General features: G+C 40.6%; 8 protein-coding genes and 1 long non-coding RNA gene across 15 annotated transcripts; 3 read left to right on the top strand and 6 right to left on the bottom strand.

The window, feature by feature from the left end:
* Positions 1 to 5,468: 5,468 nt before the first annotated feature.
* timeless (timeless circadian clock) lies at positions 5,469 to 16,512 on the bottom strand. Its single transcript, XM_061785714.1, has 30 exons — positions 16,331 to 16,512; positions 15,706 to 15,805; positions 15,456 to 15,609; positions 15,149 to 15,263; positions 14,787 to 14,849; positions 14,609 to 14,710; positions 13,995 to 14,150; positions 13,772 to 13,905; positions 13,537 to 13,624; positions 13,219 to 13,395; positions 11,716 to 11,933; positions 11,513 to 11,616; positions 10,940 to 11,109; positions 10,741 to 10,866; positions 10,203 to 10,354; positions 10,022 to 10,119; positions 9,812 to 9,941; positions 9,366 to 9,567; positions 8,981 to 9,120; positions 8,767 to 8,846; positions 8,531 to 8,654; positions 8,356 to 8,438; positions 8,124 to 8,278; positions 7,841 to 8,051; positions 7,142 to 7,210; positions 6,940 to 7,058; positions 6,554 to 6,788; positions 6,305 to 6,344; positions 6,142 to 6,197; positions 5,469 to 6,024 (listed from the first exon to the last, which is right to left on the bottom strand). Exons 2-30 carry the CDS (start codon positions 15,785 to 15,787, stop codon positions 5,894 to 5,896), a joined length of 3,714 nt encoding a protein of 1,237 aa, XP_061641698.1. The 5' UTR covers positions 15,788 to 15,805; positions 16,331 to 16,512; the 3' UTR covers positions 5,469 to 5,893.
* A 1,316-nt stretch (positions 16,513 to 17,828) lies between these two features.
* prph (peripherin) lies at positions 17,829 to 25,002 on the bottom strand. 2 transcript variants are annotated; one of them, XM_061785716.1, is made up of 9 exons: positions 24,382 to 25,002; positions 22,866 to 22,926; positions 21,869 to 21,964; positions 21,210 to 21,374; positions 21,003 to 21,128; positions 20,693 to 20,913; positions 20,567 to 20,610; positions 18,582 to 18,655; positions 17,829 to 18,467 (listed from the first exon to the last, which is right to left on the bottom strand). In XM_061785716.1, the coding sequence occupies exons 1-9, from the start codon at positions 24,927 to 24,929 to the stop codon at positions 18,396 to 18,398; spliced, it is 1,407 nt and encodes a 468-aa protein (XP_061641700.1). In that variant the 5' UTR covers positions 24,930 to 25,002; the 3' UTR covers positions 17,829 to 18,395. The 2 variants fall into 2 exon arrangements, with proteins under 2 accessions (XP_061641700.1, XP_061641699.1); XM_061785715.1 differs by having other exon boundaries at positions 20,558 to 20,610; positions 24,382 to 25,000.
* Positions 25,003 to 28,787: 3,785 nt separating this feature from the next.
* On the bottom strand, positions 28,788 to 36,703 carry pmela (premelanosome protein a). Its single transcript, XM_061786101.1, has 12 exons — positions 36,539 to 36,703; positions 35,427 to 35,522; positions 35,186 to 35,332; positions 34,750 to 34,884; positions 33,428 to 33,589; positions 33,052 to 33,336; positions 31,747 to 32,448; positions 31,130 to 31,264; positions 30,933 to 31,035; positions 30,329 to 30,534; positions 30,158 to 30,248; positions 28,788 to 29,250 (listed from the first exon to the last, which is right to left on the bottom strand). The coding sequence occupies exons 1-12, from the start codon at positions 36,597 to 36,599 to the stop codon at positions 29,106 to 29,108; spliced, it is 2,268 nt and encodes a 755-aa protein (XP_061642085.1). The 5' UTR covers positions 36,600 to 36,703; the 3' UTR covers positions 28,788 to 29,105.
* Positions 36,704 to 41,217: 4,514 nt separating this feature from the next.
* Positions 41,218 to 49,327, top strand: cdk2 (cyclin dependent kinase 2). The gene is made up of 7 exons (XM_061785890.1): positions 41,218 to 41,670; positions 42,895 to 42,972; positions 43,041 to 43,161; positions 43,250 to 43,420; positions 45,313 to 45,414; positions 47,121 to 47,324; positions 48,613 to 49,327. The coding sequence occupies exons 1-7, from the start codon at positions 41,555 to 41,557 to the stop codon at positions 48,715 to 48,717; spliced, it is 897 nt and encodes a 298-aa protein (XP_061641874.1). The 5' UTR covers positions 41,218 to 41,554; the 3' UTR covers positions 48,718 to 49,327.
* A 476-nt stretch (positions 49,328 to 49,803) lies between these two features.
* olfml3b (olfactomedin-like 3b) lies at positions 49,804 to 55,604 on the bottom strand. The gene is made up of 3 exons (XM_061784809.1): positions 55,364 to 55,604; positions 54,512 to 54,797; positions 49,804 to 51,384 (listed from the first exon to the last, which is right to left on the bottom strand). The coding sequence occupies exons 1-3, from the start codon at positions 55,568 to 55,570 to the stop codon at positions 50,600 to 50,602; spliced, it is 1,278 nt and encodes a 425-aa protein (XP_061640793.1). The 5' UTR covers positions 55,571 to 55,604; the 3' UTR covers positions 49,804 to 50,599.
* avil (advillin) lies at positions 55,522 to 67,977 on the top strand. 4 transcript variants are annotated; one of them, XM_061784806.1, is made up of 21 exons: positions 55,582 to 55,653; positions 57,317 to 57,477; positions 57,593 to 57,699; positions 57,795 to 57,869; positions 57,998 to 58,194; positions 58,268 to 58,376; positions 58,472 to 58,582; positions 59,771 to 59,976; positions 60,072 to 60,150; positions 62,540 to 62,638; positions 62,726 to 62,879; positions 62,984 to 63,084; positions 63,591 to 63,728; positions 63,798 to 63,956; positions 64,688 to 64,867; positions 64,950 to 65,107; positions 65,775 to 65,919; positions 66,004 to 66,192; positions 67,009 to 67,074; positions 67,191 to 67,301; positions 67,433 to 67,977. In XM_061784806.1, the coding sequence occupies exons 3-21, from the start codon at positions 57,640 to 57,642 to the stop codon at positions 67,544 to 67,546; spliced, it is 2,451 nt and encodes an 816-aa protein (XP_061640790.1). In that variant the 5' UTR covers positions 55,582 to 55,653; positions 57,317 to 57,477; positions 57,593 to 57,639; the 3' UTR covers positions 67,547 to 67,977. The 4 variants fall into 4 exon arrangements, with proteins under 4 accessions (XP_061640792.1, XP_061640790.1, XP_061640789.1 ...); XM_061784805.1 differs by lacking the exon at positions 55,582 to 55,653 and adding an exon at positions 56,094 to 56,191; XM_061784808.1 differs by lacking the exon at positions 57,317 to 57,477 and having other exon boundaries at positions 55,522 to 55,653.
* Positions 67,974 to 73,327, bottom strand: si:ch1073-456m8.1 (leucine-rich repeat flightless-interacting protein 2). Of its 2 annotated transcripts, none has more exons than XM_061784812.1 (6): positions 73,087 to 73,327; positions 72,696 to 72,779; positions 70,318 to 70,356; positions 69,964 to 70,125; positions 69,802 to 69,885; positions 67,974 to 69,583 (listed from the first exon to the last, which is right to left on the bottom strand). In XM_061784812.1, exons 1-6 carry the CDS (start codon positions 73,177 to 73,179, stop codon positions 69,125 to 69,127), a joined length of 921 nt encoding a protein of 306 aa, XP_061640796.1. In that variant the 5' UTR covers positions 73,180 to 73,327; the 3' UTR covers positions 67,974 to 69,124. The 2 variants fall into 2 exon arrangements, with proteins under 2 accessions (XP_061640796.1, XP_061640798.1); XM_061784814.1 differs by having other exon boundaries at positions 72,705 to 72,779; positions 73,087 to 73,325.
* A 2,512-nt stretch (positions 73,328 to 75,839) lies between these two features.
* Positions 75,840 to 83,170, bottom strand: LOC133483489 (uncharacterized). Its single transcript, XR_009790130.1, has 3 exons — positions 82,985 to 83,170; positions 76,095 to 76,233; positions 75,840 to 75,947 (listed from the first exon to the last, which is right to left on the bottom strand). It is a non-coding gene; the product is annotated as an uncharacterized LOC133483489 (long non-coding RNA).
* On the top strand, positions 75,901 to 113,507 carry gdf11 (growth differentiation factor 11). Of its 2 annotated transcripts, none has more exons than XM_061784811.1 (3): positions 75,901 to 76,487; positions 101,005 to 101,378; positions 110,462 to 113,507. In XM_061784811.1, exons 1-3 carry the CDS (start codon positions 76,073 to 76,075, stop codon positions 110,837 to 110,839), a joined length of 1,167 nt encoding a protein of 388 aa, XP_061640795.1. In that variant the 5' UTR covers positions 75,901 to 76,072; the 3' UTR covers positions 110,840 to 113,507. The 2 variants fall into 2 exon arrangements, with proteins under 2 accessions (XP_061640795.1, XP_061640794.1); XM_061784810.1 differs by having other exon boundaries at positions 110,459 to 113,507.
* The last annotated feature ends 6,361 nt before the right edge of the window (positions 113,508 to 119,868 follow it).

The following is a 119,868-nucleotide window of genomic DNA, read 5'->3' as shown; positions in this document are numbered from 1 at the left end:
ATGGATGATTAATTTATCAACATTTTAGACAGCAGAAAAAGTGTATGTTTTACACCACAATTTTTTTGATTAAAAACATTTACAATCAACCTCAGTCACTGAAATGTCAGCTCAGGTATCTTAAGTTTATGACGCCTTTTTATATCTCTTGATTGAATCGATTGATACAACTCAATACATACCCCCTGATCACTGTATGACTTCTGCTCCTTACGTTATAATATGTATGATCATTTTTACGCTGTTTTACACTTTTGACCCTCCATGACCCTTCAAAGACAAACAAGGAAGAACAGCATGTTTCTTCAGGAACCTGTGCAAATGTGCTGAGAACACAAACAGTTTTTGGGCTTGTTTAAGCTCCCTCTTGAACAATGTTACCATGGTCCCATAAATAATAGACATATTTAGGGCATGGGCTATACAATTTCAGTTTCAATTCTCACATTTTCCTTGACTTAAAACACAATGGTAAATCTAAAATCTATTTTAGTAGACGGGTCAAATTTGAACCAGAAGAGTCTCAGTGTACACGAACTTTGTAGCACTTTTGCAAAAGAATTACATTTTTAAACATTCAATTTCTGTTTATTTTGTGTCACTTTAGGAAAATTCATCAAACTTAAGCCTGAAAGAATGACATTTAGGGTATATCGATCAAACTTTTCCATCCTGAAACCGAATTGTCAGGGGGGGGCACAGGGTTAAAAGTGTGTGTGTCGGGTAGTCAGGTAGTATTGGGTCAGTATTTTATGCTACCAAAACAATGTGTTCATATTGTGAACCAACAAAAAAAAAAAAGATAAATTCGGTAATGATAACAACTGAAAAACATACACCTTACCTTTATGTGTTTTTCCAATTAGATGAGGAATTTCTGAACGGCAGAAACTGGTGGTTGTTAGACTGGCACAAAACACATTCACCACGAATCATTCTTTGAGTCAATAACAGAAGTCCATGGATGAGGAATATATTGCATCTCCAAATCTGTTGCATCAGCTTTGTAAATGCTCCCTGGTTCACATTCCTCCATGTTGTTGCTGTCCATGTTTTTTTTTTTCTGCCTTATAGGGCCCCAAGAAATCAATCAATCGATCAAAAGCTCAACCGCAGTGGACTTTACTTTACTCTCCATTTATGTCAATTTTACATTGTGTCATCAAGTAAAGTACAGATACCTGAAAAATATGTATTCAGTAAGTGAGTAGTATGCTACTTGGCAGTGAGATATCATAAGTGACCCTCTGACCTTCAGGAAAATGTAACGCAGCATAAAAAAAAAAGCAGCTTTGGGATCTTACATGTGTGATAATTTTGACTTTTACTTTTGTTTATAAAGTGAATCATTTAGAGATCGATACATGGAAAAATGTGGTTAATATTGTTCGCAATGGCTTTAAAACATTCACATTCATACCTACAGCATTTACCATTAACATTACAGACATTAATACCTGTTCCCATTGTACAATTAATGTTTTATATAAAGTCAAAGCTCCCAAGTTGTACAGTAAGGGAACGTCGTCACAACATATAACCGTTAAAGGTGGACTATATGCAGATGTGCTCCATCCTGTTTGACTTGAGGGAGCAGATCGTAAAGATTACAGGTTGTGTGATGTGCTATTCCTAGGAGGTGTCCAGGGTTGTCCCTGGCAACCACTGCCTATGTCTTTCCAAGAAAGAGCATTCCTCAACCAATATTAGTTTTCAAATTTAATCCATCCATTTTCTGAGCCGCTTCTCCTCACTAGGGTCGCGGGCGTGCTGGAGCCTATCCCAGCTGTCATCGGGCAGGAGGCGGGGTACACCCTGAACTGGTTGCCAGCCAATCGCAGGGCACATAGAAACAAACAACCATTCACGCTCACAGTCATGCCTACGGGCAATTTAGAGTCTCCAATTCATGCATGTTTTTGGGATGTGGGAGGAAACCGGAGTGCCCGGAGAAAACCCACGCAGGCACGGGGAGAACATGCAAACTCCACACAGGCGGGGCCGGGGATTGAACCCGGGTCCTCAGAACTGTGAGGCTGACGCTCTAACCAGTCGGCCACCGTGCCGCGTTTTCAAATTTAATAGAATGTAATTGTGAGTAAGCAATTCATGCAGTTACTTGTGCACATCTGCTTTCACAACACAATGTTTCTAAAAACAATTGGGGGGAAAAGGCAAACCCTTTACTGATAAGAGCAAAACATCTGTTTCTTACAATGTAATGAATAGAAACTCATCATCTTAGTCACCCGATGTTTTGCAATGTGTAGTTCATCTCTCTATTAAATTATTACATTGGTAACAGATAAGACCCACCTGTACTTAAAGTCGGACTTTTACGGTCAGGCTCAAAGCACGACTGTAAAAACACATTATGCTTTTTTTTTTCCTTGACTGTCTGACATGAAATGAGACTAACCTTTTCCTTTTTCACATCAAGGATCACCAAAATTATTTCTATTTCCAAAATGCCAGAATAGTGACAGTTGTTTTTTTTTTTTTTTTTTTTGACAAATATATGTAATAGGGCGGCACGGTGATTGACTGCTTAGAGCGTCTGCCTCACAGTTCTGAGGACCGGGGTTCAAATCCCGGCCCCGCCTGTGTGGAGTTTGCATGTTCTCCCCGTGCCTGCGTGGGTTTTCTCCGGGCACTCCGGTTTCCTCCCACATCCCAAAAACGTGTGGTAGGTTAATTGAAGACTCTAAATTGCCCGTAGGTGTGAATGTGAGTGCGAATGGTTGTTTGTTTATGTGTTGTACAGTTGGTTGGCAACCAGATCAGGGTGTAGATAGCTGGGACAATATAGTCATGCTCAAAATATTGGCAGCCCAGGGGTGTCAATATTTTTTTTAGCACGACTGTATATGGCAATATGTGAATGAGTCTGAGGTCCCAAACAAACTTACAAATACTGTGCACATTGAAATACTTTCATCTTTCAAAGGAAAGCCTCATCTTTGTTTTGAGAGAAACAAATCTGGCATCTCCTCTCCAAGATTTATTGACCGTGTGTGTGTGTGTGCCTGTGTGTCTGCACCTCAGCTGTATGCAATAAAGTCGCCAGAGTTACTCTTATGTTCTGGTCACGAATAATGAGTCATCCTGACTGGATAACATACAACGTTATTTCATCGGTACAGATGTGTTTCTTTGATCCTGTCAACTAAATGACATCATAACATGTAGCGTCTGCACCTCTAAGCATACACAAACTCAACTAACCGTTGTAGAGACACCTCAAGGCTTTCTGTGAACTATCAGGTTGGATTGAAGCTTTTGCGACGTGGGGGCAGAGCAGATGCTGTGACAGGAAGTTGCTAACATAGTCCAGATGTGAGGACAAGAGACCACCTCCCACGCAGCTGCAACATGAAGATGACTAAAGGCAGCAACTGCTGTCACACACACAAGATTCTTGTTTTAAAGAAAGCTTATACGGAATATGATAATGTAAGTGTAAATCAAATTCTAAGTGCTACCCTATTATTTGTGTCCATTTTGGTTTATTGTATCCCCTAATGCAGGGATGGGGAACCTAAGGCCCGTGAGCCTTACACAGCCAATGAGAGCATTTGCTCCAGCCTGCCTTGCAATTCTAGAAACAAATAAAATCTTAGTAATTTATCAAAATGACTAAGACCTACAAAAACCACAATCACTGCTAAATATTATTTCAAATTTGGTAAAACCTTCGGAAGAGAATTAATAAAAACAGAAATGGCTGCTGAAAGGAAAAAGGTTCCCCACCCATGCCCTAATCAATTGAAATGCACCTTATTCTAGTAGGTTCTATGAGCCTGATTGTTGTGGCCTTGCTGCTCTCTAGTACTACCTACAGGTATCATGATATAAGTGGACCAGGCAATTATTTGTCACAGATTTCCCAAAATGTTATCGATTACAGCCTTAAGGGCAACCTAAATGATGAAGGCATCACACATCGGCGCTATCAGGACCAGGTCACATAGGACCGCGCACTTCCTAACCAAATATGACCAAAAAATTGCATTATAAATAAGGACAAAATATGCGCATGTTTTTTTTTCTCTTTTTTTTTTTTACTCAACCCAATGTACATTACAGTATCTTAATATATTCCATTAATGCATGTATATAAGATCCACTCTGAGACAAAGGGTTTAAAGCTATAATAATAACAAATAACCACATAGGCTACGCTGATTATTTTTTTTTTTTTTACAGTGCAAAGGACTCTCACATAAAAATTACCATACAAAGATGGCACAAAACTGCTGAACACCTAACCAACATTAAGTGCAAGAACTAATTTTGTACACCCCCCACCCCAAAAAATAAACTCACTCAAAATCCCCAACTTAATAGACCTACTCACACACCTGTATGATACAGTGCAGTTCACTCTGCTTTGTTGAAGGAGTCCTGGTGCATGTCCCCTCTCCTACCGCTTGTCCAAGCCACCATACGCGTTTGCAACACCATTAAAGGCGCTAAATACGCCCTTTTTTGGGTGGAGGACATTTTAGGAACTGCTCATGCACTTTAAACTAACTGTCAACGGTTCTTGTGAAGAAGAAGAAAACAACAAAACAAACAAACAAACAAACCAACAAAAAAGTCGCAATTTATGTACCCGGTGGACGCGTTACTAAGCGATGTCTGCCATCTAGTGGTGAACGGTCCCATTAAAAATCAGGTATGGCAGAGGAGAGTTTTGTTAATTACATAATTTTCAAAAATTAATCGCGGGGCCCCCCAGTAGCTCATCCTTGCCTTATAGAATTTAACAGTCAAAACCATCACTATGGTGCTTCTATGAAGAAATTTTTTGTGATTTAATTACACCAAAAGCGTGTACAGCCAGGTATCATGAGAAATGCAAGTCATTTATCACCTTTTCCTCTCTATAAAAAAATTAAATCCAATACCAGCGCTATATGAAAGCCTTTACAATTACAGTATAATAATGTTCACTTTTGAAGTATTACAGTTTATGGTGTTTAGTTTGCAGGTGTGTAACTGCAGCGGATCCTACTGAGATTACGTTATTTACCTAGATGAGTGTAAACAAAAAAATAGATACAGCTTTGATTACATTGCACTACACTTCACCAAATAAACTGTTAAATAACTTGGAAAACTGAATTTATATTCAGAATGACTTAATACAGTATTTCATTTCATTTCCGACTCTTGTATTGGATAGCATTATATGTGATGTTGGTTCATAATGTAGTTTTGGGTTGGTGCATTTCGAAACGTATTAAAAACTTTACAGGGCCACTTACAGATCTAACAGATATATATATTAAAAAAAAAATAAAAATAAAAAAATGCACGTGTGACATCTACTCTTCAATTATGGTATTGCTGTGCAATGACTTGACCAATACATAAGATCATTTCATTTCATTTTCTTCTGAACCTTTTGAATTTGAAACCACAAATAATCAGACCTGATTTGTGCTAAGGCATTTGTTACAGCATTTGTTGTAAGAGCAGGTTTCAAGTTTAATTGCAAGACATACAAGATGTGCATATGTATATTGGAAGTCCAAAGAGAAGGCAATAAACAAAATATGTTTCATAGTATGACTACAAAATAGGGGTGGCCATTTGGCAACGGGGAAAGTTAACAATCATTTAATTATCTTCTCATGTTGATCAGAATAATGGTATCCAAGGATGTCTGTGGATATAGCCTGGATGTGCATTTGCTAGTCGGAATAGAACTGAAGTGCATTACCTTTTGCCTCAGTTGCCTCAAAACACTCCCTTAATCAACAATCAAGTACACAATGACAGTATTCTTAATGTAGGGTACATTAAACCTAACTATGCCTTATAACAAGGAACTGTTTCTTTGGGTAGTTTATTTTCACTGTATTGACCGCATTGCAAGGATTCTCAACTAATCCTCATCCTCTTCTTCATCAATTAATACCATCTTCCGTCGTCGCTTCACTGGTGCGGAAATATTTTCCTCTTCTGAATCTGCTTCACCATTTGTACCCATTTCCAGTGCAACGGTGAAACCATCATCTGTAAAGATCATCATATTTTGATACAGTTATTGTAATTTTAGGATTTAAAATGCATTGTAATCAGATGTATTGGTTTCACATCGAACAAAACCGTCAATTAAAAAGAATAAAGTACCTTCCTCCTCTTCATCATTCAATACTCTGCTTCTTTTAGTTGTCTTCTCTTGGGGCCTAATACACACAAATAAGCTGAGGACTGACACTTAGAAGCGAAACGTGTGCTTTTGAGCAGTAATTTGGTTTATCAAATTGACCAATGCATGTTTTCGTGACCTCACCTCTCAAATGAACTGTCTGCACCCTCCAAATCCTGATAGGCTGAAACAAATTAGGGTAGAGAACAAAGTGGCATGATTCTCCATCCTTTTTAACGGCTTCAGAAAACTACATCAAATTCAACAACACCGACTCCCACAGATACAGTTCAGTATTTATGACTATTTGACAAAACAAAAGGCACATACTGTATATGAAAGACAACTGCACAAGAGACCTTTAATTAAAGACAATGTTGTGTCCACACATACCTTCATCTTTGTTGGAGTGCTGTTTCCTCTTGCGTGCAACCAATAGGGCCCTCAAAGCGTGTGCTCGTTGTGAATCAGAGGCCCTGCTCTTCCCCTCCTGATGATCTTCAGGTGGGCCACCTTCTTCCACAAGGACTTCCTCCCTTTCAGATTCATCCAGATTTTGACTGAGAGACGCAGCTGCACGTCGGAGCTGAGATGGGATGATCTTTTCTGGGATTCTCCAAAACGTCTCCTAATGAGTACACATTGTAGAAAAAGTAATGTAAGGCCATTGTGCTTTACTGAGCCGGTAGGGTTTTTACTGTTTAAAAACAAAATTGAAACAGCATACTGACCACCATAAGCAGCAGATGGAATTGCTGCAACTTGTAACAAAACCTTACCTGTTCATTTGCAGGCGCCCGCATCCCCAGTTTGCGCAGCAACTTATGGAAGCTCTTGTCCTCCATGGCGTCTTCACATGCCTCAGTGAGAGGGACAAGAGGAGCAGCCTGGGAAAAACCTGGTCAAAGACGCACATCACATCATGTTTGAACTGGGCTTTCTTGGACACATTTTCAACACAGCTTTGCAGACCCTTCATACCATCATCTTCCCGGCCCTTAGCTGCTCGGTCTAGACAGCGTTGTAACCACCCAAGGGCTTCGGACATGCCTGGAAAACAAAAAAACTCAAGCTAATCCTTGCAGTACTGAATTTATTACACTCAACAATATTCAGATCTAAGAAAATGCCTATTCTGTCTGCATCATACTGGGAGGTGTTTCTAAGGCCCACTCCACACCGAGTGACACGGCCAAACGTGAATCAACTCTTGCAAAGAAAAATACAGTCAGCGACTCCCTGCCACACATTAGGGTCGCAGTTTTCTCAACGGGAAACAACATTTTGAGGCGCCACACACACTATATTACTTTTTTATCGAAGCACAAAAAACAAGGCGCAATTGTCATGAAAGAAGCCGTTTGCCCTGGCCGCTGCCTGTAGCTATAATGATACAAAGAGAGGAAACAAGAAATAAAAAGAGAGAGAGTGGATATTTAAGAGGCTGTTGGCTCCATTCATTGACTGTACTCATGCATTTCTGTGAGAGACTCACCATGTTTCACTCTCTCACCACAAGTACATATTGTACATTATTGTAAAACACAATGTGCTGCATGAGAATTTCTATCTTTGTAAAAAGCAGACTTTCTCATACAGCTGTTGTATTAGAATGTGCAGGTAAGTAAATGTCATAAAACTCTCTACAGAACTCAATACTGAGGAAAAAAAAAGTTTCACCTTTCTTATGCAGCATTGTGACCATGGTGCCAACATCAGTTCTCCTCTCCCCTTCAGACACAAAGCTTTGGCTCGTCCTGCTGCCAGCATTCTGTCTTTCTTTCATGTCCTCCTCATCTTCTTCCTCACTCTCTTCAGACTCATCTTCCTCTCTGTTCAGAGACTCATCTGGGAAATCTTGCGCGAGTCCAGTTAGGAATTCCTCTTCAGACTGAAAGAAGAATACATTTTCTCAATAGTCCTTGCTTTGTTCAGTCATCTAAGAACAGTTTTTAGGACTTACCATTTGTGTGCCCGAGCTCTTTGGACAAGAACTTCGACTCCTCTTCTTGTAAAGCTCTCGCCTCTCTGACACCAGGCCCATACTGAGCAGCTTGTCCACCACACGTGCACGGGAGCGCTTAGCTGTGAGCTTCTTAAGGATGTTGCCAAGCACATCTGTGGGTGGGGGTCAAACAAACTGAGGTCTGCTCACAAAATGAGCCACGTCAGTCAATAAAGCACACAGTGATTACCATCAGAGTCTTTGTATTCTTCATAGAGCATCTGAAGTTCTTCTTCCTGGTCCTCAGTCCAAAGAACGATCCCGGTACCTTTCCTTTGTTGAAGAAAATCCTTTTTAGTGGGCTAGTTATCGATTCCAAATTATTACTTTAGAATACAATGAGTCAGCCTATCCAAAGTACATACTTGGGTTTCTTCAGCTCTTTAGTGCTGTCCACAAGACCCATGCGCACCAGCTGGGTAACGACCTGCCTCCGTGTGCGTGTATTGTTGCTTAGCAATGGCAACAGAGTCTCCACAATGTCTGGCACTGGCAAGAACCACCAATAAGCAACACAGTCAGACTTAATTTCCCAGTTACTGCAACATGTAAATTACAAACAAGAGTGCTAAGAATAAAATAAATAAATAAAACAGCAGACCTTCAGAGTGGTGGTGCTCTTCATAAAGGGTGCGCAATTCCTGCTCCTCCTCTTCACTCCAAGCTGGCATTTTTTCTGCTCTGATAAATGTCAGAGAATGAGCACAGCAGAAATGGTTCGAACAATTTATTTGTGTGAGTATGCCTCACATTTTGACAGTAATGCATCATTTCCAGCTATACATTCATACAGTATATAAACAAAGAGCACCAACTTGTCTTTGCAATAGCCTTCAGTCATCTCACGCACAGCGCCAACATTTTTCCAGAACAACAGTTCAACATAGGCCTTGTTGTTGGTGGCTGCCAGCGAAAAGAAACGGTTTAGCACATACTTGGCAAAGGTGACCAGCTCCTGTAAGGACAGAAAGGTGGTTAGCTCATGTGCCTCATCACTGTCATTTGTTGGTTTGTTAGCTGCAGAGCTAATAAAGTCAATAAAACGATCTATACAAAACCAAACTTGATGGTGCAGAAAGAGGAATTGTATTAAGTATCATTTAATATTGACCCACAGAAGATGGTGGACATTATCACCATGTACAACACAGACAGGGACCTACGCTCTACTGTGACTTGTTACTTGTCTCATTAGCCAACCTTGTAAGCAGAGGCAGCTGCATCCCTCAGGATCTTGTTGAAGAGATGGAAGACGGACAGCTGGTACAGCAACGCGTCCATTTTGAGGTCAAATGCTACACGGTGAAGCATTCGAGCGATGCAGTGGTTAGTGTGAGGCGTGTTTTTTGAGTAAGATTTGAGTAAGAGCAGGTATGGATGCACAATGCCGGGGTTGGCAAACCTGTGCAGGGTGAAAAAAACAGATGTCAGAGTGGAATGTCCTTTTAAAGGCAAAAGATCAGTGGTTATTTTGGCAGGAAAAGGTGAACAATCCAAATGCAACACTGTACCAGCATATTTTACATAATGTGCACATGGGATTGGAAACATACCAGTTCCTGTACTGGCCCTAATGGGAAAGTGCAACCATTGAAAGACTCAAAAAGAAATGTTCTTATAATCATTGCATAAATGTATTCCCTTACTTCTTGATGAAGTCCAAAAATCTGAACTCAGTTTCAGAAACCTGGACGGCCTCCAACTCTTCTTCCTCTTCGAGATCTGCACCATCCTCATCATCCTCTTCCATTTGAGTCTCAGGAGGAGGCGCTGACCCTGAAATCAAGCGTAAAAATTTAATCCTGCATACAGACAGCGTGATACTCTGATATCGTGTGAATATGCTGCGTACATACTTGGCAGCTCTGCATGTAAGATCTGCTTGAGCAATTCAAGTTCTTCTTCAGGTTCCACATCAGTCGAGCCAAACACATCTCCCTCGGGCCACACTTCCCTGAATGCAATAGTTTCTCTTAGTGTAAATGAAGTTTTTGATTGGTGCTTGAGGCTAACTGTGTGTGGAGATTTACTACGGACCTGGCAGCCCTCAGGAGTGCTAAAGCCTCTGGTCCTAACTGAGCCTGCAGCGCATCCTGCATCCTCACCATGGCCTCAGTCCGCTGCTCCTCGAGAGGAGTTTCAGATGTGCAATCGAAAGGCACAATGTGCGCAGTTAAAGACTCTGACAGCTGCAGATGAAGACAGAAAATTAATGATGATGATTAGTAATGGGAACTAAGACATTTCTTACTGTTGACTGCGAGGCAGGCACTATGGTCATTTATTGAGGAAAGATAACATATAAAATATTTTACAACTCTGTCACTATTTTTCTTTTTAATTTATATTGGTTTGCTTCTTTTTTATGAACTGTGGAGAGCCTACAGCTCACTCGTAACTCAAGTCAGTGCAAAAATGACAGTTTGTATCTCGAAAAAAAGTCGGGACACTCGTAAATCAACGTACCACTGTATTTTTGTGCATTTTCTATCTTTGGTGGTATCCCAACACTTTTAAAAATGATAAAACAAGCCTTATAATTGTTTATTTTACAATTACAAATAATTAAACTGACCTGAAACTTTATACCCTTCAGTTGTTCCTCCACAATCTTCCAGGTGTCTGCCAGAGCTTCCGGGGTCCTTTCTACAACTGGCTGGTTTTTCTCTCCTCTAGACTTTTTCCGCTTCACTTTCTTTTTCTGTAGAATTACCATATCTGGAGTTGAACTTTTTGTTAAAGGAGACACAGAGAAATTCATATACAAATTGTACCTGCACCACCAAGTTCCTGCGACCTTTGCAGAAGCGCTCTAACATACGCAGGAAGAGATGGGTTGACTCCACCAGGTCTTTAAGATAGGACTGAGGCTGTTTGGTCCCATCGTACTTTCTCAGCAAAGTCAGGAATATCTCCCTATATTCCATTAGGTAGAATATGTTACCTACAAGGTCCGGGAGAAAACAATTACAATCAATGATTTCTATATCAATAATACAAATGGTTTTACTGATACCTTTGGCTTTATGCATAGTGTGTACTGTAGTGTTAGATGTCACAACATTATGTAAACCTGCACACCAAGTTCAGACAGAGTAATAGCCAATACAAATGCCCAATCAAAAAAAATTCTGCCTTCACAATAATAATTCTCTACTAATTTAATAATAATATTTATTGTTGTGGTTGCTTTGGTGTAGAATTGCTTGGCATCAACCTGTGAGGTGTTTCTTATACCGTATTTAGGTTACCCTGAACTATATATTAAATTATGTTGACTATTCTTATCTTTCTTGGCACAAAATGTTTGATACAACTTCTGTAGTGGATGTCATTAGTAACAATACTTTTGATAACATTGGCGCTGTGGCGGATGCTTTCATCTTGTGATCGGTCCATCTCGTTTACAGTCATCAGCAGCTCCTGATATGCCTTCAGTGCCAGGTGCATCCTAGCAACAACAAGGTCAGTAAAATAAGAACAGATATTTTCAGCAATAATAATACCGTAATAATTTAATAATTACCCTGATTCCAAATAATCCTCTTACCTGCGGGACCAGGACGTGGCCTCTTTGCGGTCGGTCAAAATCATCTCGTAGTAGTTGGTGATGTTTCGCTCCATAAAATGGAAAGTGCGGGTGGACATGGTCTCAGAAACTAAATCGGCACGGAAATTGTTGCAGCGGTTGAAGGCCATGAAGAAGCTGAGCGCCCACAGGTAGTAGGTCTCATCATGCTCCTGAGACTCCTCTCGAATCAGGCTTTCCTGGAGAGGAGGAGGCAAGAGAACAGAATATCAAGCCTCTCACAGTTGGCATAGCTAATACCATACTGCAACTATGTACACTGCAAAACTAATTTATTTTGTTTTGATAGTTATTCTTTATTCCATTTTTAGACATTCTGTGAAAACAATCATTGTGCCCGGTGTTGCTTTACACTGGCCTCTTCATGAGGTGTATGGTGCAGTGACGTCATCGTTTACGCGAGGCATAAATATGGCGGCTCTGACAGAGCTCATATGTGACGGAAATCTTGTTTTTAACTACTTATAAGATGTGTTTCTATTCAAGCTTTTTAAAAAAATATACATATAAAAACACACCCAACTACTGTGCTGAATAGACTACGGACCGCCATCTTGATAAATGACGTGACGTTCACAAGGAAGTGCGCATGTCACACGGCTGTTCCGATTAAATGTAGTGGACATCATGTATACACATACGATGAAAATAGATCACGTCACATGTAAACACTTGACAAGAGATCTTCAATCGAAATGACAAAAAAGTCTCCATGTTAAACCAGCTACTGTGTGATTGGTCTGCCGAAGAAGAGCCCTTCACCTGTCAATCAAACATATGTTGACATTAACTGTTGTCAACTACTGGCTGAATAATGTGTGCCACTGAGGTTATGCTTAATAAACAGTTAACGTTCCCGTGTTTGTGTTAATTGGGGACTAACACACAACAACAAAACGCTGATGTTTTAAACGACTTCGCCGTGGTGGAGCGAGGTGTTAAGCTCCTTAACTCGCTAGCTCGTGAGCTTGCGGGCTACCGAACACAACAGTTTACTTTCCCTTAAGCGTCTCTGTTGTGTATGCGCTGCACACAGAGCAAGGCTGTGGAGTGTTGGACGGAGCCAACCTCGCCAAGAGTGTACCGGTCCGCTGGCGTTTCATGAGCCCACTAGCGGCTAAAGACACAGTCGTCCAACTCTGTCGGCTCACTGTGTGAGCCGCACGCCGCCCCACCACAACAATGACAATTTATCGAGTCCGGAAAAACTATTGTGTCCAATTTATTTTTATTAAATGAGAAGTCGATATAGTAATTATCGTGACAGATCTAGCTGTGTCAAATATTTTATCTTTCATTACGATACAGCAACAAAATAGGGCAAAGAATGGCAGTGTGTGTATTTTCAATAAAACATTTAGAACTGCCACTTATTTTGAATAAAACACTTTGGGTAACCCCAATAAAGGTTAATCGTCAGGTGTGATAGAAAAAAAACAATATTTGCAATTTGTAGCTACTGACCTTGACAATGTACATGAGGCGATTGTAGCAGTTCTCTAAGAAGTCCACACAAAACTCTCGCAGGAAGAGTCGCACGTTTAAAGCCGAGCGCCGTTTGTCCATACAGTCCTGGGCCTGTCGATTGCGCCTGGGAACGCGTCTCACAGCTTTACCCATGTCGTGAGTGTAGTTTTTGAACTATGAATTAAAGAATCAGAGTAATCTTTATTTTAATTATGTCAAATACACACAACAAATTTGTCAAGGCAGGCATGGAACAGGTTAGTGTTCGAATGAGTTTTGCAAACATTGCTTCAAAAATTGCTTTACAGTACTTACATTGTGAACATTTCTGTGATAAATCACCTCATTGTCTCCAATTGCCTTAAGGCCTTTCACAACAAAAGACCCTCCAAACCGTGAATGTCTGACAAAAAAACAAAGAACATAAACAAGCAATTTCAGTCAGGATTTTTTTCTAGCAGTTGATCAACTGAAACTCATGAAGACCTGACTACAGAATTAAATACTGTACAGTACTGTAATTGTATTGAGTTCCTCTGATATCATGTACCTGGTTCCTCTTTGCAGTGTGCGAGAACGTTTCTCTGCCTGCTCCCTCTGCCTCAGCCCCTCCAGCTCCGAAGTGTCTCTCTGCTTCTCTTCTGCTGAGCGAGCGTGTCCCGCACTCACCAAAGTGTCCGGTGTCTGCGACACGCCAGAAAATTGCTCAAACACCGAACAGCTATCTATCTAGATGTACATTGATGAGTCAGAAAAAGGTTATTTTGATTAACCTGGTCTCTGAACATGAGGGAGATGATTTCCAACACGTGCATACTCCACTGCTGCTCACTCTGGGCTGATGCCAAAAACTTGACCAGGTCATCGAAACCGCTCATGTGAATGCCCCAGAGTAGCCTATCGTGGACACTGGCATCATCATCCACTTTCTACATCACGAGGATGTAAAGGAGACAACACATTCAGAGAGTGGAGACCTGTGGCAATGCTTTTTCTTGATGAGAACAACTTCAAATTTATACAGTAGATGAAGAAAACATTTACTGCGAATTGATTCATTATTTTCCAAATATTTTTAAAAGATGTAGATCATGTTTTAAAATGTAAAGTCTGCTTCCAGTATAATGCTCTAGTGCTCTTAGTGGATGTAAATTCCACAACCAACTGAATCGAAGCACCAAATCAACTAACTGAATTAACAATACCTTTGCTCCATTTTGCCTCAATACACAACTAATTAACCGTTTCAATAAGTGTCATACAATCAATTGATAGAATTCTTAATCAGTTCATCAATTATTATGTCCATCAACAATACAAACTTCTAAATTCAGGTATTTTACAAGTCCCCTACTTCTAATCAAACGACATTGATATTTATACTAACCTTCTCCTCCAAAGGGTCTGCAGGTACATGAAGCACATTCCTGACCAGCAGCAGAATTCTCTCAATCAGAAGGTTGTCTTCTTCCTGCCTCTGCTCCCATTCCTGCAAGGGAAGCACACAATAAAATATTTGTATGAATACAAGTTGGCATGTGACGTAAGACATGTTGTTCACTTACCATTTGTAACAGGTTGTACAGTGTCTCACTTAAAACTCCAAACACCTTCTCAGTAGCAAATGCCTACAATTAAAATAGAAAAAAAGAAAATCATCTTTTAATTGTGACTTTAATTGATCTTATTTTTAAACAGTTTGGGGGTTTCCTGCCAGGTGGCACAATGTATTTTAGGTTATTGTAAGTTTCAAGAGTAAAGGCGGGCTGTGGCACAATCACACTCTTTGTCTATCATTTACAAGGTATAATCCAAAAAGTTTAGTCCAGTGTAGATGAATTACAATCAGCCTTTAAGCATACAGACACACATGGGATAACATAACCTCTGTGAGTGAACTAGTTATTCAATTATATACAGGCAGTACCTCTTTGTAGGCTTGTAAATGAGAAGTCACTTGCAAAAAGTGATGTCTAAACACAGGGTCATCAGGAACCTTCCCAAAGCAGAGCATAGCAGGTTGTGTTAGATTCACCATGAGCCTGTGAAAAGAACAAAGATGCACAGTGTCATATGAGCAACAAGGGTTATAATACAGACTTGACACTCTATCGCTTAATCAAAACATTTATTGCATTTATAACTTCATGACTCAACCACATGAATAACAGTGACTAAATGTGCAAGAACATACAGTATTTTAGAGGAGGCAAGTTTCACCCTGGGATGTTTACCGTATGCAGGCATCAAACAAGGCCTTGTCATGCCCATGCTGAGTGATAATAGGCAGAAGGTCATGTTCTATGATGTGGCCTTCGCCCAGCTGCTGGCGGACATCACGGGTGTCATCTTCATAGCGTAAGAACCTGATCAAGTCTTTCACACTCTCTGAGACATAGAATTTTTTTTATTCATCCTCACACAGTATACATTGTTACACATGGTGATGAAGCACATTGAGTACCTATTACAAAATAAACTCACCTAAACAATCAGCTTCTTTGTGATAAGTGTCTCCCTCCAGGTAACCAAGAGCGCTGCATGTTGCCAGAAGTTCACAATTCATCCTGAATAAGTTTAAACACTTTCGACAAGAACAAAAGCGAAGAACCGCATGAAAAAAAGAGAATAATTGTCGAATACAGTAGCTGTATTTGTTGAAAATGCAATCTTAAATATGGACTGAGCACTATTTGATTCTTGCTTATTGATACTTGTATGATTACCGCCTGAAGTGAATGTACACCTAATGACAGTTAATCTAGACCTCAAGTTGGCAAAATATTAGGTACACATGCACGGTCTAATAAGAACTGACATACAATTGCATCAAGTATTCTGCCTTTATTAAAATAGAAGGGCTTGGTTTTGACAGACACTATCCAACACTTTTGTTTATTATTGTTGTAGTAGTACTGTAGTTTGCCGGGGTATAAAACGCCACAGGATCATACTGTGAGGAGCAGCAGTGCTAATACAGTTTTTCATTTGGAATACATTTTGTATTTAAGAGCTTTTAAAATATTCAGCTGGTGAACCTAATGTTGTGCCCGGTGACTTGAGTGTAAAGTATATGTGCAGTATGGCACTAAACATGTTTTCTACTCACGAAGTACCAGCAGAGGTTCAATTTGTTGCCTGGCGGCGGCGACTGTCCAACTTCACGAAGTAAAAATGATTTTCAAGAAAAGTGTGTTGTTGCGTCAAACAAGTCAAACGCAGGAAGAACACTCGCCAACAGCTCCACAAGTCTGGCGCCAAGAAGCCAAATAAACCGGATGCAGAATGTCGTCATTGTATGTCGTTCTTCTTGGGATTTTAAATGAGAGGAAATGAGCATTATCGCCATCTAGTGCTGGGGAACCATAACCACAGCTGTAGACAAAATACAATACAGTGATGTAAATTGACTGAAGTGCAAGAACATTTTTAAAGCATACATTTTACATTATATTGTATCATTTTATATACTAGGGTATGGAATTACATTACAATTATTAAAACTGTTTCACGTTTGTGTAAATTAATTTCAAAAACCTTTGCAGTTGTTTACAAAGAAAAGTATCCTCTAGCTGAATTTACAATCAATACTGGATTCAAATAACTAATTAGTATTAATTACCGTTACCACCGCTCCCACCGAATTGTAAGGTTCATTCAAGGTTCAAAATTTTCCATTGGTATGAATGTGAGTGTGAATGGTTGTCAGGGTAGTATTCAATCATTTGGAGGCCCAAGGCAAACCCAGTCAGGGGGGACTTCCACATCCGTGTACTGCAAAGATTTTGGATATTGATGTTTATCATCAACTAAATGGTTGAGTCTCTTATTTCCTGAGTTAAATAATGTCCTTAAAATCCTTCTTGATGATTACTATTTACCATAACAAGTGCATCACCTCAACACTTTTGTTGTAATTGACAAGAACAGTAATCCACATTTAATATAGTTTACCACTTCAACCGCTTTTACACTTACATAATCGCTCGTGTCTCACTTTGTCTCTCCGCATCTTCGGCTGACACTGACAGCGGCATTACCGCATCTGGCAAAAGCGTCTGGCTCTTGCTGTTGTCGGTTATATACATTCTGTGTCACCATGAAAGTTTGAAAACTTTGGTAGTTTTCATAAAAAATCTGTTTATTTTCTTTTCACCTTCTCTTCTCTGTTCCACTGGAATGACACTGCTTCATTTTCCTCACAACACTCCAACAAGTTTGTTTCGTGAGTGCTCTATCAAGTCCAGAAAAAGATGGAATAGTCCATTGCATGAGAAGGAAGGGGCGAGCACTCAAAACGATCATGATAGATTGGTATAAATCGAAGAAAACTTTAATCAGTTGTTATGAGTTGTTTGGGGCAATTGCCTGTGTTTGTCTAATGGCGAGTCCTACCCTGGTTGTTCATCTATATGTGGCCTGCAATTGGCTGGTGACCTGTTCAGGTTGTAGCCCTCCTCTCCCCCAAAGTCAGCTGGGACAGACTGGTTCCATCTCATCCGTGTTTCGAATGAGGATAAGCGCTATAAAAAATGGATTTATGGATAAATTATACCGTTAAACCAAGCCTTGCAGTGACTTCATACAAAGCAGACGAGACAGAGACATTAGACTTGCTTAAGTTTATTTGCAATTATGTGATCATTCACTGTGTCAGATCAGCTCATTACTTTAACTGGTCATTTTTCATAATTTTTTCATGTTTCACGTGTTTTTTTTAATTTGCTTTTGATATAATTGGTACAGGCAGACAGCAAAGCTCCTGTAATGTGATTTTTGTTTACTGAGGAATATATGTAAAGCTGCATTGCAAAAATGATGCTATTATTATTATTATTACTTTTCAACTGCTGTTCAACACATAGTGAGCTATGAACGTGGCCATCAAAGGACTCCATGGGATTGCACTGCAAATAAAGGCCTCGTCTGGTATGTTGATCGGGTTACGGTTCTGCTTTGTCACACAGATGACACAGCTGTGTTTCGGAACAGCTGGGTGGCATCAATAGCACCAAAGTGACACACCAGTCTAAATGTATTCATTTAACTTTGCACCTGCATTTTGTTACTCTTTGCTAGACATTGAAACACAAATGAGTTTTACTCTTTTTTTTTCATATGCTTTTTAGTTCTTGTCATGACACAGGCCTTCACATTATCAAATCCTGTTCTTTTCAGTTGTCCTTGTCGTCTTTGTCAGTGTGGCCCGAATCTCTCTCCTGCTCCCTCTTGGATTCCTTCACCACCTGATGGGAAAATAACATTAATACCGTTGTGTATGTGACAGGTTAGCCTACTGAAAATATGAGAAAGTGCATCATTTGAATTACAATGCTGTATTATTTCATAAGAATCCATACCTCTCCATCTCTAGTCTCAACTGTCTTTATCACCACAGTCCTCTTGGTGCCACTGGTTGGTATAGGTTCATAATCTGAAATAGGTAGAGATCATTGTAATATACATTTTATAGCAATTAATATAACATATTCACTGGCAACCAGGCCAATTTGTGCTCTTTTCTCGCCCAAAGTGAGCTGGGATAGGCTCCCACACACCCGTGGCCTTAATGAGGACAAACTCTGAAAAAATAGATGCATTCATCACATTTTATATTATTTACTTTCCAATTAACTTGTATTTTTTTAACTAGAAGATTTTGGGTTTGGACCAAGAGTTGCAAAGGGCGTCTTTGCATTGATTGTCTCACTTCCCATTGAAGAGTTCCTGTCAATCATGTCAGCCATAGGACTACTGTCATTTTCATTCTATGTAAATAGACAGAGTGATGTGCAATGCCACAAACCTAATGAGGACTGTTGAACAGTATTTTCTAAAATGCACAGAAAGGCATTTGCCCTCTTTATTGTAGTTCCATGTATATCACTTCATAGTATGCCGCATAATAAATTATTTCAAATTGTATTGGGTGAATCACATTGTATTTCGCCCTGTTGCATCGAATCGCACGTGTGTGCCTTTAGGCGTTCCTTAACTGTATTTCCATATATTATAGTTGGCAGTCCAGCAATATGTGCATCAGCCTCACTGATGGAGATGCATATCCATATACTGTAATTGAGAAGAGCAATTCTTATGAACGGCAACGAGTTGAACAACTTTGGAATTTTTTTAGTCGACTGCAATATGATGAAAGTCCAGTAGTAGTTGAATCAATCCCTAACTTTTTTTTTGTGCCGCTTACCAGTTTCACATCAAGACATTTTGACAGACTGGCATCCATACATCCATCCATCCTCTGTACCGCTTATCCTCACTAGGGTCGAGGGCATGCTGGAGCCTATCCCAGCTATTTTAGGGCGAGAGGCAGGGTACACCCTGAACTATTCGCACTCACATTCACACCTAATGGGCAATTTAGAGTCTTCAATTAACCTACCATGCATGTTTTTGGAATGTGGGAGGAAACCTAAGCAGGCACGGGGAGAACATGCAAACTCCACACAGGCGAGGTCGGATTTGAACCTGGGTCCTCTGAACTGTGAGGCAGATGTGCTAAACAGACTTTCACTGTGCCGCCCCAAATGAAAACAAATAATTACAAATACAACTCATCATTACGCTGAATTAAGTTGTCGTAATTGGGGGCCCTGCACATGTTTTTCTCTTTAACTAGCTGGCTGGTCTCCTCTTGTGTTCCATAGCAAAGCCAAATTGTAGCCAAGCTCCCCAAAAAATAAGGATGTTTCTATTTCACTTGCGCTTTTATTGTCTTTGAGGGAAGACTTTCATATTTCTGTGCTACCGGTCTCCTTTTAAGTACACTATTTCCACATGCTTGTAGCACAGTATGAGCGGATGCCATTCTGCGATAAGTGGTACGACACAACACGTATTGTGATGTTGGTGCGTGTTGTGATATAAGGTCTCGTTATCACTCAGTTGTTGCCTGCACATTATTGGACATATCATTTTGGCAACAAAGATGGATATGAATATTTTAATACTAGCAGCGATCCGAATAGCCGAAGCTACTGTAGCTATTTTCATTCACAAACTGCTTATTTTTGTTCTTTGGGACCGTGCAGCTATATGAAGACTGTCGCCTTGTTGACTGAACATTTCACTCCTCCACAGAGTGTTATAGTACGGCGACAACATCAGACGGGCAAGTCATAAGTTCTCTGTAAATTGGCTGGTTGGAATGCGGGATGTAAAAATTATTAAAAAGCGATTAGCAGTTGGTAGACCTCAAGTCAACTAGTCAACAAATGGGTTCACCCCCTGTGACCTACATTTACACTACTAGTACACAGCAACTGCTAGAAACTGAGAACTTAATTGTTTGCTGTTTGAATGGAAAACCACAACTCACCACGCTCACCAATGTGATTTGTCATGCCAATATTGAGGATAGGCATGGTGATCCTGAAGAAAAAATATGACACCAGTTTTATGGCATTCATTTCTTGTTAAATATAATTGAAACAAGGACAATACCGTCCCTCACCTGCTCTCCTCCCCCTCCAGTAGTTTACGATAAGTGGCAATTTCAATGTCTAGAGCCATCTTGACATTGAGGAGGTCCTGGTATTCCCGGAGGTGACGAGCCATCTCGTCTTTTAGGCTGCGAATCTCATCCTCCAATCTGCCCATGTTGTCCTGGTAGTTAGCGATCTCATTGCCGAACTGGTCCTCCATGTCACGCATCTGCCTCAGGAGCGCTTCATTCTGGAATTGTGCAGTGAATAACATTAAGGTTATAAATGATGCATGTAATTTGATGTAATGTAAAAGAGAAGACAAAATACTGTCCTGACCGTGTTTTTCAATGCATCAATCTCACAGTTCAGTGACTGGATCTGCCTCCTGGACTCAGTGGCCTCCTGCTTGGCCTGCTTTAAAGCATCACCATTGCGCTTGGCAGACTCAGTTAAATCTGCAAACTACATGCATAAAGATAATGATATTAAGATTAAAGTGCATCTGTGAGTGTGTGTTTTGTTTTTGTGTGTGTTGTTGTCAACCTTGGACTTATACCAGTCCTCAGATTCCTGCATGTTCTTCACTGCAATGGTCTCATACTGGGCCCTGATGTCCCTCAGAGCACCAGTGAGGTCTGGTCGGGTGCTGTGGTCCACCTCCATCCTCAGCTGCTGGGTCTGCACAGTCACCTGAACGTCCTGGATTTCCTGATAATAACAAGCAGGAAAAAACAGTTCTTGCTGTGCCACATACAGTAACGATTTGCACAGTTATGAACCATCACTTGTAATGCTTATTGTAATAGCCAATCACTCATTGTCAAACTGAAACCAAACAACTCTTATTGTCAAATATATTGGACTAGTATTAATATCAAATTGTATTAAACAATTAAGAAATAATGGTAAATCAGTTTTTACTTGTATAGCACTTTGACGGTGTCTCCTCATTCAACTACTGAGATTTGCAGCATCAGGAAAAACTAAAGGTTCATTATCTTGCTCAAGGACACTATGACATAGTCACAAGGGCGCAGGATCAAACCCACAACCTCTGGGTTGGGAGACAACCACTCTACCACCTGAGCCATGATACTTTCTGATAACTTCAATTTATATAGCCTCTTTCAGGGGACCCAGTGATTAAATGCTTGTTGTTTTCAAAATAATAAACGGTTCCCCCCAAAAAGAATGTCACCTACTTCATCATGCATCTTCTTGAGGAATTCAATTTCATCCATCAGGGACTCAATCTTCCTCTCAAGCTCCAAACGGGATAATGTGGCATCATCCACATCCTTATGGTTTCCAAAATACAAAGAAATAGATTTTGGCACTGTGGTTAGGCAAATTGTATGTATTACCGACACTGTATTACCTGTTCTGTATTGTTACCTCTGAAATTCAGTATGTTTGAATTAAAATTGTCTTTCCATGTTTCCATACTGAACAATGCGAGTGTTTTAAGAAGATGCAAGAGGAATCTATTCATACAATTTTCTACAAACAAAAATCCAGTGGGGAACCAAGACAATGGTTAGAAAAAATGTGTTCATTTATATCTTACACTATATAATTTATTCTTCTCACAACAGTGTGATGCTAAACATTCAGACAGATGTACAAGGTGTGTCAGAGAAATTCCAGAACTGGTGACGCAAAAGATATATTTCAAACCGAAACTACAAACTACGAGTTTCCCCCTTCAGTGTGGGCGAGACGATCAACTAGCACCTATAGAAAGAGATCTTGCGGCGTTTGCTTCGCCGCGAGTAGCGGGACAACCCGTGGCTGGTTCGTGATTACAACACACCCGTTCACATTGCAATGAGCATCTGAGAGTTCCTGGCCAAGAAGAACATTGCCATTATGGAGCAACCTCCCTACTCACTTGACCAGACTCTGTTTTTTTTTTTTTTTTTCCTGTTTCCAACCTGAAGGTAGTCATCAAATGCATTCGTTTTGAAGATGTGGACGACATCAAAATAGTCGTGAGCTGCAGAGGATCTCATAAGAATCCTTCCAGGAGTGTATGAAGGCGTGGCAGGGAAGACAGGGGAACTGCGTTAAACACTAGCTGGATTACTTCAAAGGGAAGAACTGGTAGTTTGAATTTTAAATATAGTATCTTTTGTGACACCAGTCCTGGAACCTTTCTGACACACCTTGTATGTTTCGACTTGTGAACTGTGTATTTACCTTGCGGAAGGCTGCAAGGTTATTCTCAGCATCTGCCCTCTTCTGGGCTTCTTCATCCAGCCTAGAAGACACACATGCACACACGCACGCACGCACACACATTGCTTATACACACTACTAATCTTTTTACACAAAGGGTATTCGTTGGGGGAAAAGCACTCTGGATCAATTTGTTGATTCGCTGTCCTGTAAAAGGCTTTTTGAAGTGAGCCTCATGGGAACACCAGCTGCTCCATTTCCACTAATGCAGTTCAATAAGGTCACCTTTTGTCTTTATAAGGATAACCATGCTCCCTATCTTTTATATCCACAATGTATAAAATGTATAAAATGCCCTGTGAGCAAATTGGAATGAAAATGATATATCTTGTTTCTGACAGAATGGCTTCTAATATAAAGTTGCAGTCAATATTTATAATCATAAATATTAGTACTGTGGATCACAATACTATAGAGGACATAAAGGTTCTCTGCGCCAACCTGATTTTCTGTCCATTTGGTTGATAAGTGCCGTTCCACTGTCCGGGCAAAATCATGCAGCGGCTGGACATTAACTAGATTAGCGGGAAAGCATCACATGGCTCCCTCGTCTTTAATTCATGGTGGGTTACACTGGGCCTTTTCTCCTAATGGGGTCTCTGGCACCATTTAATCAGCGCAAAGGGACAGTGAAAACTCACCTAATGGAGTCACTGAGTCACATTGATTTTTTTTCCCCCTGCTGCATCCATTTCCTCCTGCTCCTCTGCTGACCCCACCCTTTCTCTGACCATTCTCTTCTCATCTTTGCATGTCTGATGCATGTCATTGAAAAATGATGATTTTTCTGAGCACAGTGAACACAGTCAGCACACAATTGTAGTGAAACACCAGAACATTGGGAAGATTGAGGGAGTTAGCTGCCTTGCTTAAGGGCCCCAAAACTGGTAAAGCAGCTGAGGAAGTCAAACCTGGGACTTTGTGTTTAAATTAACATGTCTCAAATGAGGAAACACATCAACCCTAAACACACTTTGTTGTCTTTGTAATACAATAAGCTGATGCACAGTCGTGAGCTGTAGCATGTCGCAGCACGGTCCAGTCTGTTGATGGGCCACGCCCTACAGCACTATCTATCTATCTATCTATCTATCTATCTATCTATCTATCTATCTATCTATCTATCTATCTATCTATCTATCTATCTATCTATCTATCTATCTATCTATCTGTCTGTCTGTCTGTCTGTCTGTCTGTCTGTCTATCTATCTATCTATCTATCTATCTATCTATCTATCTATCTATCTATCTATCTGTCTATCTATCTATCTATCTATCTATCTATCTATCTATCTATCTATCTATCTATCTATCTATCTATCTATCTATCTATCTATCTATCTATCTATCTATCTATCTATATTTGTATTAACCTGTGTATCAATCAATGCATTTATCTTCTGTATCTGTATGTATTGGTTTATGTATCTGTATGTACTATACCTACCTTTCTGTGTGTATCTAAGTTGGTACCAACCTCTGCTTTAGTAGGCTCAGGTCCTCAGCCAGGTTGTCCCTCTCCAATTGGTATTGGTCCCTCTCCTTGCCGATGGCATCCATCTGGCGTCGCAGCTCCCTCAGCTCGTCCTGGAAGATCTCGGTGGCGCGGTTGGGCTGACCGTGCTGCTGCTGGCCTTTGTACTGGGTCAGCTCCTGCTGCAGTGCGCCATTCTGTTGCTCCAGGTAACGCACCTTCTCGATGAAGCTGGCGAAGCGGTCGTTTAGCTCTTGCAGCTCGGCCTTCTCGTTGCTGCGGGTGGTGAGGAACTCCTGGTTGATGGCCTCCGCCATGGTAAAATCCACCTTGTCATAGGTGAGGCGTTGGGGTTGAACGCTGGGGCGGGAACGTTGTTGGTGGTAGGTGGTGGAGCGGGAGGACACCATGGGAGACGCAGAGCGCATGTAGCGACCCCCGGAGACAGGTGGACGAGAGGACACGCTGGAATAAGAAGACATGGAGACAGGGTGTGGGCTCCCGAAGGTGCGCCTGTAGGAAGTGGAGGAATGCATAGAAGAATGGCTCATGGTTGGTATCTTGGTCTGGTCTCTTAGGAGAGAGGAGTGGTGCGGCTTGGAGAGTGTCCTCAAACCAGTGCTGGAGCTTTATATATTGCACATTTTCTTGTAATTCCTCACCCCCGCCCTTCCTTCCTCCATCACTCTTCGGCATGTCGACTCAGGCCACTCCCTTCCTTACAGAGAGGAAGCCTGCCTCTCCTTCCAGCACCACTCTCTGTCTGGACAGCTCCACCCTTTTATGTAACGAAGGGACATCACATTGCTGCTTCAATAAGTGAAGATGTGTCCTCACGACCACCCCGTCCCATCTTATGAGTTATGTCCTCTTTGGCGGGTGGTGCACGGTTCATTTTAATTCTTTCATCCACATTCTACACATGATTTCCGCCTGTCTCCCACCTGTAGTATCCTTTCCATTTTTAACTGTGTTCTCATGCTGATCTTTTAATGGGATAGTTTGAATGCAGTCCTGTTTCTTTCATTTTTTTACATCCACTTATCTCCCTCCCTCTCATTCTCTTTCCGCTGCCTCTCCTTTTACAGTAATTCAATACTTAATTGACATCCTGGGCGTCTGTGGCACCACCATGACTCTGCAGTTATTCAATAGCCTTTATGCTTTACATCCAGTAATCCATACTAGTCAAATACATCAGAGGGAATGAAAAATATAAACTCACTTGGGAAGATAACATAAATGCTAGGAGTTTAGTGCATTTTGTTTGCAATGGATAAAGTTTAATATGCAACACATTTTGTAATTCTTATCTCAAATTACTGTAAAAAGGTTTTCATCCCAGATTTACTGAACACAGTACATTGCTGTTAAAACTTTAAATGAGTGTTGTAATCCATCTTTTGAATGTTCAAATCTGTGAGAATATACAAGTGTGTGTATTCCAGATATTATTGATCCTTTGACTTTCTGGTTGGGTTAATGGGTTGGGCTGAGTTGTGGCTTTACCGTCCTCGGAAGTGATGGATACACTTGCCGAATGTGTGTGTGTGTGTATGTGTGTGTGCCTGCGTGCACGCGTGCATGTGCACATGTGTGCTCTATGGTCATTTTAATTGCGCTCTGCAGACAGACAATCATTCCAGCATAAAGCTGATGTCATTCTGAGCATGCTCAGTGAATGGGTGTGGCACGGCATGACCAGTTCTGCTTTATACTCTCTTTTGTATATCAAAAGTCCTACACCACCAAATGTACATGTAATATATACTACAATATTTTCTTTTCAAAAACCTTCACAGAAAGTGCATTCATCACTTCTTCTGATGAAATGTCAGTAATGGGTGTCTTCTGGAGCATCTACACAAAAATAATTTTATTCCATTTCTCTTTTTTATCCAAATGCGAACGACCATTTGATTGACAATTTTTTTTTTATTTCCCTCCATCTTGTCCTGCATGTCTGCTACCACCGATGTCTGGCCTTGTGTGTCATAAATGGTCTGTGTTCATCCTTGTCTTCTGTAATCTAATCAACCTGCATTGTGGTATTGCCTTCCTTTCCCCCTATGTTCTACTCTCTCTGCTCACAGCACATTTACTTTCTCTTCTTCACATTTTTTGGGGGATTAAAACATTTAGCTCCATCAAGCACATATGGCCTTCTTTGAAGCATGTGGGGTATCACACTTTATCAGGGAGAGAGCCAACACTCATTAAACACCCACACATTTAATGTTTTTTTTTTTTTTTGCGGGACTCAGCTGTACCAGTAACGCAACCCCTTGCCAGATGTTACCATTAGGGATTGATCCTTCTGCTTCTCAGAGAAACACCAGAGGAACCACAAATCCAATCATGGACAAGATCGAGCTACAGTGTCTGTTTCCATTTCCACTCGCAGGATGTGTGTCAGGTTTCATATCTTAATGGGTATCTAGATATCAGCAGCTTGGGGATATCAAGAGGATCTCGGCTTCGAAGGCAAAAGACCTCATAAAGAAACATGTATGTATGTCATGGTAAATGCACAGAGCTCCAAATTAGATCATTGCTTTGACATAAGACATCATTTGTGAATCTGGTCTTGGCAGACATGGCAGACAAATCATGATACTGTACCTCTCTGACATTGATTGAATCTTTGTGGCATGAATGAGGATGCGTGTGACCGGTCTGCAAGTTCAACCAAGCTAGCGTTGTTGTCTGGCCTGTGAAAAATGATGTCCAAAGCAACGTGGTCGCATGGCCAGGCGCATCAGTTGTTAAAAATGGAAACCAGTTACCAAGAGCCCAATCATCAGCCTGGGATGAGCAACGGTTATTTAGCAATCAGAGTACTGAAATGCTGCAGCTCTGGAAGATATGGAGTACATTTTGGGGAAAAAAAGAAAAAAGAAAAAGGAAGACACGATAGCCAGGAAGGTAATTTTGTAGCTTCCACAAGGTGCCTCCTGATGACAGATCCGTCACAATAATTTTCAAATCAATAAAATCAGACATGAGCACAGAACACAACATCCGTTATGAGCAAGCTGACTCATGCAGTATGCTCACAATGTTACAAAGGGCATCATTTATTATCAGTATTTGTTCCAGTCCTTTAGCCACCTTAATTAAATGTGTTTCCTACATCGACGTCAGCCTTCCTTGCAGCACCGGAGAGTGTCATGTGACAAGCATGTTACTAGCATGCAGACCTTTGTGCATGCTGCCTGACACATGAAGCTATCCCAAGACTTTGTGGATCTGGATGCTCAAGATATGACTGTGCAGATTTTATGTAGGCAGTGGTCCCCAACCACCGGGCCGTGGACCAATACTGGTCCGTGGGACATTTGGTACCCGGCCGCACTATTTTATTTATGATCAGAGTATGAAATAAGTTTTATTATGAAAATCAGATGCATCCCCCTGTGCCTCCGTACACGCCAAACTGCTCGTCCCGGTAACATGATAGGGTAGTAAAATGGTAAGCCCACAAGTTAGCAAAAATGAGTAAAAAATAAACTTCTTTGGGGAGCGTCTTTGAAAAATGGAAAAGGCCATAGGATGATAGAGAAGAGGAGCCTAAAATTTCCAAGAAAAAGTAAGCTGCATTTAAGAGACAATATCAGCAGTCCTACTTATAATACGGTTTACCACGGATTATACGATTCTCATACACCAGTCCCGCTTTGCATAACAAGTGGCAACAGCCTCGCAAATGAAGCATTCATTCACTCGTTTTCCGTACCTTTTAACCGCACTAGGGTCACAGGTGTGCTGGAGCCTATCCCAGAGGCGGGGTACACCCTGAACTGGTCGCCAGCCAATCGCAGGGCATATATAAACAAACAACCATTCGCACTCACATTCACATCTATGGGCAATTTAGAGTTTTCACTTAACCTACCATGCATGTGTTCGGGATGTGGGTGGAAACCGGAGTAGCCGGAAAAACCCACGCAGGCACAGGGAGAACATGCAAACTCCACACAGGCGAGGCTGGATTTGAACACAGGTCCTCAGAACTGTGAGGCAGATGTGCTAACCAGTCTCTCACTGTGCCGCTGAAAATGAAGCGATAAGGTCTTAAAAACGGCCAAAAAGCAGTGAATACCGTGCTATTTCCAATATCCTCTCTGATTATGCACTAGGCCTGACATAAGTACCACACTTTAGGTGTCATTGTCTCCTACCCAAAGATGGGACAAGCTGTTTGACTGGAAAGTGCAGGGATCCCACTAATTACAGCTACATTCAGAGTGACGGCGAGTTATATTTTAAATAATGTTTTTTCCATGTGTTTCCATGCCTTTACATCAAAAATAGAGTTTTACGTGAAAGCAGTCTGTGGGACAACAAAAGCTTACGGTATTGTTGCAGAAATGAGGTAAGTAAGTATCATTATAAAAGAGGGAAACAGGTTAAAGGGATAAAATAGCATTTTATTCACATTAGAACACTGGTGCTCTGTGATATGGGAGAAGTTATTAGATTTGGAAGCAAATTAGCAAACCTTGATTTTCCTATTTAGGTTATATATAAAATAAGGTCAACAATTATGGCCAGTTTATACAAATATATAAGGCAAAATAAATATCCCAGACACTAAAATTGTTTAGGTTTTTTTCATCTTCGTGACGAGCTTTGCTCTCTTGTTTATTTCAAGACGATCACAGAGTATGTAGATGAATGTTGTACAGTTTTTTAATCGGATATTTAGTACACTGTGGTGTTCATATTCACACAATCCTCCCCTGAAGCAGTGGACGGCTCTCTCCAGGCGACTGTCGCATCAGCATCTTCCACAACAACAATGGCACTGACGTAACTGCGGAGCTGCCGCCATCACTGTCTTCTCTCAGTGGCTGGTACAGCTTGACGCGCCTGTTTGAAGCCATATAAAGATGAGAGGTAATGAGATTTCACTGTATAGATGAGAACACTACCTTAAATCCCTGTATAGATGCTATTCAAGTCAGAGGATTTCATGAAATTCAAATATCAATAACAGCCGTTACAAGCAGCTTTATAACCTCCGAGCAGCATATGTTAATGTTACCCTTTGTGTGTACCCTTATTTGTGTGCCAATGTCTTTTTGCTGGATATTATTGATTTTTTTTTCTATAATGGATAGCTATTCCACCAAGGTTGTTCCAATAAAACTCTCTTGTGTAATTTTTGTTGAGGGTTACGAGGAAGGCTGACACCCTGGACAGATTGCCCATCAATTTTGGGGCAAATGCAAATGGGCAATTGAGTGGGAATCAAGACAGTCACCTATGTGAATCACTGCACTTCCAATGGTATTATTTATGACATTATGAAATAAATTGCTGCTTAACTTCTTCATGATTGATGGGAGGCACTCAGCCGCTAGGCATAATTGTGCATGAGGAATTTAGATGCATCAAAGTTCACAAAGTGAAGCACAACCACAACCCATGGCCACATTCATAACATGAAAAAAATGATCAAAGTCGTTAATTTGATTTAGATAAATTTGGTTGTACCTGAACTAATAGAAATGTAGAAACCAATTACCTATGGTTCGAAGCTATAATGTCAAACAGTAATGTCAATTGCATGGAAAAGTGCATCCACCATGTTTGCTTACATCTCTGTCAAATCATATTACTGTAAAATGTATTTCGCTTATGAAGACTTTTGTTTCATTTGCTCAAGAATAAATTTGGTCAATTTCCAAAAATGTGCGTTCCCAATTGCTTTACAGGTGACAAAAGTCTTCAACCTTTTTTTTTTTTTTAAATGACCCAAAACCTGGTGGCTCACCTGTACATCAAACCAATACAGCAAACCACACAGGCAAGAACCAACACACCAATGATTATGGCAGCAGTTCCAGCTGGGGAACCACCAGAGGCTGTGATGGGAAGCAAATTACAAAAAATGATTTAACAATCAAATCAGTGAGTGACTTTAATGAATGTTACATACACCCACCTACTGCCACGATGACCTGAGCACTTGCCATGGCAAGACTGACATCATTAGTCAAGGAGACATTGAGACAGAAAACACCAGACTCATTGAAGAACTGGCGAAGGACCATTTGGCAGTCAGGAGAGGGCGTGGCCACGCTGCAGACAGTTTCCATTGGGGTGATACACTCAGCATCCGAAACGACTGTGCAAACCTCACTTGGTAAACTAGGAGAAAGATCACTAGGTTTTAAAAAAAAGAAACAATCTGATGAACCAAACATTCACAAAGGCTGTTTTGTTTCTGTCGAAGAGATATTAATTAAAAAAGGGGTATGCTTTTGTCTTTATTATGCACATTAGAGATGCACAGATTCCCTGGTCGAGAACTAGAGTTATTGTATGCCCACCCAAACCCGTTTGAATGCCCCCCAGGATTTTGCCTAATGTTGTTGCACGTAAGAGTAAAACTCTACACTTTATTGAACAATTCAACTAATACAACTTACTTCCATTTTGGCACTCATCAGGTTAAAAATGTATATGCTTACAGGCTAACAAACAGAGACACCATGTGACATCAGTGATTCAGCCGTACAGTGTTTTAATGCATTGTGATCCCTCACCTTCCTTGACAGCTAACGGTGACATCCACGGCATTCTGAACCAGCTCAGTTGCCAGCGACACAACATTGGAAATCTGTACAATCTCAACACTCTCAATACCCTCTGCATGATTAAAAACAAAAAGAACATCATGAGCCCACACTATTTCTATTGAGTTATACACAAGTGTAGAATCCTTACAAGTTTGGCGACTTACGGACAACATCGACAGAGGTGACGAGGGAGCCGTAACGGTAGACCATGCATTCTGCTGAAACTTCTGGTGCTTGTCTTTTGACCACAACAAGGGCAACTTGTGCTGGATCTGCTTCCACTTCAGCTTGGACTTCCCCTTCGGTTAGAAGTTGTAGAGTGGAGATTTTGCATTGAGACTTTCACACATTGTTTGTTGTCTGTGAAGCTTAGTACATTTGCTCTGGAAAAAAATTGAATTCGAAAAGCATACAGTTGTGATATGCATTATGGGATGGCAATGTTTTCCTTTCTGGTATGTTGTTTATAGCTAACACTGCACAGGGCAGTGATTCAATTGTACAATGAATGTATATTAATGAATGTATCCCATAATTCTTATAATTCTTTTTTAAATAAGTAAGTAATTTCCTCTATTTAGGGGTTTGTCATTCAAAATAAAGAGTGGGTGGGTGTGGCTTTGGAGCAAAATTTTACATTTGTAGACTGATGAATCATTTTGTTATTTGTACTATGCATAAAAAAAAGCACGAGACCGCAAAAGCGAATACTGTGATTGTCCCACTATTTTCTAAATACGAATAATGTCACTTATGTGGCATAAGTGCATTATTGACACACCTGCTGGAGCTGCAGTAGCGACAGCAACATCGCTGTCACACTCAGTCATTTGTGCCTCAGCACAAGCTGCCTCTGCTTCTTCTACAGTGGCGCTCTCAGTGGCTGCGGGGACTACAACATTAACAGCGGGGGCTGCTGTTTCAGTCTGGACCACCTCTGTTGCATACTCAGCAGCAGCAGCAACCGCAGCTTCTTCTTCCACCGCTACGGTGACTTCAGGGACAACGGCCTCTGGGAGGACTGTAGCTGCTACACCTACTGCGACTGGGGCCTCGGAAGCAGCTACGTCAACCACGGGAACATTCTCTGCAGCTTCCTCATTTACTTCGTTCACAGCAGGGGTTTCAACCTCTGCTGCGTCTTCAGCTGCGGGTTCAAGAGGTGCAGTGGTGGCCACCTGGCCGGCAGCAGCATCTTCAGCAGCGACTTCAACCTCTGCGGCAGGAGCAGCAGCGGGGGCTAGAACTTGTTCTGCTGGAGCAACGGGTGTCTCAATCGCTGCAGGGGCTGCTGAAACAGCCTGTACTTCATCCGCTCCTGCATCAATTGCTGCCTCTGCGTCGACTGCGTTGGCGGTGGTTTCGGCCGGCTGCACAGAGCCCTCCACTGGAGTGGCATCAGGGACAGGCTCGTCAGCTGCTGCTGCTGGGTCAGTGTCAGGGGTCACAACTACAACCGGTACAGCAGAGGCAACCGGAACTCCTAATGGAAAAGTGAAGAGTTAGCTTCAAACTTCACTTCAATTCAGCCATGACATCCATCCATCCATTATCCGAGCTGGTTATCCTCACAAGGGTCGGGGGAGTGCTGGAGCCTATCCCAGCTATCTTCGGGCGAGAGACGAACTAACTAACTAACTAACTAACCAAACTAAAACACAACGATAAACATATTATTAAATGAATACCTATCTGACAGTATCAATCAAAAGTGATCAATCACGCTTACTTTGACAGTATAATCTTTTGATAAAGCTGTTGTGTTGAATCTCATTAGATTGTTCAGGTGTACCTAATGTTGTGGCCAGTAGGTGCATGTCCCTGATAATTTCTTTGTATTCTCAATAAGAAATATAGCTATTCTAAAGTATATAACATGAACACTTACTATATGACAATTTTAGTGGTTCATTTATTTCATTTATCGGCCAGAAATGAATTTTAAAGTGACTGCAGTGTATCAAGTGGAATGATGACTGTACCATAAAACCCATCATGCTGCTCATGTACTGTATGTAATAGCCTTTGACACACCTCCAGGCGCTGTTTATGTGAGTGCTAACATTTCCACATTTAAAAATCTTACCAGCTGATGGGTTTACACAACCATTGGGGATGCTCGCCATCAGGACCACTTGAGGTTTGAAGCTCCCGACTGCAAGGTATGTGTGTGTGACCGTCCGCTCCCTGGAGATCAGAGTTCCAGTGCTGTCTCCAAAGTCCCAGCTGAAGCTGATATCAGCACTACTCAAGTATTGGCTGGGATCATGAAGGTTGACGCTGAAAGCAACGGCGCGGTTCTGGATGAAGTTTGAGTCGTCTTGGTTTAGGTCATTGACTTGAGCCAGGGATACAGTAAAGGGAACTTGGTCTGATGATGAAGAGAAACAATACAGATGTTGTAATGAGACGTAAGATAACATAACAAAGGTTCCATAACAAAGGTTAACCCTAACCCTCACCCGTGATTGTGAAGACCGTGGAGGCATAGCCGAGGGGGATAAACTTGTTTTTTCCACGGCAGTGATAGATGACAACCTCCATGCTGTAGGAGCCCAGGGAGACACCGTCTGTTGAGATGGCGAGCGAGGAGGAGGGCCCGTCTGCCACCTGCCAGTACTTACCTGTAACATGTGATCATAAATATGAGCAAATATTGCACAAACTCGTCTTAATGGCACAGTGTGGAGAAAACCAGGATTGTCATTTTCTATATTCAGTAACTTAACCATATAATGCCTATGTTCATGCACATAATGGTGAAAATTGGAAAAAAAAGTGATATAATCACTGTTTGACTGTTTGTGCTTTAATTATTTGGGGGGTGGGGGTACTATTTTTCTGCTCCTGGATAGCAGAATTTACTTCAAGATCAATAAAGTGTACATTCAGCCTTCCAAGCCTAACTTAATTGTTTTAGAAAATGCAATTACATCAGGAAATATTGTTGTAAGATGATACAGATATTGCCACAACAGCTCCATTTCAATATTCATAGTGATAAGCGCCAGGCTGGCCTGGCTGGAAAACATCATTTAACTACTTGATTATCTCTTGCGTGGTTATTTGGTTGATCAGAGTTTCTGTATAAGTGCATGTAAAACCAGCAAAAACCAAGCCAGAATATAAAATTACCACAAGTTTGGAATGTGTCACATGTGTAACTTGCATGTACTTTAAAAAAAATAAATAATAATCTGTAGTTTTTACAGGAAAAAAAAAAAAAAAAAAAAAAAAAAAAATCTGGCAGCTGGTTTGACAGAATTTTCCCATAAAAAATATAATAAAAATATTTGGCGGCATGGTGGACTGGTTAGAGCGTCTACCTCACAGGTTCTGAGGACTGGGGTTCAATCCCCGGCCCTGCCTGTGTGGAGTTTGCATGTTCTTTTATGAACTATATATATATATATATATATATATATATATATATATAGCTTTTGTAATTTACTAAATGTTTTTTTTTTTATTTGTATTTCTTTCTGTCATTACTTTACAGCCTTTTGTTGTACATTTCATGGTAATGTTTTACTCATATCGTGGACTTGGATATATGATTTGAAGTGTTATTTTTTTTTAATTGTTTAATTGGTATCTTTTTGCTAGAAATATTACAAACTACGTATTGCTGAAAAATATTCAGAAATTAAAGTCAATGTCACACTAAGGTGCCATTTAAATTAGTTGATATTTCACTATCTGACAGATTGGACATGTTAAGCTTGACAACATTCAAGTACACATGTGACAAAAAAGTTTTGCTGTGTAAATGCAATAGTCTTACCCCATGTCTTCCAAACATACACATAGTGGGGCTTCCTGTCCCGGGTCCAGGTGAAAGGCGTGCCATCAGGGAACACCCAATTCAACTCATTGCTTTGGTCTGGATACACAGCCTGGCCCGCCTGATACTGTTGCCCTGCAGATAAGTTTCCCTAGGTTACCACATTTACAGTAGCTGTAAAGGTGGGGCAGAATAATCTAAACACATCTAATTATGATGTTGTAAACCACTGCAAACTGCAATAATAAACAATGGTAAATGAAAACATCTTTGACAGTGTAACTGAAATTTGAACAATATTACCTTGTTTTATCTTGTTTATCTTTTGTTTATCTCATTAGATTGTATAGGTCATATGATCGTTTTAGATGCTTAGACGTTTGTTTTCATGTCATGATACAGCACTACTTCTGGATCTCACTTTCCACGGACTTACCATCAACTGTGCAGTTACGTGCCCAAACCACCTGCCCATCAGCAAGCGCAGTTTGGTTTGGAGGGAAATTAAGATTAATACTAAAGGTTGATTTTGCTCCAAGCAGTGTGGGCGCATCGTTCTTGAGATTAAACGTAACTGGACCACCTGAAGAAGATGAAGAAGCGGAAGATAACTTTCCATTGTTTATGTTGTCAGAGAGAATGAATTGTAGATCTAAACAGCAAACGATCATCCTTACCAGACCAACAGTTTCTGAATCTTGGGTCTCCCTCCTTCCACACGGGGTACATGCGGGAGTTCCATGAGCGGTAACGTGTGAAATGACTTCGAGCCTCTGAATGAAAGGTCATTGACGTGTGATAAAGCAATCAATTAAAACACTAAAAAACATACTTGAATTCTATTTGTAGATATTGTCATAATTACAAGCATTAACTATGACGCTGTGTAACTTTACCATCACCTCATACTTGACTACATAAAAGTACAAAAGTTAGTATGTATTTTCAAAGCAGATATTTGTATGATGTAATAAACTTAATCAATTATTTGAACCCATACACCTGCTTATAGAAGCCATAGAGAATAAGAAGTGGTCAATGATTTTCGAGTTGAGGAGTTTGAGGCGGTGCAAATCACACGACCTGCAAACCCCCTCAAGCCTTTTCATGTGACCATCAGCTGAGCAGCAACATCCGTAATCTTCACTTCAGGAATGAGGCCTCCCACACCCTTGCGTCTATGTGTGCATGTATCTATGCATTATGTGATTTACAGTTTGACAAGTTGTGGTTGATGGATCTCCAGATAATCAATGTATATTTACACAGTGATGGAACCATGACCATGAATATGTTTGATTTAGAAAATAACCGGAGGGGTCCATATACTGTAGAACGTTTGCTGCATTTTAAGTACACTTGGTTAAAAATGAACACTAGGATTAAATATCGATACTATCTCTGATTAAAACCACTAATTATTTATTTAATTAAGTATTAAAAATATGGTTACACTGTGTGCCCAAATTCTGCACTTCATGAATTATTTGCTGTATGATATACAGGTAGTTGTTTATACTGTATGTCTTTCTTGGTTGTGCCAGTGTGACAAAAGGTGTGAAACCATTAATTTGCCCCCTCAATTTGTTGTCCAAACAAACATAATAAAGTCAAACAGACTGTGACATGCTGAAATTAATGAGACGCATCATGTGTGGAATCATATTAGTCGTGGTAATTAACAACACTTATGTTTGTTTTTACAGAAGAACCATATCACAATGGGTTTATAAAAGGATCATTTATAAAAGCAGACATTTGATCAACATTTATCAATTATCTGACTTACTTTGTGCAGTGGTAGATATCAAGGCCAAAGCCATCATCATCATCAGCAGCAGAGTCTTCATCCTGTCTTAGGTTGTGTGTCTCTTCCCACACAGAACCCCAAACCTCACCAATGGCTCCTGAACCCGAACGTAACGCCCACAGAGCCTTTGGAAAAGTCCTCACTCTCTTTAAGAATCTCCTGAACCAGAATTAACATAAACATTCTTCTACCCTCTGACATCACTGCTGGTCTGTAAGCTGGCACCACCCACCTTTTGCACAACTTTTCTTTTGCACAGCCACAGACATTAATTAAGCAATTTTTATATTAACTTTTGCTTGATTGAACTGTGCCTAACACATTAAATAATTTAGATTGTTCCTTTTTTTATAATGGTGATTCTCAACCGGTAGGTCGAGACACAAAAGTTGGTGGCGGAATAATTATAGGTGGGTTGCAGACAGCTGGTAAACAATTTCAGCTGGTCCTCAGTTTACCACTTCAGTTTGCGACTTGTGACTTAACAACAATAGGGAAACGCGAGTCCCAGCGTGACAACGGTTGAGAACCACAGCTTTTGATGCTTCAATGATGCCAATGAGGTTTTGTTCCTGGAAAGATAAACAGATAATTTTGTGCACGTCACACATTAACATCTCATGCCAGTGTGTGAGGCGTATGACTTTTCAGCTACGTGCGTTTGCTTGTCACAGGATGAAAGGGAAAATGGCAAATCAAAAGCATCCTTTTATTTCAACATTCTTCGCAACCCTGGCTTTTCACCTCAGGCTACTCTTACCAGCCGTCATGAGAATCACAGGCGAACTCGTGTTCCATGTAGATACATGGTTTTACAAAAATGTGCCTTTTACTGTTTGGAATTACAGCCATTTTAAGTCTAATATATCATATTGGGGGTGTGGGGGACATTTTAAAAAAGGCTCACATTTTCTGGAATTGCATTCTTTGGCCAGATCAAACCAAGGTCAACTTGTAGCAGAAGAAAAGAAGAGTATGGATGACCCAAGGCATACAACACCAGGCAGTGTTTTCACCTGTGGCTGCTAACTGCTCCTAAATGGGAAAAAAATATATAAATAATAAAAAAATAAATTGAGAGGTGTATAGGACTATACTCTGCTCATATTCAGTTGAATGCACAAACCCTACCGTATAGTACGGTACGGGATGGTGACTCACAGTGCAGCTGGATAATGACAGTCAACATAGTATGAAATAATAACATTTTGAAGGTAAAGAAATAGAATGTCTTTCAATAGCCAACATTTGTGTCTTGAGCTCAAGCCAAATGAGCATGATTTGCACTTACTGAAGACAAAAGTGTAGGCAGCAACATCCACAAACAAGCAGCATGTGCAGTGAAGACCTGGCAAAGCATCTCCAGTGATGAAATTTAGAAATTGGTGATGTCCGTGGGCTCCAGACTTGAGGCAGTCATTAACTGCAAATGATTTTCAGCCGAATATTACAAATATTAATATACTGTATGTCACTTAACAGTACAGTCTCTTTGTCCAAATACCTTTGAGCACTTGAGTACTGGCATATGCCCTTTTTTTGTTTTGTTTGAATAATGCTTGAATTACAGTTGAAAAGCAACACTTCACATTCTAATTGTTTTATTTCACATCCATTGTGGTGTTGTACGTATATCAACAAAATCCTAAAAAAAACATTACATTAAATCCAAATATTCTGGCTCTAACTGTAGTTAAATGTGCCCCACAGCTTATAAAGAGGCTATTAAAGTGAATTGATTTAAATAAATAGATGCAAATACCATCAACAAAAACAAAAAAATATATATAATTAATATACACTAGAATTAATAACTGATGTTTCAAACAGTGATATGGTCAGTTTTCAGTTTTAAAAGAGACTTAGGTAGGAAATATTGTGATTATTTTTTTCCAAAAGAAAGCAACAAGTGTGTCTTATACTTCATTATATTGAAAATAAAGGTAAGCTATTTTAAATTTAAATTAATACAGTGGACAGTTTATAGGAGCCTGCAGGAGCATCCTGACATAGTACAAAGTACACTCCTCTAAATTGAAAAACTGTTTAAATTACATATCACAGCAGTGACCTTCACTAAGTGAGAGTACAATCATTATATTGTCTATTAGTACATGATGGTGATTTGTGGTTTCCCACAGCGACCCTCACGCTCAAGAGTTTCATGCCAGCCAGACTGTGAGGCTGCAAAACATGTGACCTCTCATGTGCTAACCAAGGAGTTCAGGATAAATCCTTCCCACAGAGCACCTGACTGCACATACCCACATTAACTGCTCTGGACCTTCCAGGAAAATATCTACATTAAAAGTATTGCATTGTAGTCCAATACACTAGTTCTATAAAAAAGCGTACTGCAGGTCTTTTCAAATCACAGAGCAAGATTTCACAAAATCTGTGTAGTATTTCAAATAGGTTTCTATTGTATTATAAGTATTTAATATCCATATTTTTTAAATATAATTTAGTGTTCCTCTTCATTAGTGTAGTTGGTAAGTACAGGAAGACAGTGTTTGAATCACAAACCTCCGAACTGTGAGGCAAAAATGCAAACAACTCATCCACTGTGATGCCCTTAGTTTGTTTTTCACAATAAATTGCAAAAAAAAAAGCTACAAGGGGAAAAAAGTACAAATGCATTCATCTCTATTGAAATCAATTATACTTTTTGAGTATCCAATGGAAGAGATACAATAATAATAATTTTAAAAAAGAACACTACAAAAAATACAGTACACACTAACATCAATGCATGTTTTGATGTATAGTTGGGTCTGGAAATCATCTGTACTGCACATTTACAGTAAATCTATCTATCAAATGAGGAAACACATCAACCCCAAACACACTTTGTTGTCTTTGCAATACAGTAAGCTGAATGTCGCAGCATGGTCCAGTCTGTTCATGGGCCACGCCCTACAGCACTATCTATCTATCTATCTATCTATCCTATAGTCTTTATATATATATATATATATATATATATATATATATATATATATATATATATATATATATATATATATATCAGTGACGGTTCATGATTGGTGAGGCACTGACTTGAGGTGAAGCTCTATGAAGCTCAACTCAACACTGCCACATGCTGGCTGTGGCATCGTACATACCAGACTCCACTGTGCAGTTTTAGTGGCTTTTCTGGTCGATAAGAAAACTAAATGTCACACACTTTCATTAAATATATTAGACAGTCTGTTAAATGTCAGTAAGTGCAGTACATGTGTGATAAAACGTATATTATTGCCGATGTAATGAGGAAACACCAATGCCTGTTGTGTGAAGCCGCGGACCAATCACAGCCTGCCTGAATAGATGTGTGCATGGTCTCTTGAAGCATCATGGGAGCGATGATTCAACATGACTCGTAGCTGCGCTTCCTATGCATTTGAACAGGAAAATGAAAATTCTGCTATTTTAATGATGAAATCATTGAAATTATTGGATTGAAAAAGAAAATCAATGTAAAGCATGGACCATAGAACTGAAATGGAACGATTGAATGACATCATAAAGGTTTTTTTTTTTTTTTTTACTATTCACATGCAGTGGAAAGGAAAGACCACCGGGGGCAGTGAGGCTCTGCCTCACTTGCCTACCCTGACCACACGTCACTGATATATATATATATATATACATATATATATATATATATATATATATATATATATATATATATATATATATATATATATATATATATATATATATATTCCGGGTGATTGAAAAGTAACTCCCTATTTTTAAGTACTTGTAATTTATTTCTGAACTATAATTCTTACCAGAAATGAACATGAGAAGCAAGTGTATTGCACGGAGTTTTATTTCTGATTCGATAAGGGCGCCAGCATTAGCCACCAGTTTCTCAAGCCGCCTGGGAACCGCATTAACTGATTTCACAAGGAACTCTTGTGTGATGAAGACATAACTTCCCGTGTTCGCCCTTCAAGTTCTTCCAGTTGTTGGTTTGGTAGAATAGACTTGCTCCTTTAATCATGGAACAGACACACGAAAAATGTAGAAAAGTGAACAACATATGAATAAATTATAAGTATTTTAAAATAGGGAGTTACTTTTCAATCAAGTACCACCTAAAAAATAGTTAGCTCCTCAAGTTCACCCATAATGACCAACACTAAAGTACAGTACTGTTGTAAGCCTTAATTTTCATTAAAAAAATATTAGATTTTATTTCTAAAACGCTGTATTTATTATTGTCATCAACTGAATCATAATGCAGTCTTTGTACACAAAGACTGTGCTTAAATTTCGGAAAATAACAATCTGTCCATAAATAATGATTCAATTAAAATATATGGCACACAAATTTAAATAACAGTGTATATAAATAAACACACAGCTCTTAAAAGTTAAATACAACTAAATGAGAGAAAACGATCTAATTTAAACTAGAGCAGACGGCACAGATGACCTAAAACGTCATAATGTCACGTGACCTCAAGACGCTTAACATTGTTGTCAAGAGACACTAACGTGCCATTATGTTATTCTTTTACCGCGACTAAGGTCAGTGATATGAATTCAAAAGAAAACGTGTTGACAACAACACAAGGTACATGTACATTCTAATCTGTTCCTCGAAGAACGTCGCAGAAGACGTTAAATGTGCTTACAAGTTACAGAAACACCGCCCACCCGCGACAATCGGGATGTGAGAGACACGAAAACGCGCGCTCCCGGTGCAACGCGGGAAACGCCGCTGTTGTTGGTTCTGTTGTTTTCCACTGGCCGCCAACAAGGGGCTCGACTCTTGGCTTCGTTGACACTATCTTCCTCCGATATACTCGTTACCCGGCGAGCTCGCTTGTTCCTTTATACCCTGGGTGGCGGTTTGAACCGCTCTGTGTAACTCTTTCCTCTGGCGGCTGTGCGTATGTGCGCGGAACACGCGGGCGAGTTTGAACTAGTAGCTAACTTGAGCAGTGACGTCCCCGCCGAACAGCGGCCGAGCCTTCGGAGATGGAATCCTTCCAGAAGGTCGAGAAGATAGGAGAGGGCACTTACGGGGTGGTGTACAAAGCCAAGAACAAGAACACGGGAGAAACGGTCGCGCTCAAGAAGATCAGACTGGACACGTAAGTCAGCTGGGAGGCTCCTGTGGGTCGCCGAACCCAGCTTTGTGTTCATGGGATGGGGTGAAAGTCTCCATGGGTGCTGCTCATTTGGTCACCAGGTTCAAATTAGTTGCATTTGTTAGCTTGCTGCTTATGTTGTAGTGTTATCCTGTAACACCAAACGCATAATGTATACATTATATATAGCTCTGGAAATCAATCAGTCAATAAGAGACCACTGCAAATTTTTAAAAAATTAAAGAAAAAAAAAAGAAGTTTGAGGACTTCAAATTCGAGGATGGACTGTAGGGGCCATTGCTGATTTGTGTGTGTGTGTGTGTGTGAGAGACAATCATAGAGTAGTTTCTCCCAACCTTTATTAATCCAAGGCACCTATTTTACAAAAATCCCACGGCGCACCACCTAACAAAAATGTCACAAAAAGTACAAGTACTGAAATAATGCTATGCTCGTCTCAGTTCACGCACAAATTGATTTAATGTGAAATCAGCAATGATTGAACAGGTAATTTTTGGACAAATTAACTGAAATTGGATACTTCTGCAGCACCGCTGATAGTCTCTCTCATGACACATTAGTGTGCCATGTCGCCCTGGTTGGGAATCATTGATAGACCTTTCAAGAAAAAGAGAGAAACATTTTCTTTTCTTTGCATTGTACTGGAGATTTGTCAGCATAAACAAATTTAGCAGTTTTTAAACTTAATTTATTTATTTTTAAATTGCCAGAGCTGTGCAGTAAAACCCCACTATATCGCAGTTCCAGTATTTCATCTTTTTTGTCTTCTTCTTATTTATTTATTTGTTTATTTATATTCTAATTTGTATATACTGTTTGTACAATATTTTGTTTTCCATTGCTCCTTGCTCTCTCTCAATATATTATGGTTAAATGTGTTTGTATTGTTTTTAAAAGAATGTAAACAAACATTTTAAGTATAGTAAATGTTATAAAAACATGGTGTATTTAAATAGGGGTGTTTCCATTTTGTCGATTTTTCACTTATCACGGGGGGAGGTCTGGAACATGTTTGCCTACCTTTTATTGGGCCACGGCACAAATTATACATTCAAAAAAATCTAATGTACCATCTAGTGGAGGAGCGTTAAATTGTTATGCCAGTCACTATATGTCACTGGGATAGATATACATTTTTTTCAACATTTTCATTTAGGTTTAGCTAATGTAATTGAAATATATTCACTATTTCTTTTATACAATCAGGGAAACTGAAGGCGTTCCAAGCACTGCCATCCGGGAGATTTCCCTCCTCAAAGAGCTCAGTCACCCAAATATTGTCAAGTAAGCACCAACATCCAATGTTGTTTTTCTTATGTCCCTAGTTTTATCATCTTGTAATGTTTTTGAAGGTTGCATGATGTCATACACACGGAGAACAAGCTGTACCTTGTCTTTGAGTTCCTTAACCAGGATCTAAAGAAGTTCATGGATTCTTCCATAGTCAATGGTATCCCACTCGCTCTGATTAAGGTAAACATCGTGTCCATCTGACCTCATTTATTTACTGTCCTGGATATGAATAAACATAGATTCACTGACATTTCCTTTCTGTCTGTAGAGTTATCTCTTCCAGCTGCTGCAAGGCTTGGCGTTCTGCCACTCCCACAGGGTTCTTCATCGCGACCTGAAGCCACAGAACCTTCTCATCAATGCTCAGGGTGAGATCAAGCTGGCTGACTTCGGCCTGGCGAGAGCGTTTGGCGTGCCTGTGCGCACATACACACACGAGGTAAATGGGGAAGTGTGCTTCTGTATTAGCGCTAGGGCTGAACGATTTGGGAACATTTTTATTTTTTTTGTAAATATTATAATTGCAATTGAGCATGCGGGGGGAAGTTTGTTGTGTACAGCATTATTCACTAAAAACAAGAAATAAATCTTTCTATATTATGACCAACACGACATTGGGTACAGTCAACATATAAGTTTTAACACAACATATAAACAACTCTTTCCTTTAGGTCAGGTCTAAATGTTATGATGATGATCGGAGTAGAATATTGACTGATTGATTTAACTCCAGGCTAGGGCTGCACAATTAATCGAATTTTAATCGTCACCACGATTAAATGAGCCTGATCGTCTGAGATTTTTTTACATTTAAATTCCCTGCCTTTGACGGCTGTTGAATTCATATATCCATGTTAACATGGACGACTGGCAGTGAATGAGGGCACTGTCGCATATGAAAATTGCTTCAGCCAGCCACCAGGGGGCGAACATATAGTTAAGGCTTCATTAAGGGCCTGCATTGCACTCCGTGGCCAACTTCAATATAAAAGCTTAAACAGGCGTCGATGTTAAATGTAGGAGTATATGAAGCTTTTATTTTGAAGTTGGCCCTCTCAGCACCTTGGTGGAGAGGCGGCATGTCACGGTGAGACACTATTAACAGTCGTTGTAGTGGCTGCCTTCAAATTTTCGGCTGACCTGACCGCAGTACAAAAACGGCAGGAGTAAATAGAGAGGGAAATCACAACTGTTGAGTTGTTTGCTGTTTGTGACCGTGCACGACTGACCAACGGTCAAGCAGAACAACGGAGACGTACCCTTCCTTGACAATTCACTATATTGACGATGGGGATTTTCAAATGAAAAGTCAGTACTTGGAGACTGTTATTGCGTTTTGTGCATTAACTGTATTTGCTTCCATTAAGTTGCAATTCGTGATTGCACTTTGTAATAGCATATTTATTCAGTTAGCCCTTGGTAAAGTAGAATTTTTTTTTTAGGGAACATTTATATTTTATTATTATCTATCATTTATTCTTATTTAAAGATTCCTTTTGCACTGAAAACTGTTACAGACTGTATTGTTTGTTGAAAGGTACTGCAATAAAAATATAGTTTTTTTCCCCTAACATGAAGAATAATCATGACCAGTAATCGGATTACAAAATTGTAAAAATAAAAAATAAAAGATTTTTTGGGCGGGGGCCATAATCGTGCAGCCCTACTCCAGGCGTTGTAAACATGTTGTAATGTGACACTTCTGCCAATAGCAGTAGCACTGCTGTCAGTGTCAAGAGGATGCAGTATAGAGATGAAGTGGAGTGACACGAATGATGTTTTTCGTCATTAAGATGTGTGAATTAAAGTAGTTCGCATGGTTAGCTATATTAAATGTTGAGTGTTCTTATCAATTACAGTAAAAGTATTGAGATAATTGACTTGTTAGATAATAACGCATCAAAAAGGAGTTTAAAGACTTTATCTAGCTCAGGAAATGGGATCATTTTCTCAAATTCACACTTTTTAGTTGATAATAAACAATATTCAAAATTTGTGGTAGCAAATATTCACTGGACAGGGAGCATATAAAAATGGTTATGTACAGTAACTAGTAATTCAAACTGTCAGATAATTGTAACATCAGCGGCGAGTGGCATGGAGGAAAAACTCAACTTAACTAGGGAGTTCTAAGCAAACCAGACTATTACAAACCGTATGGTAGACGTTTTTACAGCACACACCTCTACCCGCCACGTCGCTTTGATAATTGCATTCCGATACATGTCAGTTTGAATTCGATTAATTTTTCAGCCCTAATAAGTGCAGGTGAACGGCTTTTTTTTTTTTCTTAATGCTGTGTTTGTAATAACAAAGTTGTATGTGTATCAGGTGGTAACACTGTGGTACAGAGCACCCGAGATCCTGCTGGGCTGCAAGTTTTACTCAACGGCTGTTGACATCTGGAGTCTAGGATGCATCTTTGCTGAAATGGTAATGTCTCCATTAGCGGTGCCCATAATTAAGTGATCGTTAACATTTATGTCGATACTGACTATGGAGGTAGGCAAAATGAAGTGGATTACTCAGTGCAAACATCAGAAGCCCTCTTGATTCAGTTTAGTTTGAAGAACAACAACATGAATGATCAACTTAAGCAGGGTACATTCACAAACACACACACACACGCAAACACATTTTTAACATCTTGACTTATTGTTATTATTTTTTTAATCTGAGAGGTCCACACATGGCATGGAAAATATAGGTAAGTGTGTGCTTACTACTCTTATACTGCGTGGCCTACTAAAGATTGACCAACATACCACACCACGGACGAAACAATATTTTCACCAACAGTCACAACCTGTGAGGGGCAGCACAGAGCCACAGGAAATCCAGAATCCTGGAAAATACAAGAAAGAACAAAGTAGTGGTGAAAATAGAAGTTATACTAACTGGTATCTTATCTGGTAAGTACTGGAAGTAGTTTCCTGTTTGGCTGTTGTTCCGTTGATTCTGTGTTGACATAAGGATTTGCAATTGTAAATACCAAACTGGGCGGCACGGTGGACGACTGGTTAGAGCGTCAGCCTCACAGTTCTGAGGACCCGGGTTCAATCCCCGGCCCCACCTGTGTGGAGTTTGCATGTTCTCCCCGTGCCTGCGTGGGTTTTCTCCGGGCACTCCGGTTTCCTCCCACATCCCAAAAACATGCATTAATTGGAGACTCTAAATTGCCCATAGGTGTGACTGAGAGTGCGAATGGTTGTTTGTTTGTATGTGCCCTGCGATTGGCTGGCAACCAGTTCAGGGTGTACCCCGCCTCCTGCCCGATGACAGCACGCCCGCGACCCTAGTGAGGAGAAGCGGCTCAGAAAATGGATGGATGGATGGATGGAATACCAAACTGGTTTAACATTTCCGATTGTCGGCCCATGACCATTTCATGAGCAGATTGGATACTAAAATTTGGCCCGGCTGTCTGTATGTGTGTACCCGTTTAAGAGCTACATCCATGCAGATATATGGTCAGCATGATACAATTTATTATCGCAAAGCCAAGGAAGCAAGAGTTCCAAACATTAAGAGATACTCTCCCATCCCAGTAAAAAAACAAAAAAAAAGCTTTTCTATATATATATATATATATATATATATATATATATATATATATACACACACACACAATTTTATTATTGATCATTAATTTTCCCAGTAGTCGGTCAAGGCAATGTAGTCAAATTTCCATTCCAAGTTTCATCTCTTCATCTTATATGTTGAATAACATCTTCCATTGTTTGTGAGTCAGCAATTTCTTTCTTGGGAGCCCTTTTGTAGCCTTGGCAATTTTGGCAAATCTTCTTTTTCCATTTTGTTAGTGTTCTTAGTGCTGTAATTTCTGGCTTTAAAAATAATACTAATCTTCTCGATCCAGTTGAGGGTTTTCCAAGTTGACCTTTACTCTCTTTTTCCTTGACTGTCATTAAACTAAACCCGCATAAATGTCTGTTCTCTCAATCCCCGTGGCCTTGATCAGTGCCACTCTCTGCGGCATGGCAGAGCACTTAAGTGGATGATTTCCACCCCTCTAGACTAGTTGGAGTGAGATACTGAACCCCCAGAGTGGCTTCTGATGCCTTGCCATTAAATTGAATCTCCCTACTTTGTGGCACTCGGGGAATTCTCTTCTTTTTTAGATCACCAGGAGGGCCCTGTTTCCCGGCGACTCCGAAATAGACCAGCTATTCCGCATCTTCCGCACCCTCGGCACCCCGGACGAGGCCACGTGGCCCGGAGTCACTTCCATGCCGGACTACAAACCTTCGTTCCCTAAGTGGGCTCGCCAGGATTTATCCAAAGTGCTCCCTCTTCTGGATGAGGATGGAAGAGATTTGCTACGAGTGAGAACGTTTCCCTTCCATTTGTTCGCGTCTCACTAGGAAGATTTATTTATTTTAAAGTAAGGACTTAGTTAATTTATCTTTTCTTAAGGGTAGTAATAAGAGTAGCATGACTCAGCCATTTTTTTCACATAACTTGATAATGTTCTCGCTATTGTCTGTCATTGATTGTTTTGTTTTATTCGACTGTGAATCAAAGCAATCTTACATAGAGTATTTGAGTGGTCGTAATAGATCATTGAGACCAGTGATTCCCAACCACTAGCGCAGAAATCATCAGGTGGGCCACATGTCATGATCCAGTTTCACATAATTGTTCCAAAAATTATTTTGCGACAAATAATGTATCTTGGGCGGCACTACGGTAGTCAACTGGTTAGCACATCCGCCTCACAGTTCTGAGGACCGGGGTTCAAATCCCGGCCCCGCCTGTGTGGAGTTTGCATGTTCTCCCCGTGCCTGCGTGGGGTTTCTCCGGGCACTCCGGTTTCCTCCCACATCCCAAAAACATGCATGGTAAGTTGATTGAAGACTCTAAATTACCCTTAGGTGTGAATGTGTGCGCGAATGGTTGTTTGTTTATATGTGCCCCCGAAGATTGCTGGGATAGGCTCTAGCACGCCGGCAACCCTAGTGAGGATAAGCGGAACGGAAGATGAATGCATGAATAATGTATCTTGGCTCATCTATGCCAGCAGAACAATTAAATACTCTTCTACTTTGGCAGAAAGCACAAATACTCTGTGTATCCCCCTGTTGCCATTCTTACAACAGAATAATTAAGCTTTGCGTGCAGCTTAACAGGGCCAGATTTCACACCGTCAATCATGATTACAGTATACAGTGGATATAAAGTCTACACACCCCTGTTCAAATGTCAGGTTTTTGTTGCGAAAAATAAAAATGACATTTCAAAAGATGTAAGGGTGTGCACACTTGTGCAACCACATTATCTCAGTTGTCTATTTTTTACTTCCCCTCTCAATGTTTTTTTCCCCCTTTCCCCCACCCCCCTCCCCCACTGATATAGTTGCACAGGTTTAGCTCATATAAATGGTGGGAAAAGCTTTGAAATTATTTATCTTAGTCTCATTGTTGGTTATCACAAAACCTGGCATTTGAACAGGGGTGTGTCGACTTTTATATCCACTGACTATATACTTTTTGTGAGATGTTAGTTTTTTGGGGGTGGCGTGCCGTGGGTTTTCTCTACTGGCTCAGCTAAAGGTTAGAAAACACTGGTTTAAACTAAAACAGAGACTACATGTGCTTTGCACTTGTCTTTCAGGAAATGCTGCACTACGATCCAAACAAAAGGTTGTCAGCCAAGAATGCGCTTGTCCATCGCTTCTTTCGTGACGTCACCATGCCGCTTCCTCATCTGAGACTCTGAATTGTGCAAAACCTCTATAAAAAATTTTAAAAAAGTAGGTTCTTGTCATGGCAATAAGTGACCTCACTTCATGGCAGGTTCAGAAGGAGGAAAAAAAAAAACAATAGGAAGATCATTTGATACCTTTAGAAAAATAACTGTTAGAGACGTCCTTGTCTGTTCTTTAGACCTAACATTGTTCTGTTAAATATTCATGTGTACCTGCCATTGTTCCGCTAAATATTGTCGTCCTCTGTGTGTTGGCCTTTCTAGACATTGTAGTTTTGTACCCAAACACCCGTTTTGTTTTTTATATTCATGTTTTGGCCTTAGGGTGTCCAAATTTTAGAATTTAGAAATTGATCGCACAAGTTTTCGGGATAGTGCAAATACCAATTTTCATTGGTCATTCCAGTTTCCTGCCCTAAGAACTCACCAAAAGTGTAAATCTCTTTTATTTCTCATATTTGTACATACGCCGGTGATGTTGAAATGTTTCCTTTATTTTCAGATTTTACTGTCTTGTCTGCTGTCACATCTTTCGTACACTATATTTTACCCGCCCTTTATGAACCCTGTTTTATAGCTACCGCTTGTTGACTGTTGAGAAAAAATAAACATTTATAAACCATTTGGCTTCAGTCAGTTTTTTGGTCACTGTCTGCATTTTGGGGAACAATTTATTTTCATTTTTGTCTTGTTGAATGAAAACCATAGATGCAACTCAAACAAGTGAAACCTTCCAAGATGACAAAATGTAATATGATTCTAAACCTTTTCAACTGACCCTGGAACTCTACGAGAATTACTCAAACGTGATCAGTTGCAGTATTTTAAAGGGGCTGCTTCTCATGATACATAGAAAAAACAATTTGTGATGATAGATGTGCGCTGTCTTCCACAGTAGTATAGCATGAAGCTCTAAGTGGAGTGGGGGGGTCGTTTGCTTCAATGGTTTCCCTTGTTCAGTTTAAGGGGGGGTCAGCAGTGTTAAAACTGCTAGCAACTGAATGTAGCCTTATACCCCTTTAAGTTGTGCATTGTATCCATGTGTTGAACTAATCGAGTCTTAGATATTGATTAATAGCAACATGGTCTGAGAAGATGGTATGTATCATTGATTTTATTTTGTGAAAAACAACTAAACCTGATCAGACTTGGTTCACAGAAATTCACAGTGCAAAGAGGGAAACAACAGTGCTAGCCAGCTAGCAAATACCATTCAAAAGAAAATCATAATCTAATGTTGCTTTGGCGTGAACTGATGTTTGCTATGGTTCCAACCACTGCTGTCACATGTAATTACATGCAACACACGGACTAAATCAGGGGGGATTACACCAATGTTTGTATTTCATTATAACTACATTAAGTAAACTATAGCTCAATCAGGCTGAGTTGGATTTGTCTTTGTGAGCTATAATAACAACCAGGCAAATACTTAATCAGAACAAAGCATTGCTCATGTAAGAGCTTAGTGGAAACCAGCAGGAAATTTGGATATGCCTGCACATATTTAGATTCTCCCTCTGCTGCAGCAAAAACACATTTTACTTGACTGATAACTCTTTTCCATTTAGTGAGTTGAAATGCAATGCAGTTTTTTTTAAAAAGGCAATCAAAATCAAGACAAACGTTGACAGATATGTCAAAGAACACTACAAACTAAGTAATAAGTACCAAATCCCTCTGGGCAGAGGGTTGTCAGCAGTTAAAGGTCACAATGTGAAGAAATACACACGTTCATTAATGTTCAGTACACTCATTGTGGTACAATATAGAGACATAGCAGACAATAGTACAAAAAGTGTGTACAAAGTCCACTGGCCAGCACACGATGCAGTGTGGCCAAAACTGCTTTGTAGCTCCAACAATGTGGGTTGGGGCATTATGTTGTTTGGTGCTAAAACTCGAGTTTCTTCTTCATGACAAGTTTGTAGAGAATCTGGTAGCCATCATCCCAGGCATAGAGTAGCTGCTCCAGCGGGTTGTACTTGAGGCTGGCGTGAGCTCCGTAACGTTTGGGGAAGTAAACCAGCGGCACATCTTCATTGCTCACCATGTCGTTTACATCGAACACGCACTGGACGTGCGAGCGGCTGGGTTGCTCCGTGTTGTAGACCACGTACAACGTGCCGCAGATGACGAAGGCCGCTTCTGCGTTCAGACTCGGGCAGCTCGTGTCCCACGTCTGCTCAATGCTCAGCGAGCCGGCGTCTATTTTAGCCAGAGCGATGTGCTGCCCATTCTGACGTGTTGAGTAAATGGCCCACAGGCCTTCCTCATCCACAGCCAGGTCCATCAGTGTTTCAGGGCTCAGGCCATACACTGGGATGTAGTCCTGGTCTGGGAACACCACGCTATCTGCCACAGACTTGTTCCTTAAGTCGTACTTGACCAGCGTCATCTCATCCGCCTGAATGACGAGATAGGCGTGATTATTGTAGATGACGTGCCCCGTCCCCCACCAGGCGGAGGGAAGCTTCAGCTGCCTGGAGTCAGACAGGCCCTGCGAGCGAGTGAAGTCTTGTACGGTGGAAAATTCCAAGATGGTGTCTTCATTGGTCCCGTTAAAGATGAAGACCTTCCCCGAGCCCCCGCCTGTGTCTCTGGTCCACATTCCCTTGGAGCCGCCAACTCTCTTCAAGATCTTCATGGCCTTAATGGTGGAGAGCATGTCACTGCAGTCTAAGGAAAAGAGCAACACAATTGCGTCATGGAAGAGAGAAATTTCCCTTCCTAATCCTAACGCCAATTTAACATAAATACCTTCGGTGCCTCAAAATTCCTCGGGATTTTTTTTTAACATTTCAACCTAAATAGTCATTACTTAATGGAAAGGAACTTAACCAAATCCCACTCAATTAAATTCAATATCTATCCATTGTCGCTAGCTGGTGTGCATTGCTTCCACTAACAACATGACTGCAAAGAGAGCGGAACAGGTTCACAAATGCACACTCAGTGTTGCTAACATGCTCTATTTGTGACTTTTCCGACAGCTCTTGCGACTATTTTTCTAAAAAGCGACTAGTGGGTTGAATTCCAGATTAAAAACAGACAACGTGAGCAGAATCATTTCTCCATTGTTTTCTGGAGTACAGGAAAGGAGCCCAGTTGAAGGCAATCACAAAGTTATTCGTGCTGAATATTGCCACAAGATAGTGCCAATTTATACGTTGTAAAATCTTTCAATCAAATGTTGAATACTTTTGACCCTACGTATGTCCTTCCAAACTGCAAATATTTTGCAGAGGTCACCTTTCCTTGTCTGTACAACCGTACATGAGAAAAGAGCATGAGAGCGCTAAAATGCTGCTCAGATGCAAAAATGTCAGATCTGTGATGTGTCACAGATATTGTTCCTAATTCCAAAATTTAGAATACTGTGAAGAAATCACAATTTATTCTCAATTTTTGTAGAAAAAAAAAAGAAATAAATTAGGGTCACATTAAATCAATCGAAATAGGGAACTTTCAAAACGATATGTTAATCTTCAATACTTGGTTGGGAATCCCTTTGCTTTAATCACTGCCTGGATGCGCCGTGGCATTGAGGCAATCAGCCTGTGGCATTGTCTGGGAGTTATGGAAGGCCAGATTTCCTTTATGCTTGCTGCCAGTTCTTTGTTTTTGGGGATGGTGCCCCTCATTTTCCTCTTGATAATACCCCATTGATCCAGCGAGTTGGCTGGCCAGTCAAGCACTGTGATGGCATGGGCATCAAACCAGGTTTTGGTGCTTCTGGCGGTATGGGCAGGGGGCAGGTCCTGCTGGAAGATGAAATCTGCATCTTCATACAGATACCTCATCAGAAGGAATCATGAAGTCCCAACCTGTGTGCCGGGGCACATTAGTGTGCCGTGAGCGCTCTTTAGGTGTGCCGCGGGAAATGATCAAATTTTACTTAATTGCTCAAGAAATTATTTATTTCCAAGAAATAATGTATCTCTATTCATCTATTTATGCCAGTGAGGCATCGTGACAGACAGAACAAATAAATGCCCTTCTATTTGATGGCAGGAAGTACATACAGTAATTAATGTATCCACTTTTTGTGACATGTTTGTTTGTGGGTGTGCCGTGAGATTATTCAATTGTAAAATATGTGCCTTGGCTCCATAAAGGTTGGAAATCACTGCTCTAAAACATTCTGGTAGACTCTTGCAATGACCTTGGATTTAAGAAAGCAGAGTTTACCAACTCCTGCACTGGACATTGCACCCATTGCAAATCATGACTGGCTGTGGATATGTCACACTGGACTTCAAGCAGCTTGGGTTCTGTTCTTCACCCGTCTTCCTCCAAACCCTCGGACCTTGATTCCCGAATGAAAGGCACGCTTTACTTTCATAGGAAAACCACTGGCCAACAGTCCAGTCCTTCTTCTCCTTGGCCCAGTTGAGACGCTTCCTACATTGGCTCAGGCTCAGAAGCGGCTTGACCAGAGGAACCCGATCATCTCCCGGATGCATCTGAATGTGATGGTTTTTGAAGCTGTGACTCCCGCCTCATTCCACTCTTTCTGGATCGCTGCTAGATTCTTGAATCTTCTCTGTTTGATAATCTGCTGAAGCCCACGGTTATCTCTTTTGCTGGTGCATCTTCTCCTGCCACATTTTGTCCATCCACTAGACTTTCCATTGATATGCTTGGACACAGCACTCCGTGAACAGCCAGCCTAATTACCTATGAACTTTTGTGTCTTACCCATCATATGGAGGGTATCAATGGTGGTCTTCTGGTCAGTTGTCAAGTCTGCAGTCATCCCCATATTGAACTCAACTGAGACAATTGAACCAAACAATTTAATGGCACCTGGGGAAACTTGTGCAGGTGATTTGAGTTTAGTATTGTAGATGATTAGTGTGTGACATTCAGTTTAAAACATTTATGGGCTGCAAAATTTGGGCTGATTTCTTAATAGTCACATTTTTTTGAATTCCTGATTTTATGGGTTTTATGAGGTGGAAGCCCAAATTATGTAAAAATAAACAAATAAATACTTTTGTTTAAATTGTTGGCCCTGAATCTATAATCTATGAAAGTTTAACTTTTTGAATGGAATTATGGAATAATAAATAAACTTTTCCATGATATAAAATCTTTTTGGAAAGGGTCATAAGCTTAAACAAACTTTTTTTTTTTTAAGTGAACTGACATAATTTTGTGCTAATTATTTAGGGGACCCCCAAGTTGGTGGCAGTTTTGGGAGTCACCGGACTACTTGTCGCCCAAAGATCCTGCTGTGTGGTTAAAAAAAAGTACTTAATACAAATTTTACATTTAATGCAAAATAGTGATTTTTTTTTTTCTCGTGCTATTTTTGGATTGCATAACGTGACTTTGTGTTCCTGATGACTTTCCCTGACCTTCCTCTGCTGTGTGGGGCAGCACTGCCCTCTCCACAAAGATGCATTTGAAACAGCATCATGAACGGCTTTGGGCAAGAGGCGGGGTACACCCTGAACCGGTTGCCAGCTAATCGCACAGCACATATAGACAAGCAACCATTCACACACATTGACACCTATGGAAAACATGCATGTTTTTGGAATGTCGAAGGAAACCACAGTTCCCGGAGAAAACCCATGCAAGTGAGGTTAGAGCTCCTAAACTAGACACAGGAAGGCCTGAGCCTGGATTCGAACCACCAACCACAGAACTGTGAAGCGGCTGTTGTAACCACTAGCTTACTGTGCCACTTAGTTTTTTTTTTTTTTTGCTTGTTTATTTCAAATATTTCTAATGATTTGTGTCGTGAAGTTACCTTTTTTTCTCCTAAACACTTGAATTTGGAAGAGCACAATCTCACCAGTGAGTTTGAAGTATTTGGTCTTCTGTTTCTCCTGCACCTGCGTCACCTGCTGCTCGATCAGCTTGTCGTCCACATCAACACAAGGCTGAGCACCGTTCTGGGTCTCTAAGTAGTCCAGCTCACGCTCCACCCGGTCCACCCGCGTCCCCATGCTGTCCAGGCTCACGCGGAGTGTCTCCTTCTCCTTGTCCAGGTTCTCAAGCTGAGAAACCATCTGTTGTTTGAGTTCCCGCAGCTCTGTGGCGTAGCGGGTGGCCTGTTCATGCCACAGGGAGATGCGGTCCTGTGGAAGGTCAGACAGTTATGTAGAGATTTTATTTTTTTTAAATGTAATTAAAATACTTCCAAGTATTCCACAGAGAAGCATTAATATGTTCTTGACATCATGCCATCTTTTCGCTCAAGAAAAGACCACTCAGCAGAGGAGAGGGATGTCAAAGAACAATATTTACATGGATTTCAGTGCCATAATACATGTTAGAAATTCAAAGTAACATGAACATATAATGAATGCAACGGCAATTTTCCATGACGCCAAGCGTATACCCTTAAAGGAAAAAAAAGTCCCCAGAAAAAGACTTTCTGGAGACTTTCCACAGGATATTGATGGTCAAGCAACAACTTCCTTGATCAGCCTGATAAATGCAACCCTCTTAAAGTCCAACTTGTTCGGCTGTTTTAACAATACAGACAAGTTGAATGAACACTTTATGAGCTTAGCGCCAAAGCTAAAACAATATATACATTTGTGAAAGCTAGTTTTCCACAGAAGTTACGCACATCTGCATTTTATTGCCTTTGACTTATTCCTGGAAGTTTTCTCGTGGCTCACAAGAAGAGAAGTCTCACCTCAATCGCAAGCAGTCGACGCTCCAAGTAGTCAATCAGGGCCTGGTGCTGTGCGCTGGCCAAGCACACCGCACTGATGAAGACGACAAGTCCTCTCATTTTGTCTCCTCCTGCTACTGTACACTGGCGAGTGTGCGGAGGAGCCGGCAGATCCCCAGAGGTGGGCTGGAATGTCCAGCTGAGCTGACTGGGAGGAGCCAAGAACATCTGGTGGAGATGGAAGAGACAGGCCTACCTACCCCCCTTGTTTGCTCCTTGGCTTCTACCTGATGACAAATGTAGGAAACAAGGTAAATGTAAACTTTAAATGTATCTTCTGCTACCTTTTTGACTTTTATGTCACAGCATGAAGTTAAGAATTGGTCACAATAAAAGAAAGCCCTCCAGTTAATGTAGAAACAACTTAATAAATGGAGTGCTTAAAATCGCTGTTGCCATGCTGAAATACCAATCAAATAAATGATGAACTATAACGCACTTTAAGATATCATTGTGGATGCTCCATTTGGGGTTTGATCAAATTCTGTCTCTATCCATCCATTTTCTATACCACTTATTCCGTCTATATAAATCGAAGATCGATGGATGGATTTTCCTTCAATTGTAAATGTGTTTGACTGGCAAAACAGTTCAAATCCAAAGGGTCCATTGTACTTGGGGCTGTGAGCAGCATACATCAGAGAAGACTGTTCTTTATGGCATCATTGGCTTTCTATCCATGATCTTAAAAGTCCTATGTTGCCTAAGTAATATGTGTTTAGACAGACAGCATACTTATCGTGACATCCTGAACAAGCTTAACATTTTGTTCAAATCCGTCAAGGAATTGTGAGTACTATATGCAGTAATTTGTTTTTATTGAAGTAGTGTAAATACTTGCAGGAGGTTTCTTTGTTATGTTGCGTATGAATGATGGCTTCCTGCCTCACTTTACAAGACATAAAAATGTGGATGGATCGACAAGTTGAACATTATGTTAAAGAACATTTAGGTTGTTACTTGTCTTTGCCAGATCACAGTACTTTTAATTATAGGACTGACAAATGGAGGAAGCAAAACAGTAGTTGGTGTGATTAGTGGTTGAGTTAGTCTGGTTCTCTGTAATTATTTCCACCTTCCAAAGTCTTCAAAGATCAAAAAACCAAAAGGAATGATCTCCTTGTGCTGTATTTTTTCCACTCGAATGTAAGTAAAAAACGGTCCCAAGTGACCCACTGTGCTCATGCTGTGATTCATAACCATTTTCCAGTTAGTCTCAACTTGGTGTGTCATTCGTTTCATTTTGGCCGGTAACTTGCATGACATAATTCCAGTTGAGGCACATGCGAGGAGAAGTCCTGGAAAAATGGCAAAAGTAAGAGACATTTAGATTCTCTAAAGCTGAAAATGCTAACTTGTCATTCATCCTCTCGTTCCCTATGCATATACTCTATGTGTATGTAAAGTAAGATGAGAAGCATTCTAAAAATTACATGAAAAGTGGTAAAAATCCATTAGGTAAAGGCCTATCTGCTAATCAGAATCAGAACCAGAATCAGAATCCTCTTTATTGCCAAGTATGTCAAAACACAGAAGGAATTTTGTCTCCGGTCGTTGGAGCCGCTTTAGTTTTACAATAGGAACACGCACACACACACACAAAAAAATCCATCCTTGTCCATATTAGGGTCACGAGTGAGCTAGAGCCTATCCCAGCTGATTTTGGGTGCGATTTTGGGTTTCTAAAACAGCACATACCAAAGAATGGACCACAAAGCTGAAGATGTATTTTTGTATGTTACACGTACGTATTGTATAGTTAGTTACTAATAGTGTTCAGTTAGGGTCTTAAGCAAAGGATTTTCGTTTCATTAGTATATAAAAACTATGCTGCACCTACAGCCAGGTGTCAATGGAGAAAAGTGTGTGTGTGTTCAAATTTGAATTCAAGTCATTCACTTTTTTTTTTTTTAGCAATTTGCCTACACGGTCATATGTGGTCTTCAGTGATTGGGCAGAATGTTGTGAAAAGTCCCAAACACGCAAATGCATGCAAATTGTTTCGTCCGCCGCGTTGAATGAAAGAAGGAAGAAGGCCTTTTGTTATCAAGTCAAAAAAGCTCAGTTGTTTTGAGGTATGTCCTGTATATTGTACTGTACAATACGTGTATGTTTGTTAAGCATATTGTATTGGTTTTGCTGATGTTGGATATGTGCCTCCCATCCCGGGTGATGTTTTTGTTTGAACAGGTGAAAATAGCAAGTAACAAAAGAAGGCTACCGCCACTGTGGTCAAGATGGAGTACACATTTAGAGCCGTAACTCACACCCCTGGGATTATAATCTGGAGAATTGAGGTACTTGTGTAGTTTCCCTTCACATAATGTCATGATAATGATGAATATTGTTACAATGAAATGGCAGAAACAGAAATCCTCCCCTTGTGAAACAGAAAATGGAGCTCGTTCAAGTTCCTGAGAAGTCATGTGGACACTTTTATGAGGGTGACTGCTATGTTCTTCTGTATGTAAGTACAAGATGGATCCATCATCCTACTCTGTTTTTAGTGGTGCTGAGATTCCTTATGTAAAATGAAGTGGCTTAACTTGTTCTTTTCTGTTAACATGCTTTTCTGTATGACTCGTGAAACTCCAGACCCAGAAAGGAAAGAGCTCTCTGCACTACGACATCCACTTCTGGATCGGCTCGCAGTCCTCTCAGGATGAACAAGGTGCAGCCGCAGTTTACACCACACAGCTGGATGACTTTTTGGGTTCGACGCCGGTCCAGCACAGAGAGGTTCAAGACCACGAGTCCGATGTGTTCAGGGGGTACTTCAAACAAGGAATAATGTGAGTGAAAGTGGAAATCAGGGGAATCTAACCCAGATTATCCCAGTCATCGTCCCCCTTCTGTCTCATGTAGCTACAAGAAAGGTGGAGTTGCATCAGGCATGAGGCACACTGAAAGCAACACCTACGACATAAAGAGGCTGCTTCATGTCAAAGGGAAGAAACGGGTGGTCGCCAAGGAGGTGAGCTGTGATTTCAGGGTGGTTATGTAACACCGAACCGAGGCAAAGAGCGCCTTGTGTACACACGCAGCTGCTGCTGCTCCAAATCGTTTCAGGTGGCGCTGTGCTGGAAGAGCTTCAACCTCGGGGATGTGTTTTTATTGGACATGGGGAAGACCATCATCCAGTGGAATGGGCCGAAGAGCAACAAACAGGAAAGACTTAAAGTAAGATTTGCGGGAGGGGAATGTGACTGTGACTCAAAACAGAAATACTGCACAGTACTTCACCTTCAGATCAATTGAAGCACTCAGATCCTCATTTTACCTATGTTTAGTTGGGTACTTACTTTTATAATAATGCAGTAATATTTCTGAATACATGTATAAATGTACTAATTACTCATCAGACTTATAATAATGTATTCACTGCTAAATACATGTGAAAACCCGAACAAAACCATAGTAATTACAATTGTATTACAAATTTACGCAGTAGTAAATAGAACATTTTTCCATGCATTCAGCAGTAAATACATTATTATACAGGTATGATAAGTTCTACATTTGTACATGTTTTCTGGAATATTGCTACATTATGAAACATCTATCTATTGTAATTATTACATTTTGACACAAATAGTGAGTAATTGCTATATTGTTGTGCAGGCACTTTGTAGTAGCTACTACATTGTTATATAAGTGTTCTGCAAAACTGAATTATTACACAAGGACTCAAACAGTATTATAACATAAGACAGTTTCTCTGCAATTATTGTGATACATGTATTCTGCTAATGATCCTATGTTATTACACAAGTATTCCGTAGAATTTACTGCATTTTAACATAAATATTGTATATATTTACATTATTTGTTTAATATCACTAACTGCATTTTTACACATTTACAACATTATCACAAACATTAGATAATTTCTGCACTTTTAAACAAATACAAGCGGCATTATTACACAGATGTATACTGAGAAGTACAGCATAGTCATCACTAGTACTGGGTTAATCTTGTTCACGTTATTAATAATAGTGGCAGTGGTAGTGGTAGCAGTAGTGTACTTGGAAAGAAGTAATTACTGAATTATTGCACATATACCAAGTGAAAATTATTTACGAATTACTGCATTTTTTGACAACTACAAATAAATATAATAATTAGTAGGTTATTTTTCTGCATCATTTTGTGAATGCAAAGTAATTACATTATATCATAATTACTACATCATTACACAAGTGCTCAGCAGCAATTATAACATTATTTTATGAGTAGCACAGAAGTTATTCTATTCTCAGGACAAGGTTTATCAGGCATTAAAATCCTTCATGAAGCAGGCTGTGGAACAGCGCCGTTAGAAAATCTAGAGACGACAAAAACCTCTTGGTGTCTCTTGACCCTCAGAGTATGCTGTTGGCCAAAGACATCCGAGACAGAGAGCGAGGAGGTCGGGCAGAGATCAAGGTGATCGAGGGCGATGCGGAGGACAACTTTGCTGAAGACATGGAAATTCTGGCTGGTGTTCTCGGGGAGAGAAGCGTCCATCTGACCGACGGACCCCCTGATGAAAACCATAACCAGGAACAAATGGGAAAAGTCACTCTTTATCAGTAAGCAACCCGACACCCCGAGAACAATGCCACTCAATGTTTATTGTAGTCTGTGTGAGGATTCCTTTTTGTGTAAGACTTTGAACTTTTCCCAGTGTGTCAGCTGATAAAGGTCAGATGAAAGTAACAGAGGTTGCGAGCAGACCACTTGTTCAGGAACTGCTCAACAGTCATGTGAGTTGCTGTCTTTGACTTAAAGGTCTGTAGAGTCTGTAGAACAAGGGTGGGCCCCCTCTGTTCTTTAATTGTAGTCACCAACATTTACAGCGGTTACGAAAAGTATTCAAACACCCATACATTTTTCACTTTTTGTTATATTGCAGCCATTTACTAAAATCTGTTCATTTTGTTTCCTCATTAATGTACGCACAGCACCCCATATTGACAGAGAAAAACGGAATAGTTAAAATTTTTGCAGATGTCTTAAAGAAAAACTGAAATATCACACAGCCATAGTATTCAGACCCTTTGCTCAGTATTTAGTAGAAGCACCATTTTGAGCGAATACAGCCACAAGTCTTTTTGGGAATGATCCAACCTCTGCCAGATCCTCTCCAGTTCTGTTAAGTTGGATGGTGAATATTGGTGGACAGCCATTTTCAGGTCTCTCCAGAGATGCTCAATTGGGTTTAAGTCAGGGCTCCGGCTGGGCCATTCAAGAACAGTCACGGAGTTATTCTCCTTCGTTATTTTAGCTGTGTGCTTAGGGCCATTGTCTTGTTGGAAGGTGAACCTTCGGCCCACTCTGAGGTCCTGAGCACTCTGGAGAAGGATTTCGTCCAGGATATCCCTGTACCCAAGTACAACCAGTCGTCCTGTGCCTGCAGCTGAAAAAGACCCCCACAGCATGATGCTGCCACCACCATGCTTCACTGTTGGGACTGTATTGGACAGGTGATGAGCAGTGCCGGGTTTTCTCCACACATACCGCTTAGAATTAAGGCCAAAAAGTTCTATATTGGTCTCGTCAGACCAGAGAATCTTATTTCTCACCGTATTTGAGTCCTTCAGGTGTTTTTTTTTTTTTTTTTGCAAACTCCATGTGGGCTTTCATGTGTCTTGCACTGAGGAGAGGCTTCCGTCGGGCCACTCTGCCATAAAGTCCTGACTGGTGGAGGGTTGCAGTGATGGTTGACTTTCTAGAACTTTCTCCCATCTCTCGACTGCATCTCTGGAGCTCAGACACAGTGATCTTTGGGTGCTTCTTTATCTCTCTCACCAGGGCTCTTCTCCCCCAATTGCTCAGTTTGGCTGGACTGCCAAATCTAGGAAGGGTTATGGTGTCCCAAACGTCTTCCATTTAAGGATTATGGAGGTCACTGTGCTCTTAGGAACCTGAAGTACAGCATATTTTATTTATTAATATTATTTTTTTGTAACCTTGTCCAGATCTGTGCCCTGCCACAATTCTGTCTCTGAGGTCTTCAGGCAGTTCCTTTGACCTCATGATTCTCATTTGCTCTGACATGCACTGTGAGCTGTAAGGTCTTATATAGACAGGAGTGTGGCTTTGCTAATCAAGTCCAATCAGTATAATCATACACAGCTGGACTCCGATGGTGTAGAACCATTTTAAGGATGATGAGAAGAAATGGACAGCACCACTTAAATATGAGTGTCACAGCAAAGGGTCTGAATACTTATGGCTGTGTGATATTTCAGTTTTTCTTTTTTAATAAATCTGCTAAAATTTCAACAATTCCGTTTTTTTCTGTCAATATGGGGTGCTGTGTGTACATTAATGAGGAAAAAAATGAACTTAAATGATTTTAGCAAATGGCTGCAAGATAACAAAGAGTGAAAAATTTAAGGGGGCCTGAATACTTTTTGTACCCACTGCACATCATTGGGAGTCCTGTATCATTTGTTGCATTTATTAACTCTTTTTTTCATGTATCATTTTTTTCATTAAAATTAGTTACTTAAAATATTTGGTTATTTTTTTTTATTTAAACATTTTAAATGTTTAAAAATGTTTTAAATATAGCATTTAGTTCATTATAATTTATTAAACTATAAACAGTACCAATTAAAAATGAACATAAACTGTCAAGAAATTATTTTCCAGTTTTTTATTTCTATTTTTTTTTACCCCACCTATCTCATCGATTACTGACCCGGCCAAACAGAATGTCTCATCCAGTGATTGTCAAAAGAGTGTGGGCCAGGCTCCTTTGAGTGGTACATGAGAGAATCACTGCCTAAGTACAGTTCAGTTGTATTCAAATTTTTTTTAATACAATACATATTTATAAAAGTGCATTGAATATTCAATAACTGTTTTTGAATTTGTGTTAAAAATGTTCATGTAAAATACAATTTGATTTAATCATTAAGTACAGTTTTTTTCATTTCCCGATATTGAAGTGCAGTTCAACCTGCATAATGTTACAATGGCTTACAATATGCTTTTTATTAATACAACCTGTCTTGTTTTTGATGAACACTTAGGCCTACTACTGTATTTTCTGTTGGTCATGCTGGTGGTACTTGGATTGCTAAGTATTTTTTGACGTGGTACTTGGTGTAGAAGATTTGAGAACCTTTGGTCAAACTCATATAGGACTGCTACATCCTGGACCATGGTGGGTCAAAGGTGTTTGTATGGAAGGGGAAGAAGGCAAATAAAGCTGAGAGACAGACGGCCATATCCAGAGCTTTGGTGAGTGACACACATCCAGCCATCTTGTTCTTGTAGTGTATATATATATGGTCACATGCTATCATTACACAACTGGCCTTTTTTTAGGAGTTCATCAAGGCAAAAAACTATCCCAGCACAACAAACGTGGAGGTAATGAATGATGGCGCCGAGTCGGCTCTTTTCAAGCAACTGTTCCAGATGTGGACTGTGAAGGACCAGACTCAAGGTCTTGGCAAAGTACACACAAAGGGGATAGTTGGTATGTGACATTTTCTAGCAAAATTATCAAAAAAGGCAAACTGTATAGTATAATCATTGTTGTGCATTAGTGATTCATTGTTATCTTTTCATACCCTGTTGTAGCTACTGTCACACAGGACAAATTTGATGTCTCCCTGATGCACATGATGCCAGAGGTTGCTGCACAAGAACGGATGGTAGATGACGGCACAGGGCAAGTGGAGGTATGTGATCATGTCTAAAACAATCCACATTTGTAACCTCATTAACATCACATTGACATAAATGTCCTGAAAGATTAATTTAAAAAACATTTGGATCTTTTGCGGGTGTTTTGCCAGCATCCCTCATCCATTCTCTGTACCGCTTATCCAAATGTGTCGTACAGTTGATATGTTCGAAAGCTATATGGGGGGGATGATAACAAAAACTTTTTGGTTTATTTGTTTGTGTAAACAAAATTGTTTGTGTGGTATCATAACTTAAAGAAACCTTTTATTATTGTGATTTTGATGAAGATAAGACTGCCACATTTGATGCCACATTTGCAGTAATTTAAGAAATTCCAAAGGGTTCACATACTCCCACTGTAAGAAACAAAAAGAAATTACGGCAACAACAATTCAAAGAGAATTTAAAGTTTTCTTTATCAGTATTAAAGTAACATCACAGTAAGTAGTTCTCTGAGACATCGCATGATTGAAGATTATCACGACTGCAATGCACCCAGGTATGGAGAATTGAGAATCTGGAGCTGGTGCCTGTGGATCCTCAACGTCATGGCTACTTCTATGGAGGAGGCTGTTACTTGATCCTTTACACTTACCTGGTAAACAACAAGCAGAGCTACCTGCTCTACATATGGCAGGTGAGGTTCCAACACTTACTAAGCCTCATCTTTGGAGGTTTAACTTCAAATAACCACACGCTATTTTAGGGCCGTCGTGCCACACCGGAGGAGCTGGCAGCGTCTGCTCTTCATGCCATAGTTAAGGACCACATGTACGGTGGGGCACCAGTGCAAGTGAGAGTTACCATGGGCAAAGAACCAAGACATTTTTTAACCATTTTCAAAGGCAAAATGGTCATCTTTGAGGTATGAATGTGAACATATACCTATCACTAGAAATTCATGAAGATAGACGGCCACAATGTAGCCAGCGACACCAGCGTTTCCCAACCGTTAATGAGCCAAGGCATAGACTTTACAGTTGAAAAATCTAACACATGTCACAAAAAATGTGTGCATGCCATGACCTAGTCTCTTTTATAACTTGTGAAAGGCTAATTATGTACCTTCTGCTATCTAGTGGAAGAGCAAGATCATTGAATTGTTCCGCTTGTCACTGTATCTTGCTGGTATAGATAGATGAACAAAGATACATTATTTGAACTGCCAACTCCCCATTTAATTCCCTTGTGGAGGTGTGTGTTGTACACTCAGAAAAAGCCAAAGAAAAATCACACTTTCGAGGTATGGTCAATCAGATCAAAGCTCCCTCAACCTTTTTTTTTCCAGGTTTTCGATTCTCGATTCTCATTTGGGTTTTGGGAGCATAATTCCCTTGAAATTTTTGATTCAATTCTAAATGGGTGACTCGACAAACCGTTCTAATTCTGAAGGTCCACAGTACCTTTTTGTCCCTTTTGAAATCTTTTGTTATAACAGGACAGAAAGTTGTCATCGTAAAACGGATCTTAGTTCTGCACGCCACGGTGGGGCATGGTCGACTAATGACTGTAAATCCACTGCATCCCAGTGGGATATCATAATTATTTTGTTTCTGCCCCATATACTGTATGTATATAATCCCTCTTCTGTGTCAGGGGTGCACACCCAGAAAAGGACTTTCTGACCCAGACCCACCAGTAAGGCTGTTCCAGGTTCATGGGTATGAGCCCTCCAATACAAAAGCCATTGAGGTTCCAGCACTGGCCGCCTCTCTGAACTCCAACGATGTGTTTCTGCTCAGGAGTCAGAGCGTACTTTATCTGTGGTGTGGAAAGGTACAGAGCAGGCCCTTACATGTAACAATGGTGGCATTAAAATTCAAAGCACAGGAAACCAATGACCTTTTGGTGGTTGTAGGGAGCAAGTGGAGATGAGAGGGACATGGCAAAGGAGATCAGCTCCGTGATTGGACACAATTCGCAGGGCATCCATGGCCAGATTGTTGCAGAGGGTCATGAGCCTCTAGAATTCTGGGAGCTGCTTGGAGGCCAGGCTCCCTATGCCAGTGACAAGAGGTAAAGATGACTGACTGATATCGTTTGGCCGTGTTTGTGTGTGTGTCCCATGTTCCATTTGTCCCTACGTTTCCATGTGATTTTCTCTGTCGCTGTCTGCTTGTCTGTCTGTGCGTCCATTTGTATGTCCCTTAGTAAGTGTGTCCCTGTGTGTGTCAATTTGTCCCTTTGACCGTGTGTCTGTATGTATGTATGTACTGTAAGCGTTCATATGTGTGTGTGTGTCTGTGTACCTGTGTGTGTGTGTGTGTGTGTGTGCATGCCCATGTCTGTCTAGGTGCTTGTGCGGGTGTGTGTCCCCTTAATGCAGGGGGTGGGCGATTAATTTTTCAAAGGGGCCATGTGAGAAACTTGGTTGTTGAGGGCCAAACCAACATGCTAACCTCAATTGTGTTAAAGATTAATTTGTCTTTTTATCATGAGGACCACAGTTGGTGTTGGCATGATTCTTTTTTTTTTCTTTAAATAGTTGCTTTACAATGGTTGGAAAAGTCATTAAATACAGCAACAAAATCCCTAAGTTGGCAACATTGAAGACAAGCGATTGCTCTTGTCGGCTTGCACTGCAGACACACGTGCCCATCAAAATAAAAGCAGTGCATGTTTACGTTTTCTTTTGACTTCATGAAGGCAGGTGTGCCTTATTGAGTCTGTTGTGTGTCCGCAGGCTGCAGGAGACCATTTTGGACCACGAGCCACGCCTGTTTGAATGCTCCAATAAATCGGGATGTTTCATCGTGACCGAGGTGACCCAGTTCACACAAGACGACCTCAATGAAGATGATGTCATGTTACTAGACACATGGGACCAGGTAGGGACGGGGAGGCATATCAAATACTAAACACACTATGCAGTATCGTTTTGATAAAGAATAATGCTTATTCTGCTGTGTTAGGTGTTTCTGTGGATCGGTAACAACGCCAATAAGGTAGAACGCAAAGAGGCAATGGTGACCAGTCAGGAGTACTTGCGCACACACCCGGGTGGCAGAGATCATGAAACCCCGATCCTCTTGATGAAGCAAGGGTTCGAGCCGTCCACCTTCACAGGCTGGTTCACTGCTTGGGATCCTTACAAATGGAGTGTAAGCATTTAAAAATTAACAAATAAACAAATAGTCAAATGTGTCAGAAACCAAAATAATAATTTGATTGGCACTGTCCGAAAGGTATGACTTTACGTTTCTGTTGATAATGATGGTTGTTGGCACTGCATCGCACTGAGAGGTGTTTCTCTATACAGTATTGTTTGTCTTGTTCAGCTACTGTACATGGTACAGAAGATTACGATGCAAAATTGTACGAGGCATTGAAACAGTGTGATGGCCATAAAGCTTCTCAAGCTCGTGCTGAACAGTCTGGTACAGAAAATAATTCTTGCCAGGTGGCAATTCTGCAATGCTGCTCCAATATCATTTGGCAAGGGAATGATGTGCTTACAAAAACTGCAAAGCCTGAGCTGTCAAAGGCTGATGGCCTCACGTCTGTCTGAATGAAACCTTAAATTACTGGTAGGTAGGAAGAAGGAATCATGACTTTTGGGTCACCCTGTCTTTGGAGTACAGGAGGAAGGACCTTACGAAAAGGAAATAGAACTATGTGATCTGGAGGAATACAATGATGATAATGAAAAAGTTGCAATTAAATGAGAAAAAAATTATATAAAAGTGATGTAACATTTTTAATAAATAGTTTATATTTTCGAGTATAAGTACAATAGAAATTTAAAAGTGGCCAAATTTGAACAGGAGAAATACTGATACATGATGATTGCACAAAATGTGCCCATTCGATGAAATATGTACAGTATGTTTGCTGCTATATTTGTTAGGTCTTAATTTTGGATCTGGTTGGATTGTGCAAGTGTACCTAATGAAATGGCTTGTTTTATTGTTTCCCAGGAGGGGAAGAGCTACGAGCAACTGAAGGAGGAGCTGGGAAATGTAACGTGCCCCGTTGATGTTAATGTATGTATACTCTCACATGCTTGGCAAGAATGGCAAAGGGTGGTGGTGGTGGTGGGATGTTGTACTGTACATCACAAGCTAATAAGCATCTTTATTTCACTGATAACAATTTCTAGGTTTACAGCAGTGGTGAAAGTGATGCAAGTTTTCAGTTTTTTCCTGTTGAGGTTTTAGTCAAAAAGCTTGTCAGCGAGCTGCCTAGAGACATTGACCCCACCCAGAAAGAGGTACTGTACTTGCTTTTTATTTTAATTGCCAGGTAGAATGAAACAAACCCAACCACAAGCAGAAAGCTATCAAGTCTCAAGTTAGAATCCCAACTAAATTGTACAACTGTATTTTCTCTACTGCTTTTCAGAGATACCTCACAGACTCAGACTTCTGCCACATATTTGGAATCACCAAAGACCAATTTGCAAGCCTGCCACAATGGAGAAAGCTCAACTTGAAAAAAGAAAAGGGCCTCTTTTAACATATTTTTCCATTTTATATCTTCACATCACACCCCAAGATAGCCAACTATTGATTATATTGTAATAAACACAATTAGACGTGTAAAATGTGCCCATTTTTATATCAGTGTTTTGTTATTCCACACACTTTAATCATATTGGGCTTTTAAGTTCTGGTAGCAGGCAGTACTCCATGTCTGGTAGAGGCTTACCTCTACCTGCCTTCATGTGAAGCTCTATTTTGCCACCTGGTGGACATAATGTTACAACACGACCAACTAAAACATTTCAGTTTTGTTGGAAAAGTTGACTTTGATAGATTTAGGGTAACATAATATGTAATAATTAACCTTTTGTCATAAGCAAGAATGCACATAACATTTCTGGGGGAGGTTTTGCATTGTGTTGCCTGTTAAAACAACCAACCAAAATAAACATCTCACAAGCTTGATTAAGTCCTTTTATTCCAAAATTTTCATTCAGTATCAACAAATCGGTCATGTTCTCCTACAGCTTAACATTTACTTCAGAATTAAAAATTATTCAGATACAAAAAATTGACAATTATATATTTTTTTGCATTCTCTTCTTGAAAAAAGCAGATTACTTAAGAGGAAAAAAACTGTTGAGTGAACATGTTGAGGAAACAAAAGAACTATTTGAAAGTCAAGAGTACTTTACAGCAAAACAACATCCTCGGTCAGAGTCCCTCATAACATGAACTTGGATTGTGTAATACAAACGGACTTGTTTGAGAATGCCCTACTACAGCAACACGATGCCAGTGATCTAAGTAGACAGCCATCAGAGCTTTGTGTGGAAAACACTGCAGCTAATCAAGTATTAGGACAAAAAGTCATGCTGACAGACTGAGTATACAAATCATTAGAAATGCTCAACACCCACAAGATGATGAACATATTAATTGCATTAGCATGAATAATTGTAAATAATTGATGTGTTCATTGTAGTTCATGATAAAATGGCATAAAGACTATGTGCTACATGGAAATAAAAATGACAGATGTTCATGCGATCAACAGCTCCCAATGGCTGTAAAAAAAAATTATAACTTTCCTTAAAAAAAAAAAAGTTGGGACTACAAATTGTGCAACCATACAGTCTTTCCATGCAGACAGAGGACTGTTTGGTTCTAAAGGGAATGTTTTCAAAGTACAAAGCTGCAAAAAAAAGTGCAAATGCAGCCAATTTCCCGGAAAATACAAAAGACAAAAATACAACCATTTATCCTTTAAAGTCACTCAGTCAGGCAGTGAATAAATAGTGGTTCTTCTTTTAATATAACTCGCTGAATACAAGCATCAAAGACCATCCGTAGTCTTCCAAAAACAATATAAGCCCAAACGGCAGCCACATTGATGAGAACGTACTGTAGACAGTGTATTTATGGGGCTTACGGTGGTTTCGCGGTATAGAAATAAACTTTCTTGTTCAAGAAGCAGCTAATAAACACTTCTTGAAAGCGTATAAAATAGAATAGTAAGACACGTAGTAAAGAATGATTGGCAAATAATCAGCTTGTGAACCACCTGAGACTGGTAGCTTTGAAAAAGGGTGTGTGGTGGTTTCTAAATAAATTAAGACACAATGCAGTTACGGCCGTTTTGAGGCTCCTGGGAGTCGGTGTTGTCTTTACTTGCCGAGTCACGAGGCAACTCCAAAGGGACGTCCTGCTCGGGAGTGTCCGCAGACGCGTCTTCGTACGTACTTGCGGTGTCCGAGTCGCTCTTGTCCGGGGACAAGTCTCGTCCGCCTTTGTTGCCGCTATTGTAAGGCCTGCGGTGCACCCCGTCTTCAGGGAGGAGATCGTCCAGTGCGAAGGAGGGAGCAGGATTGGTCATCCACTTCACTTTGGTCACAAGGCTCCCTTCATCTCCCTTAGCTGGACACACATCCTCTGACGGAGCAGTCGCTTCACTGGCAAAGGTAGACTGTGTGGCTACCTTGGCAGGATCGTTCATTTGACATCGTCGTCTCTCTGAATCCACTTCACTTTCATTTGTGTGTCCTGATATATGCAAGCAGCTATTTCTTTCCTGTGAAGAGAAAGCAACCCTTCAGCACTCATTCCCTTGTAAGATTACTCGCTTGACAACGATGCCGAGCAGCGCTTTCTTATGTCTCCTGTCATTCAAAATCAATTGGATTGAGTCTGCATGTAAAGAATGTGCCGATAATGAGTTGTCAGTTGTGGAGTGTTTTGTATTAAAACAACTATCGCATGTGTAATGTTTCCTTTCAAATGTCACATGACCTCTTTTAATGTCTCCATTTCCTGCATCAGAGAGCGGACCAAATGCTCCAGTTTCCTCTTGGCCCCCCGCTCTTGCTCCAGCTCCTGAAAGCAGACACATGGAGGTTTTTTTGGTCACAAAGCCAAGTCTTGACCAAACTACGGCATGTTTGTGCCACGTACCGCATTAGCCTGTCCGGCCTCTCTCTGGGTCTCGGCCAGCAGCTCCTCCACACCCTCCAGCGTGTCCTGCAGGACGTCCACCTGGAACAACAGAGCCTCACGCTCCACCTCCAGCCCACGCAGCTCGTGCACCGCCTCGTCGTAGCTGGCCTGCAGCTCCAGCTACACGGTAGACACGGTAACAAAATCAGCGTGGGCTGAATTCACGTGGCAGCGTGTGGGTGCGAGTGTACGCTTAACAAGCTCTCAAGAAAAAGCCTCATCAGAGACATGATGGAAATGACTGTAATGCTAGTGTCCCATTATATTTGTGACAAAAAAACAAAAAAAACAAACAAAAAAACATGTAATCACCATTTCTGGAAGTCCCATTGAGAGGTCCTGGTCAGATTGCTGAAAGGTAAAACATTTTAAGTAAATTAATTACATCAAACAAACATCACAAAGTGCACCAAAATCAGACAACTCGGCTTCCACAGTTACATTGAAGGTTAACCAAAATGACAACTTGTGTGTGTCTGTTGGTCCAGAAGCAACACCTCTTTCCACTTTTGGCCTTATAATCAAACGGGTCAGACATTTTAGAACACCCAAACAGCAAACACAAGCAGTCAAAACAGTAAAACTGACACATTCAGTATTCTTACTCTTGAGGAATCAATGTCCATGCTCAAACAGTCGGCATTACATCTTTAATAACTGTTGGTTATTAGACCACATATTTATGATAGCATACTGGTCAAATTAACTTGTAGGCCTTGTAATTAACCAACTTGTATAATAACTTGTAATTTGCAGGTACATCTCGATGAATTAAAATATGGCAGAAAAGTTCAATTATTTCAGTACTCATACTTTATATAGATTCATTAAACAAATACTTTTCAGAAGACAAATTCCTGCCTAATCTTTACATAAAAAAATCATTTCTTGATTCTTTGTTACATAATATTCTAGTTTCTAGGGATGGTGAATTTGAGATTTTCCTTGTTGTCAGCTGCAATTGTCAAAATTATACACATATTTTAAAAAATTATGAAACTTTTCACTCTAAATATGTAGTGTATATCTAGGAGTTTCAGTTTTTGAATTGTACTAACTAAATTAAGCTTACACCAAACTAAATTTAGCTTTTTTTGTCCCACTGCACTACCAGTGCTATTGGTACCCTAAAGCATCAACACAATTTGTTTTAAAGTAGTATTAGTATCTTAATTACTCTGTAAGCCAATGATTGAAATGAAGTGTTCACAATCTTTAGAGTAGAAAAATACGATTACTCTGACAAAATATTAAACATAACTGCATAAACACAACATCCAATAAAAGTGTATTCTCAAAAAATTATGCCTTCTGTATTTTTTAATTGACACTGTCAGACAGTGCAGCTCTTGCATGAGGTCTCATTAGACAAAGTGATTCCCAACCACTGTGCCGTGAAAGCTGTGTGTCGAGGGACATTATCCAATTTCACTTAATTGGTTCAAAAATTCTTATTTACTAAAAATATTGTTTTTGTTCATCTTTCTAAGCTAATGAAATGCTACTCAACTAATGGTAGAAGGCACAATTAATCTGTGGGACCTAATCAAACCTCAGAGGCACTGGTGAAAAAGAGGCTCCCTACATGGTTGAATGAAACAGGTGCAAGTTGTAAACCAACCGTTGCTGCAACTTCTTCATAAACACCACATTTAGTCAAGATCCAAGCACGTGGAGGCGACTTAAGATTTTCTTCATTCATGGCGAACCATCAAACTTTGCTGCCGAACTCACATTAAGCGTCACCTATCCGTCAAGTATACCCAGTTCAATTTTACTGGCGGTGATTGCGAATTACTGCTCGAGGAAATTTACCCTATCACTGGGCCGTAGCACATTAGTGGGCTGTAGGAAATTATCCATTTCCACTTCATTGGTCTGAAAATGATTATCTGAGTGATTTGTGAGTAAAGTGACATGAGACCATCATTGTTATTTCAGAATATAAACTTTTATGACATTCTTTTGGTGGACTGCTGTGAGATTTTTCTAATGTAGAATATTTGCCTTGGATCAATTAAGGTTAAGCAACACCGCATTAGGGTGAATAGGTGTACCCAATTATGTGGCCAACCACGGTCTATACTTTGCATGTCGGAAGTTTCAGTACTGGTGTCACAAAAGACATTTCAAATCCAAATTACAAGTATTCGCTTTCAAAATAATTCCCTCGGAGCTGAATGCACTTTCCCAGCCTTCTCTGTCACAACTTTAGCACATCGGAAGGATTCTTCAGTCCACATCTTCAAAACGGATCCCCATAAGCTTAGGAAAGAGGAAGAAAATGTCACAAAGCCAGGTCAGGAGAGTACAGAGGTTGCTCCAGCACAGTGATATTCTTCTCGGACAGGAAGTGTCACGTGCTCAGAGCATTGTGAGCAGGCGCTTTCACATGGTGAAGCGGCCACGAGGTGTCCTGCTCCAGCTCTTGCCTCTTCTCGAGTACTGAACGAAGCAAATGGCGCAGGATCTCTTTGTGAGTGTGCTGGTTTATCGTCTGGCCCAAACTGAAGGATGAAGCTCGTAATTTGGGTTTGAATAAATATTTTGTGTCACCAGTCCTGGAACTTTTTTGACACAACTCATACAGTTCTGTACTTAAAAACTCCAGATGAGTGACGCTCATCTTTATTATATTGTGCGTTTGTTTGAGTGCCAGAGATATTCATGTTGCTCTCCCTGTACTGCACCTCCTTTACCAGGCTGTCAGGTCTCCTCTTCAATGTCCCTGGTCGGCTGTCGCTTCGTGTCAGACGCCTGGGTGAGCTCTCAGACTGGCGGGCGCGCGCACGCGCACACACACACACACACGCACACACACACAAACAGACACACACACACCACTTAGCACGGAAGCATTAGGTCAACACAGCAGAGCACAGCTAGCTGGTATGAGGAAATAGGTTAAAACCGATATGTTAGCGCTCATGGAAGACGTCATTTAGAGCTCAAACAATGGTCGAATTTCTCGCCGACTACAGTACGCGTAGTTGACTATGTAAAGAAAGCAAACGACAAATTCGAGTTCTATTCCAAACCATAACCGCAAAAAGCCGCTGCCATGTCTTTCTCTCCGCTCACCTCCCGTATGATGCTACGGAGCGATTCATCCTCGCTACGCGAGAACGTCCGCTTCTTTGGAGACCCACTGTTGTCCAGAGTGACTGAAAGCATTATTATTATAATTTTTTTTTTTTTTTTTGCTGCCGTTTTATACAAGTGCTGTTTATGTCAGACAGCCACCTCCGAGGTGAAGCGGTGCGTGTTTCTCCTACGCAACAGCAGCAGACAGTGATACTTACTTAACTGCTAAGGAAGGAACAGTACAACAGTGACGACGCCCAGCCCAGTTAAGTACGGAGAGCCACCAGGGACAATTGTCCCTAACTGACACCCACAAAGCTCAAAGCTCTTCAAAACTAGTATAAAAAGGCATCTGCTAATTGAAGGCAAGTACGGGACTTTGTCGAGTATTCATTATGACTGCACTGAACAATCACACTGCATTGAAACATTCAAGGTGCTGTACACAGTATATTCATTTTCAGAGGTCACCTGGAGGGGCACTGGGGCCTTATTAACAGAACAGTTTTCACACCATGATTTTCATAAAGGCCTTCAGTGTTTCCCAATTTTCATTGATCCAAGGAACATATTTCAGTTTAGAATATTTCCTGTAACAACACCAAACAAAATTGTACCAAAAAAAGTAAATACAGCATGCTGAAATAATGGTACCTTTCGTGCAAAGAGTGTAGGTTTGATTCCTGGCAAGTGGCCCAATTCCAACCACCATCAGTTCCAAGCACAGAAAATGTGGGAGAGTTGCGTTGGCGTAAAAACGGCCAAAAACAAATCATCACTTTTCTTGAAAATACATTTCAAAATACGTGAAATTGGGCAATTTCCTGCGGTACACCTGATTATCTCTCATGGCATACTAATGAATCTGCCAGGGATTTGGGGTATTGGAAAGAAACATGCATGTTAGGTTTGTGTTGGCTGTTGACCAGGACAGGTCTTGCACAAAAAAAGTTTGAGAAACAAACATCTGTACAGTGCTGAAATCAGCATGTTGAAACATGTCACCTGCAAAACTAATACACTCCAGATCTTGATCCTTATAGCTACAAAGTGTGCGAAGTTTCATCCAGATCCAAAGAAATACAATATAATAGGAGCTGACATTAGCACAACAAACTGCAACCTTATCTGATTACATTTGAGAGATACAGTAAAATATTTATTTTCCATGGTAAATTTCATATGACTAATGCTCAATGGGATCACATAAGGATGATTAGTTTAATAATTATTCATATATGGATTCACATGAGATATCTCTAAAGTAGCCCATCATAAAGTCAGGAAGTTGCACACAATTCAATGCTAATGAAAATATAGCTTCCTTAGAGACTATTCAAATAAAAGTAAACGACAGCTGAATGTGGATTCATGCATCTGTATTTTTCAATAACTATTTTGGTATTTGCAATCATCCATAAGTTAGTATAGTGACAACTGTTTTTTACTTACTTGTTTTTCAGCAAACCGCTTGCAGTCTAGCACCTCAGTGAAGCATATTCGTCTGCCTGATGCCTACAGTAAGTGCACACCTACACACAGTGACTTCACTGCTGGCTTCGCTGTTATCATACACATTTCAATAAATGTAAATTAGAACGTTGGCTTGAATTGCAAAAGAAATATGCAAAGTGTATTTGATTACAGGTAGTGCAGTTTTGCACGATTCACTCCATTGTTTCTCTTTAGGAAGTTCTTTAGTCAAATATATACGACAGAATATTAGTATTCTGCGAGTACCTTAATAGTCGTGAATTAAAACAGTTACTACTCTATGTCAAATCATATTACGTTATATACAGTATTGTGTAAAAGGAGGGAAAGATGTAACATGGGTTGATGATTCTTTTTTTCCCCCCCAGCAGATGTCACTAGTGGGTCATTGTTTCCACATGCACTGAAAGCAAAACCGGTAAGCCTGTACTGTATATTGGAAGCGTCTTGCTCATATACTGTAGCAACTTTTATTATGGTCAAGTACAGGGTGTATTTAAAAAATTTAAAAAAATCCTGACATTTCATGCAGATGTCGGCCTCCGGTGTATAAGGGTCCAAAGTTCATAAGACTGAATGGGAAAACAATTAAGTAAAATAAATGACCCTTTGAGGTAATTGAATGTTAGTATTTAAAGTCTAAAGATGCTGCTATATATAGTCATGGACCAATTGAAATATCAACCATTAATAGTTTTTTTTTTTTTAATGGAAGCCAAACATGTTAACTGAGTCAGCATCATTTTTGACACTTTGTTTGCAGAAGCTTATGCAACTGCTACAAGTCTGCATCTGATCGTTTGTTTAGGCTGCAGGGAGATCAAATTCTAGGAGATATGTGTAGAAAGTATTGCATCATCGATTTGGTTATAATAGCCCGCTGGAACTCAGGATAAAACAATCACAGTCTTTATTTTTTTTATTTTTTTATTTTTTTACCAAGAATAAATGTCATACACTGTAGGGGGGGGAAAGATGATTATATATAATAACTCGTTCTAATAAGAGACCTTGCACCCTCCCTTCACTCTGTCCCTCTTGACTTGGTGACAGACCTAAAAGCCTTTTGTTGCCATCTTAGCCAATGGAGACGGATGACGACAGCGGGCAGCTGAGATATATAAAGAGCCCTGATTTTGACCGCACTTGCACATTTTCCAGTGACACTTCTGCACACTCACACACCTCATGCGTGGACTGAAACTAGTACAGAGGACGCCAAAAACCACCATCATATACCACACGTGATTGGGCTATGCATTCGTCAAATAGAGATTTGGTCAACTTGCAATAAAGACACACTGGAACGCACTTTTCTTCCCCACTGCAAAAGGCAACTTCTTGGTGTTGGATTAGATGCCACTCTGGTAGGATAAGGACAGGAGCGACGCACAGCCAAGAGAGAGGGGATTTAACTGGGTAACGTGAGTTAAACAACAAAAGGAAACAAGCAACAACAACAAAAGTTGCATTTCCTGCACGCGTCGTCATGTCGAGGTATAACTTCTTACTGTGCTTGATGGTGCTCATCTCCCTGGGACAGTCGGGGAGCGATGAGCCCAATCTGCTGCTGCCTCCCGCCAGCGAGACGCCCACGGAAGCCGGCCTGTCGCTCCTGGACGAGGACGCCGGTTCCCACGAGTGCTCCGCCTGTGTTTGGAGGGAACAAAGCAAAGTGCTGAGGCTGGAGACCATTAAATCGCAGATCTTGAGCAAGCTGCGTCTGAAGCAGGCGCCGAACATCAGCCGGGAGGTGGTAAACCAACTGCTGCCCAAGGCGCCCCCGCTCCAGCAGCTCCTGGACCATCACGACTTCCAGGGAGACGCGTCCTCCCAGGATGAGTTCATGGAGGAGGATGAGTACCACGCCACCACGGAGTCCGTCATCACCATGGCTTCCGAGCGTGAGTATTCATGGACTTCACGACCTCCGACACGCGCACCGTGCGTAATTGCGCAACCGAACGGATTATTATTATTATTATTATTTTGCAGTTGAGCTTCTGTGCCTCATTCGTGTTCATGACACCGACTGACAGACACTTTTGTGGTTGAATTCAAATAGACCTTGGCTAATTGGCTCAATCAGCTGTTGGTGGCAGCTGTCAAAAAATAAAAAATAAATAAAAAATAAAAAATAAATAATAATAATAATAATAATAATAAAGGGATTACGCGTGAAGCTGATAAATCAGTATTAGCCAGCCTGATGAGCCTTGACAACATGGCCTGATGGACTTTTTGTTTCCACGGTGCAAACAATCACTCTGCTAATAATGATGATGATCATGATGGTCCACCGTGTGTGTGCGTGTGTGTGTGTGTGTGTGTGTGTGTGTGCGTGCGCGTGCGCGCGCGCCCGGGCGTGCGTGCGCGCGTGTGCGGAGCAGGCAGCTGCTCTCCTGAGTCCACCTCCTGCTGCTGTCAGCGTGTGGAAAGCTTCCCTCTTGTTTCACCTCGTTTATGTGTGCGAACGCATGACAAAAGCAGCCCGAATGTCAAGTGCATTGTTAATGATAACGCGGCTTTAAAATGTGGGGAATTATGACGACACGGCGAGGGGACGAACAATTTCCCGGCCCTCTTCTCGTTTGCCATAAATCCGCTGATAAACCGCAGGGAACCCCCTAGGAGACATTTGATAAAATTACTGTTGAACCCTGGCAGCTGTGCTCTATCGCTCTTTTATAGGAGCCTCTACCGGTCTCCCTGCTGTTCACCGCAGTGAGCAAAAAGTGTGTCCAAAAAGCTGCCATTGTTCCCCTCATGCAACGGCCCCCCTCGGCCGCACTTGCCTTTTTAAATGCGAAGTTTATAGGCACAGCTCGTTTTTTTTGTTTTTTTTCCAACGCGGATACACAAAGACGGAGAAGCACTCGGGGTCGAGGGGAGTGTGTGACCTTTTCCTGCAGGATCGTGGGGTTCAACAACATTTACACACGTAATATATTCTGCACAAGGCGGATAAAACACGCCCCAAATAATCCGCTCGTACAAGCCTCTGAACAAAGATGGGCCAGAGTGCCTCATGTGCTCGAAATGTCTATCAATGCGTTTCCTCTCATGCTTACATTTTACTTGTAAAAGCGTCTTAAATCTATCTATCTATCTATCTATCTATCTATCTATCTATCTATCTATCTATCTATCTATCTATCTATCTATCTATCTATCTATCTATCTATCTATCTATCTATCTATCTATTTACAGGGTTCCTTCACAAGGATGCAAAGTATGGAAAAGTATGGAATTTGGTTTCATAAATTTCCAAGTCTGGAAAAGTATGAAAAATGTATTAATGGAACGGGGAAAATATACATGTTTCCAAGACTGTTACAACAGCTCTATTTTCTAAAAATGAAAATTATGAACATAATAAAAAAATATAGATTGATCCGTGTTTTTTAATTTTTATTTATTTTTTAAGGCGCCTGGAAGCGCAGCTACAATGTTTGTGTGAAAGCACACAGTATTATACCATGGTCTTGGTGAATGCTCGATTCTGATTGGCTCGGAACATTCCTTAGGAACGTCTCTAGTTCCTGTCTAAAAATCATGACATTGTTCCAAATTAATGCTAAATTCATCCTTAACCGTTGGATTATATGAACAAACATAGAAACTTGACACAGTCAGACTTTCAGATAAATAAAGGTGAAGTACTCTGAGTACAGAAATGAGTGACTTTAAAACAATAATGAGTGATTTAATCATTTACTTTATTTGGTGATTCCAACACCTTTGATGACTGGAACGCTCCTGAGGAATTGAGGGAAAAATAAAGAGACAGAAGCGGCACAAAGAGTTAACGAAATCAACTCGTGGACGAGAAGGATGAAATCAACGCAAAGACAAGAATAAAATAGGTGATTAAAACACCTGGCAAATATCTCCGTTGCTGTTTTGAATGATACCCTGCGACAATTTTATGCTGCCGATCAGTCAATGAAGACCAACAGAAAGTACAGAGTTGCCAGCCTTAGAGTTTATAACCAGAATGATACACATCTATTTACTCAAATATCACAAATTATTAGATTTTTTTTTACCGAGAAGTCTGGCAATTAGGGTCTGGAAAAAGTATGGCATTTTGTCATCTCAAATGTGTAGGAACCCTGTCTTTATCTCTCTTTCATCTCACTCCCTTTCGATTTTGCGCTCTCTCTCTCGCTCTGTATGTCGTTCTATCGCTCTGTCTTTTTCTTTCTCACATCTCTCATCTATCTGGCTGTATCTCTCGCTCTCTCTTTATCTCGCTCTATCTCTCTAACACACGACGTCTCTCGTTATCTCACTAGCTCATATAGCTCACTCTATTTCTCTGTATCCCTTCTCTATCGCTACATCTCAATCTCTCTATCTCTATCTATCGCTATCTTGTCCTCTCTATCTCTCTTTATCTGTCTATCCTTTATCGGGCACTCCTTGAAATACTTGAAAATTCTAAATTATTTACAGTTTTTCTCAGTTGCTAAGACACTTTTCTTGAAACCCTCCATCATTTTCTTTGGCCTATAAACACAAAACGCAATTTTCAATTGAAACCGTGCTCCACAAGTGGGGCTCTTATCTAATCAGCAACACGCATTTGTCCTCAGTCTCATCGCTTCTTCTGCTGTTTTGTCAGTACAATACTTGTCAGTTGATGGCTCATGAGATGCACCTTTGAGCTATTTCAGAAAACTGGTTTATCAATGGTTGAGCTAATGCTTCACACATTTCCCTTTGTTAGAGAAAATCAAGATTCACCTGAGGACGAACATGTCTGATGCAAAATCTGATGGAACTGGATAAAAATACAGTATGCGTGACATATTATGACAATTTGTTCAAACATTTTGTATGTAAAGACTTATGTGATGATGTAATAACTAAATGTTGCCCTGTGTGGAGTTTTCATGTTCTCCCCATGTCTCTGTGCTAAATCAAGAGCTGCTAAACTTAATTGGTACTATTCTATTTTACAACTGTCAATGTAAAAAAAAAAAATAGCTTTGCTTAATTGACATTAACTTTAATCCTTTATGGGGAACTCATTCCAGTACTTACAAATTCTAAATTTAGTCCATCAGTACACTACTTTTGATCACCACATGATAATGGTGGACTAGCAGTCAGCACATCTGGCTCACAGTTCTGAGGTCGGTGGTTCGAATCCGGGCTCCGGCATTGATGTGTGGAGTTTGTTTGTTTTGCCTGTGCCTGCGTGGGTTTTCTTCGGGTACTCCGGTTTCCTCCCACATTGCAAAAACACCCGTGGTAGGTTAAATGAGGACTGGTTGTTATTGACTGGTTATTGGCCGACGACCAGTTCAGGGAGTACCCTGCCTTTTGCCCGAGGTCAGCTGAGATAGGCGCCAGCACACCTGCGACACTAGTGAGGATAAGCAATTAAGAGAATGGATAGACGACACAAGCTATTGATAATGCAGGAAAAATGGCTGCGTCTCTTTCGTGCCCTGTATTATTACTGAGGTCGCAAGTTTATTGACTGGCAACAAGTCAAGAATGTAGTCTGCCTTTGACCCGATAGGCTTTAGCTCCCCATCAGATGTCAAACGTTGTATTATCATAATTACATTTCTACACTGATTGGGAGAACACGGTTCTTATTGCCTCATTGTGAAGTGTGTGGGGTCTAGTTTGACCTTAATATAAGTTACAACATGTGGTTGCATAGAATGAGTTGTGCCTTGTATAATACTTTGCTAATCTAATCAAGCACAATTAAAAACAATAGATAGTGACCACATTTCTTTGTATAATACAATAAATAAGAACAGGACAAACTCTAAATTCAACTCCATGAAAGACAACCAAAATGTAACGTAATGAAGGACTGCAGCCCTTCAAAATATGTCAAGGCAGTAGATTTTGTTGTTCTTCGTTAACATTTTTCCTCTGATTTCATGACATATATGTGCTACCTTCTCAAGACATCAATGATCTTCATGCACAATGCAAGCTGATCAAGTGTTCTTTTGGGGGCGCTTGTATGTGTGTGTGTGTGTGTGTGTGACGTAGCTGCTATATCTGTCATGTTTCAGCACTTGCTTCATGTCAGCTGCAGTTTTCATCATCTCCTGCTTCTCCGCTCACACCACCTGCCCCCACCCTACCTCCTTTCTCATCCCTCGAGCCTCTATGGTACCCATGGAAGAGTTGAGAGGAGTGCATCTTTCTCCCGCCTATGGCACCTCAGCGGGGTCCCATGGGATTAGAAGTGCCTTCCTTTTCTGTCTTTCTTTGATAGAAGAAGAACTTCAAACACTGTACTGTTCCATGCGCACGTCGAACCCAATCACCCTTTCACGGTTATGTTCACAGCCTTTGATGGCTGTGTGGGTTCACACAGTACATACGGAAGGGGACCTGTGCCAGAGTTGCTTCTTAGTATTCACTCAAGGTACGTGTGGGTGCCGCAGTGGGGGTTTATAGGGTCCATGCTTCGGAGTGGCTAATTACTATGAAATTTCATGTAAAAGTATGGCTATTTATATCATGGTGCGGCACTTAATGTACTAAAACATCCACCTCCATACAGTATGCTCTGGAGGTGACGTTGCCTTACATTTCATCCCTAACCACTGATGTTTAGAGTAGTTCAAAGGGGTCGTGGTCTTTATTAGTAATAATTATGCTTTTAGGTTGATTATGTAATTAAGTATGTTGACATGAAGGTGATTTTACTCAAGGAGTAGTGGGGATTTGACCCCTAAGTCTCGTTTGACATTTAGGCCTGTCATCAGTGTAGCAATAATCGACACGCTTAAAAAAAAATTGATACTACTTGTGGATTGTGGGTCACTACCCTTACATGTTCACAAAATGGTACAGACATTTTACCTTTGCAACTTTGGACCAATTATGTACCTTTACTAACCATAAACAGTACTTATTTCAGGGGTTCACAACCCTGTATGGTATTTCACAAAAAGCTGTACCTTGGAGAACATAAATAAACACCAACGGTGCCCTTTTTTCTGACAGTGTAGGGTGGTACCCTAAAATACATTACTTTGGCACCCTACTAGACTTATACATCTTTGGAACACACCTGCATGTCAATGATCCCAATGACATTGTATGACATTGTACAACGTTTAGGGACAGAATTGGGCTAGGAAACGTTTTGTTTTTTTTCTGACAATGTAGAGCCACATAAGCAGTTTTAGAAGAGATGCATCACATTTGTGGAATAAGATTTCAGTTTCTGTCAATATTCTGTCCATTTCTATAATTTTATGTTTTTCGACAGTCATTTTAAAGAATTTCTAATACATTAGAATTTGGCAAAGAGCTGCTGATTTTGTGATTTTGCAGAGCAATCTGAAAATAATTAAATTGGACAGTGTGCAGAGAAAAGACATTTATATTGAACATCACATTCATTAGATTTTCACACTTTACCATTGTCAAATAATTGTATACCCACGTCCAGTGTGTCAAATTATAGACAGTATGTGAATTTATGTAACTGAGGTACATTCAGTCCAACCACAGGTGTGAGTATCTACATAGAATACACTTTCATAAAAATACATTAACATACAATGTTGGACTGGTGTCAACACACATGGATTCTAGAGCACACACATGTGCGCACACACACACAGTCGCACACACACTCAAGAGAAAAGTTCTCCTATTGACAAAAAGGGTCACAGAGTTCACAGCTATGTGATATATTGAAGAGGAGACTATTAACCTCATCAGGTCTCTTTCTCTGGCTGCAAAGACGAACCGGTAGTAACTTGAACACTTATCCCCCACCACACACACATCCACCAACCACTCCCACAAAAAAAACAAGTCTTTTATAGTGTTGACCCTATAAAAGGGTCATTTCCTGAAGGTGCAGGAACCATAAAAATTAAGAGGGAGAGCGCTAAAAGGACAGAGCAGCAGAAGCCGGACTCTCTGTCTTCAACTCACTGGTAACTATTTGCGGCAAGTCGGTGACTATGTGAGGATTTTATAGATTTATTTATTCCACATAGGTCTCAGTTTGACGATGACACTTGTTCGCCTTGTGTTGTGGCCGCCATCAATAGAGGGGCTCCAAGGGGACGATTGCTGTTGAATTGCTTGGCCACCGGGGCATGACCGGTTTGTTTAAAAAGAAGTAAAAAGTCAAGAAAGGTCTGCAGGACTGTTGGAATTGCACAACATAGTGTCAACTTTATGGCTAATAAAATTTCAAAGGGGCCAAAGTCTATTAATACTGGGACAAAATTTCCCCAGGACCTCTGGAATCTCACTCCTTCCACCCTCCTTTCTCTATTCCCACGCTCCTCTGCACCAGTCCCTATAGGCGGTTTTCTCCTGCTATATTGCTTTGGAATTTAACGCATACATTAACAAAAATATCAATAATAATTAAGATGCGTTCATAATTACATTTTGGTGGTACCGTATCACTGTGGAGCAAAGCAGGAATGTTCCGCTCGCTTGTGCTGCTCAGCTCTTCTGTAGAACATTTTGGGAGTGTGCGATGGAGTTAGGTGCATCTTGACCCATGCTGTGCGTACAAAAGGGGGTGGAGGAATGAAGGCTGTGAGTCCACGGGGAGCAACAAGCAGCCCAGCTCTATCCTAAAGGGACAGAAAACATGGAAGGGTTTTATAGGTACACTTAAAAAGACTCCAAACAGATGTTTCGTTTCACTAATAAAGGAAATAATTACTTCGGAGCAGTAATTAAGCCCTGTGTAGGGACATGGCTGAAGAGGGGGGTGGCAGGAGGAGTGAGAAGATAAAATGGAGATCATTGAGGGATTATTGTTGATGGATGCGTTCAGCCTCTGTGTGGTCGTATAGGCAAGGCATCAGTTTATGGTGGAATCCATTAAAACAAAGAGGCGTTTAAGCGGGGGAAATGCAGTGTGGGCATAATGCTGGATCGTCCAAGGGGAGGGAGCAAATGTGTTGGAAGGAAGCACAATTAACAGCAGATTACCTCACTTTTTTCGCATGAAAATTTAATTAGCTCCATTTCAACAGGAAAGGAGCGCAGCTTTTTGGTGTGCCGCATCAAGCTCCGTTATGAACATTATGGCCCAATTATTCTTTAGGGAGTTTGACTTATATAATGTAAAGTACACTTTAATAAAGCTCTTAAAGGGAATGGTTTTATGTTGTATCGATATCCTCAACCAGTATAGGAGAAAAATATTATCAGGCATACAAAAAAAATAATTAACACACCTGCAGGACCCTCTGGTCAGGTGAGGAAAGCTTTACAATGGTTCACATTAAACCCAAGAAGTTAGTCCACATGTCTGCCAGCTGTTTTTTTTGTTTTGTTTTGTTATTATTATTTATTACTATGGGATCAAGTAGAAAGATATTGCACATTGATGTAAATGTGTTGTGTTCCATTATAAAATCATGGCCCAGTCTACTTAATGAGGCAGCTTACTAATTAACACCTTACCACTGAAAAGTTCACTTATGTGGCCCAGATCATACCATCCATCCATCCATTTTCCGTACCGCTTATCCTCACTAGGGTCGTGGGCGTGCTGGAGCCTATCCCAGCTATCTTCGGGCAAGAGTATAGCCTAAACTGGTCGCCAGCCAATCGCAGAGCACATACTGTATAAACAAACAACCGTTCACACTCACATTCACACCTACAGGCAATTTAGAATTTTCAATTAACCTACCATGCATGTTTTTGGGATGTGGGAAGAAACGGGAGTACTCGGAAAAAACGCACACAGGCACGGAGAGAACATAGTAACTCCACACAGGCGAGGCCGGATTTCAACCCGGGTCCTCAGAACTGTGAGGCAGATGTGCTAACCAGTCGGCCACCGTTCCCAAATCATACTGCAGTGCCTTGAAAAAGTATTCATACCCCTTAAACCTTTTCACATTTTGCCACCATACAACCACAAATTTTTACATTTTTTTTTTAGATTTTATGTGATCGATCAACACAAAGTAGCACATAATTGTAAACTGGAATGGAAATGATACATAGTTTTCAAAATGTTAAGCAAATAAACACATTTGTACATTTGTAGTCAGCCATTCAGTCAATACTTTATAGAACCACATTTCGCTGCAATTATAGCCACGAGTCTTTTGGGGTACGTCTCTGCCAGCTTTGCACATCGTAACACTGAAACTTTTACCCATTGTTTTTATTACCCATTATTACTTATCTCATTGCTCAAGATCAGCCAGATTTGATAGAGAGCATCTGTCAACAGCAATTTTCAAGCCTTGCCACAGATGCTAAATGGGATTTGGGTCTATATAGAGTTTAACTGGGCCATTCTAACACAAATGTTTTTGTATTTTTTAAACCATTCCATTGTAGTTCTGGCTTTATGTTTAGGGTCATTGTTTTGCTGGAACTTGAATCTCCTTTCCATCATCTCATCTTTCGCAGTCTACAACAGGTTCTCTTCAAGGAATGTCCTTTATTTAGCTCTATCCATCTTTCCATCAACTCTCACCAGCTTCCCTTTGCCTGCTAAAGAAAAGCTTCCCCACAGCATGATTTTGCAACCACCTTGTTTCACAGTGGGGATGGTGTGTTCAGGGTCATGAGCAGTGTTAGTTTTTCGCCACGCACAGCTCTTTGGATTTAGGCCAAACATTCAAGTTTGGTCTCATCTGAACAACGCACCTTCTCCATATGTTTGTGGTCCTGTCCCCTGCATCACTGCAAAGACTTCTCAGAAGTTTCTTTCAACAATGGCTTTCTTCTTGTCACTCTTCCATAAAGGCCAGATTTATGGAGTGCACAACTTGTTGTTGTCCTGTGGACAGATTCTCCCACCTGAGCTGTGGATTTCTGCAGCTCACCCAGAGTGACCATGGGCCTCTTGCCTGCTTCTCTGACCAGTGCTCTCCTCGCTCACTCTGTCAGCTTAGGTGACAGCCATGTCTTGGTAGATTTCCAGTTGTGCCATGCTTTTTTTCATTTTTGGATGATGAGTTGAATGGTGCTCCTTGAGATGTCTTTTTCTTTTACAACCTAACCCTGCTTTTCACTTGTCCACAGCTTTATTCGTGACCCATCTGGTGTCTTCCTTCAGCTTCATGATGCTGTTGTTCAATCACTAGTGTTCTCCAAACAAACCACTGAAACCTCCACAGAAGAGGTGTATTTATACTGAGAGTAAATTAGAAACACATGGACCTAATTTACTAATTAAGTGATTACTGGCAATTCATTGCAATTGATTGTATTTAGGGGTATCAGTACAGTTCGGGCTATCAGTACAGTGGGCTAAATACAAATGCACACCACACATACCGTAAATAGCTGCTCTCACATCTGCACAATGGATCTACTGCTCGCACCGAAATCCAAACATCAAAAAGACACTAAACAAGATGAGACTATATCACTATTTGCTACAAACTTTGAAAAACAAGACAGGCTTGAAAATGTTTGTCAAAACTGAAAAAAAAAACAAAGTGGATTTCGAAAACCTGCATTGCCAGACGGAATGGACTGAGAAGTATTTGTTTTGTCTGCGAACGCATCTATGAAACCAGTACCCTGGTGAAAATGATATAAGAGACCTTTTACGGTTTTTGAAATGGATTTTTATGATTTGCCCCCCCCACACACACACACACACACACACACACACAATTCTGTGCTAGTTTATGTTGGTCTATCAGATTAAATCTCAATAACATACATTAAGGTTTGTGATTATAAGATCACAAATTGTGAATAAATTCAAGCGGAATTAATACTTTTCTCAAGACATTGTAAATGTGCAGTTACAGGGGGTTTTCTCTAGTGTAACCTTCAGCGCTCCTTTCTGACAATGGCAGTGTCAAAAGTGTCAGTATTTCAAAATAAAGATCCACTTGTCATTCTTTCTGTACATTTTGACAAAACATCCCATGTCCAAAACTCCTCAATCTTTGTCAGTATAGGCATATCCAATGTTGTAAATTTATAGTTGATTAGAATGTTCACGTCATGAATATTCTTTGAAAGTAATTTGCAATACTCCCCAGAACAGACATATATGCCCAAAAACCTCAAATCCTGATTTTTATTTATTCAATATACTGTAATTTGGTGGGCCTGTGAACTTGCAAAGCATGCAAATTTGAAACGAAAAATGCCTTTTTGTTTCATTTTCCCTAAGAGCCGGAAAGAACAGCATTGTGTCCTCCCTTACTGTATATGTGGGCTTTTTTGGTACATATAAAAAGTTTGGGAAACAGAGCAGTGACCTGACATTAACGCCTCACACCCAAACACAGGCGATGAGAGTAGTGTGCTTTCTGCTGTCCAGCTGTCCACCTTATTGCAGTTCACTGCACTCTTTACCCCCCCCCCCCCCCCCCCCCACACACACACACACACCACCACGCACACAACTCCCCAAATCATCCCTCCAACCCCCCGAAGTCCTGCTGGAGATGTCCCTGTGCCTTAAAATGAAACGCATCTAAAACAGGCTCTAAAAACAATGAGCGTAGGAGTCGTTTGACTCACTTTTGAGTCGGCTATAGTGTATGTTGTGTGTTTATGTGTTGTTCCATGTTTCTCTGTGTGTTTGTGTGCACTCAGCTAGAACAGGGAGCATTAGGAGGTGTCTTTTGTTGCTCCTGGGGGGCTACTGTGCTCAGTCCTAATAGGAGTCTTGTGCCTGCCGTTGTCCCAAGGGAGGGCTTCTGAATGAGGGGGTCTAACTTCAACCCACCCCCCACACCTCCACTCGGGGCTCAAGCTAGGCCTCCCCCACCACCTTCTCCTGTCCCTTGGGACTGGCCGAGAGACAAAGAGGGAGTGGGGCTGTGGTGGGGATGGGATGTTTGAGGGGGGTACACCATGGCCCCTGTCTTATTAGAAGGGTCGTGAACGTGTCACGATGATTAATATGCCGAGGTGCGTGGGGATACCCTAGAGTCACATTTATTCAACATGACGGCTGCCAAACACACACTCGCCACGAAATGGCACATTTGCATTTCCCATTAAGGAAACAAAATTGAGATATATATGTGTATATATATATATATATATATATATATATATATATATATATATATATATATATATATATATATATATACACACACAGATGCAAATAGAACTCCTATCTAGATTTATACCATGATGTGCTGTCCATTAACAATGGATGACCATTTTGCTGTGTTGTTTCACCTGGATGGGATAATGTATAGAAAATATTTACAGCTGTCTTCATAAACTGTCATTAACAAGTGACTGGAATAGTCAAAGTCATTTTATTGGCTGAATAAAAACTTACAAACGTGCAACCATTATGAAACTTTAACTCCCCGATGCTTTACCATAGTTCCTCTCATCTTGGTCACTACACAATCCAGCAATGGGCAGAATATGAGATATTCAATACCAGGTTTTTTCAGAACGATACCAGAACAAGTGCACACTCTTGAGTACTCATAGCTAACAATACCGTGTAGTGATACCACTAGTATTTTTGATAAATAAAATTACAATTAACACAATGGGATATCATTGTGAACAAAGACCTTTCTTTCTGACGTGCATGATGATTTGCAGATCTGTCAAACCAACCACTGCTTGGTATCGGTACTCGCCCACCCCTAGGCCGAATCCTTATCTTTACGATAAGTGAAGTTCCAGAATTTGCCTTTGAGCTCCCTTCTTTAGTGTTAAATAGAAAAGGGAAGAATGTCATAAAAAATATGAAATACAGTCTCAACTTTCAAGACAGCCCTTGTAATGATTTTTTATTGTATAGCAGCAGCTTAACATCCCATAACTATATGTTTTTAACAGTTCACTAGCTCAACTCTACCGCAATGTAACTGCATGTGATTATTTAAGGCTCTTTAAATGTCCTATGTCTCATATTAAAATGGACAGCTTGCTGAATAAACCCTTATATTGTATATGTCTACCATTACTTCCACATATAGAAGCCTGTGGGCTAACTGTGTGTCACAGGTACCCAGGGAATCAACCAGATGCTTGATAGGCTTACCTGCAGGCCTGCTGCGCTTCAGCAGTAAAATTCATGCGCTGCGTATTTTGCAATTATACCATGGGGAAATAAGCTGCTGTTGTAATGAAACATGGGTAGGAAAGGCGAACAGGGCTGTTTCCTTTGGAAAAAAACACAGCATCTGTTAATGCTTTTCTTGACGTTTTAACGTTATATAATGTTAAAGGAGTGCTCTAGTTTTCGGGACATGAGATTGAGCAAGGAAAATATTCTTGTTAGCATTTTTAAAAGGTTCAAAACAAGTTATTGGGACTAGAAATGTTATAATATGGCTGCCAGGCCAGTAGCTGGCAATGTATCTTTGTAAAATTGGCTTTTAAAAAAATGTGTGAAGGTAATGCTAATTAGTTGGACACGTAAATGTACTTTTTGCTGGAACACTATTAACCCAAATGCAACAGCCCTGTGATCCAGCATGTTTTTGTGTTGTTGTTTTTTCTTTGCTTGTGATGTACGAGGTGTGTCAGAAAAATTCCAGAACCGGTGTCATAAAAAAAAGAAGAAAAATGTCAATTTTTATTTCAAATCCAAACTACAGTGGACCCCCGCATACTTGTTGTTAAGCACCTGCAGATTTACATTTAAAAAATAAAAAAGAATAATTTTTTTCTTTTTCCTTTTTTCTTATTTGGGGTGAACCAACCCCAGAAACGGCAGTTTATCCCGGCTTATATTCAGCGTGTGTGTGTATATATATGTATATATGTATGTATGTATGTATGTATATATATATATCTATACATACTGGCCAGCAATTGTCCAGGAATGTTCGCTTTTCGCATTCCGGCCCGGTCCCTATACCCGCGAATAGAGGGGGTCCACTGTACAAGCTACAAGTTTTTCCCTTCTAAGTAATTCCCCTGGAGTCTAATTCATTTTCCCAGCTTTCTCTGCCATGCCTTCATGCACTCCTGGAAGGATTCTTCCATGGTTTTCTGTAGCTCCGTTGTCCTGGCCATCTTGATGTCATCCACGTCTTCAAAACAGGTCCCCTTGATTGAGCTCGGGAAACAAAGGAGTCAGGTCGGCTAAGTAGGGAGGTTGCTCCAGTAAGCTGATGTTCTTCTCGGACAGGAACTGTCCGATGCTCAGGCCATTGTGATCACTGAGCAGGCGCGTTGTTATGGTGAAATAGCCCAGAGTTGTCCTGCCACAACTCTCGCCTCTTCTCACGCACTGAACAAAGCAAATGCTGCAGGATCTCCTTTCAACCACCCAACACCAACAAACTATTGTCATTAGCAATCCTCATCTTTGATGCATTTAATCGTAGGTCACTTTTTATGTTGTTAGGTGGGAGTTAGCTCACGTTGTTTCTACCAATGGGAAACGATTTAGGTGGTCAAATAGTACCATTGTCCTCTGTTTGAATTGGAATGACTGAAGTGAGTTGTTGTGTCATGTACATGTGATCGTATTAAAGCCAAGGTGCTACTGAATAACTTAGTGGCAGACATAAGCATTTCTAGCCCATTTTTGGGCTGCCGAAGCACCCCTTCAGCACCCCCAAAATGAATCCCAGCACTCCTAAACCTCTGATCCTAGAATCGCCCCTGGCATCAGAAGCAGATCTTTAAGGCCTCAAGTCTCCCACTGGGTTTCTGTGCTTTACAAGCGAAACTCACTGGTTTTCCCCAAGTGAAACACTCTTGTCAAAATGTGCTGTGTAATAAAGCTGGAGGCATTCCTCCTCCTCCTCCTCCTCCTCCTACTAGAGCACTTACAGGATCTATAAAGGCACAAATTGAATTCATCAATGAAGTCATTGTTTGACGTGACATTGCTCATATGTTGGGAATGTGTGTTTAATAAAGGTCCTAACTAATTGACTCACTCAGATTGCTCCACCTCGAGCATAACTCAAGAAAACGAGCAATTACATCTTTGCAGTGTTTCTCCTTTGTTTGCTCTTTTCTCCACAAGGTCAACAAAAGCAAAGTCTTGCCACCTTCATCGATCAAAAACAACAACTAGTCATCATCAAATAAACCCCAAGCAAACCTCCGAATCATTCATTCGCAGTTCCGTGCTGATGAGCAAACACGTTAATTATAGTGACCTCAGCAACCCACTGAAAAGGAGCATGTTGTTTGTCCAGCGTGAGACACTGTATTATTTACACGCACTAATGACTGGGCCTGAACGTACAGGCTGAAGGATCACGTCTGTCCCCGGGCTCGGCTTTATTCAACAATGGCCTGGAGTCTTCCCAGCCCATCTGTACCTCAGTGAGTTCATATCCTTCAATGCATGCCCATAATTTAATTATGACTCTTGTTTAGTGTAAAAAAAAAAAAAGTGCTGTGTTCTCTCCTGGTCATTCGATGTTTGACAAACCGTGTACCATTGGCTGGATCATCTCCACCCTAATCAAAACAAAAACAAGCGGAGGCCTATTGGCCACAGTTGTGCGCCACCGATTTCCAACGATTCTCTGTTGAAAAGGCGTGTTTTGAAAAAAGACATATTAGCATTGCCATGGGGTCGACCTTGACCTTCAAACTCAATCTGGCTATTAGGTGTCACCCCTCACCAGCACCCCTGAGATGTAAAAGGGCTGACAGTTTTGACCCCTGATCCCATTTCTTAACTAGGCTGAGGTGCCAAATAACCTTTTGACCCAGGAAGCATTTGTAGGTTGCCTGAGCAACCTCCGATTGAGCAATGATTGACAAGTCCATGCACATTTTGTCTTTTCTTGAGGTGACAACAGTCCATTGCCAAACAAATGACAGTGCGTGACAGTTTATTCGAATTCGTCTGGTATTGGTGTCAAATGTATTCAGGCCAAATGGACAGATGAAATATTCTATTGTCCTCTGTTAGCGCATTATTATGCCTGGTAGATGCGGAATAAATTTCCCTAAATACATGAACACTTTACATGGAAATGAATGTATGAATGCAATGGATGGATGTCATTATATCAGATGGCGGTCTATGTAAATGAACCGCTGTGCATATTTGACATGTGGTGCCAATTGCCGAAAACACGAGGGGATCATGACAGGAATAAATCCGCCTATTTCCTCTGACACCTCATGTTCTTTGACATGCACCTTAATCCAAGGCCAAAGTAGTTTTGCTAGTAGGCATAGCTGTTGGAGAAGGGAAAAACGTGTAATTTTGCCAGTTGTAATGTAGGGGTAGAGTATTTCATTATGACTGACCCAAGGGAATCTAAGGTTACCATCTGGCCACTGGCCACCATCACTGATTCTTGTTTTAATATGCAAATGGATTTTGTTTTTTTCAGCCCTCATGTAATCACAATTGTAACCCAGCTCAGTTGATGAAGACAAAAAGGTAGACCGTTTGCATAGCATGCATGCATATATAAGCAACTAAAGTGCGAGCGCGAGAGAGATACCATCCAAGTCATTTTAACATTATGTAAAATAACACAGCTCACACAAATCACAGCTACTTTATTTCTGACATGTATTGTGCAAGACCTGCTATTGATTAAATGCAAACTATGATTTGAGATGATGGGGGGGACTGTGTTGACACAACTGTGGGTGTGTGAACACATTGAGACTGGCAAGTGCAAGAAGTCACAGTGCTGTTACTGTCACAGTATTGTATTAAGAACAACTTGTGTGGAGTTGAGATGTCACTTTGTTGATGGGTGGACAACAGCATTAGACCAACATAAAGTGTAATCTTTCTCACTTCACTTGAATAATGATTTCATTAGCCTAATAGCATAATTGCTGAAGTCTGAGCATTTACATTATCAATAGTCCTGCTATGTTTATTGCAATAGTTAGCATTTTTTTCACTCAAATTCATTAATTAAAATGTATTGATTATTTATGTAATTGATTTACTATCTGTCTTTTTAAAATTCATCCCATTAAATAAATGGTTGATTTATTTATCGTAATACAATTTCTAAAATGAGTAAAAGAAGCAATTTTATGCATATTGTACATTACTAGATTCCAAAAAATGTATTAAATAATTGGTTATATAAAATGAAATTATTTATACATAATACAATTTCAAAAAATATTTTACATATTTTACAAACACATTGTAACTTTTTTCAACTCATCTACAAATGACCTGGCCCATCTGTTCATTTTTAGATACAAATGTGGTCCTTGAGCACAAATTATATAAGAAATATCTGCACATATTGTTCTTTGAACACGTTCAAATCTGTTAAGCGATGACACTGCTTTTAAGAAAGATTCAAATAAGGTAGAAATTAATTATTATAAAATATTTACAATTAATTGCTGAGAAATGCTATTGGCAGAACTGACATGAGCACAATAATGCTGCTTAGTTACAAATGGCTCGTGACCAGTCCATGGTATACACCACCTCTCTCCCCAAGTCAGCTGGGATATTCTGCTACTCACCCACAACCAGAATGAGGACAAGGCTTATAAAAAAGGATGGATGGATGGATAGATAGATTGATGGAATGCTGCTTAAAAGTATGTCACAGCATATCATAACAAACCCAGATACCATGTGTCCCCACATAGGTGCTGTGAGCTGCACTCGAGTGACATCTGAGCAATCCTGTTGGAGACTTGGATACAGTGCTTTAAAGATTGTGTCATGACGTCATTGTCGCTGTTTAAAACACAGCATATCATAGTATGCAAATATGCCCTCTCCAGGTCAGTTGGACAGCGCTTTGAGGCAATGTCGTGACATCGCTGTCTGTCGCGGCATCGTTTTTATATTATATTATATTTTCGTGACTAGCGCACAGTGGCGGTGCTCGCCTTAATGGCGCCCTGTGCGAAGTCCCATAGGTGCAGCCCCCTGGCCCCTAGATAACATTTGACATGGCCTGCAACGCTTTTGGGTGTGAGTGTTGAAAAAGTCTATGTGTGGGGCGTTGCAACATCCGCATGCCCCATGTTTGCGACGCACCTGACAAATACTAAGACTACAACTGGTAGGACTAATGATAATAAATGTATTTTATATAGAGATTTTCTATATACTCAAAAAGATATTTACAAAGAAGTAACAAAATGTGTCTTTCCAATGCCTTGTGAATAAAGATAATACAGTTTCAGTAGCAAAATTTTTTTCTTGCACTTCTGCTCTGTGTTAAGATCTGATTTGTGAACATAGCACATTAATGATTAATTATGAAAAAAAAAGTAAAGTAAACACTGCTTTAAGGATTGTCATAAGCACTGGATTGTCTTGGATTGCTTAGTGCTCTTGTTTTGGTTCCGAATATTGATTTTCATGCTGGTGGGAAACAGGGCTGAAAAATGACGAACAATTCCAAACTATTTACCTTATCACCTTTAACAGAAAGCTGTGATGTAGTTCTTAAAATAACTATAATATGCAAGTGCTCGATGGATTGTTTTTAATGTGTTTAATAAAGTCAAAGAATGTCAAAGTCTGAATGAGTTTTGACACCTCAATGTTAAGTGTTGGCGCTGAGAAAAATGATAGTTGGGCTGTCCTGAATAAAAAGCATATTATATTCTGGAGTCCAACTCCAAAGACAGCAGCGGGAAGTAACAAAGTAAAAATATTTCATTACTGTACTTAAGTAGATTTTTCAGTTATCTGTAGTTTACTTGAGTATTTATTTTTCTGACCTCTTTTTACTTTTACTCCAACATTTGAAAAAAGATTTCTATACTTTCTATTACTTACTTTGTCAAAATAGGCTTGTTAGTTTTTTCAACCTCAGCGGATGATACACAATGTAAAAACAGACATAAATGAAGAGAGGTAAAAAAAAAATAAAAAAAGAAATAATTTGAAACCCTTTTCCACCTCAGATTAACCGCAAAAAAAGTTAATTTGTTCTGGTAGGCTTTTCTTGCCTTTTTGGAACTGTTCATAATTCCCTGCACCTAGACCTTGGTTTTATCTAAAGTTCCATCATAGTGATTTTTGAAGGGAAATTTACAACTGAGCTCACCATCGGAGTCTGCTCACTTATCCTTGCACTGGCGTATGCATTGACCTGATCATTGACCTTATACTATAAGTAGGTAACCATCGGCGGTTAAGGTAAAGGAGCATGTGTGGTCCTCAAAAATTGCAATTAATCTGTGTTGATACATGATTAATGCAACACTTTTTTGTGATTAATCGTGTCCATTAACGCGTTAACTTTGACAGCCCGAGTTTGCAACAAACATAACTTTTAGAATTATAGACAAACAGTTTCACTTTTTTTTGTCTGGCTATTATACATTTTCCCACTTGTGTTTTAAAGAGATTTCAAGTGTTTTTTTTTAGGGTTTTCCTTTTTAAGATAAGGCTTTTGTCTTGTCACCCTACCCGATAGCCCAGACAGATTGTTGTCACATGTACTGAACAGCCAGTACTTACCATAAATTCCTGCAGGTCCTTTAATGTTGCTTTTGGCCACTTGGCAGTCTTTCTGATGTTTTTTTCCTCATCTTTTTATCAATTTCTGAAGGATGTCCACTTTCTGGCAATGCCACTGTTGTGCCATATATTCTCCACTTGATGATGACTGTCTTGAATGTGTTTCATGGTATATTTGATGCCTTGCCTTCTCCTGACCAATTACTTTGAACAATGAGATACTTCTGATGCTGTGGAAGCTCTGTGTGGACTATGGCTTGTGCTGTAAAATGTGATTACAAAAATGTCAGCAAAAGCCTACTCAAATAGTTCAACTTTATGTGGGGTTAATCTGAACTACTATAAATGGTGACAGTTGTGGACTGACTCCCATTTAATATGAGTCTGAATGGGATTGGTTTATTCTGAACACAGCCACATCCACAGTTATTAGAGGGTGTGCACACTTGTGCAACAAAATTATCTCAGTTGTTAATTTTTAATTTCCCTCTTTAAAAGAATTTTTTTTAAATTGAGTTCTACAAGTTATAGGTCACAATAATGTTGGAAAACGTTTTGAAACTATTTGTAGTGTAATGTTCTATCACCTTTTACAACCACATTATCTCACTTGTTTATTTTTATTTCCCTCTCTCAATTTTTCATTCCAATTGTGTTTTTCAGGTTATAGATCACATTGACGGTGGAAAAAAAATATTTATCTTGGTCTCATTTTTTTATATCACAAAACCTAGCATTTGAACTGGGGTGTGTAGGCTTTCTATATCCACTGTATAGAGAACACGTTGTTTTGGTAGGATGAAAGTCAAGCCAATGCCAGCTGTGACTTGTAACGTTTTCTTTTTGCGTCTTCTGAGGACAAGCACTATGTAATAAAAGGGGGAAACTATTTTATGTGCAGAGAAGCTTTTCATCAAAAGGTATCAAAATGGGCATTGTGTAGAGTAAATCTTGTTCTTCAATATCGCTTATTCCCACTAAAGTCACAGGTGTGCTGCAGCCTATCCCAAATTACTTTGGGCAAAAGTACGCCCCGGACTGGTTGCCAGACAATCGCAGGGCACATACTGTATTGAAAAAGAACCATTCACACTCACATTCACACTGTAGGAAATTTTGTCTTCAGTTAATTTAACATGGATGATTTGGAATGCGTGAGGAAATCGGAGTACCTGGAGAAAGCCCACGCAGGCAAGGGGAGAACCGCCATAACATGTTTTAATTTTGTACAGACTATTTTTATCCAGTCCGGATTCTTTTTTTTTAAAATGGGTGGGTTGTGTAAGGAAGGGCATAAAGTTAATAATACATTAATTAATTAAAAAAACGTGACAAACAAAAGCCAGGTCTTTTTTTTTCTCCTTTCTTTTTTTTTAAGACAAGTGTCTGTACTTCTACTTAATTACAGAGTGTGAGTGTTTTTGCCAACTCTGCTAAGAGATGAATATGCTGTAGGAGTTATGCACAACCAACTTCCTCGTTGGGCAAAATAGTTCCAAGCACTTCCTTCCGGTTCAGGTGACTGGTAAAGCCCTAGACTAGGACAAGACAACTGTAGAAATATTAAACCTGTACACTTGTCTTTTTTTCATTCTCAGGGCATTGAATCAATCGTAAAGGGACTGTTCTGGTTGTCTTAGAAGACTGTTCACCTCTCATGCATGCTTCATTACTTCATGCAACAAGGCTTAGTTAGGACAGCACTATAGCGGCTGCTCAGATATGAGGCGAAACGTCTTCTAAGAGAGCCAGAACAATCCAGTTGCGATCCATTCAATGGGATGAAAATGAAATGACCTCGATGAATTTGAATATTCACAGGCATACTCTGTCTTTTGTTTTTGACAGGATGGGATCTGTTTTCATAGACGGCGCATCTGCATTGGGACGATTACTGGTGTATCTTGAACTTCGTGCAAGCGCAAGGCTCGCTGCGCGTGTTTGCCAATTTGGCAGACTGGTCTGCGCCGATTTGTGTGTTCCGGCGCAACAGAGTGTGTGTCTTTTGTCATGTGCCCAGCATAGTAACAATTTGGTATCAGAAAGTCGCTCTGAACTTACCCTTGCTCAGACTGCGTCTAAATGTTGGCACAGTTGGTCTCATGCCATTTTGGTAAATACGATTGGGGCACAGGCTGACAGAGTTTGAGCTCCGCAGACATGTGTGGTGGATGTCAGATGTATTTTATTCATAAATTTGTGAACATTTGTGTATCAAACCCTCTGATTCATTCATTCATTAATTCATTGATTTCCCGTACCGGTATTCCTCGCGAGGGTCGAGGGTGTGCTGGAGCCTATCCCAGCTAATTATGGGCGAGAGGCGGGGTACACCCTGAACTGGTCGCCAGCCAATCACAGGGCACTTATAAACAAACAACCATTGACGCTCACGTTCACACATACAGGCAATTTAGAGTCTTCAATTAACCTACCATGCATGTTTCTGGGATATCTGAGGAAATTGGAGTACCGGAGAAAACCCACGCTGGCACGGGGAGAACATACAAACTCCACCACACAGGCGAGGCCTGATTTGAACCCGAGTCCTCAGAACTGTGAGACAGATGTGCTAACCACTCTTTACCGTGCCGCCTCCTCTGAATCATTGTAGAAATAAATTCACTTAAACCCGCCCCTGGCTCACAGTTGCACCGCCGCCGCCCCAGATTTACACCAGTCATGAAAATAGGGCCCAATGTCTTCAAGAGCCAACCAAAATGACAATCTCCGATGTTTAGGCTTCGTTTGTGTTTACATATGCAGTATTATATCATTCATTCAGTCATGTTCCGTACCGCTTGTCATCACTAGGGTTGCGTGCTGGAGCCTTTTCCCGCTATCTTGCACTCACATTCACACCTACGAGCAATTTCGAGTTTTCAATTTACCTAACATGCATGTTTTTAGGATGTGGGAGGAAACCGGAGTACCCGGAGAAAACCTACACAGGCACGGGGAGAACATGCAAACTCCACACAGGCCAGGCTAGGATTTGAACCCCGGTTCTCAGAGCAGTGAGGCAGATGTGCTAACCAGTCGTCCACCTTGCCGTCATCCATCCATCCATTATCTGAGCCGCATATCCTCACAAGGGTCGCGGGAGCGCTGGAGCCTATCCCAGCTATCAACGGCCAGGAGGCGGGGTACACCCTGAACTGGTTGCCAGGGAATCGCAGGGCACACACAAACAAACAACCATTTCGCACTCACATTCACACCTACGGGCAATTTAGAGTCTTAAATTAACCTACCATGCAGGTTTTTTGGGATGTGGGAGGAAACCGGAGTGCCCGGAGAAAACCCATGCAGGCACGTGGAGAACATGAAAATTCCACACAGGCGGGGCCGGGGATTGAACCCTGGTCTTCAGAACTGTTAGGCAGACGCCCTAACCAGTCGGTCACCGTGCCAGAATACGATGATTTGCAAATCATGTTCAACCTATATTTAATTGAATACACTACAAAGAAAAGATATTTAATGTTCAAACTGATAAACTTTATTTTTTTTAGCAAATAATCATTAACTTTGAATTTTATGGCTGCAACACGTTCCAAAAAAGCTGGGACAGGGTCATGTTTACCACTCTGTTACATCACCTTTTCTTTTAACAACATTCAATAAACATTTGGGAACTGAGGACACTAATTGTTGAAGATTTGTAGGTGGAATTCTTTCCCATTCTTGCTTGATGTACAGCTGCAGCTGGTAAAGAAAGAGCTAAGCCGAAAGGCGAAGCTCTCAATTTACCGGTCGATCTTCGTTCCTACCCTCACCTATGGTCATGAGCTGTGGGTCGTGACCGAAAGAACAAGATCCCGGATACAAGCGGCCGAAATGAGTTTCCTCCGCAGGGTGTCCGGGCTCTCCCTTAGAGATAGGGTGAGAAGCTCAGTCATCCGGGAGGATCTCAGAGTAGAGCCGCTACTCCTCCGCATTGAGAGGAGCCAGATGAGGTGGCTGGGGCATCTGATTCGGATGCCTCCCGGACGCCTCCCTGGTGAGGTGTTCCGGGCATGTCCCACCGGGAGGACGACCCAGGACGCGCTGGAGAGACTACATCCTTCGGCTGGCCTGGGAACGCCTCGGGATCCCCCCGGAAGAGCTGGATGAAGTGGCTGGGGAGAGGGTAGTCTGGGCGTCCCTGCTGAAGCTACTGCCCCCGCGACCCGACCCGGATAAGCGGTAGAGAATGGATGGATGGATGGATGGATGGATGGACATGTCTGGACTGCAGGCAGGCCAGTCAAGTACCCGCACTCTTTTACTATGAAGCCACGCTGTTTTAACACGTGCAGAATGTGGTTTGGCATTGTCTTGCTGAAATAAGCAGGGGCGTCCATGAAAAATACATTGCTTGGATGGCAGCATATGTTTCTCCAAAACCTGTATGTACCTTTCAGCATTAATGGTGCCTTCACAGATGCGTAAGTTACCCATGCCATTGGCACTAATACAGCCCCATACCATCACAGCTGCTGGCTTTTGAACTTTGCGTCCATAACAGTCCGAATGGTTCTTTTCCTCTTTGGCACGGAGGACACGACATCCACAATTTCCAAAAACAATTTCAAATGTGGACTTGTCGGACCACAGAACACTTTTCCACTTTGCATCAGTCCATCTTAGATGAGCTCAGGCCCAGAGAAGCCAGAGGTGTTTCTGGGTGTTGTTGATAAATGGCTTTTGCTTTGCATAGTAGAGTTTCAAGTTGCACTTACGGATGTAGCGCCGAACTGTATTTACTGACATTGGTTTTCTGAAGTGTTCCTGAGCCCATGTGATGATATCATTTACACATTGATGTCGGTTTTTGATGCAGTGCCGCCTGAGGGATTGAAGGTCACGGCATTCAATGTTGGTTTTCGGCCTTGCCGCTTACATGCAGTGATTTCTCCAGATTCTCTGAACCTTTTGATGATATTATGGACCGTAGATAATGAAATCCCTAAATTCCTTGCAATTGTATGTTGAGGAACATTGTCCTTAAACTGTTCAACTATTTTCTCACGCACTTGTTCACAAAGAGGTGAACCTCGCCCCATCTTTGCTTGTGAATGACTGAGCAATTCAGGGAAGCTCCTTTTATACCCAATCATGGCACCCACCTGTTCCCAATTAGCCTGTTCACCTCTGGGATGTTCCAAACAGGTGTTTGATGACCATTCCTCAACCTTCTCAGTTTTTTTTGCCAACTGTCCCAGCTTTTTTGGAACGTGTTGCAGCCATAAAATCCTAAATTAATGATTATTTGCTAAAAACAATAAAGTTGGTCAGTTTGAACATTAAATATCGTCTTTGTAGTGTATTCAATTAAATATAGGTTGAACATGATTTGCAAATCATTGTATGTGTCTGTTTGGCGGCACGGTGGATGACTGGTTAGAGCGTCTGCCTCACGGTTCTGAGGACCGGGGTTCAAGCCCCGGCCCCGCCTGTGTGGAGTTTGCATGTTCTCTCCGTGCCTGCATGGGTTTTCTCCGGGCACTCCGGTTTCCTCCCACATCCCAAAAACATGCATGGTAGGTTAATTGAAGTCTCTAAATTGCCCGTAGGTGTGAATTTGAGTGCGGATGGTTGTTTGTTTGTATGTGCTCTGCGATTGGCTGGCAACCAGTTCCGGGTGTACACCGCTTCCTGCCCGATGATAGCTGGGATAGGCTCCAGCACTCTTGTGACCCTTGTGAGGATAAGCGGCTCAGAAAATGGAGGGATGTATTCTGTTTTTATTTATGTTTAACACAACGTCCCAACTTCATTGGAATTGGGGTTGTAGTATGTACATATTCAACTGTTTTTTTCCACAGACACCAGGCATAAAGAAAACTACATTTTAGCAAGTTTGGCTTTAAAACATCATGCCATCAACCTGTAGTTATGCTAGTTATTCTCAGCATACACAGGAAGTCCGCTAACCTGTTTTCCAGATTTGGTCATGTGACATTACGCATGTAACAGATTATGTGCAGTTTAAATGTTACACATCCCCCATTTTAGTGTGAATGCATTACTCTCAGCGTATCTGTTTATGTACTGTAATGTATATTAACAACTGTGCTCTCTCTCTCTCTCACAGCGGAGCCCCTGGTGCAGGTGAATGGCAAACCGAGCTGCTGCTTCTTTAAGTTCAGCCCCAAACTCATGTTCACCAAGGTTCTGAAGGCCCAACTGTGGGTGTACTTGCGACCACTGCAGCAGACCTCCACCATCTACCTGCAGATCCTACGGCTCAAGCCCGTGACAGAGCAGGGCACCCGCCACATCCGCATACGTTCGCTGAAGATAGAGCTCAACTCCAGGGTGGGACACTGGCAAAGTATTGACTTCAAGCACGTGTTGCAGAACTGGTTCAAACAGCCCCACACCAACTGGGGAATCGACATCAACGCTTTTGATGAGAGCGGCAATGACCTGGCCGTTACCTCACTGCGACCTGGGGAGGAGGGGCTGGTAAGGACCCTCAGACCTGTCCTGGGGACAAGGGATCCCCTTCAAACGCTGTTATGCAGAGCTCAAGTCTTAATTTAATACAAACAGACACGACAACATAATGTTGGTGCAAACACTGATGTCAGATATTTTCATTGTTATATTTTTTTAATTAGCATATAAATCGCTCAGGACTTCTAAGACCCTTTGAAATGTATAGCCACTGTGTTCATATGTCAATTTATTAGCACTTTATAGACTCGCAGGGGTGTCAAACTTATTTTTGCCGCGGGCCACATTATAGTTACAGTTTCCCTGAGAGGGCCGGCTCGTTATGGTTGTGAAACTATATAATTGTTTAATCGCCTCATCATATTTTTACATATACAGTACACAACAAATTGATGGATAACTAATCAGAGGTCAAGGATAATAGTTTGTTCAACTATTGTTCAAGTTACTGTAAAAAGGGTTTTGGTTACAAGAAATGCTTTAAATATCTTAATGTAATCATTTATTGCATATGATAATTTTAAATTTTGGTACATATTTTAGCAAGAATTATGGAAATTGGCACACATGATTTACTTTTGCGGGCCACATAAAATGATGTAACGTGGTCATATCTGGCCCCCGGGCCTTGAGTTTGACACCATGTTATTGAGCAAGAAACCACATTTAGTCACATCAATCAAAATTGATACCATAAGGAAGTAGACCATGTGATTTTCCTGAGTCAATTAACCAAAAACGTGCATGACAACAAATGAAATTATTATGAGTAATACAAAAGAATCTAATGTAAATGATACAAAAATAAATATTGCAAAAATAGATATGACGTATGTAAGTATTTCAATTAGTTTCCAATAAGGTTTAATCCGGACTCATTGTCAAACGCCCCACTAATATTAATTGTTGAACCAAAAGAGACCTACTACAGAGAACCAAAAAGTGAATTTTAAAAAATGAATGATTGTGCAGAACCAAAACTTGTTGGAGTCATCTAGTCTATTCCTATAAATGTATGTGTACACCTAAGTGATGGCTACCATGATTGTAACTTGTTCTTACTGCCCCCAAGTGGCCAGAAAAATCGTTCAATGCAGATGCAGAATCTTACATAAAAACTGAAGGCTAAATGATCATTCCACAGACAAATCTGTTGTAATGCAAAATAAGGGCTGCATTGAATAGCAAATAGAAGAGACTAGTTAAAGGGAACAGTCAACAAAGGTAACAGTCAATAAAAGCAGTTGTTTGAAATTAAAATCGTATTTCTTTAAGGAGAGTGGACATGGTTTTCACAGTTAAGAATCGACTCCACCAAATATTTGCCAAGTGCTTGTTTGGGTCACGTATCAGAGGTCATCTCTGGTGTCTTGGCCAATAAAATGCTGTCCTCGGCCTACACAGCAGTGTCTGGTATTATTCTTGATGTAAAAAAAGCAAAAGATCCAAAACAAAGGCAAGATCAAATAAGCAAAGAAAAAAATGTTTCCACGATCCTCTGGGACTTTTGTTTCAACAACAAAGACCCTAAAGGCCAAAAGTGGTTTCACCCTAGTAGCTTTTCAGTTTGTATCTTCTTCTTCATGCGTCATGTCAACTTCATGGTTTTCCAGCTGGAATCACTGAAGGAAGAGGGAGGCTTTGCAGAAAAGTCACTCAATTATTGGCCACTATTATTTTTTGGTTCAGCATTCTAATAACCTGACTTTCAAAATAAGCAATCAAATTAGATATTTGGTGAGAAAAAATGGTCTTTAAATATCATTCTGCCATTTGAGGTGGCAGTACATGAATTCATGTCAGAAATAACCAGGTGTACCTGATTAAGTGGCCGCCAAGTAGTTAAAATGAGACAAAATGTTTATAGCAGGCCCTGTGATTATTAACTGTCCACCAGTTCAGGGTGGAATCTGCCTTTTTCCAGAAATCATCTGGGATAGGCTCCAGCTCCATGTGACCCTGAACAGGATAAGTGTTATACAGCATGGGTGGACGGACGGACGGACGGACGGATGAATGGATGGATGGACAGACAGACAGACTGACAGATGTTTTATCATAAATTTTGAGTTTATGCAGGCTTCTGCTGTCCATGTTCAATAACAAATGTTTACAAATGCATCTATGTATGATGCCAAAGGTTTTTTTTTTCTTGGGGGTTTAGGGGATTGGGGGAATCAATTATGAAACAATTGATTTGGTGTAGATTTGCATGCCATAAAGCACACTTCTATTTATTAAGTACACTTGAGCTCTTTTGGAACCCAATTGAAGAAATCAAGCAAAGATTATTTTTTTAAAAAATAGCAAAAATTGATGTATACAGTGGTTATAAATAGTCTACACACCCCTGATCAAATGCTAGGTTTTGGTGATATCAGGAAAATGAGACCAAGCTGAATGATTTCAAAACATTATCCACCATTACTTTGACTTAACTTGTAAAACTTCTTCTTTTCCTTTCGGCTTGTCCCGTTAGGGTCGCCACAGCGTGTCATCCTTTTCCATGTAAAGGATAATCTGTAAAACTGTATTGAAAAACAAAACCTTTGGATAGGGAAGTAAAAATAAACAACTGAAATGATGTGTTTGCACAAATGTGCACACCCCACAACAAAATGCCCCCCCCCCCCCCCCCCCCACCCCAAAAAAAAGGGAAAAATGTGTTACAGTCCAATGAAACCGAGGCTGAACCTTTTGGCCATAAATCCAGAAAGTATGTTTGGCACAAAAATAACACCACTCATCACCAAAAGTATACCTTACCTACAGAAAATTAAATCCATCCCTTTTCTGTACCGCTTTATCCTCAGAAGGGTTGCAGGCGTGCTGGAGCCTATCCCAGCTATCTTTGGGCGAGTGGTGGGGTACACCCTGAACTGGTCGCTAGCCAATCCCAGGGCACATAGAAACAAACAACCATTCGCGGACACATTCACACCTACGGGCAATTTAGAGTCATCAATCAACCTACCATGCATGTTTTTGGAATGTGAGAGGAAACCGGAATGCCCAGAGAAAAGCCACGCAGGCACGGTGAGAACATGCAAACTCCACACAGGTGAAGTCAGGATTTGAACCCCGGCCTTCAGAACTGTGAGGCAGATGTGCTAACTCGTCAGCCACCGTGCCGCCTCCAGTGAATTAAATATAAAATTTAATTGTACAGGTTAAAAGTCACATTAATTGTGTAAAAAGTTTTGAAATGATTTCTCTTAGTCTTATTTTTTATATAAAAAAAAAAAACAGGGGTCTGTACACTTTTTATGTACTATAACTAATACAGCTCACACTGAAAACCAATTGTTCTTAAATGTCAATTGAATCATAATTGGTTTACCTAAGAAGAACTTCTCTCTAAGTCAGCTAAAATTACTGTCATGGCTGCCCAGTGTGTTTAGCTACGTATTTATGAACATTGAAAAAAGTTATTGTTCGTTTAATACGCATACAAACAACATGCAAAAAAGTACAACTGTTTCTTAAGTACGCCAACTATTGTTAATAGTTTGTTGTTTAAATTAAGGGTCTTTTCCAGCAATCAACTATTAGTCTGTTTTAATCGAAAACTAGTTTTCCCACTTTGTGTAGTTTATTTGGTCAAACATTGAAGTCAGGTGCAATCAGTGGGTCTAAAGGACATTTTAGTGCAGTTTAGATTAAAGGAAACGTGCATTTTTTCACATTAAAATTTGTAATTTAATTTATTAACATGTCTGTAACTTTTGTCAACATACCCCATTAATCAAGAATGATAGTTGACTTGACACACCCCATTTCTTGTCTTGCTGAAATTAGCCCATTTTTAGGGGCCAGCCCTGTCTCATACAGGTGAGCGACTGTATACTGCTGGCCCATTGTGGTCCAGCTTTTATTACCGTGATGACCAGGGCAGAGCTTGAGCCTTATGACTTGACTCAGGCTGCCGTATCTGCGTGTAGGCGGACTACGCCACTGTGGGTTTGTTTGCAGCCAGCTTCCGTAGCCGCCAATCAAAGCAGCACCTCTCATTCCCTTTAAATGTGGCACACTCACAGTCTCGCATGGAGACATCTCGAAGAGATCCGTGCATGAGTAGAACATTGTTCCTGCTCTTGGCCGCTGTGGCAACAGGCAATGTGAGCAGGTACCCTTATTAAATACAGAATGACCTGGGGATAACTGCTGTTGACTTAAATATGTCTGCACAGCTCAGTATCTGTCTGCCTATGCCCCGATCCAATTCACCAAAATTGCGTTGGACCAGCGGTCTACTTTGCACCAGGACTTAGTCATGGTCTGTCTGAGCAGGGATACGTTTAGAGAGACTTGCTGCCACCTAATTGTCACCCTGCCAGGCACATCTTCAAGGATACTTCCTCATTGTGCCGGAACTCCCAGCTTGGTGCAAATCGGTCTGCCAGATTGCCAAACGTGTAGCAAGCCTTGCAGGATCTGCCGGGATTTGCCGCAATAGATGCACTGTCTACGAAAATAGAGCTCTGTGTATATGTGGCAGATAGACACGTCACCAAACACAAATACCGAAAAAAATTCCCAGATGTCCCATTTAAGATGGCGCAAAAAGAATAAACTTGCTTCAACGTTAAATCGCATAATGGCAGTGTGTGCCGTGCATTTGGTACTAGGTCCTTCAGTGGGGTCTTACCCGATTTAATCCACTTTTTAAAACCATCAATACTGTACAACAATGCAATATAACTGCATGAAACTGTGCCATGTTTGTCTTCCGAAATAGTCAGAGGAAGGAAAAATGCTTGCTTGAAATTTGATTTGTTAAAGAAACAGTCACTATATAGTTTAAATTACATCACCCAGCAGTACTGATTTTGAAGGCGCTGAGCAGATTAAGATTGACAAGGCAGCACATAGAGGCTGTAATCTGACTGGACAAAAAAAATCTAACATCAATGTACACGTACTGGAAGCAGTGCAACCAAGATAAACTCTACAAAATGAGAATAGACTGTTAGGAATAAATTCATACAACTTCAAATACAGTACCCTCCAAAAATATTGGAATGGCATGCTTTTATTTCATGGTATTTACATCTAGATGTGTTAAACAACTCAGAAATCAGAAAGCAGAAATCAGAAAGCAGAAATCTCAGTGCCAGATGTGTCCCCGTGCTTAAGCCAGTACTTGTCCAGGCCCGTCTGAAGTTTGCTAGAGAGCATTTGGATGATCCAGAAGAGGATTGGGAGAATGTCATATGGTCAGATGAAACCAGAATAGAACGTTTTGGTAAAAACTCAACTTGTTGTGTTTAGAGGAGAAAGAATGCTGAGTTGGATCCAAAGAACACTATAACTACTGTGAAGCATGGGGGTGGAAACATCATGCTTTGGGACTGGTCGTCCCAAACGTCTTCCATTTAAGGATTATGGAGGCCACTGTGCTCTTAGGAACCTTAAGTGCAGCAGAATTTTTTTTCTAACCTTGGCCAGATCTGTGCCTTGCCACAATTCTGTCTCTGAGCTCTTCTGCAGTTCCTTTGACCTCATGATTCTCATTTGCTCTGACATGCACTGTGAGCTGTAAGGTCTTATATAGACAGGGGTGTGGCTTTCCTAATCAAGTCCAATCAGTATAATCAAACACAGCTGAACTCCAATGAAGGTGTAGAACCATCTCAAGGATGATCAGAAGAAATGGACAGCACCTGAGTTAAATATATGAGTATCGCAGCAAAGGGTCTGAATACTTATGGCTGTGTGATATTTCAGTTTTTCTTCTTTAATAAATCTGCAAAAATTTCAACAATTCAGTTTTTTTCTGTCAATATGGGGTGCTGTGTGTACATTAATGAGGGAAAAATGAACTTAAATGATTTTCGCAAATGGCTGCAATATAACAAAGAGTGAAAAATGTAAGGGGGTCTGAATACTTTTCATACCCACTGTATACCTATGATGAAAATTATAGGCCTCTCTCATCTTTTTAAGTAGGAGAACTTGCACAATTGGTGGCTGACTAAATACTTTTTTGCCCCACTGTATATAAACCTTTTTATGGAGTTACCCCTTGAGATGAGTCATCTCTTTTTAGAGGGGTCCATCACACAAATACAATACACGTTAAACAACCCAACACAAAACATCCATACAAACAAATCTTTCCCCATACTTATCACCCCGCCCACCCCTACCAATCACACTCAGAAGTAAACTAAACAACAAAATGCGGCAGTTCAAAAAAATAACTGCATGAGTGAGTTTGAACGGAAATATGTAAACATAGGTCATACGTGCACATACAGTAATTTCCGTATAACATAAATGTAGACAACTGCATACTGAGATAAATAAATGATTATTTACATGCTGGAACGAACAATTCATACATTACAAGCAGTATAAAAGAAAATCAAGAACAAGAAACAAACACAAAAGTAAACCTTAGCATGTGCAAGCAAGCACCGGATATTCATTCATTCATTTTCCATACCACTTATCTTCACTAGGGTCGCGGGTGTGCTGGAGCCCATCCCAGCTATCTTCGGGCAAGAGGCGGGGCACACCCTGAACTGGTCGCCAGCCAATCGCAGGGCAAGCACTGAATATATTGGATCAAATTGAGTAAATGAGAGTTTCGCTTCAAACCTCCTTTCAGAAGCTAAGGGGGACCAAAGCAAGGTTGCTCAATTTTTTTTTTTGGATGGGGCAGGAGCAGATTCAGACTGGTTTAATATGACTTAAAATGGATGACTTGAAAGATTGAAAGAAAGTAATGGATGTTATGGAGTCAGCCAAACTCTTCCAATCGAACATAGCTGTCTATTTAAAAGCATGTCGTCCAATTTCAGTCTCTCCATTAAACAAAAGGATCTTGATATGTCTGGCCTGAAGACTAGTTGGTGACTTGATGCCGACTCGAGTCGCCGCTGGTTCCGGAGACGTCTCACTGAAGTTTCCTGGAGACTAGCTAGGGCAACCAGGGTGTCGCACTGAAGGAGACCTTTTGAAGACTCCTACCCATATGCTCACAATAGAAAAAACTTAATGTCACAAAACTGCGATCAGTCATCAAAAACTTACGTGGACATCTCTACTTATGCCTACTTCAGCCTCACAAAATATCAGAACGATCGGCCCAATATTTTGGATTTTATGGACATTAAAGCGTTTTCCTCAAGAGGACTGTCCCAGCGTCCCTCCTCCGGTGGCTGAGCGCGGAGGGCCGTTGACAAAACTTTGGGACATATGTCCCATTTGAGAGTTTGACAGCAAAAAAAAAAAAAAAAAAAAAAAAGAAAAGAAAGAAACCTTAATAGATTACTTAGGTGACACGTCACTATTAGTGACCTAAGTATACTTTTCTATTGCTGTCGAACACTCAAATGGGCGATGTGTCTCAAAGTTTCTTCGGCAACCCTCCCCTCTTACTTGACTAATAGTGACCAAAGTATATTTTCTTTTGCTGTTGAACCCTAAATCGTCAGCAAGCTCCAGCAGCACCTGCAGCTATGCACCCGCATACAACAAGCACCAGACCTACTGCACATTACTCGTTTTTCTTCAATTATGTCTTTATAATTGTGAGAATTTAAATCATGATTAAAAATCTATTAATTGCCCAGCCAATAGGTTTAAAGTGTATACGGTTTCGTATGAATTGCGAGGTGTTATTAAACCTATGCGTCTGCATTAATACTGTAAATTAAACCAACGTCTTGATCTCTGTATGCTATCAGTCAGTCTTTCAGAATCAGAATCATCTTTATTTTGCCAAGTATGTCCAAAACACACACAAGGAATTTGTCTCCTGTAGTTGGAGCCGCTCTAGTACGACATACAGTATATACAGTGCTGTATATAGGCTTATGTCAGCCACTTTCAGGTGAATTGGTTGCCACCTTGTCTGGAGACATCTCCAAGACATCGTCCTGGTGAGAGCACAAGCAATATTTTGGTCTCCCGGGTCGCCGGAGTCACCATTACTGATCAGCCTCGGTGAAATATGCCCTTAAGGCTATACTTTGTGCTATGAAGGTCAAGATATTGTTTGACGCACTGAGGACAATTTTTAAAATGCATTTAAAGCTAAACTACAGTCAATGAGAATGCCTTCTAGTATTCATACATAATACAATGATGTGTTATATCAGTATTATATCATATCAGTGTCATATCAGGACAAATCTAGCGAGACAATTATAAACAACTTCAAAAGGATAAAGATTTGAGTATGAGCTGTTCTGATACACTATATCTGCATAATCTAAAATTGGAAATAATAGTTGATACGATTCATTTTCTAACTTTGAGGGTAAAACAATTGATGGAACGGTAAAGTTTTCTCAAGCTGCATCTTCTGCACAACTGAGTCAATTCCTCGACTTTGTCCAGGGAGAGCCATCAAGGAACGTAATCAGCAAAGATAGATAATTTGTGCTTAAGGGAAAGAGCATACTGTAAGATTTATTTTTTATTAAGAACCAACTTATTTTGATTATAGCATTTTTTTTTTAACTGAGTTGAAGTCTGCCTGTAATGTGCACAGAGTTTGTAAGATGTCTGATTTGGAACAATAAATAACCATGTCATCTGCATACTATTTTCAACAAATCATAAAGATAGAGAAAATTAGTGGCCCCAGGGAAGACCCTGGGGTACGCCCTTCTCAATTATAACAAATTCTGACTGGCTGCAACGGTCAGGAACACACTGCTGGTTGTGATGAAAATATTAGTTAAACCAGAATAAGGGCTCTCTGGATAGACCAATAGTGTGTAATTTGTCAAAGAGTAGATAGTAGTTGACCCTGTCAAATGCCTTAGTGAGGTCTATAAATATTGCACCCATAGTCATGCTCTTATAAAAAGAAGTGAATAATTTAAGTATGGTACAAATTTTAGAATTTAGGTTGTAAATGTATGTGAGTGCTTCTGACAGAGTTTAGGCCAGCAGAGAAGTCCTTGCTGGCCCTGAACAGTAACAACTACTATGTGTAAAATGGTGTCCTTTGATGGCGCCATTTTTGCTTTTCACCATGTAAAGGCTATTCATTGACAGTTGCTGCGGTTGTCCACCCATCTGTCCCCTCCTTTATAACCACCTCTTTCTCTCCCTCCGCCCCGTGTTTCCAGCAGCCGTTCCTGGAAGTGAAAGTTCTGGAGACGACCAAACGGTCTCGAAGAAACCTTGGCCTCGACTGCGATGAGCACTCCACAGAGTCTCGCTGCTGTCGCTACCCTCTGACAGTGGACTTCGAGGCCTTCGGCTGGGACTGGATCATCGCGCCCAAGCGCTACAAAGCCAACTATTGCTCAGGCCAGTGCGAGTACATGTTTATGCAGAAGTACCCGCACACACACCTGGTGCAGCATGCCAACCCCCGAGGCTCAGCAGGACCCTGCTGCACCCCTACCAAGATGTCGCCCATTAACATGCTCTACTTCAATGATAAGCAGCAGATTATCCACGGCAAGATTCCTGGGATGGTGGTGGATCGATGTGGCTGCTCTTAGACTGCGGGGATGACAAGCGCTTGTTCTACGTTCATCATTCCATCAAACCACCCCAAACATGAATGGAGGTGTCCCCTGGCACCAGAACCCATTCCTTGGCACCAGATTTAAAAAAGAAAAAAACAAGGGTTTCCATTTCCAGAAATTCTAATGATTCTAACTTGTAAAAAGTTCTGTATGAAATAGGAATCAAAAAGGGACTGAGTGATGGAAATACAGTACATTAAGTAAATGTGTGGAGCGGCTTCAGAGAATGAGAGAAACCTATGTTTTATTTCTGTTGTTGTGTTTTTTTTTTTTAATGGTATCTTTGTGAAATGTCCATGTTAGTGGAGGGAGATGACAGGAGACTCAACCATTTTCAGTCCGAAGTTTCAAGACATTTTACTTCACAAACACTCTTGCTCATGATTGATCTACAAAAAAGGGGCAAATACGTCAACCAGAATCCACAATTAACTCATAGAAATCCAGTTCAATGTTGTGTACAGATATCTAGAGATAAAATGTTTTGAGGAGATCCAAAACCAAACCCTTAATCTATAACACCTTAGTGTGACATTCTCGCGGATCCACAAACCCTTTACACTGCTGCTTTGATTGTTTTATTTGGAGTCTTGTAAAAACTCCATAAAGCAACAGCGAGAGTAGATAGTACAACTATTTCCACTAAAGTAGTTACTTCAGATGCAAAATTAAGGCCAAAATGATTCATTTGCAGGTCTAATGTTGATCTTAAGTGAATTTTAACTTGTTGAATGGATACCTTTAAGTTGTAAATGACACAAGGAATTAGCAAAAGACTGTAATATGGGTTTATATTATACATTTCCTTCTTATTTCTTTTTTTAATTATTCGCATCCCTGCTGTTATCGGAGCTAAACGATAACCATTCAACTAATAACATTGCACTTTCGGTCAACATTGGGCCAGGGTATGAATAATTTGAGGATTTCTTTGTACATTAGGAAGCTAAGCATGCAAAAAATCTGACCAGAGGTAAGTAACCAAAAATGTTCATATGCTCAAACAACTAATTGGCAGTCATTCTGATATATGAGTGCAGTGATCATGTCATTAAGCTGGTTCATTCACCATTAGCAAGCTTTGATTAAATCAAAAGGGTATCCAACTATTACTGACAAGGCAGTAACCACTGACCACTATTTAGAAAAATACATTTTGTACCCACCCCCCACCCCCACCCCCCCCCCACACACACACACACACACACACACACACACACACACACACCCCCGCCTCCCCCACCCCCTTCCAAACTCATTCTCATCGTGAAAATTGCTGTTGTTAGTGCTTAAATACAGTAGAGATTAGTATGCTCAAAGTGTGTCTTTGTCTCCTGGATGTCCTAGCAGAGATGTCCATTTGTTGTAAACGAAAGCACTATGCTGTTGGATAAAGGAAGAGCCTTCTGACATTATTATATATAAATGATATATGTATATATTAAAAGAAAAAGGCATACAAAACCTTTTGGGGGGGGGCACTCTACCTTACCAACAATAAATTTTGCACTATGGCATGAGGAGGTAAAGTGTTTTTTTGTGTTTTGACCAAGCACAAGCGAGCTTGGACAGTGTAGCCTCAAAGAAACTTTTCAAGCTTCTGCTTAGGAACCATGCAGAGAAACTAGCAAGGTTATCACTTGTTGTTTGATGGCATCACATGTGTCCTGGCTTTTGTCTGAAGCGGGGGCCTGTCCACTTCACACATACATTCAATCCATTCTGGAACCTGGACACCCTGTCCCGTGCCAGCGGCCTGAAAGGCCTCCTTTCCAAATGTTGGGTGATAAGTCATGTGCGTAATAAAAGTCTGCATCGATGAATACAGAATGCTTTAACTGGAAATGGCCCGCCCACCTATTTCATTACAAAGTTAGCGAGACAATTTAGAGTCTAATTTGCCTTTGTGTGTGTTTTAAGGGAACGCACCCATGTAAGAATGGGAGGAGTATCCAGGGATCGTTAGCCAAAGTAGAGGACGACATGTTGCGTGGTGTAACTTGTGTTGTTATCGCAGGAATTATGCTAGAATATTTCAAAGGGAGGAAAACGCTGTTCGGGGCTGTGGTTGGAAAAGATTCAACTGATCAATTGTCTATATTTATTAATAGTAATTACAAAATCTGTCTACCTCACTTTAGCGTTAAAAAAAAAACCTAGCTTTTAAAAAATGAATTCAAATGTGCAAATGAAACCTTACGGCCCCCAAAAAGAGTAGAAGAAAACCACAGGGTCCCCGTACTCTCAGGCTGGCATGGGCTCATTGACAGAATGACTGATGCTCATGTGTGGTCAGAAAATGGGATTAGCTGTGCCCGCCATGATGGCTCGACTATTGTTCAAGCCATTTTGAAATTTAGTCTTTGTATACTGGTATGTGTGCGAGTGTTTTCATAAAAATATATGAGAGTAAAAAAAAAGCCTCTATGTAAATAACCACCCAAATGTTGACATTTATGATGTCTTGGACAGGTTCACCGCTTCTGTTTTTCCATTCCTTCATTCTTTGTGTAGTTTTGAATAAATCACCCCAACATTGTAGTTTAATTGTTGTGCATATGAATAACTGTTCAAATGTTATTTTTGCTTTTGTTGTTTATTATAATTTTTCTTTTGTACAATAAATCATTTATTTAGCTTATGGGATTTGTGGTTTACTCCTTGGTATTATTTCATTCTCGTCAACTAGTGTTGGAGTTCGTACAATGCACATGCTAAAGTTAGCATAGTTGCTGTCCCTTAGCTCTGGACACGACAGTATTATACTTCACAGTGTTCGTTTTACCGCAGCGCTGATTTCTAAGTCTCCTCAAATAAAATTTGTTTCCTTACCGGGTCCAACAGCCACATGGTGAGAAGTAAATACAGGAGAACTGTACTGTATATGATTACTACTGTATATTTTGTTTTGAAATTATAACTACATACAATTATATTTGGAACACTTGTGTTTAACTCGGCAGCACGGTGAGGACTGGTTAGAGCGTCTGCCTCACAGTTCTGAGGACCGGCGTTCAATCCCCAGCCTCTGTCGACCTGTGTGGAGTTTGCATGTTCTCCCCGTGCCTGCGTGGGTTTTCTCCGGGCACTCCGGGTAGGTTCATTGACGACTCTAAATTGCCCGTAGGTGTGTGCGACTGGTTGTTTGTTTGTTTGTTTGTTTGTTTGTTTGTATGCGCCCTGCGATTGGCTCGCAACCAGTTCAGGGTGTACCCCGCCTCCTGCCCGATGATAGTTGGGTAGGCTCCGGCACGCCCGGAACCCTAGTGAGGAGAAGCAGCTCAGAAAATGGATGGATGTGTTTAAGTCATGTAATACAGTATTGCACTTAATATTTTGGACGATTTCAAACAATTCGCATGAGAACACACTGAACTAAACATTGTACATTAGAGGTGAGCCTGTACTGTATGTGCAGTGTCAGAATTTGCACTCCAATAAACGGGGCAGCATGCTCAGTACACGTCAATGTAACTACTAGTGATGTGGAGATCGATACTGACATATCGATACCTCCGATACCAGATCTTCATGCTCTAAGATCAATTCTCAAATCAAAATATGAATACTTTTGATACTTCAGTTAATGGACAGTATATCATTGACAGGAACACAGTGAAAAGTAACTGCACTATTGAGACTACTGTGATAAGCTGCTGATGGGAACTACTTTTTACTTCCGCTCGTGTAAGTGCTTCACGTGTAAGTGTAGCAGCACGCCACACTGCTCAGCAGGGGTGTACAGAGACCTTTGGAGGGGCAGGTCTTCAAAGTTAAAAGGGGGCACATGGAACAAGAGTTTGAAACGCCTTAGCAGAGCATTGGAGGCTATTCATGAAAACAGAATATGAGAGACACTTGCCTTATGGACAGCAGGAAATCCAGTTTAACCATTTGCTTAGTTGTTAATCGGAATGATCACCTCCCACCAATTTGTATTTTGTGCAAATTACACCTATTTTGTGGGCATATATTAGCATTTTGTGTGCATGTCACAACTATATTGTGGCCAAAATAAAATGTCCATGCCTGGAGCTCTGTACATCTTAGTGCAGGGGTGGCCAACCAGTCAGAGGGTAAGAGCCATCATTTTTATTGTGTTCCTGCAAAGAGCCACATAAATCCTTTGCTAAGGGGGTGTGGGAGGTGTGTGTGTTGGGGGGGCACATTTGTGCCAGTTTTCCCCCGTTCCTGTTCCACGCCGTTAAAATAATAGTGACAAAAAATGACTCCCTCAGAACTAAGACCACAGACCAGTCATTTTCAACAATGAACACTGTGTGCGCTGTCTCACAAACAAACTCTCGTTTCAATGTTCAGTTCATGTCTCCAAACCAAAATATAATTTACAATAGCGTTATTTCTCTCACCATGCATGTTGCTTAGTGGGACTTCTGCCATTCTTTGCCCTCAACAATTCTTTTCAAATATGGTTTATATTAAGTTGTTGCCACTCGAAGCAGTTTCTTCACGTGTGTCTATTTCAATTGAATATATACATGTGCACATCGACGTAAACATCACATGCTTTATTAAGCTAGAGGACCGTCGGGTAATTAGCACAGTAGTTGGAATTATTTTTACACTTTCATCAAAACACTCGCTTGATTAAAAACAAGTTAAAAGTAGTTAAAAACAAGATCTCCGCCAAATATACACTCTGGTCGGAAGCCGCTATATTTACAGGTATGTGGTTAAATGATGATGTCACCGCACATTTATGTCAAAACCGAGCACACACGACAGAGCGGAGATTCACACATTCGGATTCATGGTTAACATGACGAAAATTTATTTCTGATCGGTTTGCAAAAAGGAAAATTCCATCCCTGTGAAACCAAATGAAATTTCATTCAAATTTGGCCTGTTTATTCCGATTGAGGTGTTTATAGGGAGCGTTTTCATAAAGGGAAATTGTGTAGTCCGTTCGGAGTTTTCTGGGTTGCCTGGTAACAGCTAGCAGGTCCCGAACCGCAGGTTGGCCAGGCCTGTGCTAGTGGATTTATCCTCTAGAACTTTTTTATTTTATTTTTTTAAATGAAACAATTGAGACATTTATTTTGAAGATGGTCCACCTCACATTCATCCTCACCTCAATTACTTTGTAATTATATAGATTTAGTTTTTTACCATGTAAAGTTAGCACCTTCTGCAAGACAGTAAATAAAATATCTCTCTCATGATCTGTGCCGCCGGCACATCTGCCTCACAGTTCTGAGGACCGGGGTTCAAATCCCGGCCCCGCCTGTGTGGCGTTTGCATGTTCTCCGCGTGCCTGCGTGGGTTTACTCCGGTTTCCTCCCACATCCCCAAAACGTGCGTGGTAGATTAATTGAATACTCTAAATTGCCCTTAGGTGTGAATGTGAGTGCGAATGGTTGTTTGTTTCTATGTGCCCTGCGATTGGCTGGCGACCGGTTTGGGGTGTCTCTCTCTCTCTCTCTCTCCCCAGCAATTAACATCCCCTCACCTGCGCACCTGTTCCCAATCAGCAGTCATCACTGCCTGCGCACCTGTGCCCAATCAGCACTGATCACTGCCTGTATTTAAGTCTGCCTGACCCAGGGATCCGACCCCAGAGTATTCGCACTCGTTAGTGGTACACAGGCCAACACTCGTGGGTAAGTTATTATCCGACAACCTGCACCTGTACTCACCCTCTTGTGCCCCTTGCGCTTCGCTGCCCCCTCCAACCATGCCGTCAAGCTCTTCTACCTCCTCACGTTCCCGCTTCCTGCACATTCCTTATTCCGACGAACCACTAGCACGCCTTGGATACACAAACTCTGAGCCACTTCCAAAATAAACCACTCTCATCTACTCCCTCCGCCTCAGTCTGCTTTTGGGTCCAGTCCAATTCCATACGATTACGTATCGTGACAATCTCAACAGTACATTCATAACACTCCTGAGCTCGACTGAATTTACCGAACCATTATCATAATAGGAAAATGCATGAACGAAAATTGCACAACTTCTTTAGAATTAAAATACAATGAAGTTAAATCACAACGGACAAGGTAATTAACTGTCCTATGATGACACAAGATGGAAAGGTATTGAAAACGAATTGAACCACTTTTTAAATATAAATTAAGATTTCAAATCCTCAGATTTGTAGTCAAATTGGACCACTTTCTGATTTCCTTGGTCCTCTGTCAAAGCAAACAAGTTACCTTTGTGTTTTAGGCAAAACAAGGCATTCATGGACTTCAGCTTTTGGAAAAGTGATCGCCATTATTGTCTATTTTCTGACATGTTTGGAATTAAACACAAACCCAATCATTCCCAACGAGTGCCCGGTCTGCCCAATTTGAAATCCTACTGCCAACCAAAACCTGTAAATCTATACTCCACAACTATTTTTTGTTAAAAAAAATAAATAAAATTTGCCCCAAGCCACTACAAAAGTAGTTTACAGAATGCTAAATAAGCCTCTCAGCTTCTGACACATCTTGCGATATTTTTCAATATTTATTTTTTTATATTTAGCGACTATCCTATACATTCCCGCGCTGAATCACCCGGTAGCGCGCTAAAATGATATAGCGGAAATGACATATTTTAACTGCGGACAGGCAGGCCCATATATGCCGCGCAGGTCGACTGAGGCATAGAGATAGGAGAAAGCATGCGGGGTTGGAAGAAGGAGGAGGCCGGACAAAGATTTAGCCTACTTCATATCGAAGCGATGAAGGCTTTGTTGTATTGCTGAATTCCAGTGTTAGGGGGCGCCAGAAATTGCATTTTATAGCTTTAAATTAAAACTCTGATCAACAATTCAATCATTTTTATAACAATGTTCCATAAATATGTGCGAAGCAATGAGTGGCTTTGTTTATTACATTCAAATAGCTAGCAAGCAAGCTAAACAGCATATATTTATTCAAGTAAGGTTTCCTCTAGAATCGATCATTTAAAGTGGATGACATTGACAACCTGTCATTTAATTATAAAGCAGCCATACTGACTTTATTAAAATATATACAACAAAAGATTGATAAAAAAATAACAGTTGATCAATAAACTGTATCAATTATTAAGTGTTAAGTGTATAAGTGTTAAAAAATTGGAGTTGTATGACTACTAACTCAATGTATTTCCACGGTTGATAATAATGGGAAAAAAATGACTATATTGTCTTGTATTCTTTATGAGGCTATCATTGGAAATGCATGATTAAGTGTGTACAAAGTATGGGATCAGTATTGTTGATACCAGTTTGAGCTAAAAAGAAATGTGAGGAAACAGCATGGATTAATTTTGCTCACCAAATATATTTAAGAAAATAGTATCTGGTATGTTTTTACAATAGTTATACCACCCTGTTGATATGACATTCACTTTTGATTTAAAATTTTCAATTCAAACTTTGACTTAAATTTTTGGTACAAAAAAAAAAAGGTACTAATATGTACTCTTTTATAAACTGAGAATTATCTGTGGAGTCAGCCATGCACCCAATTCATTTCTATTTTCATTTGCAAAGGTAAACTCTGAATAGACTGACAATCGATGACGTTTACCTTCCCCCTGTTGTCGCTACAGTTGCCTGTCCCACACACACGCTAATGTGGTCGACTGGTGGCGTGGTGCATCTGTGAAAAGGGTAGCGGTCAGCGGAGGTGGCAAGCGGCGCATCCAGCGTGAGGCTAATTGGTGAAAGAGAGTGTTCAGGGGACAAAGGGTCAGTGTTGAGGTTGGAGTTGCCATTATTTGGATTTCATATACGATCCAGCCTGACCCAATTAATATGCCACCTGATAGGAGGGCCTCTCATCAACCTAAGTTAGAGAATCAATAGGGGACAAATGAGAGTGAGAGTGAAGCCTTTTACGGATGCAAACGGACAAAGACCACCCAGTACAAGCTCAGAGAGACTGATGCCAGCAATGACATAAACCTTTTGACAAGTCCTTACTCGACATAAACAAACATTCACAGTCCCCTGCTTCTCTAGTTCATCAACGTGCCGCAGATCATCACTCATAGCCGCCCTAAATGGACAAGGGAGGACATTGATTGATGCTTTTATTGTTTTCACCACTTAAAGATGAGTTGTACAAGTTGGATGTGATGTGTTAGGGGTCGAATGCTGTGCGTAAAAGCCTCAAGACCACGAACATGAACTCTGACCCAAGCTCATTAAATAAACAATGCTAGAAAGGCTCTTTTGAAATGGTACAGTCCAACGGGAATATTGAACATGCCACAAAGTCCTCAAGAAAGGCTGCTGGGGCCTGGGAGCATTTGGGAGGAGCTTTATGGCAATTAGCCATAAAGTTGAGAAAGAAGGTGAATTGGGGGCAAGCAGTGAATAGCTTCCATTGCTGGACACAGTCATCAGTGACACCTTTTTGTCTGGCTCGCCAACTGGTGTGTGACGACACAGAGAAACCGTTCACCAAAGATCACACGCACAGGACCGCACAAAAGAATCTAGCACAACAATAAAATCATCCAGCTGTGAAGAAGGAAAAGTTTAGGCCTGAAGCAGTTCATCTTTTAATATGTTTGTTTTTTTTAATCAACAGTCTTGTTGCTGTTATTTCAAAACAACATATTTTGTTGTATTTACAACAACAACCAAATTCTGATACTCTCTTAACCCTAAAAACGAATAAGCAGTAGAGAAAATGGATGAATGTAGAGAAGGATTTCTTGTTTACAACTTGTGTGGAACCTCAAATTTGGTTCCTCAAATTGTGTGTAATTGGTTACCTCAACAAGAGAGATCATCTTATTGGCCTGCATGGGAAGAGTTTCGCTGAGGACAAGGCAATACCCCGGGCCTCACAGGAGCATTTCACAACTGACAGTCAGGTCTGAAAAGGAAGAAACAATTCTTCTCATTTTAAAAAGTGTACACTCATCGGCCAAACAGTTAGGTACACCTGCACATCTAATGAGAGCTATAGCAACAATGTTGCCTTTACAAAGATAATGCTCAGTTTTGATTGACATTGTCACAGCGGTAGTCATTTAACAATGTTTTTACTATT

This window comes from Phyllopteryx taeniolatus, chromosome 9 (genome assembly GCF_024500385.1).
Source record: "Phyllopteryx taeniolatus isolate TA_2022b chromosome 9, UOR_Ptae_1.2, whole genome shotgun sequence".
NCBI classification, from domain to species: Eukaryota; Metazoa; Chordata; class Actinopteri; order Syngnathiformes; family Syngnathidae; genus Phyllopteryx; species Phyllopteryx taeniolatus.
The sequence above is the reverse complement of the archived record's forward strand: the minus strand, read 5'-3'. Positions and strand labels throughout refer to the sequence as shown.

What these genes read in the sequence shown, in the direction of transcription:
- timeless (XM_061785714.1), bottom strand. Translation starts at nt 15,787, where the DNA reads ATGAATTGTGAACTTCTGGCAACATGCAGCGCTCTTGGTTACCTGGAG. An exon ending in GCCTCATGTACATTGTCAAG is followed by an intron (nt 11,934 to 13,218) that starts GTCAGTAGCTAC and finishes CCTCCTCTCCAG; the next exon opens with GAAAGCCTGATTCGAGAGGA. An exon ending in TTTTTGGACTTCATCAAGAA is followed by an intron (nt 9,568 to 9,811) that starts GTAAGGGAATAC and finishes CACCCTGCACAG; the next exon opens with GTTTGCCAACCCCGGCATTG.
- prph (XM_061785715.1), bottom strand. Translation starts at nt 24,929, where the DNA reads ATGAGCCATTCTTCTATGCATTCCTCCACTTCCTACAGGCGCACCTTC. An exon ending in TCAAGAAGATGCATGATGAA is followed by an intron (nt 21,375 to 21,868) that starts GTAGGTGACATT and finishes TGTTATTATCAG; the next exon opens with GAAATCCAGGACGTTCAGGT. An exon ending in AGGACTGGTATAAGTCCAAG is followed by an intron (nt 21,129 to 21,209) that starts GTTGACAACAAC and finishes TTATGCATGTAG; the next exon opens with TTTGCAGATTTAACTGAGTC.
- pmela (XM_061786101.1), bottom strand. Translation starts at nt 36,599, where the DNA reads ATGAAGACTCTGCTGCTGATGATGATGATGGCTTTGGCCTTGATATCT. An exon ending in ATTCAGAAACTGTTGGTCTG is followed by an intron (nt 35,333 to 35,426) that starts GTAAGGATGATC and finishes CATCTTCTTCAG; the next exon opens with GTGGTCCAGTTACGTTTAAT. An exon ending in TTGTGTAAACCCATCAGCTG is followed by an intron (nt 32,449 to 33,051) that starts GTAAGATTTTTA and finishes CTTTTCCATTAG; the next exon opens with GAGTTCCGGTTGCCTCTGCT.
- cdk2 (XM_061785890.1), top strand. Translation starts at nt 41,555, where the DNA reads ATGGAATCCTTCCAGAAGGTCGAGAAGATAGGAGAGGGCACTTACGGG. An exon ending in TGCGCACATACACACACGAG is followed by an intron (nt 43,421 to 45,312) that starts GTAAATGGGGAA and finishes TATGTGTATCAG; the next exon opens with GTGGTAACACTGTGGTACAG. An exon ending in ATGGAAGAGATTTGCTACGA is followed by an intron (nt 47,325 to 48,612) that starts GTGAGAACGTTT and finishes CTTGTCTTTCAG; the next exon opens with GAAATGCTGCACTACGATCC.
- olfml3b (XM_061784809.1), bottom strand. Translation starts at nt 55,570, where the DNA reads ATGTTCTTGGCTCCTCCCAGTCAGCTCAGCTGGACATTCCAGCCCACC. An exon ending in GTCGACTGCTTGCGATTGAG is followed by an intron (nt 54,798 to 55,363) that starts GTGAGACTTCTC and finishes GACCTTCCACAG; the next exon opens with GACCGCATCTCCCTGTGGCA. An exon ending in CAAATACTTCAAACTCACTG is followed by an intron (nt 51,385 to 54,511) that starts GTGAGATTGTGC and finishes TCTTTTCCTTAG; the next exon opens with ACTGCAGTGACATGCTCTCC.
- avil (XM_061784808.1), top strand. Translation starts at nt 57,640, where the DNA reads ATGGAGTACACATTTAGAGCCGTAACTCACACCCCTGGGATTATAATC. An exon ending in ACACACAAAGGGGATAGTTG is followed by an intron (nt 62,880 to 62,983) that starts GTATGTGACATT and finishes ACCCTGTTGTAG; the next exon opens with CTACTGTCACACAGGACAAA. An exon ending in GCAAAATGGTCATCTTTGAG is followed by an intron (nt 63,957 to 64,687) that starts GTATGAATGTGA and finishes CTTCTGTGTCAG; the next exon opens with GGGTGCACACCCAGAAAAGG.
- si:ch1073-456m8.1 (XM_061784812.1), bottom strand. Translation starts at nt 73,179, where the DNA reads ATGCTTTCAGTCACTCTGGACAACAGTGGGTCTCCAAAGAAGCGGACG. An exon ending in CTGACAGCCTGGTAAAGGAG is followed by an intron (nt 70,357 to 72,695) that starts GTGCAGTACAGG and finishes TTTACCTTTCAG; the next exon opens with CAATCTGACCAGGACCTCTC. An exon ending in CAATGGGACTTCCAGAAATG is followed by an intron (nt 70,126 to 70,317) that starts GTGATTACATGT and finishes TCTACCGTGTAG; the next exon opens with CTGGAGCTGCAGGCCAGCTA.
- gdf11 (XM_061784810.1), top strand. Translation starts at nt 76,073, where the DNA reads ATGTCGAGGTATAACTTCTTACTGTGCTTGATGGTGCTCATCTCCCTG. An exon ending in CATCACCATGGCTTCCGAGC is followed by an intron (nt 76,488 to 101,004) that starts GTGAGTATTCAT and finishes TCTCTCTCACAG; the next exon opens with CGGAGCCCCTGGTGCAGGTG. An exon ending in GACCTGGGGAGGAGGGGCTG is followed by an intron (nt 101,379 to 110,458) that starts GTAAGGACCCTC and finishes CCGTGTTTCCAG; the next exon opens with CAGCCGTTCCTGGAAGTGAA.